The sequence below is a fragment of the Chenopodium quinoa genome, unplaced genomic scaffold (assembly GCF_001683475.1).
Source record: "Chenopodium quinoa cultivar QQ74 unplaced genomic scaffold, ASM168347v1, whole genome shotgun sequence".
NCBI lineage: Eukaryota > Viridiplantae > Streptophyta > Magnoliopsida > Caryophyllales > Amaranthaceae > Chenopodium > Chenopodium quinoa.
This window is the reverse complement of record NW_018743850.1, coordinates 314129-454871: the sequence shown is the minus strand read 5'-3', so window position 1 is coordinate 454871 and position 140743 is coordinate 314129. Positions and strand designations below refer to the sequence as shown.

The 140743-nt window shown below is 36.8% G+C and overlaps 18 protein-coding genes, 1 long non-coding RNA gene and 1 pseudogene across 23 annotated transcripts in view; 8 read left to right on the top strand and 12 right to left on the bottom strand.

Annotated features, from left to right (window-relative positions):
* Positions 1-4163: 4163 nt before the first annotated feature.
* LOC110685784 (transcription factor RAX3-like) lies at positions 4164-6085 on the top strand. Its single transcript, XM_021862305.1, has 3 exons — positions 4164-4630; positions 4744-4873; positions 5247-6085. The coding sequence occupies exons 1-3, from the start codon at positions 4495-4497 to the stop codon at positions 5947-5949; spliced, it is 969 nt and encodes a 322-aa protein (XP_021717997.1). The 5' UTR covers positions 4164-4494; the 3' UTR covers positions 5950-6085.
* Positions 6086-6170: 85 nt separating this feature from the next.
* On the bottom strand, positions 6171-17427 carry LOC110685785. Its single transcript, XR_002504105.1, has 3 exons — positions 16873-17427; positions 15494-15591; positions 6171-6496 (listed from the first exon to the last, which is right to left on the bottom strand). It is a non-coding gene; the product is annotated as an uncharacterized LOC110685785 (long non-coding RNA).
* A 12166-nt stretch (positions 17428-29593) lies between these two features.
* On the bottom strand, positions 29594-32271 carry LOC110685603 (1-aminocyclopropane-1-carboxylate synthase 9-like). The gene is made up of 3 exons (XM_021862151.1): positions 31485-32271; positions 31212-31372; positions 29594-31096 (listed from the first exon to the last, which is right to left on the bottom strand). The coding sequence occupies exons 1-3, from the start codon at positions 31761-31763 to the stop codon at positions 30130-30132; spliced, it is 1407 nt and encodes a 468-aa protein (XP_021717843.1). The 5' UTR covers positions 31764-32271; the 3' UTR covers positions 29594-30129.
* Positions 32272-44944: 12673 nt separating this feature from the next.
* On the bottom strand, positions 44945-48215 carry LOC110685782. Its single transcript, XM_021862304.1, has 6 exons — positions 47435-48215; positions 47266-47319; positions 47037-47094; positions 46779-46916; positions 45797-45964; positions 44945-45515 (listed from the first exon to the last, which is right to left on the bottom strand). The coding sequence occupies exons 1-6, from the start codon at positions 47521-47523 to the stop codon at positions 45444-45446; spliced, it is 579 nt and encodes a 192-aa protein (XP_021717996.1). The 5' UTR covers positions 47524-48215; the 3' UTR covers positions 44945-45443.
* A 12301-nt stretch (positions 48216-60516) lies between these two features.
* LOC110686243 lies at positions 60517-61147 on the top strand. The gene is made up of 2 exons (XM_021862862.1): positions 60517-60553; positions 60807-61147. The coding sequence occupies exons 1-2, from the start codon at positions 60517-60519 to the stop codon at positions 61145-61147; spliced, it is 378 nt and encodes a 125-aa protein (XP_021718554.1).
* Positions 61148-67100: 5953 nt separating this feature from the next.
* LOC110685781 lies at positions 67101-73536 on the top strand (annotated as a pseudogene).
* Positions 73537-77293: 3757 nt separating this feature from the next.
* On the bottom strand, positions 77294-78010 carry LOC110686242 (probable indole-3-pyruvate monooxygenase YUCCA7). Its single transcript, XM_021862861.1, has one exon. The coding sequence runs from the start codon at positions 78008-78010 to the stop codon at positions 77294-77296; it is 717 nt and encodes a 238-aa protein (XP_021718553.1).
* A 6193-nt stretch (positions 78011-84203) lies between these two features.
* Positions 84204-88374, bottom strand: LOC110685780 (uncharacterized protein At3g49720-like). Its single transcript, XM_021862303.1, has 7 exons — positions 88014-88374; positions 87243-87424; positions 87008-87047; positions 86519-86548; positions 85553-85927; positions 85243-85298; positions 84204-84559 (listed from the first exon to the last, which is right to left on the bottom strand). The coding sequence occupies exons 2-7, from the start codon at positions 87363-87365 to the stop codon at positions 84407-84409; spliced, it is 777 nt and encodes a 258-aa protein (XP_021717995.1). The 5' UTR covers positions 87366-87424; positions 88014-88374; the 3' UTR covers positions 84204-84406.
* Positions 88375-97611: 9237 nt separating this feature from the next.
* LOC110685779 (GTP-binding protein At3g49725, chloroplastic-like) lies at positions 97612-102796 on the bottom strand. The gene is made up of 13 exons (XM_021862302.1): positions 102116-102796; positions 101466-101530; positions 101295-101360; positions 101083-101172; positions 100836-100948; positions 100119-100187; positions 99522-99666; positions 99359-99414; positions 99226-99276; positions 99059-99113; positions 98918-98974; positions 98452-98571; positions 97612-98346 (listed from the first exon to the last, which is right to left on the bottom strand). The coding sequence occupies exons 1-13, from the start codon at positions 102555-102557 to the stop codon at positions 97855-97857; spliced, it is 1821 nt and encodes a 606-aa protein (XP_021717994.1). The 5' UTR covers positions 102558-102796; the 3' UTR covers positions 97612-97854.
* Positions 102797-103090: 294 nt separating this feature from the next.
* Positions 103091-105031, top strand: LOC110685776. The gene is made up of 2 exons (XM_021862297.1): positions 103091-103517; positions 103859-105031. The coding sequence occupies exon 2, from the start codon at positions 103867-103869 to the stop codon at positions 104548-104550; it is 684 nt and encodes a 227-aa protein (XP_021717989.1). The 5' UTR covers positions 103091-103517; positions 103859-103866; the 3' UTR covers positions 104551-105031.
* Positions 105032-105047: 16 nt separating this feature from the next.
* Positions 105048-106012, top strand: LOC110685775. The gene is made up of 2 exons (XM_021862296.1): positions 105048-105815; positions 105906-106012. The coding sequence occupies exons 1-2, from the start codon at positions 105117-105119 to the stop codon at positions 105987-105989; spliced, it is 783 nt and encodes a 260-aa protein (XP_021717988.1). The 5' UTR covers positions 105048-105116; the 3' UTR covers positions 105990-106012.
* A 550-nt stretch (positions 106013-106562) lies between these two features.
* On the top strand, positions 106563-107637 carry LOC110685777. Its single transcript, XM_021862299.1, has 2 exons — positions 106563-107101; positions 107193-107637. Exons 1-2 carry the CDS (start codon positions 106691-106693, stop codon positions 107418-107420), a joined length of 639 nt encoding a protein of 212 aa, XP_021717991.1. The 5' UTR covers positions 106563-106690; the 3' UTR covers positions 107421-107637.
* LOC110686241 lies at positions 107444-108274 on the bottom strand. Its single transcript, XM_021862860.1, has 2 exons — positions 107801-108274; positions 107444-107575 (listed from the first exon to the last, which is right to left on the bottom strand). The coding sequence occupies exons 1-2, from the start codon at positions 108272-108274 to the stop codon at positions 107444-107446; spliced, it is 606 nt and encodes a 201-aa protein (XP_021718552.1).
* Positions 108275-108920: 646 nt separating this feature from the next.
* LOC110685774 (DUF21 domain-containing protein At2g14520-like) lies at positions 108921-112496 on the top strand. The gene is made up of 11 exons (XM_021862295.1): positions 108921-109529; positions 109715-109791; positions 109881-109964; positions 110061-110174; positions 110288-110374; positions 110473-110612; positions 110719-110806; positions 111057-111130; positions 111257-111378; positions 111472-111740; positions 111827-112496. The coding sequence occupies exons 1-11, from the start codon at positions 109352-109354 to the stop codon at positions 111869-111871; spliced, it is 1278 nt and encodes a 425-aa protein (XP_021717987.1). The 5' UTR covers positions 108921-109351; the 3' UTR covers positions 111872-112496.
* LOC110685770 (putative pentatricopeptide repeat-containing protein At5g65820) lies at positions 109816-116026 on the bottom strand. Of its 4 annotated transcripts, none has more exons than XM_021862291.1 (3): positions 113325-116026; positions 111025-111183; positions 109816-110414 (listed from the first exon to the last, which is right to left on the bottom strand). In XM_021862291.1, exon 1 carries the CDS (start codon positions 115363-115365, stop codon positions 113401-113403), a length of 1965 nt encoding a protein of 654 aa, XP_021717983.1. In that variant the 5' UTR covers positions 115366-116026; the 3' UTR covers positions 109816-110414; positions 111025-111183; positions 113325-113400. The 4 variants fall into 4 exon arrangements, with proteins under 4 accessions (XP_021717983.1, XP_021717985.1, XP_021717984.1 ...); XM_021862292.1 differs by lacking the exon at positions 109816-110414 and adding an exon at positions 110834-110939; XM_021862293.1 differs by lacking the exon at positions 111025-111183.
* LOC110685778 (protein GFS12-like) lies at positions 116016-117767 on the bottom strand. Of its 2 annotated transcripts, XM_021862300.1 has the most exons (3): positions 117576-117767; positions 116966-117473; positions 116016-116061 (listed from the first exon to the last, which is right to left on the bottom strand). In XM_021862300.1, exons 1-2 carry the CDS (start codon positions 117675-117677, stop codon positions 116997-116999), a joined length of 579 nt encoding a protein of 192 aa, XP_021717992.1. In that variant the 5' UTR covers positions 117678-117767; the 3' UTR covers positions 116016-116061; positions 116966-116996. The 2 variants fall into 2 exon arrangements, with proteins under 2 accessions (XP_021717992.1, XP_021717993.1); XM_021862301.1 differs by lacking the exon at positions 116016-116061 and having other exon boundaries at positions 116713-117473.
* Positions 117768-119311: 1544 nt separating this feature from the next.
* On the top strand, positions 119312-122525 carry LOC110685769 (pentatricopeptide repeat-containing protein At3g49740-like). The gene is made up of 2 exons (XM_021862290.1): positions 119312-122029; positions 122119-122525. Exon 1 carries the CDS (start codon positions 119527-119529, stop codon positions 121729-121731), a length of 2205 nt encoding a protein of 734 aa, XP_021717982.1. The 5' UTR covers positions 119312-119526; the 3' UTR covers positions 121732-122029; positions 122119-122525.
* On the bottom strand, positions 122221-124135 carry LOC110686239 (protein ACCELERATED CELL DEATH 6-like). The gene is made up of 5 exons (XM_021862859.1): positions 124098-124135; positions 123985-124001; positions 123416-123921; positions 122793-123335; positions 122221-122277 (listed from the first exon to the last, which is right to left on the bottom strand). The coding sequence occupies exons 1-5, from the start codon at positions 124133-124135 to the stop codon at positions 122221-122223; spliced, it is 1161 nt and encodes a 386-aa protein (XP_021718551.1).
* A 1684-nt stretch (positions 124136-125819) lies between these two features.
* On the bottom strand, positions 125820-132226 carry LOC110685768 (squalene monooxygenase-like). Its single transcript, XM_021862289.1, has 8 exons — positions 131469-132226; positions 128547-128658; positions 128249-128423; positions 127964-128132; positions 127603-127824; positions 127222-127497; positions 126782-127060; positions 125820-126195 (listed from the first exon to the last, which is right to left on the bottom strand). The coding sequence occupies exons 1-8, from the start codon at positions 131712-131714 to the stop codon at positions 126091-126093; spliced, it is 1584 nt and encodes a 527-aa protein (XP_021717981.1). The 5' UTR covers positions 131715-132226; the 3' UTR covers positions 125820-126090.
* Positions 132227-139320: 7094 nt separating this feature from the next.
* LOC110685767 (DEAD-box ATP-dependent RNA helicase 16-like) overlaps positions 139321-140743 on the bottom strand; it is an 8226-nt gene continuing 6803 nt past the window's right edge. The window contains exons 12-15 of the mRNA XM_021862288.1: positions 140557-140639; positions 140357-140394; positions 140059-140273; positions 139321-139921 (exon numbers count right to left, since the gene is read on the bottom strand). Coding sequence (XP_021717980.1) covers positions 139877-139921; positions 140059-140273; positions 140357-140394; positions 140557-140639 — 381 coding nt within the window. The 3' untranslated portion in view covers positions 139321-139876. The remainder of the gene's footprint in view (positions 139922-140058; positions 140274-140356; positions 140395-140556; positions 140640-140743) is intronic.

Sequence of the window (140743 nt, the reverse complement as noted above, 5' to 3'; positions counted from 1 at the left end):
CCAATTTTAACAAGGTTCAACATCATGTGCATGGTCATGGAGAAGGATGCATGTTACTCTAAAAACAAGATTTACAATGATCATGGCATGTCAAGATGAAGTTAATTGCTCAGTATGTATTTATTAGACCAAATATAATTAGCGATTTGACAAAGACAAAGATAAAATGAAATGAATATGCCAATTTGAACAAGACAACAAGGTGACAAGTTGTAAAATACTGAGACAACCCAGAAATGTTGAAGAAAGAAGGAAACTTTAATTAGTTAATACTACTTTAATAATTTCCTTTAGTTTGTGAAGGGTGTCAATTTTAAGGGGAGCAGCTGATTCAGAAATGAGGAGAGTGAGTAGGTGAGTGAAGGTAACGAAATTGGAAGGAATAGGAGCGAGGAGCCCACCTTTGGAAACAAGAAAAACAGATCCTGAATAGGTCAAATTTTGTGATGTAACTGGAAAGTGATAGTGGGTTTCCTCAAGGGTAATCCCTTGTTTTTTTTTATTTTCCTTAGTGCTTTGTGTCATTATCATGAATAAGAAAAACGTCCAAGTCGATTTATTTCATGTTTATAGTATTATTTTTTTTTTGAAAAACATGTTTATAGTATTATTTTATACTCGTATCAAATAAGATCAACGGCTACTAGTTTAAGACAATATACAGTGAATCTATATATCAATATATTTTTTGGTGAAAATATACCAATTTTGGAAACTTTGATACATGAAATACAAGTAAACAATTTTGAATTTTGAGCAATAATAATAAGTACATAGTATGTTTTAGTTAATACAAAGTATTTAAGAAACAATTTTAATCAGGAATATTGAGTATTATGTTTTAGTCCTAATATATAAATATCAATTTTGGTATAATAAATTACAAGCAAAAATTTGAATAGCAAACATAGTCAAATTTGGTATCTTAAACATGTAAGCTTTGGAAAGTATAAAACTTGATTAGTTTAGAACTTTATCCCTAAAGGAGATTCAAAGTACAATTGTATAGAAGTTCAGAACAATCAAACATGTTGAATAACCGTTCAAAAAATCTTAATTTAGATATACCACTTGATTTTCAAGAAATTCAGAAGATAATTTTGCAGCTAAGTAACTTAATTTTTCTTTGGGGCGGTGATCACTGAGATTTGTAGGTTTGAATTGAAATATCTAAAAAAAAACCGTCAAAATTAAAAGGAAAATAGTCCGTTTAATAATACTACCCTTGGCCTCGTCAATAGATTACGTGTACTAGCTAACTAGCTACATTACATGAGTATTCCATTATTTATTCTGCTTAAATTAAAGTTACCTATGGATTGAAAAAAATATGGTATGTATGAACAATTAAGACGTCGTTTTGAGTCAAATGATAATGCAAGATTAATTCAGACTACTTTTTTTTTCTTCCACCGATGCCATGATCGGGTGACATAATTCGGTAGCGGCTCAATTTCCAGCATCTAGTCATTGTTTTACATATTACTTCGTATTTGAGCAGATTTTAATGCTGTCTAGCTAAGGTCTGATAGGAGCTCAAAGCTTTAATAATTATTCAACTTGTATTCCTCGTCTCCCCAACTATGATTATTAAAAGAATAATTAGACTAATTACCTTCTTTCTAATTAAGAAAACAAGAAATACGAGTGATTAACTTCGTTCGAGAAGGTTTTACTGGTTAATCCAGTTTTCACGTAGCAAAAAAAGACATATTCAACGTACCAAAGATAACTTTTCATTAAAATCTATCTATAACCTATAGCGTTTTCTCGCGGTTGATAGGCAAATATTTAATCAGAGAAGATTAGTTAAGGTAATTTATTCTTTTTGACTTGGATTAGCAAATAACAAGGGAGAGGGTTATGTGTTTACTTGTGTCCTTTTAGGTTAATAACCTGAGTGGTCCAATAATCATACCGAAACTTCTGCTAACAAGTTGTCAATATGTATATTTTAAAAAGAATTTTGCTCATAAACCTTTACAATCAGTCAATATGTTGCTCACAGAAGCAGTAACTTTCATATCGTTAGCCATTTGGTCACCCACCAGGAAGTGAAAGCTCTAAACAATATAATTTCTTCCTTACAATGATACAATTAGTTAGTATCCTATGAGTTTGTGCCTTTTATCCCGAGCCATTCTTGAGTGAGATTATTATATTGTACAATTATTACAAACAATTGCACAAGATATAAGGTGATTAGCAAGTAGTTAAGTATCTTTACTAAAAAAAAGACAAGGTGTGTGATATACTCCCGACTTTGACTAGAAGTTACCCTTTCCTAATTCTTTGCCACGAGAGTGCATTAAAATGAATAAAAGGAAAAATTAATAATCGTGAATCTCTAAACAATTACTCTATATCAATTTCCGCACATTAATACAATTGGTTAGCATCTTACTATCCAATGAGTTTGTGCCTTTTATATCAAGTCGTTACATAAAAAAACCATTACACATTTACACATATAAGCTAATTAACACGTAGACTGTTATTATCAACAAATGAAATGCCATTTTCAGTCTTGAACAAATAGACTAATAGTTGCTCCATTATATTTCTCGAAGGACATTTTGACTTAAATTTGCAGATCGAATATCATAGAAATTTACCACGAGAGTGCATTTAAATGAAATAAGAAAAAAAAAAAAAGAATTAACAATTGTGACTTGTGAATCTCTCTCTTTCTAATGTTAGGTTAGATGATATAGAAATAAAAGGGTTGACAATGAGGATAGCAATGGGACCTACCCTAATGAAAAGACAATTTGATTGCTCACAAAAAGAAAGTAATGATAGTTCCAATCATGAAAATGTATTAGCTTTACAGCATGATTCTACGAAATGATGTGCATTGCACTTGATCTTTACTGGAAATTGTAGCCTTGAATGGCATGCAACGTTTAGAAATCAAGGATAGGGTTCGTTCATTCACCTAAAAAAGATAACGATATTTGGGGGAAAAAAAAAAGTTGGGGACAAAAATGAAATTTATCAATTTATGTAAAGATCATTAGGTCAAAGCTTCAAGGAGTTTACTTAAAACACCAACCATTCAATATAACTTGGTGTCCTCAATTTCTGATTAAAGTCATGAAACCTATAATGAAAATATAAACATGAAACCTTGCCCAAAATTCCATTATCCAATGTGCGGGCGAAAAAAAAAGAAAAAAATCAAAGTCTGACCAGAAAATATTGCCGCCCAGCCTATGAAGATCAAGCAAGAGTTCAGAATTTACGGACCAAAGTCAATTTACTTTTAATCACAAAACTAAATCAACTTGAACTCAACCTCGCATAGTCGCATATAATTTGTTGTAAAGAGTTTGTAAATAATTCATTACTCGTGTTTTTTATGGTACGGTACAAATATCATTAATTCATTCCTCTGATCTACAAGTATGAACAATTCAATCACTTAATACTAAACTCAACTTGACGGAACATTATGATTTATCATCCAAATAAAATCGTTACCAACTTGATTGGAAAAAAACTCGTTTATCAGCTCTACTTTGACTCTACCTACGATCATTAAGATGGATACTTTAGATAAACTCCGCATGTTGCCTTGTCACTATTACAAAGACATCATTTAAGCATATTTTACACTCCTTTTATTTATTTATTTATTTTTGAAACCTTACACTCCTTTTATTTTATATCAAAAAACTTAAAAAATATTTTTTTTTTGTAGTGAATGTATTTTTAATAGTAGTATAGATGTAAAATTTTCAGAGTCTGAATTTCTAATAATCCACTTCGGATAAAAATTACTCCAACAACAATTTTTACCTAAAAATGTGTCGACAAATGATAGTTTGAAGTAGAGAGTGGACTCCTTATTTTACACACCTACATACCATGCATAATTTAAAAAACCACAAGAATTGTAGAAAGAAGAACTTCATTTGACTTTAGAGGAGATAAATTTCTCTTAAAAAACATTTTATTATTTTATGGGAACAAAGGTATAATAATTCATGAGCATATCTTAAGGTCTATTTGTCTTTTCTGATTTCACATTGTTTCTAGTAGATAGGCCCCCTCCTAATTGTATTATTATGTAACATTATTAATTAATTAGTACCCATAATGTGGAAGAAAGATAGTATAAAGAAAGGAAGAATTAAAAAAGCAAAAAAATATGATATATTAGATTCTAGACTAGGAAAGACAATGAGGAAAACTCTGTTCTACTTTCTAAACATTTCAAAATTATCCATTATTTTATTCATAAAGTTAGATCCTTTTTTCTACTCTTCCTTTTTGAAATCCAATGACTTGTTCCATATCTCTCTTTCTCCAGCTATTATTGTCTTTCCTCACTAACCATTATATATACTTTCATACACATTTTTATACGACACAATTATCATCATAATTCACAATCTACAGCCAATATAAGAGCTAAAACTTTGCACAAACTTCTACACCAAACAAAGATTAAAAGAGAGAGAAAAACAAACAAAAATTAAAAACAATAAGATGGGAAGAGCACCTTGCTGTGATAAAGCCAACGTAAAGAAAGGTCCTTGGTCACCTGAAGAAGATGCAACTCTCAAGGCTTATATTGAGCAAAAAGGCACAGGAGGTAACTGGATCGCGCTGCCGCAGAAAATTGGTAAGCAAAATATGTATACAGCTTCATGATCATATATAGAATTTTTATCTCACTAGTAAAGTTTATTTCAGTATTACTAACCTGAGTTCTCAACAAATTGTTGGTTGGTTTAGGCCTTAAGAGATGTGGAAAGAGCTGCCGCCTTCGATGGTTGAATTATCTCCGACCTAATATCAAGCATGGAGGGTTCACTGAAGAGGAAGAAAATATCATCTGCAGCTTGTACCTCAGTATTGGAAGCAGGTAACTGATCAAGCCCATTTCTATACCCAAAAAAAAAAAAAAAAAAAAAAAACCCTGGTAAATAATATTAAATGGGATAGGAATGATAAAAAAAAAATAAAAGTAAACAATCACTACTATTAATCTTGCTATAAGCAAGTCTAAGTCGATCAAGATTGATTCTCTCCAGTAACTAGACGATTTTAGAAGCGTATTTTTGAGGATGCAAAAATAAAAAATTCTCTTTCATATGGAGGTCTAGCTATGTTGCCATGTTACCACAAGACACTCTAAACCTTGTAGAGAAACTGCTTCTTATTGGACTTTAAAATAAATAAATAAATACAGTTTTTCTTAGATGGAAATATGATTCTAATATGTGTTGATATTTCAGATGGTCTATCATTGCTGCACAATTACCTGGAAGGACCGACAATGATATCAAGAATTACTGGAACACAAGGCTGAAGAAGAAGCTGATGGCTAAGCAAAGAAAGGAACAAACAGCTTGCCGTATCATTGAGCAGGAGATTAAGAGAGAGAGCGAGACTTTTATGGTAAATCAAACCTTGAACCAAGTACCATACTGGGCTGAGCAACAAACATCCATGCCCATGATGCACCCAAGTCTTGCAGCTCATCATCTCGGAAATCAAGATCAGCTCACAAGACTACTGACCAAGATCGGGGGACAGTTTTATGACGATTCCCAGCTCATTAACAACAGTGGCAGTTACCAATATCCCACTCAAGACCAGCTTTATGTTCTAGACTTGTCTAATGCTCAAGCATCTTCAGCAGTAGCCATAAATTCCACGACAAACGTGAATTTTACCCAGTGGCTAAACACGGAATATGATGTGAATGGTGTGAGCATGAATATGCATCAAGGACAGGAGAGCTTTCCTCCAGAATTTGAAGCATACTTTAGTAATCAGTCAAGATTTGATGGAAACGAGAGCTATTCTGGTGTTGAGGTAGGCAACAACAGTAGCACCACAAGCAATTCCGCAGGCAGCAACAGCTGGGAAGACATGAGCTCCCTAGTCAACACACCTGCATCCAGTTTCGACGCTTATCAGAATGGGATGCTGTAGGCTCTATTGAGTCCCAGGTTCTTAGGATAGCAATAATAAGAGTAGCATTATATGGTGTAAATTATTTGTACCTGCGGAATTCTGGATAAGGTTCACAGTAAATTTCATTGATATATCATGTGATTTTTGTATGAAATATGCATATGTTTGCGATTCATCTATTTTTCCAATCAACCGCATTTTAAATTTTGATCAGAGCTAGCTTAAGTTATGCCATGAAAGTAAGGATAATTGAGTACAGTACAACTAGTTTATCCACCTTGAAACCAAAAGCTTTTCTGAAAATGTCTCATGAATGAAAGTACAGTATAAGATATTATCTTGACAACTTCACTTAAAAATACATGGGTTGAACTTGCAACAGTATTTCCCAGTTCTGCAAGAAAAAGCAGTATATAGTCGGAAAGGTACTTTATTTTGGACACACCTTGCTCAAACTTTGCAATTTGGGCATCAAAAAATGGCTGCATTCTCTTATAGTTATCTTCCTGTCTATACTTCTGCTAGCAACCAAGGCTATTCCACGTAATACTTTGATTCAATCAGCCTGCAATCATTTTACACTAACTATTATTGAGCATATTATATTTTATAATCAATCACAGGTAATTAAGCAAGCATCATTGGATAATCAGAGATTATGTATAAACAAATCTACCAGTTCAGGAATAATGCCAGATTGTTAATATCATATGAAAGGTAAAGTCATGACTATATGCTTAAATTATAATTATCATCAATTAGATTCCTAAAAAAAACTTAATCTAGTAAAATATATCAGATAGAATTCTTAATCAAAATACTATCCTTTTGTTTTCTTATATTTCGCAGTACCTTAAGGGTTATAGAATGAAGCAGACAACAAGCATGCAATCGATCTTACTTTTGTGTCAGTATTATGGTGTAGGTAGTTTTTGCTATTTTGGCTCGCTTGTTACTCAAGCCAAGGATCTGGGAATAATATCAGCCCTTGTGAACTTCTAATTCAGGAACTACCCAGTCTAGACAAGGCCAAGATACCAAGTTCCACACATCCTCCTGCCTCTTGAGATCTCAGTCATCCCTAGCAAAATTATACTCCCTTTGTCCCATAGCAGAGTTAACATTGTCCCAAAGCTCGATCTACTACCGAGTGAAAACAAATTTATCATCATTCTCACTAATTTATCACCCCAATTAAACAGACCATAAAGGTGACTGCTGTAGTAGCAAAACTATACTCTCCCTTTGTCCACAACTGAGTTAACATTGTCCCAAAGCTCAATCTGCTATGGAGTGAGTACTCATTTTATTATCAGTCACTAATTTATTACCCCAATAAAGGTGACTATGCTATAGGAAAACATCTTACAGTAACAAAAGTCAGGCTCCAACACAAAAACTAGCCTCTAAAGAGATGCATCTTTTAGACCCCCTAACATAATAAGAAAGCAATGTATTTTCTGAACATATTTTTTAGGTTTAATTTCTTTTTTTGTTGTGTTATCAATCTGCACAAATTAAATATAACTGGTCTACGTGTTGCTGTAACTAATAAACAAATCCACCCCCCAGAAAATAACTGACTGTGATCCATGGCATGCTGTACCTTGATTCGTAATTGTAGGCTTGTAGCAGCATTTAAAGACCATAGAATTCAGCTCCTTACAAAATATTCTTTATTACTTATCAAGCTTCAATACCTATTTTCTGTAACACCTTTCTCTGAGGGAAGAGGCCTAATCATCACAAATTCCCAAGCACAAATGTTCTCTTATTTCACATTAGAGATTCAACTCCAAACCTATTATTTTTTCATCTGACAGGCATCAAATTAAGAAAACTACATCAGAGAAGGGCATGGCATATTACAGAAATCTAATGACAAAAAGCTGCATGCCAATCATACTGGACAAGTTACAACTATTAAAAAGTAAATCCCAGAACTACCCAATAGAGTAACATCAATCCCTTGTTTTTTTCACTAAAAACAATCTAAATGCGCTGGTTATCAAGTTCTTTCCTGTTTGGTCTGCAATTATTTATTGCCCTTTCTTTTATTGCTCTTTCCTGGTTAACAACTATTGTGTTCTTAACTTTTTTTTTTTGGTTTCGTTTTGCTTCTTTTTAACAAGCCTACTTTCTATACTAAAATAATACGGAGTAATACGAGAGATATATTAAAAACTTGTAGACATTCAATCCATGCATAGGCTAGACTATTACCAATTCAATTTCGGGTTTGGTCATATTTTTCCACGTCTGAAAAAAGGTGGATCCACTTTCTATAGGGATAACAAATGCAAGGAATGCAAATCCATCTCATGTGTTCTTATTAAAAAAAAAAAAAAAAAAAAAGCTTCCTAGATGAATTTTCATAACCGACCTTTTTTTAGGGTTGAATTTATCGCGTACTCCCCTTGTCTCACTATAATTAAGGAGGGAGACAAGGAATTGAGGAAAAAATTATTAGTGCATATACATCTGAATACACTTACAATACAGCCTAACAGGACTTAAAATGGAAAACAGTACATTTTTTTTCTTTGGTTAAGCAATTTTTTAATGCACCATAAATGGCATAAAATAGTATAAATCCAAGTGCATAAGGTGGAGGTGCTTACTAGATAGAGCTCTTCATAATCCTTACACAACAAAAAATTATCCACAATATACTATTCAAAAGGGTACAAATCAAGCAAAAGATCCAATTGTGATTAATAAAATATCAATGCCTGAAACTTGGATGTGTGCACGTTACACAGTCTGAAGAAATTAAAAAAATGTAAACTGTACAAAAATTGTACATGGCTTTTGGTTCCAAAGGGTGCGGCAAGGAGTAATATCAGCTTTGTAGCACAAGTCAAAAAAGATAAACGACAAATGAAAGCACAAAAGCTAAAAAAAGATTGACCAGGTCTCTCTCTTTTACTCGTAGTTGCCTTGATGAAATATTATCTAAAAGGTATGGTGTACTCAGTCAACTAAAGTAATTGCAATGGCTTTTGTTAAGTCCTCGGGATACTAGACGATAAATACTACAACTATGGCATCCATTATTTGATTATATATCACTATCAATTCGAACTTTTCACTCTTTCACCAAGATACGTCTAAGACCGAATAAGAGAACATATGCACACCTAACTGTTCAAACACTTACATATGTTCTCGTTGCTTTGTTTGCAAGAGCTTGTTGCTTGATCTAACGGTTCATAATCACTGATGGCACACCTAATGACTCTTTTAAGTCTATATTAAAGGCGGTGACTGAAACTAGCACAATTTGAAAAGTATGCATTACTTGAGTTTCTATTCGTTTATAGCAGAAGAAATAGGGGATTCATGACAGAGTCAGATGATACGGTGTATATGGCTAGAACTTCAAGGTCTTCAGTCTAAAAAACAAAAAGGAAATGTCATGAATAATACTTAGTGGCAGACTAGTAGTTTTATTCAAAGGTCTGCCTTATCATTGGTTAATGCTAAACCACAAATTAAATCTACTCCGTATAATTCCGGGTCAGTGAATGGACTAGAGTACCCCTTTTGTGGTCCAAGAAATGCAATAGTGTTCTTACACGTGCCAAAAACTAATTAATGATGAGAAGATTAACTCCCTATTTGTATAACTAAGTTAACTAATACGGAACAACTTTCATGTGCACAACGAATGTATGAGACTCTAAAGAGCATCACTTGTTCATTTTGCAAAGTTAAAACTTCACAATTCATAGACGTACATACAAAGGAACTAAGGTAGACTGTAACTTCTTACATCTGGCAGCCCCACACGGGCCACACCTATACCACATCACCCCCACATCAAAAACCTAAAAACCTTTTTAGGTCATCAGTATTTGATAGATATATTTCAGATAAGTGCCCAATTTCAGGGAGTAATATAAGGAAAAGCTCAAGGATTTTAAGCCAGCAAATCATATTAAGAGACATAGATCACGTTTGCAATATCAGTAAACCCACCTAACAATCTAAATAAATTCTTAAACAAATGATAACTTCATGTCATACACTTCAATCACAAAATAGAATCCTTTTTTCTTATTTAATATGCATGTGCATTGATAGAAATTTTTTCAAAAACGTGAATAAAAATAAAAGGAGTCTAAAGAGTTACAAAAGATAATAATGTACTCCGTACTAATTGACAATACTCAATCTCAAGTTCCCAAATTTTTAAAGCGAATCATCATTGTAAATTTTAACTAATTAACACCCCAAGAATATGGATATATTTCAAGCAAAGTAATAATTACATCTTTCAGACAATTTTGATGGACATACAGGTCCAACTAAGGTTTTATAATTCATATTTTAATTTTCAGAGTCCACAATTGTACGGATTTGATAGAGATACTCACACTACCAGGCAGCAGTAGTTGCAAATTAGATCAGTTTGATAATTATTTTTTGACTTTCACATCAATTTTTCTTCTTTTAATTATTTGTTTTTCTGTGAATAGCCAAATAAAATCAAGTATAGTAGTAATATACATGCACAGTTGACATATTTTGAAAACAAAGGTTGAAATTTTCAATTATGTTGAAAAGTACGGCTCGAACAAGGCCAATTGTTCAAGCAACCTGTCATATCTAAGTAGGCTCTACTAATTAAAAAAAATAATATATTTGGATCAAATTCACTCATTTTCACTCCATTGACATTCTAACATTTTGGATCCATCTACTAGGCAGTACAGCAGCACAAAATTATTTGCATCAGCTAGTTAGATTTTCTTCCAAAAGAAAAATGTTTAATCATCAAACTGCAGTCAAAAGGAAACAGAGAAAGAACGTATTGCCTTTTTCTTAGTTCCATGATTAATTAGGTGAATTAGTAGTTTTCCTATAAGCAGCCGATTTTCATGAACTAGTTGTAGTATTTATGCATACATGAACATGTTACCAGAAAAGTAAACAAGTGCAGAATTCACTGTTGGTGACAACCAAAAAAAAAAAAAAAAATCTTTGACAGTGGATGCTTAGCCCACTCTGGGTAGCGTTTTTACTAGGTAGTTTCGGGCATATATCTTGGTACGGATTTGATGTTCCCTAAAATAACATGATTATGGTGAAGAGAACAAAAGGTTGAAAGTGAAATTTTTTTATCCTCTCTTATCCTTTATAAAAGCCTTGAGAATAAGACCTTATTTCAAATATTAAAACGAGTCATGATAACCTCATCTCAATGTTGGACTATATCTAATCTCTTATAAAACCCCAAACTAGTCAAAATATTTTCATAATACCCTATATATTTCTGGAATTTAAAACAATGTCCCTGGAATTTATATTATCCAAAGTAAATTAATACGAAGTAGTAATGAAATTGCAGAAGTACTGGGAAAATACAAAGTAGTACTAACATAAATCAAGTATGAATATGCAAGTGCTAAAATATTACCCTTGATTAAAGCCTTGAATAGGAGTTGTCCCACTTGAGATCCATAGAATGAAAAACCCTTCCTTTTCTCTTATACTACCATTTGTGTTTGCTCCTAGATGAAGCCATTGCTTCCATTATAATGGTCACTTATAACAGATTCATCATCTTAAAAGCTCTATAGTGCACGGGGGACAAAAACAATGCAAAATATAGCACTAAAAAGGTTACCTAAAAATCCATGATAGTTTAGATTCATATAAAAACAAGAGAAAGAAAGTATATATATGAAGATGGGAATTAAATATGCATGAAAGATAAAAATAAAGGTACATCCTTCAAACACAAAGCTACAGCTGCACCCCACCATTTAGCACGTTCATGAAACTACAATATATGTTTAGTTAACAACTGATTCAATAGATAGTATATTAATCAGAACTGGGTGAGTGCCTTATTGATATCAATCTAGGAAAATTGAGAAAATTACACCCAAAAAAAAAAAAAAAAAAAAACTACAGTTGTGATGTGATTCCCTTAATCCCTTATAATTGAATTACAATTAATTTATGGCATTGTTTTGAGTGATGATTTTTCCACGACAATTATTAATATACTTAAAGGTTAATTACATGAATAACAATTTGCATCATAAAAGGTTACAAGGTGCTAAGGTGCTAAGCTGTTAACCTTAAAGATGGTTTTACTATCATAAACTTAGAGATGGTTTTGGTAAATCTCCCATTGTTATGACTAATTTCAAAACTACATCATCCAGGTTGATCAAGAGCATGATCACATTTCTCTTTGTTTCCGGAAGATGAGCTATGTACAAATTTAATTGTGAAAACCAAGATTCAAGGGAAGTTACCCGCTTTGGAAACCGTGAAGCATCAAAAGGTAACTCAAGAATAAATATATAAAAAAAAAAAAAAAAAAAAAAAAAAAAACATCTAAGCAATAAGAATGATCAAAAAGAAAAGTGGATGTGCAGAAACAACAAGGATTCCATTGTCCTTGCCAGGTAAGACTGACCAAATGAATTATTTAAAGGAAAGCAAAAATAATACTATAGGATTCCTTCCCTTAATTTGACCAATCATAGTCCAACATCCCAAAGTCCCAAAACACTATTGAGGTGTTTGTCATTGAGGGAATAGAGAGAATGGAATTAGAGTTTATATCCCAAAAGCACTATTGTCAAGTTTATTTGAGTTTGGGAAAAAATATTGGGGATTAATTGGATATAGATAGGTCTTAACGTTATCTTTCCTAAATCACTAAGTTGAGGAAAAGCATTGGTAAGGGCCGCAATTTCGTTAAACATTCTCAACTTATAATTACTATCACAGCTCAAACAAAGAATTGGTAATAAAGAAGCAAATTTCTAAGCACCAATTTTCATTTCCACTCCCACCTATGATCCATCCGATCCCCAAACTCCCTTTCTCACACTTTAGAGGAATCATACCCAATGTTTTCTCATTGTCTCTAATAGTTTTTGTATAACTATAACAGGAAATAAGAATTTTTAATTTTTCTTTAAAAAAAAAGAAGCTAATAGATACATACTCGAGGCCCATTTCAACTTCCCTAAGAGCTTTATTAGCTACGCTAATGTTTTCCAAATGGAAAACACGTCTTCAAGAATGGACTCAAAGGATTCACTCTAAGTAGTTTTTTTTTTTACTCTCCAAACGTTAGTTTAATCAAGAAAGCCACAAACAACTCCCAAGGCATTCTCAACACCTCAAAATATGCCCTTAGTTGTTTGTTTGTCCACTTTCAAGGGGGCACCCATTACCCTCTCATTTGTGGGTTTCAAGTAGTATTCCTTTGCTTTCATAAGAGTTATTTCAGAATTTGAAAGTATTGTAACTCTTTATCCAAGATAAAAAAAATACAAAAATTAGTCACTACAAACATGGATATCTTATAGAATATAATCTATCTTTATGTAATTAATGCAATGACATTATTGGAGCCCATGCCTAATTACTGTTGGGGATCTTGGATGCCAAACTTATGGGGTTGGCTCGTCAATGGTTTGTAAAAACATACCCCTCCATTTCATTCTAACGACCTTTATAAGATGATGTACAAGTTATAGGAAAATCTAATGAGTTACGAACAATATTGCTTGGTGGTATCGTGGAAAATGATAAAATTAAGCTTAGTGATCAAACAATATAGATAGAAGTAATTTTTATCCCCACTAGACATTTCCCATCTAAAATTTCTTAATAGTGAATTTCTACACAATATATGTCTTTAAAATCATTAAGTTTGAAAGCCATTTTTATTCCTTTTTGATAGGAAAAATGCAAAAAAAAAAAGTTAAGAAACCAAATCAGCAACTTATAGTGTTAAACTGTAAAAAGCCTGCCAATATAAGTGCACATCTCTTTTGTCCCAAGACTCTGTGCCCCTTTTTAAGTTCATCACATCTATGTCCACCCTTAATCATGTCTTAAAGGTGAAGGGCTGACAGCCTGCCACTAAGGGTGAGTTTGGCCTCTCTAAATGGTGTCACATTCCTTGGGTATAAACTGGAAGCTTAGGGTACCACATTTCAACATAATAAAAATAAAAATTCATACTTAAAAAAAAACGAAAAAACAAACTACGTGGACAAAGCTTTCACACATAGCAGGGTAATCATGATAATTAAAATATATGCATGCCAACAAATTGAATGAACTCATTTTAATGTAAGATCAATAATTTTAGAGTGAGAATATGCAGGACAGAAAAAACCCACATAAATCTGCCAAAATCTCAGAGGTCAGATATATTTCAGATAACGGCCCTAGGCCCGCCCTACTAACAAACTTTTCAATTTTATATCAATTTCCTAAATAATCAATGAATTTCACGCACCTTTTTATATTGGAAATGTCGACACTCACTAACATGAGAATATCTCTGAAATATACTACGTAAAAAGTTAAATCATTCTGGTTATAACACCAACTGCCAAATGTGTACACTGTTTATACTCCCAGGTATTATAAAACAAGTTTTATCTCGTGAAAATGATTTATTCTTTATTTGAAGAACTCGATAATTTCACACTTCCTGCTAGGAGGCTAACTCTAATAAAGGTATTGAATTGCGCCATCAGATAAATGACAAGTTACAATTTGGATATAGTGATTGTTTGTATTTGGCAGGCTTATTCTAATTAGGCTCTATCTTTTGCTTTCTACCCTCATTCTTACTAAGAGCCCTTGTTTTTCCACATTAAATAATACATGTATTGTAAACTGGTCTTGTTTATTACTACAAGAGAAGAAAATTATGAAACAATGAAAGAGGATTAATAATACATGAGAAAGTCACATGACATATAAATATTTCGATTATAAATATAAAACTGATAAAATTGTATATACGTAGTATATAATATGCAAATACATAGTATGTTGCAGTAGAGGAAATCATTGTTGGGACAACCTACATCCTAACAAATTTGGACCGGCGTCAAGCTAGAAAGGTTTGTCCAAGTCCCATAAATTGGGCAGGATAAAGTCAAAGACAAAGACATAGGCTATTGTAGTCGGGTCATCACCCCCCCCCCCCCCAAAAAAAACCCACACTCGGGCCCCGGAATGACCCCAGCGCTGTCCCAAAAAATGGAAGCCCAAATTGGGCTGAGCCACACTCCACTATAGAAGAAGTAGATATGTAAGTAGAAAGAATAACAATTGCGTCAAATAAAGAAAATACTTGACTATTGACTAGCCATAGGCCCACAATTGTTTATTCCTGATTGATTAAACATGAGAGTTGCTAATGCTTTCTAGTTTCTAGAATTCTTGGGGGCAAAATGACATTGGATTACGAATACATCGTTTGTAGATTCCCGGCCATCATAAGATAGGCTTGGATTTCCGCGCTACTGAAAAGGCCAATATAGCCCAATAAGACTATCCCCCTTCCTCTAAATTCTCAAGAGTCAGAATGTACAATACTCAAATACGGTTAAAAGACATGATACATTTCACCTATCATCACAATTCTGGTAAAAAAGCTTTAGTTGAATTGTTTATGCAAATTTCAGAAACGAATACTAAGACACAACAAGCACTAAAACGAGGGTTTACCACAAAGCGATGGGTAATACTGTTATAAAAGAACAGATATTGGATAAGACATTACCTGTAGGTCTATAAGCAGCCAAGTTTCTGTTCCATAAGAATTTCGATCCAATGATAACCATTAGTGGTCAGACAAGTTTTTTTTTTCTGTCCCAGCTCCTGTTTGGCACAAATTATCTCTTTCATTTTCAATTCCGGGACCAAAAATAAAAATCAACCTAGATCAAACTGACTTTCAATTAATCAAAAAGCAACAACAAGAGAAGCAAAATGCAGACTAAAGAGCTGAACTGCAACTATGACTATGAGTATGTTTCTAATTTTTTCCACTTGCATTCACCAAGTCCTACATTGAGGACAGCTACGCTCAGGCACTGAGTTTACACATAATTTTTGCCTTCAAAGGATTAGATCTCAGTGTCAAAAGACAGCTAGGACTATATTTTCATGAAAGCAACAGTGGTAAATTGTGAGTTGTTTCCTCAAAGCAGATATGTTTGATTCATGATATACATGTTCAATTTCAAAAAACCAAACAGCAGACAAGAGCAAACATATAGAGAATTAAATTTGAAATAGAAGGGTACAATCCATCAACTAATGTAACATAACATCAATATTCTGTACAGAATTACATAAGGGAAATTAAATAGACTGATGGAAAGGACTCTATTGGCTGTTATTTGTACATTCGTTGAAGTCCTCTTCCTCACAACCTTACAGTTTTGTGGAATGTGAAGGAAGTCGTTACAAAGAGATAAATTTGACTTGCTCTAAGCAACATCGTTATTGATAATTGATAAATACAAAGTAGAAAGCAAAGACTTTCTTCCAAGATATTATACACATTTAAAATATCAAAATCAATTTTACAAATCTGTTCACTTTAGGGCCTTAGGCAGATGCTGCTATGTAAAATTAATTACTTGCTCAACTCTAAAACAGTTGTCTTGCCTAGATAACTTGCTGTAAATCAACATATAACACCAATTCTGATGGAATATGAAACTCCAAAAGATTTGGTTTACTTAGAGATTAAGAGATGAATATGAACTGAAATTAGGCATGAAAGTGAATTAAATTAGTCCACATCCACCATGTCTTTAATGTCAGTTATAGCTTGAGACAAATATTAAAGACTCGGTGAATACCTACTTCCACTCCACAATTTCAAAGCTGAAGTTAAAAGAGCATTAGAAATGCAAAAGAAAGGATATTACGAATCCACCATCAATGATGATGAATTGGAAATCCAATGACAATCCTTAGTTGACTATAAATGTACAACCAGACCTTATGTACCAATCAGTACAGCTACAGAAGATTGAGAGCTGTAAGGCATAAAGTGTGTATACTATACTAATTACTGAAAACATTCTCAACAATTCAAGCAAATGCCTTGAGCCAAAGATTATGGAAAAAGGAGGGAACATGAAGTACCTTTAACCTGGAATTTGGATCCATATAGATTTTGCAAATAATTTGATGACAAAGCTGTATGATTTGGAATTGCACGGTTGAGTAAATCATAGAGCTTAAACATCCAGTGCGAACCTGAATCACAGACTTCAAATATTCTATGTCAGCTCGGATTTCAGCAACAAGAAAAAAAATGGCCTCCCAACACATCATATTAAGATGTCATTTTCTGCTTTCCTGTATGAGAAAGACATATGATCTTTCACAACATAAAAGAAAAAAAAAAAAAAAAAACAGAGTAATGTTAGAAAATTACAGCATGCACATTGAACAGAGCACATATAGAAAATCAAATATCAATAAACATGTCATTGTGAATGTTAAGCGTATGAAGGTAGCAAAAAAGTATGATGGAACTAAAGTATGTTGGTATGATGGATAAACTACGCAAACTAAACAGGGCCACAGTGTTACTACTGACTAATTTCAATTAAATACACTTAGCAAGTCAAATAAAGACAAAATCCAATCAAGATAAAACAACATCTATGCAGCTAATTGTCAACCACAAAGTAACTCTCCACTAAATGAGCCAAGAAATTGAATATATATGATTAAATGCAGAAGTAAGGAAATGAAAACCGAATCTTAAGAAGATAAAACTTTGTACTATAATCAAGAAGACAAGAAGTGATCACTACCTAAGGTTTCATTTAGTTGGAGATTTACTAAGGTCACATTGCAACATAATCTTTCATTGGCAATCTTTACCTAGGTTGCCCGCCGATCAAAATTTTCAAACAATATGACCATGGATGTGGATTTCAGATTACTTCTTCTACTAAGAAAACTTCTATTTTTGAAATATTTCTAACAAAAAAACTGCTTGCTCGAACTTTTCTAGCATACATGAACATTATTCCAAAACCTCTAAAAAGTTCCACTCAAGAATCTAGGCTGCCTTATCCCCAACTAATTCATAAATGTTCTTTGTGTTAAACCTCTCAATCCGAAACCCAACTACTATCAACTAATTCACCTTAAAGAATAAAAAAAACACTCCAATTCAATGAGCCATTAAATTTTAGTCCATTACAATAATCCAAGACCTAAGAATAGTGAATCATTTTAATTTAAACAACTACGTAGTAATACTTAAGTCATGCTCGGTTTTTACTAAATGAGACAAAACTTAGCATTAGTTTACCAAATTATACATTTTATGCAAAGAATTCATAAGTTAGGGTTTAAATTATACTCTTACGGCTTCATATAGACAGATATGTTAAAAATTTTCCCTAAGAATCCTAACCACAAATGAATAAGAAATAGAATCTGAAGAACATCAAAATTTGCACAATTAATAAGAAGACGTCATAATTTCATACCTGTACGCCATAATTTCTGATGTTTTGCATCATCATCATCAATCCAAGTTTGACATCTGACAATGTATTATCGCAATTAAATTAGGTTTACCTGTATCACTCAATTAAGTGATGTCGTCAACAATTCAACAAAGCATTCAACAAATTTACAAAAACAACACCAAAATCGAATGAATATATAGTTAATTAAAGAAGAAATTGATTTGTAGGATAAAATCGAACTAAAATTGCAGAAGAAGCTGATTATATTTCGCAGAAATCGACGAAAAATTTAAACACGGAGATTAAAGAGAGATGCAGAATACCTGGTTTTGGCTTCTGGCTGAGAAGCGCCATTTTTCAAAATACTCCGCTATAAAAAGGGAATATATATCTCTCACTTTGTAAGAGGATGCACAATTTTAGCTAACCTATTAGAGGAGAAAGATAGAAAGAATCATTAAATCACCTCCGTAAAATTTGTGTTTTAATAGTGTTATTTTCAAAAGATTTGTGAAAAGTACGTCGAAATGGATAGAATTATGTGGATATGTACGACGGAGTAATTGGGAGCATGAATAAGAATGTATACACATGTGGAGTATCCAATAAAGGAGACAAGTGTTACAAGTACTTAAGAAGTTTTTGATTAAATAGAACATAATTTTTTTTTTTTTTTTTTTTGATTCAACTGAGATTCAAAAGGAATCAAAGAGAAAATAGAACATGAATTGTACTAGTGTATAAACAATGGTCAAATTATATTTCCCTATTGCCGAATGTCATTAAACTCCTTCTGTTACAACACAATAGTTGCATCATAACTTTTCGTACTATTACCATAATTTTTTTGACCTTGTTTGCATATTGAAATATGACAATGAGGGCTGGGGTTTATGTATGAATGAGATGGTTTTGGACACTCAATAGACTTTTTGGAAACCGGCCTTTGGAGACCATGGAAAAAACCTTAAAGCATAACCTTGTTGGGTTTAAAAATTATCTGGAATCAAATTTGAAGGCTATAATGTACGAAATCAAACTATTTATTAAGATTTTGTAACCCAATGTCAAAAACTCAATTGATAAAAAGGAACACATCATGGAGTTATGAGGTCTTGTAATGCTTGGAACCATTATACGGATATATCCCTATATCGATTAAGGCCAAGTTATGGACTTATGTTAGGATGTTGGATAACTTGGATTAGTAATTTAGTACAAGAATGAGACTTTTAACATCCCTAGAACCTTTCACCGAGCACAATTTGCGTTCAAAGAGTTATCGCATTTTCATAGATACCTCTTTAAACTCGAGGTCTCCAATGCAGAGATCCCAAACCCATCATCAACCCACAATTAGTTACATGGGAGGCTCCTCCTCTCAACTCTTTTAAACTCAACTTCGATGGTTCGGTAAAAAACAACTCAGCAGCAGCAGAAGTCATCATCAGAGACAGTAAAGGTACACCTATTGCAGCACAAGCTTTCAACCTTGGAACCACCAACGTCTTTGTAGCTGAAACTTTTGGTCCCACAAGGGAATCATCCTCGCCCTCCAACAAGGAATACAAAACTTCACATTGAAGGGGACAACCTCTTAGTTGTTAATGCAGTGAACGGTATTTGGTCGACCCCGTGGCAAATTGATCACATTATAGAAGATATCAAGATCCTACTTCGCAGATTCCCTCATTGGGAACTTTGGCATGTCTACAAAGAAGAAAATAGAGTAGCAGATTGGATTGCAAATGTTGGGCATCTTGTCATCAACAAATTGGATATTTCATTTTGTACCTCTTCAACTTTATACCTCATTCTCACCTCAAATGCTTTAGGATCGCCCCACGTGAGGAGGGGTCCTAATTCTTTCCTTTTTTCTTACCTTAAAGAAGAAAGAAAGAAAAAAGAAAAAAAGAAGAAGAAGATTTGAGACCATTGCAAACAAGAAGTATTACTGTTTTTTCTCCAGCGTGAATTATTTTATTGGGCTTTGATTAAGCCATAACTCTGATCCCCATTCCACCACCAATCTTGATTTTATTTTTTTTGGTACTACTCATTTCCATGACTTTCATCCCATGCACTAATTTTGACATTTTTCGACGGTTAATTTTTGAGAAAAAATAGTTTGGGTGTAATATAGTCTTGTTAGATATGTGTCAAATGAACATCATATGGTTTTGTCAAAATTAATTTTTAGTCATTTACTATAGAATAAAAAAAACTAAGTGAACAAAAATGCATATTGAAAATTGTTTAGTGGCCCAAACTGGCTTCCTACTATGGGGCTCACTAAACATTGGAAACCCATTAAAGGCAAGGGCCTAAGGCTATGGTGTAACAAATTTGGCCCATTTAAAGTTTCTTAAACCCCAAATACGATCCAAGCCTTGCCACTAAGACAATTAAACTTAGGCATTTGATGAGATGCCTTGGAGACCCTTGAAGTCATCTTACATGTATTCATGGGAAGACGTTTTAACCAAAAAAAGATATCACCGTGTTGAAACCTCCTTATAATAATCCAAAAAGTAACCCTAACGAGAAAATTGTTTCACATTCATAGAATCATAGCAAAATCCACATACGGAGAAGATCTTCATAAGATGAAGGGAGTACGTGTCAACATACACATGATACTATTTGTCAAACTTGGGTAAAAGTATGGCAAGGACAGGGGATAGAAAGGTAGAAGATTAAGAAAATATTTAGCTCAACTTTATGGAAGCAAACATATAAAAAAAGGTTGCCCTAAGAAAGGGATAGCAAATATAATTAAAGTCATCATATTAACCCTCCGCTAGGGCACCCTTTTTTTTTTTTTTTAATTTTATTTATTTTATATAACTGTTTTTAGGTGTAGAATTGTATAAACTTACGGCTTAACCAAATTTCCGGCGAGAGCAAAGAGCAAGTCGCACGGCATGAGACCAATCGTGAAAATTGTCCAATTTTAGACGTTGTGAGGTGATGTAATCCCCGGGCCGATCTTGCGGTCCAAGGTAGAAAGGGGAGTTTGATTCAATTTTTGTAGGTGCCGGTGGAGGAGATGTGTCATCCCCGACGGCCATTATTGATGTTTACAGAGAGAAAAAAAAACCAAGGCTCCGATACCATGTAGAATTGTATAAACTTACGGCTTAACCTTTCATTAATTGGAGCAAAACATATATATACAATGCTAATTCCTAGAGATACCTTAATTAGGTTACTAGAAATTAGGAAACAATATGAAAGATAATACCAAATATTCCACAAAATATATCACACAAAATATATCCGCAATATTAGGTGACCAAAATTGCTTCCTTTTCTTTATGTTATGTGGAATTTTGCATTCTTGCGAGCAACGAATCAACGAGTACATCCTCTTCCTTTCTCCACTTATGCATTTTTCTCATGAAACTAGAGCTAGCTAGCAAGCTTGATTACAAAATTCATAGAAATATTTTTTAAAACTATACCAATAATAACCTATTATCAAAGATGTGAGAAATTCAATATCGAAAAATATATTAGAACGACATACCATAGTGAAGTAAGTAGAACGACATACTAATTTAAAGAGGAAGATAAAAAATTTAATTTATCACTATTTTACATATATATATGTAGTCGACAACATACATTTTATTTATACAACCAATTGACATAACGAAATCATTGTTATAACTCTAGCTAGTCTCATTGGCAACTTGCAAGTACAAAATCAAGAATAACTCGAATTGATCATGGACACCCATAATGCTCACAATAATGAAACATACAACATCAAAATAAAAAATAAAAAAACATTGCCAAAGAAAAAAAAAAAAAAAAAAGATATTTCCAATGTGGCAAATAAATAGGGCTGTAATTTTCATACGTCGACTAGGAATCGTATCTAGTTGGAGATAATTTTGGAATTATTATCTGTTGCAATATTATTTGTTGCTGATCTGATATTGTTGGCAAGTATTATACTTTTTATTTCATTATAAATGCAGTCCAGAACTCAACTCCAGATAGTTAAATTTTTTTTCCTTTATTTGTGGACGGGATATTGGTATATATTTAGTAGGTATGATATGCTTGCAATCATATAATGTATCAAACTTATTTGTTTTTATAGAAGATCCCTTCTGGATTCCTCTCATATATGCCACTTACATTCTTGCATTGTATTATAAATTATAATACAAGTGTTATATAATTTACAATTTACTCCGGCAATATATAGATGTGAACAGCCGGAGATGAAGTGTGGAAGAATATTATGCCACTATATAAATAATGACTTAATTCTATATAATATAATTAAAATGCAGTTGGTGATTTAATTTTTTTGTAGCTAGACATGAGAAGAATAAGTTACCATGATGATCATTTTATGTTGGAGATGGAGGGAAATTTTAATTCGACGAAATAATGTTGGTAATTTGTTTAATTTTTTGTTACAAATAGTAACTTCGTATTAGACAAATTTAATCTTCATTATTGACCCGAACTTTAATTTTTTGTGAATATATTTTACCTGAAATTATTGACCTTTATTTAAACTTATGTGATTATATTTATCGTGCAACATAAATAGAAATAAGGATCCTTAGCCTTAATGTTATTAACAAAAATAATACTACTATTATATATAAATATAATCATCAGCAACAATAAATAAATAAATAAATAAATATAAATATAATCACAATGCAAAGTATGTAATCCTGTTATGCTGCGATATTATATTAGAATAATGTATGTTAGCAATTTCTGTTTTTCAGATAGATTTATTATTGATTTTGTTAAAATAATCAAAATAATGCTAGGATTTTGTGCAGATAGTGTAATGTTTGTAATTATTTAAAACGGAGAGGGAGAAATATTAATTGCAAAGCTCACACTACATACCTATGGTATGACACGCCATGTCTACGTAGAAATTAGAAGGAAAAAAAAAAAAAACCCAAATATTCCATATAATATTGCCAATTGATAGAAGATGGGACACGGACACGAGATAGATGAATAGCAAATAATCCTTCTAGCAAAAGTTGTAAATGAGACAAATATTAGGGTGAGGTAAAATGCCTCATATCATATCATATGTATAAATAAATATGTACAGCTCAAACATTTCAATTTATATAAGAAGGTGCATATTATAGAGAAAAACAAAGATGGTCATAGAAAGAACATTAAGTAGCTAATAGCCAACAAGCCACTATATGACATGTTAAGGTTGGTCCCTCTACATTTTGTTTGGTGAAACAAACAACGATATTTCAAGGCCTACTAGACTACTAACTTAGGCTAATTTGAATAAAAGTTAAGACAAAAACATTCCAAAAAAATTAAAAATATACTGCCAATATATAAAGGCTATGATAATGCTTCATACACATGGTTAATCAAGTTAAAACGACTTCTTTATCAGCCGAGTAAAGCATTGATGAGCTTAAAAGATAGTTTATATTATATTTATAATCCTAAAAATATTTTTTTGTTTGTACTTGTAGCATATATTTGTAGGTTAGCCCTACTAATAAAGGGTATGTAGTTAATATACATATATGGCATTATGTAGGAGCCTAGAGACCATAATATAATGGGGATGGTCCCTTAATGTTGTTATATAAAGAAGCATGGGAAGATGGAGAGCATACCAGGTTGCCCCTTGAATTTGGGCACGAGGGATACGCCCTTGTATTATGCAGGTGTTGTATATAGTTACCTTAAGGCATGTGCTTTGCCTACACCCATCTTTCTTCATGTGATTCCCACATGACTCCCTTCCATACTTGGTCTTTGTGGAGCTCTTTCATCAACTTAATTCTTGGTAGGTTTAAATTTACTATTACTTTTTTCTTATTACTCCTCTTGAAAATCATGAATTTAAGATGGATGTCGTTTATTCAAAAAAATAAAAAATAAAAATGATTAAGTCTAAATACAAGTATGACAAGGAAACAAGAAAACGATAAATGATACAATGTGATTTTGTGAGTAGTCGTATATATCAAACACAAATACTTCGTATAACTCTTTGAGAAATACCTTTGTGTATGTTTACTAGCTACCTAATACATACTTCGTAGCATTAATCATTAAACTATTGAATTATATGACCTAATACCATGTCCCACCTAATCACTGTACTATTATGAGACGAAACAACGAGTCTTAATTAATAAGCTTAAGCGAGTAATTAAAATTCAATCCATCACGATGAGTTTTTCATTATTAAAGTTTTGTAGGTTATAACCTTGAATATTTTTTTCGATTGATTTTTTTATCTTTTCTAAATCATTTATTTAAAGTAAAAATTAGTTTGTATAAAAGACTTAAAATGTACTCAAGTTCAATTAGAGCTTAGGTTGAGCAATGCTTATAAAATTCGAGGTGATTATGAGAAGTTCATGATTACACAGTTTCAAGTCAAGTCAAGTTCAAGTACAAGTTGAATATATTTCAAATCGATTGATCAAGCTCTTCTCTTCTCGCGTGGTTGATTCGCTCGACCATCCTCTTCGATGGAAATTCATCAGTACAAGCAAATAACCATTTAGTAACACTTGACTACTCTCTAGAGTTTCCACGCAAAATACGTGTACTGTACTTAGACAGATAAAACAACAATAACCTAAATACACTTGTTAGTCAAATTCTTTTTGGTCCGTATAAGTCTTGTCCTTAAGGATGACAAATTAGTGTCAAAATTCTGTCTTTAGGTTTATTTGTCGAGGAACAGCTTCTAAAATCTAAGGCATTTTTGTCTGCAATTTGGCTAATTTTCTTTGACATACTGACAATTAGCCAAGTTTATTGACCTTCAATGTTGCTTTAATGAACTGTCATGCCCCCTCTTTTTGATCTAGGTTAAATACCAAACAGTAATACTTTATGTTGGTCACTTACAGAACCAACATTATTTAATTAATTAGAATCATATCCAACTATAGAATAATAATCTTGATTATCTTAATCAAGTTATTTCCTATAATTAGTCATCTTCGTCGCAACTACCGAGATCATGCTTGAATAATTAGTGGATGATCCCCCAATTTGATTGGGTTGCTGTATTAAAAATTATATCATTGATTTAAACTGCCATGCCGCCCAGTTATGAAATTGAATAGCTGATCCATAAATCATGATCTCATGTAAGAATTTTAATAATAAATTATCTTTGTTGAAATGATTTAAGTTAGACTACAACAACACCCAAATCAAATACACAAAGACTTAATAATATATAGAACGAATGAACTAATTCCTATATCAAACGGAATGGAATTGTATTGTGTATCTATATACGTACCTAACTATAAAGTTCTCGTGTTTTATTATACAAGGCATGAATTGATAATGCATCAACACGAGTATGAAAAATATTGCATGAGCATATGTATGCTCATCATACGTATAAAAGACTAACCGTATCGTTCACATCTATTGAATCTATGTATAATTTTAAATTTATGTGATAGTACGTTATTAGATCACCTAATATTAACTCAGATATGAAGAATCCAAGATTATATATTGTTTGGTATTAAGGGGGTATATGCATATGCTTAGTGATCAACATGTATAAGTATATCATATTATCATGGGGGCAGATTATTAGCTTATGACTGAATCTATTAATGTATACCATAGTTTGATCGATAAATAGTAGTTACATTAAATAAAGTATCACGAGTAAGAGTGAATTAAGCAAGAAAAAATATCTGAGGCACATGGTATATAGTCAAAGTATAACATGAAAATCGACCAAAATTCTCAATTCTATGTTTGTTCAAGTATTTCATTTAGAATTTTCCATAATTAGACCCTTTATTAAAAATAGTTTTTTCATGGTAACCCTTTATTAAAAATATAAATAATATTAATATTAATAAAATTGTTTTCCTAACTTATTATTTAGTGGTAATATATAGTGTATGGACGCAACCAAACTAACTACCACTTGTCACATACTCACATGCAAGTATCATGGGATCATAATCGTAAGCGAATAGCCGCGTTTCAAGGAATTGAACTCATTTTAATTTGTAAAATAAAATCAGATATCTTTTAACTATATAAATGAATATTTTAACCAAAAAAATCATTAGAAGGCCATAGGAGAATAATACAAGATAATATTTGGAGTTGAAGATTTTGTGTCATCATCTTTAATTTTTTTTTTTATCTGGAGCTGATGCTCATTAAAACTTGTTTTTTTGACAAAGGATATGATATTTATGCTAATTATCTAAAGATGGATTCAACTTGTCGCTAATACAGTGACATTTTCCTGAAGATTCCATCGCTAAGCTATCTAAAATAACATTCTAATGTCAATAAATAAATGTTAAGTAGAGATTTTTTTCGGCTCAGTCAAGGAAGGCTCTATTCATCCTTTATTGCCAATAATTATTACTTGGATGTTGTAATTAAGTTTGGTATCTCTATGGTAATAAAGAAGCATTATATATTTTTCAAAATAATGATAGTGAGTGTGGTTTGATTTGGATTGACTTCCTACTAAACCATGTCAAGTTTGATCATCGCTCAATTTTGACCTCTCTGTCAAGTGGATTGGTCAAACTACACCAATTCAATAAGATTTAGCTCTATCCTAGCTCAACTCAGCTCATATGAAGTAAAATGAAATTAAATACCTAGGCAATATAAATTTGCATGCCTTCCAAACTAATAATTTGGTAGCCAATTAGTCAAAGTATATCTCATCATCATCTTGGAGTTATCTAAGGCTAGTCCAACACACGTAATAATATAAGACCTAATAATTGCCACCACTCAGTCAAAGGTGGTGTCTCGTTTCAATCTAAAACCTCATTGGAGACTAGATGTGCGATAGTAAATTTCTTTTAAAAGAGGAAAAATTAGTATTTTATCTCATTCATAAATAATGTTAAGATATTACAGTGTACATTTGTTTTAGTTTTTCCTTTTATTTTAATTCGTTCTCTACTCAATTATTTGACAAAAAAATATATGTTTAACAACCCTAATACCATCTCATAATTAGAGTTAACTTTTACATTAAACAAGAAAAATCATTGTGTGGTCCATTACAAATTGTCAATTTTGGACTTTGTTGTCCTAACTACTTAAAATTTAAATAAAACAATTACATTATAGTTTTTCTTTTTAATTTAAACACTAAAATATAAATATAGGGATTGATGAAGAATAATACAAATGTTATTTGCTTATTTAAATTGAAGGGGAATGAAATTGATTAATAAGAGTATGAAGGAAGGTTAGATACTCTAGGTAAATCTAATACTCCGTAGTCCGTATCCATTAAATTTGCTAAAGTCATGCACTAGAAGAGTAGAAGAGAATACGTAGTTTATTTTGGCTTTAATTGACGTAATAAAACATAGAACTTGCGCAAATAGCAGTTTAGCTGATGCTCTAGTCCTTATTCCTTAAACGTACGTTCCGTCGTTAGATTAGTTTTGCAACATAGAAAAAGATCGAAAATCAAAATCAAGCTATTAAAAAAAACTGACTTCCATCATTCACCGCCAACGTCAGGTTGGTTGACTTGGGAGTTTCCTGCTAAATTTAAATTTCCTATTTGGTGTGTTGGTTGATATTACTTGTTATCGCAACTTCCTCTCAGGGTTTTATTTCTATATAATACTTCGATCCGACTTTATATTCCCGTATATTCTTGGGTGAGATCATCAACAAGTAACTTTTAAGGAGTGCGAAAAGTCAATGTAACATTAATGAACAATTACTCCGTATTGAATTTACAAGTCGATCAATTAGTTGTTACCAAAATGTCATGAAAAGGCCAAGTACATAAAAGGCTTAAGTTTCACATTTTTTTACTCCATATATTATGTCACTCGAACCCTAAATTACTTCCTTCTAAAATTTATTTTAAAGAGGTTGTCAAGTGTGGAATGACAGTTGACACGATAATTCATACTTTGTATTAAATACAAGTATATATGTATTGAAAACTTGTACTCCCTCATATTAATGCATAAAAGTTCTTATTTTGATAATTTTGTGAGACAATAACTGATGTACATCTAAACAAGAAGAACTTTATAAATCGGGGAAAGTATTATTAGCATTGAATGAAACTAGTACTAGTAGCAAGTGGTAGTAACTAATTAAGCAAGCCTTAAGTAGGAAACATGCATGACTTGGGTTTTCACTCAATTCATCACACCATTCCATAATTCCATGCATTCAAATACAATGCACTATATGGATAGTTTCAATTCATCATTAAGTTAGCTTTTACAAAGATTTTATCTTATTACTAGAAAGATTTGTCTCTCCTATTCTTAAAAAGATCCAACGAACACTACTAACTCTTCATTATTTCCTAACTATACTCATCATTATTTCCTTCCATTTATGCTTATCCCTAAGCATATATTATAGTAATCTTCATATGATTATATTAATTATAAAGTTTTCCCAAGAAATTAAATTCTTAATCCTACTATAACGGCTCAAATGACGTTCCACCAAATAATTAGAGAGAAATTAAAATTAAAATTAATTAGACATACTCCATGAAAAGAGTGGTGGTCGGTTAAGTGTAAGGGGTAGTAAAACCGGCCAAACTCGCCGTTAATCTCGCCGCTACTAGTAACAACTAACCATTTACTACACGTTTGTGCACTTATCAAGCAACATAAACTGATCTAGAAGATGTATATACGTCCACGTGTCATTATTTTTTGGTCGTTTATATTATTAGTGCATTTATTATCCATTATCCCCCTTCCCCCGAAAAATTAATAATTATATTATTGAAATTAATAATAGATGTATGTTGTAAATAACTACGAGCTGAGAACCACCAACCCAATCATAGGACTTCATAATGCATCACATTATTAATATCAATAACTTCATTACCGGACTTTTTTCAACGGGATCTTAACTAACCAACTAGACATCAACGGTAGAATCTCTGCCTCTTTATTTAATTACGATTTGAGAATTACCAAGTATATAAAGTATTCTTGTATATTTTGGTCTCATGTAAAGCGTCATGGGAATTGTGTAGCCCACCACCTAGCTCGGTTAGTGCCACATAGTCGTGAACAGTTTTGGGAAAATTTCATGCCGGATGAAATTTCCCCGTATGTATTGATTGACTCTCTTTCTATTCATTAATGTACTTACTGTTTTCTTCAAAAAAAAAAAAAAAAAAAAGTCTTCTTGTATAGTTCCTAGCCTCTAACCTTTGAATATAGGAAGGAAGTCATTATCAAAGTAAAAAGAGGTAACCAAAATATAATAATTGTTGATTACTCTAATTATGGTATGACCATTACATCGGTAACTTTTTTTCCCTTGTCAAAAAAATCGTTAATCTTATTTGATACATACGGTATCAGGTATAGGCACAAAATTGATTTTATTTTTACCACTAAGAAGTAAGAACTACGGAATAAAATTAACTAAATTAGTTGACTTTTCAAAGAGAACAACAACGAGTAATAATATTGTAAGAAGAAAAAAAAAATTCAATTATTATTTCCAAGAAAGAATAATGTAAACAATGGGTAATTAATTAATATCAAAGCCACTTCGTGTCCACATGGACCGAGTGCTAGCTGAAGACTCTACAATTTTACTCTTTTTTCTTTTTCTTTTATCTCTCCTCTAAAAAGAAATTGAATTGTTAATCAATCAATTTCCTTCAAAAACAAGGCCGACCCTTCCAAAAACAGAAATTTTGTACCCTGCCAATCAAGCAACTAAAAACAGCAGCGGCGGGAAAAAAAAAATGAAAAATTACATGGATACATGCTTAGTGTTCACACTAATTAATCCTTAATTAAGAAAAAAAATTATATAATAATTTACTTGTTTTGATGAAGAATGTGAGATTCACACTGGTTGTGGGTGGTGGTCATGGTGTTGATGACTCAAACTATCGTTCTTCCGGTACTTTATCGCCGTCGAACGACAGTCGAAAAACCCACTTACTTAGTGACCTCATTCTTCTAGCATTCCTCTTAGCATGATGACTGTTTTTGTTGAACTTAACATCAATATAATCCTTAATGCGTTGCATGGCAAGGTCTAACGTATCGTCGGACATATTCGCGAAACAAACACGGAACCAACCGGGTTCAGCCGAGTGACATGATGATCCTGGAGAAATATTCAATTTCACGTTGTAGACTATTTCTTTCCATAACTCGATTTCGGCCTCAAAAGTTGGGGCGTTAAGTAAATGCTTTAAATCCACCCAACAAAATAAGCCGCTGTTACTGTCTAGACAGTTGATACCGGCTTTCTTAAGTCCTGACACTAGCTTAGAGTGTCGGGACTTAAGACGGCTTTGATTTTGACCAATGTAGTAGTTCATGAACTTAACATCGGACAATAGTCCTGCAAGAAGGTACTGAGTTTGGGCCGAGATGAGACCGAAGCTTGACATCTTTGTGGCGGCTGAGACAACAAGCGGGTCATTGGAGTAGATAGCTCCAACCCTAAATCCAGGGAGGCCCAAGTCCTTGGATAAACTTGACACAATGTGGACACGCTCAATCAACTCCTTGTTGTTGGCCCATTTCTTGTCCATGAGTGCCTCCATGACGCTCATGAACCCGGACCCAGTAAACACGGTACCAGCGTAGATTTCGTCGCTGATTAGATGGATGGACTTTGTTGATACAAAAGTGAGGAGAAGCGTGATTTCTTCCTTTGTTAAGGTAGTGCCTAAAGGGTTTGATGGGTTTGTCACTAGGACACCCTTTACCTTTAGGCCTTGCCTTTGGGCGGAATTATAAGCTTCTTCGAGGTTAGACTTGGTGATTTTGTATCCATTGTAGCTTGAACATTTAATTGGGACTATTTCCGCCCCGGTTCTCCACTTGAGATCTCTATCAAACCTGAAATCATACAACGTACTACGTTCAATAAGTTGGTCCAATAATTCTCTCTATCTATCTTCTCGTACCATAAAAATTTATAAGTATATGAAATTATAAATTAACCAATACTCACCCTGGGTAGTATGGAGTAGGCAATAGAAGCGCCTCGCCGGGGTTGGCCAAGCAAAAAATAAGGGTCTCATTCGCCGAAGTAGCGCCAGCGGTAAGAACAAGCTTACTAGGGTCAAATGTGACTTTATTTCCTCTCAACATGGACATATAATTTACGAAAGCCTGTAACAAGCAAAGGTACGTATCATCAATAATTGAACCTTTTAAAAAACAAACAAATTCATAGAACGAAGAGAATTCATTAATGTACAATTGTACGAGTAATTTAACTTACTTTTTTGAACTCGGGTAAACCATGATAATCCTGAAATAGAGCAAGGTCTCTAAAACACGATTTACCATTCTTGGTAAACGAAGCGGGTTCGGGATTGTTAGCTAGCCATGATTCGAGAAGATCAAAGCAGAGTTGATTCTCGGCAAGACCCATTTGAATCATACCATCCGGGTTATCGATTTCGTGGTAAGGATTCTTTTCATATTCTTCCCAACCAAGGAAGTAAGAAGAATCTTGACCGTGATTATTGGTGCCAGCTAAGCTCGAGATCATCGTCATTGTAAATTAAATTAAAATTACAGTGAGATTTGATGAAATGCAAGCTGGAATTAAGGTAGTGATGAGCTTTTTTTTGTTGGTGTGGAAACGAAGTAAAGTGATGAAATTGTAGAGAGAAAAAGTGTTTTAGAGAGAGGATGAGTTGTTGTTGTTGTTGTTGTAGAAGTGGAGGAGTTTATGACTTTGATTGTGCTGAGTTTGGAACTATTTATAGGAAACTCATTTTGCCATGTCAGCTTTATTAGCTACTTCTGTGGGACCCTTTTGGCTTCTCCTTATTATGAAAATGAGAGACAAATCTTAGCTTATTTTGTTCCTTTTATTTTTTTTATTACTGCCTTTTCTTTCTCCCATTTTACAAAATAAAAAGTGCTTTACTCGTATTACCATCGGTGTCATCAGGTTGATGGTTCAAACATTAATCCCCTACAATTTTTGGTACAAGATTTTCCACTAGTATTATAACTTATACAGTAGTAATAACCATTGTACAACCTTAATTTTATGGTTATTAATTAACGGTTTATAAATTATTACATATGATTAAATTCCAGATGGATCAGTATTCGGTTAAATAATTTTTTGCTAGTTAAGAAAAAATTAGATCATGAACAATGTTTTTTTTTTTTTTTTTTTTGATCTCTTAAAATGTATGCATGCACGACATGTTATTACTCGTATTAGTTTAATTACTTATGAGCAAAGCTCATAAACAAATTTATTGAAAACTACATAATAAATAGCTATAATAACTAATAAGTACTTACTTGTGAGTTATAAATGAGTTCATTTGAGGTAGATCTAATACACAATTTCTTATATGGACTTGGTTCACACTAATTTATTGTGAACCACTAACATTAGAGACACCATAATTGTTTTATTAATTTAAAAAAGGTCACTATATTAAAATAAAGGTTATTATGTTGAAATAAAATTCATCGTGACATTATAAAAGTTATAAGAGGTTGATTTTTTTTAATAAAATTTTTAATAACATTAAAGGTCATACAAGTTTTAATAAAGGTTACTATGTTAAAAATAAGGTTACTATGTTAAAATTACGGTTACTATATTCAATATAACATCAGTTCCGTGTGTATATAAACCTCAGGTCCACAATAATATTATTGTAAACCAGGTTCACACAAGATTTTCCGGATCTAATAATGTATGTTATCACAATTAGAATAACTTCAAATCTTAGTCTTAGATCAACCATACCCTTAATATCCTAAACATTATCAATAAAATTATACTATATCCTTGCAAAAAGGATATATTAGACACAAAATAACTGTAAGGCAAATATATACACTTTTTTTTTTTAAATATGAGGATCTATTAATAGCAGACTTGCCATGAACACTGCTTAAGTGATAAATGCCGTAGTTCAAGCAAATTAATTTCCCCAATGTAGCATAAAAGTAAATGTGAACTAATTGTATTCTAGTAAGTACCAGCTAGAACGTGCTCCAATTTCGGGGCCGACCATATTCTTGTAGGAAAGCTACGCATCTCCATATTTATGAGAACTAGTTCGTATATTTTTTTTATTTCATTTTGTGGATTTGGTTGGTGATTAGTCAAAACTTAATTAATTAGATCTCAATTAATTCAAATAATCTAATATTATTGATTCTGAATTAATGACCGATCATACATTATGTCATAATTTTTTTATTATTTCTTCTCTCTTTTTGCCCTTTTTTTTTTTCTCTCTCTCTCTCTCTAATGCGTAATAATATGGTTCTACAATATGCATGTAGTGTACGCGCGGTAAAAAAGTGATAACTTAACATCCGGGATGTTGGTTAATTTTATTTATAAAGTCGGTGGAACTTACTAAAAGGTGGTTAGTAAAAAGCTGAAAACAAAGCACAAAAAGAAAAGGAAGATTTATACTTTTGAGAAATTGTTCTAGCTTTATGATTTTGCTGTCTCGAAGTTTATAAGACAATTGCACAAAAGTCGACATTAGACTAAGTGTATAATGTTTATAATAATACATAAAGGCTTTGTTTACGTACTAATTTTTCAACAAATGCATGAAACAATCAAAAGATTATGATAGGGTTGATAATATACTTTGCCACTTAGTTTTTGTATGGAGGAGCAATATATTTTAGTCAATAACAATTGTCTAGAAAACGGTAGACTAATGTGATATCTCCTCTAATTTGTTGAAATAATTGTTTCATTTAATTTTGGGGATATTAAGAGTTTGCTGATTTGATTCTTTCAATAAAAGTCAATATTACCGAATTTATCGATGTAGTAACATTTATAGGAAATTCCAACCACTTACATTGGTGAATTTAATATATAAGTGATTTTGTTCCTCCTTTATTCCTCTTTGAAAACGTGATTACAATTTATGTATGTATGAATTGGTAGTTGAGTGCGTATTAATACTTAATACAAAAAATCTAGATTATTTCAATTTGAAACTTTGATTTTAACATCTATCAATAAAGTATTTTGCCAGAATTCTATCATGGACCACAATGTTATTAATTAGCTAGATTTGTGTCTACAAGCTTAGTGAAACATCTTGAAAAAAATTCTATAATTTACACTATCATATACAATTTTTCTAATTAGTTAAATGTCATCTGTATATTTTTTAAATTGTAAACCAAAATAATAATGTAATTAATTCTTTCATTACAACAACAACAAATGTGTAATTTGATTTTTAAAAGTAGCAATTGAGATTCTACCAATAGTCTTCTTTTGCTAATAATACAGTTTAGTAGTTGCAAATATCTCAATCTTCTTTATCAAATGCTTGGGATATAATAATTAAGCTATTTCAAATCTCATCATAATGATAATATTAATGCTATACTTAGGCTAGACAAGAATCTTCTTCTTCTTCCTTTTCTTCTACCTCTCAAAAACAAATGCTATACTTAGGCTTTTTGAAATTAAAAAAAAAAATAAAATAAAATTGAATCGTAATCTATTATTAAGTATTTTCAATTTTTCATATCCAAAGTCATCACATTCTAACCAAATAGACCCATTTATCCATTACACTACTATTATATAGGATCAGATTTGTTTTTTTTTTTTTTTAAAAATAATAATAAAATTAAAAAAAAAAATTGCCTTGAAGGGACTATACCTAAAATGTAACTACTTGCATTTTACTTATGCACTTAAATCACAAATTACTTGCCACAAATTCCTTTTTGGTCCGATTTTTTTTAAATTAATTGAAACTGGTGTATATCGCATATAATTTATTTATTTTCTCTTTTTTTTTTTGGTGTTTAGAGTCATAAAGGCGAAGGATTACCTGAACTGAGAGGAGAACTCTAACCACTTGAGCTATCCCTCACTCTCATTTATTTATTTTCTCTTTAGTAGGGTAGCACCACTTTTTTTTTTTCTATTCTTTTTAATTCAGTTTTATTTTTATTAAAAAATGTAAGAGTTAAATTTGGAACGGATGAAGATGAACTTATGTATGTTACTTGATTTCAAAGTTAAAAATCGTCAAAATTAAAGGAAATCAAAGTAAAATTGTAGACAGGAAGAAGTATATTAATAGAAATGAGAAAGCCAAACCGACAGGATATCTGAGCGACAAGGTTTATACTTGACCCACAAGGCCCATGCAAAGTCGGACCCAAAACAGTAACCCTTTGTCTTTCTGCCGGGTTGCCCCACTTTACAAGTTTTGTCGGCCACTTTCTTAAAAAAAAAATTAAAAAATTTTCCATTAGCCTCTGTTTTTATTTTTTCCCTCTATATTTGTTTCTTGACCCATCTTCAGCAAGCAACCTTAAAAAATTAAAAATTATTCAAAGTCAACGTTGTTAGTAACAACATTTCTTTCCATGCATAATTGTTCTCTACTAGAGACTAGACTTTCCTTTTTGTTACTTACTTTTGCTTTGAATTAGGATTAGGTGTATACTAATTGCTTGGCTAATTAGCTATTTAAACACGTACATCACTTATTTTTAATTTGGTGATTGAGAATCTCAAATCATAATTGAGAAATTATTTCTTCAAAATGTCAAAGAATTTTAAGCATTTTCGTTCTTAGTTTACATAGATACTTGAATGTGTATGGACAATTCATTGCAAAAAAGTACATAGTATTTTGTATCAAATTATTTCCACAAATTTTGACTTAAATCATTCTTCTACTAGAGAGACCTTAAATTGTATAACTACTAATGTAATTTAACTTAATTTATTAAAGTAGGTGAGTGTTGAAACTTGAAATTTAACCCAATGAAAAAAAAGAGGGGGAAATGTACTTGAAATTAAATTCTTGTTAGTCATTCAGTAAAAAGATCATTTCCTTTTCACATGTAGTCGACAAAGTCGGAGGGCAAAACATCAAGTAAGTAACTTGAATTGGTGGCTTGTGTTAAAATGGCTAAGAAATGAGCATCAAGTGGGATAGAATTAAATGTTGTAGTTCATTTCAATTATTTTTTGCCTATTAGTCAACAAAGTTCCAGATATTGAAGCTCTCTTTAATTTGGTAAAATTTCTCATGTACTTCATAAAGATAAACATTCCAATGTACTTTTAATCTAATGAACTTTTAATCTAATGAAGTGTTGTAGAAATTACAAGGGCCAATTATTTAGTATGAAAAAGTAAGAAAGAACAAAAAAAATCACCATAATGCCTACTCTTTTACATGTGATGTAGTATTGCTCCAATTAGGCAAAGGTAACATGAAATGTCCAAAAATATACCAAATTTTGATAATCAATTAACTGTACTTTATAGGTATACTCCAAGTCTACAATAAGAAATACCGCATTTTTCAGAAGTCAGGTTTGGATAATAAACTTTATCTTTGAGGCTGCTGAACTCTTTCTTGTACCTATAATACCTATGCATAATTTAGATATTTTGGCGAATCTAAGTTGTCTTTATGTGTTTATTTTTTTTCTTTTCTTTTTCAATTAGGTCAAAAAATCAAGAATATATAAAGATAAATACTTCGTATTGTATACATACATGCAAATGATGCAATGGTCCAAACATACATATTATTTGAGATCAATAGAATTGCGCGTCATCATGTAGTTAACTTCTTTCAAAAAAAAAAAAATATGTAGTTAATTACAACTGCCGATTAAATTGAAGCCGCCTGTGTGAACTAATCTAACTTTTAATTGAGATTAATTATTAATCTTATACTTTCAAATATGATTAAACTCAACAACTGCAAACCAATCAAACGGCCCGTTGGTTTTGTAGCTACCTGAATAAGGGGCCCATTAAAAGTTCAAAGGGCTGATAATTGGTCAACCTCACTTGTATCATGAATGATGAAATAGTAATAATAAAATAAATAAATAAGGACATCATGAACTAACTAGATTTTGTAGTTGTTAGAGGTAATTATATATTTTCACCTTTCAAGGCAAAATATAGAATGATAAAATTTTGGTTTGAGAAGAGAGGAAATTGTAACAATATGCGCTCCTAGATTTGAGCTTGAACTTCTAGTAAGGAACTTCTTTTATCTGGCAAAAATATACTTGTACACGTATTTTTTTTTGTTGAGAAAAAAAAAAGGATAAATCTTTATTATGCTACATATATTCAGGAGAAAGTCTAACCACATACAATCTTAGCAGAAATGCATCTTAGAATTAACTAAATGATCCATATTACTATAGCTAAGTTGGTCATCCTTCCTTGCTCTCTTCTATGCGATACAATTAATCCCAATTCACATGTGAATATTTTTGTGAACATGAAACATTGCAAAATGTTAATATTCTAAAGTATTGGCAATTATAAGGTGTCCAAACTTACTAATTATTGAAAGAGAGTAACGGATAATAGTCATAGTTGGTTATTTGGATTGACTTGTATCTACCCTAAATTGTTTATATTGCCTCGTGAACAATTAAGTGTTTTTAATTGTTGGTTCGAAGTCGACATAAAGATAAATATGTAAATTATAGTCCCTCGATCGTTTAAATTTTAGTGTTTCACTCATTGTTCTTAGTTTGTACGGAGTATTTTTTACATTGTTTTCCGACAAAAGTAACTCGCTTGTACCTTATTTTCATCATTTCCTTAAACGTCTCTATAGTACCAAGTACTATTTTTACAATGTGTGACCCAAAATTTCAAAAGCAACGGCTAAATAATCAAATATGAAGTATGATTTGGGAACCTAATTTCAGATTTTCTGGTCACAATATTTGACGACTTCTAAGACAAATAATAAGCATGGGTATGTACTAGCTTAGCTGAGACACATAGACAGATAGAATCCGTACGTACTAATACAGCCTAACTATTTTAAAATAAATAAACATCTGAATTAATGTTGGTAATTAATTAATTAATTAACTAGTCAAGGCGATAGATCGAGGCAAAATTAAACACGGAGGAAGATCTTCATGTATGTAAATGCAGTGTGACAAAAATGATCATACTTTCCAGATTTTGTTAATGAAAATTGATTTAGGAAGAAGATAGAATAGAAATCTCTTACTACCAATTTATGTTTCCTACTTTTTAACATTTTCGCAGTTTCTTCCACGACCAAATAATAAAAATCAAAAGGTAGAAATCTCATGAAATATTCTTATTGTATGTGCTTCAGCAAATCTCCCATTTATCAGATTCAGTGAGAAACAACTACTTAAATTATCTGACGACTCATGTAATTTTGACTATTTATTCCATCTTTTGCTTGAGGAAATTGCATGGGAAGTATCCCTTTGTTACGTTCATGTTGGATGGGAGATTAGAGGTGTATATATTATTTAACTACTTTTAAACTCGGTCACTAACTTTTTAAGCTAATTGGGTTTATAATATTGTTTAGGAAAACTTTTTCAATTGAAATTATTGGTAGAAAGATATCTTGCTTTAGACTTCAACAATTTTTTAAGTGTATATGGTATTAGTCTCCCAATGGCCGGACCATCACCAAAATATTGTATAAGCGTGGGATGCTTTCCTATGTATGCTCCTTCTAGTCAAATTAAAATTTTAAAGCTGGGGTTTTCTATGCTCGTTTTTTTGTTCCAATGATCATTTTACAAGTAGGTTAAATAAGATAACTTTAAGAAAAATAAGTTATTAGAAAAGTTAATAAGAGTTATTCAAATTTAATTTACATGTGAAAATATTAATAATACAGAGTAAATAATTCAGTTAAGTAGTTTGCATACTTTAAGTGAGAATTAAGTGAATGGAATTTGCCTATAATTTGTTATTGTTAAAGGACTAGTTCAACCAGAAGTTAAATCAGTACTAAATATTCCTCTTTAAAAGAGGGGTATATGAAATTTGAATTCGTGGCCTTACCTTTTTTTTTTTTTTTTTTTGGACACAGACCTTACCCATTGGCTCTTGATATATATAGTGTTAAATCACTTCCACACCAAAAACACTTAATCTTATGATTGAAGACCACAATTGTTTTTTATGCTCTATTAATTATTGTTCATTATATGATACGAGTTGACAAGCCAAATGTTCTTTTATTGCTTCTTCCATTCTTTATGAAAAGGTTATAGGACTTATAGATGTACGTACTTTTCATTAGTTTCTTATTCTTAGTTTAGTATTAAATTGATGATACATTGATACAAATAGACGTTATATTGTAACTGAAATGCTAAATAATTATTCAAAGAAGGTCAAATTAAGAGAAATATGTCGTTTGATTAAAAAAAAATGCGGGTTGTTGGGTTGAACAATCTATTCATTGACTATAATTATGAATTTTAATTTGCTAACCCAAGGAGAAATGGCGTAGAATAAGGCGGAAAAAAAAGAGGCGGGAGAATTATTGAAAGGACCACATGGATAGTGTTTTAAGAATTTCGTTAGGACATGTGAATTGCTCAATGTGATGTCCCCATTCCATTCCCAACAATACCTTCCAAGAATAAATGTGTATTCAATATGTTATGAAAAATAATTAAGTTAGTAAAAAATGCTCAGCAAAATTAAATCAGTATAAATTATATTCAACTAGCAATAAAATATTACATGGTTGATAAATATTAGAAAATACAACTATTATACATATGGAGTAAAAGCATACTCCGTAAGTATTTTGTTTCATAATAAGTTAATATTGATTTGATGTAAATAGACTTGTCAAAAATCAGATTTATATATCCATATATATATCTAAACTATCCGAACAAATACGTGGTAAACTTTTTATAAATAGACTTGAATTGAATCAAAGTCGTTTGATCTTGAAACAAATTTGATGTGATTTGAAATTTTTTGCCTTGAATCTAATTAGATAATCCGACCTATTTGACATGTTAATTTAGATGTGACAAATTGACTCTATAGTTTGGTAGTATGACTATTCTTACTAATTAAATATTAGGAGACCATGAAACACCTCAACGTCCAAGGTGGTATCCTTTAATATTCCTAGAGGGGACATGACCATGCCTTATTTTTGTTATTCTCTACTTACAATTGAATGATATCAGTAGGTCCTTTAATTTTGTCTTCATATATCCTATACTAGCTTAGCTTAGGATTACCAGTATCATCACACTACATTTGATCTAAATTGAAGTGAAACATAAAAAGGAAATATTCACCTTGTTTTCGCTTTTCTCAGATTTAATTAGTTCAGATAATTTCAGTTCAGGTTTAAATAAGTTATCATAAGGGTTATCCAAGTTCAAATTATAACTAAAATAAGTTTAAATAAGTTCAGATAAGTGAAAATCTGGTAAATAGAACACGTTTTGAATTAAATTGAATGTAAGAATGAAATGAAAATGAGTTCAAGAAAACGGGGCCTAAAAATCTCTATCCGGTGAAATATGTGAATTCCTCATAGCAAAACATGTAGGGGCAGCATGCCAATTTAACAATAACTAGCGATTATGACCAAACATGTGGGGAATGATTAATAAGAATCAACCAACCTTATTCTAAATTAAGAGAGGCAGTTGATCATGATGAGTAGCTTATTTTGCAAACAGTATCGCAGTTTCATGCCATATCTTTTGGGAGAATTATTTCTTATGGATTCTACAAAAACTATACGTTTGTTGTTGATTTGACTAGAGTTTTTATCATAGATAGGTTATATCATCATTTTATAATATAATCATCATAACATAATTATTGGTTACTTATGTTATGCCATGTTGAGAAATTGATCTTGTGTAATACTTTATACATATTACTATATTTTATGCCTCTTCCAATTGAATTATTATGCATAATTAACAGATCTCATGTAATCTGATCTCAACTTCTCAAGAATTATTTGATAATTAATACATGTTGAACTAGCATTATTATTAGTAGTAATAATTTTATGAATCTTATCATTTGACCTTAAATTGTTTCATTTAAGTGCTTCAACTGCATATCAAGATGTACATTATTAAGACATGTAGCTATTGCCCTTGAAATCTTGCAGTTGGTCTCTTCGACCCTCAATAATAAGATTTGGCTGGTCCTATTCCATGTTGATTATTGCTGACCAAGTTTACACATGACCTGTAACTACTCCATCCCTTGTGATACGAAAACTTGAACATATCTATATTTTAATTAATCAATGTGGTTTATCCGTTAATACGTAATACTTTTGTAGAGAATACTAAGAATAATCTTTTCCTAGCTAGTTAAGTACCAATAGTCTAGTACATAGTATATGTTAAGTACGAAATACATTTTTGTAAACACAGGATAATAATTTTATGCGTACATTTTTCTTTTCTATTGAATTCATTATTAGTGAGGAGAATGATCTAGAAAATTATTGTCCTCACTATATATTGAATTCATTAGTGAGGACAATAATACGAGTGATGTACAAGCTAATAAAAAAATCTAAGATAAGTACAGAAATGTAAATTTATCACTCTAAAATATGTTTTTAAATAAGTTTTCATCACCACTTGATACCATTTAAAGAACAGAGTTATGTTATGCATGACAACAACTGCATTTTTAATTAGTCCTCTACGAATATAGTGAAGAGAAAGATCAAGCTAAGAAAAATAGAGCTCGATATATTGGGTGATCGACATTAAATGAAAGAGTCTCAATCAAACAACGCTGGAGAAGTATTGTCCCCGTTGAATGGCACCACCCAAAAACAAAGATATTAGGTGCAAAATGAGCTAATATAGCCAAGTGCCTAAGTAAGCAAATGCAAGTGATAGTACTTACAAGATTTACATGAAAATGGCTTCATCTTTTATGCCAACTTTTAAGAAATAATAACATTATAAGCATTTGAACATTTCAAGACAAAAACATGCAACTGTTCTGAAAGAAACATTTGGTTCTTGGATGGACTTAATTCTACTAAATCAGCTCCTAAATATAGCTGGTATTACAAGGACTTCTTGGCTGTTTTCGTGCATTAGTTCAGTCTTCACTCTTTCTGCAACTTTTGACGATTTTACTTTGACAATTATTATACTCGTATTAAGCATGTCAGTTCATTATTATATGATGGGCACTTTTAACTTTATTTAACTATAGGGCTAGTTATTAATATTATACACTAATTTGTATTTGGATAACATGTATTTTGTACGTTTTAATCTTTGATATCACTTGCTAATTAAGTTGTTCGTTAGAGTTAATATCACTCCATATAGTAGTGTTTGTTCCAATCATAAATTTAGTACCACATTTCTAAAATCATTGAATTTAACGATATGATAAATTGTAATAGCAACTGATTTCATAATTTTTTCATATATATATATATATATATTTTTTTTTTTCTTTTTCTCACGCGATCATCTTCATAAATAGATACTTCTATTATTCCAACGTGGAATGATAATGTATATATGATCAAATTGTTGTAACAAAGGTCAAGTAGTATTACCTAATATTTTGAAAATGAGAGATATAACTTTCATAAAGACAACGTGGGCTACTATGTGGAGGGGGGATGGGAGAAGGGAGAAACCCTAACTCAAGGACCAATTAAAATCCATCCTTGTGGTTGTGCCATAAATCTCCCACCTGATCTCCTTATGGCCTTGTGGTGTTGTGGGCTCTTAACAAGGAATATTACATTGCACAAAATTTATATGGAGTAAAAATCAGTATTCATTTTAATAAGGACAGATGATTACAAATTACTCCGTATCTGATAGCAAAAATATTTAGATTAATGTACAATGCACATGAGGTACTCGATTGTCTCGATAACGTCCTTACACACACGCATATACAAGTGAACTACCATGGCTAGTAGATAAATTATGAGTGAGTATATAAATAAACTCATTCTCATCATGCATGCAACGCTAAGCTATATTAGAAACTCCGGTATCTTACGTAGTATTAGTAGCTAAGGTATTTTAAATTAGTGTTAGGTTTTTTTTTTTTTTTTTTACTTAAAACAGTAATTAATAAAGGAAAATCTAAATGACCAAACGATTTCCTTATTTTTAAAATCTTAAGCATTGATTGAGAGAGAATGTATATCATCAAATGAAAGATACACTTATTTGAAGCCGCTTAATAATATTAGGATAGAGACAATTCAGAGAGGTAGATGATAAAGCATTAAAATCCCTCTTTGGTGGGGAAATAGTGTATCTTCTAGCAATTTTGCATTATTTTTGCACACAATCATTGCCTGATGTGAAGTGTGAATCAGTTTATTACATAAACTTCATAGATCAAAGTTTTACGTTATACTACAAGTCTACAAGTAATAACAATATAATGTTACATTTCTTTCATTCGTCCTACATTAAAAGGCCTACTTGAGTGTTACATGTCACATGACTCACAACTTATTTAAGTGAAGGTATCCAATGCAATTGTTTAAAGTTGTGTGTAAATGTACCGATATAGTTTCAAATTCTCAATGCTTATTATCAGTCTGTATGAAATGTAATGTAAGCGTTTAGAGTAGTTCGCTGGCCAGCACTTTGAGGTTTCTAATTTTTAAATGTGATGTCATGAGTCGAACCTCACCAATCTCGTCCTTACCCAATAAAAAAATATTATTGTCCATATTTTCTTAATCTAATACGAACTACTACACATGTAAAATATTGTTGTCCTAATTTTTCTTAATCTGATACGAACTACTACACATGTAGTGTATTAGTGTGTTATTCTAAATTTCTAATACATGGGTCTTAGTCCATCTGGACTTTGTAAGAGACATCCGAAACATATACAAAATGATGATGGGCCTGTCTGGCCCGAATTAAAACCCAGGCTAGTGGGTGGGGTAGTTTTTCTACAGTTTCGATTTTAAAGGAAAGGTTCCAAAAAAACACATTTTCTTAGAGAAAACAAAAAAAATATGGATTTGGACTACAAAACCTAGATAACAAGACCAACATTATGAAGATTAAATCTCATTTCTTGCTTGGGGTAAGGAACATTGCTTAATGAATGTTTTTACCATGGTAAAATCAACAGAATTGTTTTTTTCCTTTTGATGTATACCAAACTACAAAAGTTAGTAATGTAGACAGTATTTGATATCAAAGTTCAACTACTATCTGTAAGAATTCAAAAACTAACGATAGATGACTTTCATACGACAATAATGTGTTATGGTTAGATTATACAAGCATTTCATAATGATATTTATTAGCTAACAGAGACGCAATGACTTTCAAAGCTACCATAGTTGCATGGCAGTTGACAAATTTTAGACTATACAGAAAGAAAGGAACAAAGATACTTTGGAACTATAAAGCAAAAGTCTTGTAGTTTGAAATCCGCTGCAAAGTTAGGATTGAGCTCTTTGTCAATCTCTCTCGTTGATGGTTAATTCTCCTCACTATGTACTTGTGATCAGAGTTGGCAAATCTATGACCATGTAGAAAGAGAAGAACATGATTTTGTTGAACAAAAAAGGGGAAATGTTATAGTTTAGAATTCACCACACGTTCATCAGTGAGCTCTTTGTCAATCACCTTCATTTTTTTGAGCCGGATCATGAGTTCATGAAATTAGAGTTTTCAATTTTGGTTTTTGACCCGGATCATGAGTTCGTGAAATTAGAGTGGTCAAATCTGGTTTTTGAGCCGGTTCATGAATTCGAATTCGTATAGAGTTTGATTCAATTCACACTCAGTATCGACCGATTTTAAATCAGTCAAGTTATTTCCGAGTTTGGAAAATAATATTTCCATAGAACAATTATTTCCTAGAAATAATAATTAAAAAGAAAAAGAAAGTAGTTAGTAGAACCAAATCGCCATTAGACTTTTTAGTCCAACATTTGAGGGTTCCACCCCAATTTCTTCGTGTTTTGGTCCATAAGATAATATGCAATGAAGAAACTTAAAGGTGGGCCAACACCTATTTTGGATTAAAATGGCCAAAGCCCTATATGACCTACTAATCTATTATCCCTCCTTAAGAAGAGGGCAGCAAACCATCTCAGTACAGTGGATAATGTAAATACATGTCTTTCCTGAGAATGAGTAAAGGAATTAGACGACATAAAACATGCTCATCTTGTACAGCAGTTGTCCAATCCTTGAAAATTGGCCTCCTAGAGCCCCGCTCGAACATGTCCCTTACACTGAGGCAGCTGCAGTTTGAGCTCATGAATCATGATGCGTTTTTAGTTGGATGTATGTGTTAAAGGCCATGGTCTCCTACATGATTCAAGAGAGTTAAGTTGTCTCCACTCTGCATACAACTGACAAGACACATTGACCAGCTTTGTGGAGTCTATGCATTCAGTTCTTTTGACTTGTCATGAAGAACTTCTTCAAGAAGTTGGTTGATACTACTTCCTTTAACCTATCACAAGAATTATAGTAAGTTTGTAAATCATAAACAAAAGAATCATATGTGCTTACAACAAGCAATGCACTTCATATGCATATCATAGCTTTGATCGCCCCCATATATTCCTCCCAAATTATACACCCTTTTGTTATCACTTGGATTCCAAAATCACCATGATATGCATTTCAAGCATTCCATGCTAATAGATATTGCAAAGCTCAATAAATGACTTTGAAACAAGCAAAACATCAGGAAATGAGGAAAGGCAAGTTTTTTTCCTCTTAGACTTTCACCTTAACTCCAAGAGCAACAGCTGTTTTGACCTTGACAACCTCACCCAGTCTCAAAGAACCTTCTTTATTATCTTTAACATAGATAATTGATACATCTCTGGAAGTGGCCAAGCTTGGCAGATGCTTAGTGAGCCATCTCGAGTTGCAGTCTGATGCTACCAGCACAGCCTGATATCGTACTAGGAAAAATCACGTTTGTGTCTAGAGCAAGGTAATACAAATTAAGGAAGAGGTAAACATGAATGGAACACACACTTTCTTGAATATGATATTTATTTACCTAAATCCATGCAGTAGGCAAGATGATGATAATGAAGGTTACCATTAAACTGACTGCTAAACATTACCAGATCATGATAAGTATGTGGAATGGTTGGTTCCGTGCACCGAGCTGTAGTGTACACATTATACAATAAAATAGGTTCTCTTCTCTAGAACCAGTTTTCCCAAGAAAAATATGAAACAAGATTAAGAAAGTGGCATTAGTAATGGTAATATCACACAGTACTGAAAATAGGAGTGTCAAGTTCATCTGTTAAGCATTACAATAGATATCAGGCACAGGAAAATCTATTTAATGCCTGATCTTCTTTTCCCACATTACCATATAAAGAAGTCATTTACACAAACATAAGTCTCTTACAAAGCAAAACATAAGTCTCTTACAAAGCATTCAGCTAATCCAACTTTCCTGCCCTGGCATCCCAAATTGCATAGAATCTCACTATTGCACCGATACACAAACCTTAAAGCAAATAATTTTTACTTTTTTGCAGATTGTATAATGTAACATGTAAGGGCTTCTACTTTTAATTACATGGAGTTTACGAGGAACAATCATGTTCATGTCAAATTGTCAGGTCTGAGTATTTCAGTACATTTTTCTTTATGTCCAGATTAATTTACTCAAATATCAAATTCATTAAGTAACAACAGTTTCATGTTTTGACATAATATGATGCAGCTCAGGAAAAAAACAAACCTGAAGTTTAGCGACAGAAGAACATGGAGGACGGCCCCCGGATCCTTTTTGAGCAGCAGCAAAGGCAGCATCATCACTAGATGGAGCCATTCGTTCAAGCAGTCGCGTCACTTCATTGATCCCAACAGCAAAGTGTTGCTGCAATAGTCCACATCAAATACCACTATAATCAATAACTACACCATATTTATAAACTTAGGCAAATACAAAATTTCTTAAACAATAATCAGTTTTGTCTTGCATAAGTAAAAATCACACCTTGAACCACAACTTCTCAGGTAAGATTTTATTGGACTGTAATTCTGATTCAATTTCCCTGTTTCCATAATCACAACTAACATCATATCAATCAATTATAAACTTTTAATTCAATTTAGAGTGTGCTAATATCACCCATACAATTAAAAAAAAAAAAAATTTACCCAAATTACGATTTTCGTATATATGCAATAACGGTTCTTGAACATGAAAAAATTATTGAAATTACCTTTGGAGGGAATGGAGAAGACGGAAAAGACGGTCGCCCTCAATACAGCATTCACTGTAAAATTAATAAACACAGTTGTTGAAATGAAGATTAGAAAATTTTGATAGTATATATATAGTAATGAAAATTGACAATTTAAGATTAGGGAAAGAGAAAGAAATGAAATTACTTGTTGGGTTTTTGTTGATTTTGCACTTTGATGGCGTCTTTAATCTGGGGTTGAAGATTAGAGGTTTTTCTTTTGGTTTTTGACGGCATTTTCCTCAGTTTGTATTTTCCTCAGTTTCTCTCCCTTCTCGTCGGCCACCGGTTAAATTAGAAGCCTTGATTAAGCTCCCTAATGAGTACTGAATGAGTTTTACGGGTTGTAAAAGTATTGGAATGGGCGAATGGGAATATGGGTGGATTAATTACTTCCTATCTTCCCTAATGCAATTGCACGGTTTAAAAGTTGAACTTTTTATGTGGTAAAAATCTTTACCTTTGGAATATTTTAGTTAGGAAAATGGTCAAAGCGGAAAGAGATTAATATAATAAGGACTTAACAAAAAAAAAAAAAAAAGATATTACGGGGTAATAGATAAAGTTGCGTGTTGGAAAACGTACATAGCAATTCATGTGATAAACCAAAAAAACAAAACAGAAAACAAGAGAAAACAAAAGTAAAAGAAAGAAACTCAACTGCAAACTCTTATGGTGGGATGAGATGTGGAAGAGTCACGCCCTTAATATTCTCATCTAAACCTACGAACACCAATCGAAGCCCCTTCTAGTAAATCAATCCTTTTTTTAGTCACTCCTTGATTTGCAAGTCAATTAGTCAATCCGTCACTTTTTTATTTCCTTCGCGAAATACATGAACCACTTCTAGCTCTCATTCCTTTTTGCTAATCAGGTTACGACAATAATAATTCAAGTGAGCTTACTCACCAGTCACCACATTCTAGATGCATCTTCATGCAAGGCATGTACACTAGCAATGATATCAAGTAGGATCATAAGTTTACTGATTCGAAGATCACATGCTAGTTCCAAAACCCTCACCAATGCCATTTACCCAGCACAAAGGCTTTGCAACTTCCAAAAAAAGCAAAAAATGTGAAAATGAACATACGAGTAACTAATTGGTCATGTATAATTTGCTGCACCTCCTGCCCGTACTCCTTTCATTACCCCATCAAAATTGAGAGCATGCCATGTTAGACAGAATATTTTAGTATCAATATTTTATGCAATTTCCTTTATTGTATAATAGATGTTTGGGTCCAATTTAGTCCAATTGGGCCTGGTCACTGAATGATCCAATTAAAAGCCCAAGGTTAAGGTTCAACTCTCCAAATGTGCTAAAGTCAAAAATCAACATCCTCAAAGCCATGTCAAGGTCAGTCAACGGCCCAATCAGCTTGGCCCAGCCCAACTGACTTCCGGGCCCAATCCGCCTCCTTCATTAGCCAAGGTATAAAAGCCAACAATTTGGTCAATTCTTGGTAAGACAATAAAGCCTCAAGCAACTAAACTCTTGCACAGCTTTCTCTCTCTAATATACTGACTTAAGCATCGGAGGGGCCTTCCTCGGCGTCCCCCCCGAGGCTAGTTTACGTGTATTTGTTGTGCAGGAAACCCTCGGCTCCTGCGTTGTTCGGACCGAGACCAAGTTCCCTCAAGATAAAAGGATCTTCCGAGATTCGATTGTTTTCATCCGAAACAATTTGGCGCCGTCTGTGGGGAACGCTACTAAATTTCGCGTCAGTCATCAAACACTCCGGCAGTCGCCATGACTAAGAGTGGAAAGAGTTCCAAGAAGGCTAAGAAGGGAGGAGGCCGGATTACGGTGAGGGAACGCCAGCCGGTTTATCCCTCCCCGGAGCAAGCCTCTTCCGAATCGGAGGCCCCCATTTCTCCGGAAAGGGAAGCCTCAAGAGGTCCTAGCCTCCAGGAGGAGAACACCTCGCACCACACTCGGCAGCCGGGGCCATCCCCGAGACCGAGTGGCTCAGGTGCGAGGAACTCCCCGCCGCGCCATAGCGTGCAATCCAGGTCACATCCGCGGGAGACTCCTCCCTCCGGACCCTCCACCGAGGAAGTGGCCAGAGCAGTGGCCATCTGCATGGAGTTCCTTAAAGCTCAAGGGGCTCCAATCCAGATGCCTGATGATCACCAGCCGAGAAACCTGAAAAGGAGGATCGGTCAGGATGATGGTGGACAAGTTCCACCACATAGAGAGCTCGGCCAGAGGTGGCGAGGGGACACCCGAAACTCCAGTAAGGAGAGGAGGAGGAACCCTCAACCCTCTGACCACTCTGAAGCTCAGAATTCCATGGGGCCCTCCAAGGACCCGGAATTCGCCCGCCAAAGCGTTCACGAACGCTTGGGTTCGAGGGAGGTGAGTGTGCATAGCCGCCTCACCTTCCCAGAGGATACCGGACCCCACCCAACCTTGTCTCAGCCGGGGACGAAAACCACTTCCACCTCTGAGAGAGGAGGGAGCGAGGTCCCTGAGGCCGGGTACAAGGGGAAGGCGGTCATGGTTCCATCGAACTCGCCCTTCCAGAAGTGGATTCTGGAAGAGCATGTGCCAACGGTCAAAATCCCGGCACATATTACTTACGATGGTACCTCAGATCCTAAGGATCACATTGCCTCTTACGAGGGGCACATGTATCTGAACCCGAGGTCTGAGGCTACCTGGTGTAAATACTTTCCTACGACCCTCAAAGGTGTTGCCCAATCCTGGATCACCAAAGGGCTCAAGGAAGGCTCCATAACCGGTTGGAACGACCTCTCCAACAAGTTCAAGAGCAAATTCTCTACGGCCAACCGCCGAGAGAAGACCACTGCAGAGCTAATGAGTCTGCAGCAGGCGGAGGACGAGAGCCTCCGCGACTATCTGACTCGCTTCAGCAACGAGTCATCCGGAATCACAAGCCTGGATCAAGGCCTGGCCGTGTTCGCGCTACGGAACGGCCTCCAAGCTGGAAAGTTCCTGGACTTCATGGTCATGCATCCCCCGCAGACCCTGGAGGAAGCCTTGGAAGCATCGGATAGGTTCATCCGAGCCGAGGAGTGGAACAGATCCAGGTCTCAGTCTCGTCCGAGAATTGAGAAGCCGAAAGGGCAGCAGCCCGAAGTCTCGGCGCAGAGGAAAGGGAAGGCTAAGGCCTCAGAACCGTCCTCTGCTGCCGAGCCGAAGAAGGAAAGACACTTTCCCTACACGGGAAGGTACGATTCATACACTCCACTCTCCCTTCCCCGTGCTAAGATTTTCAGCACGACGAAGGACGAGGGGAGATTCAAAAAACCTCGTCCGTTGCCTCCCTGGCATCAGACGAGGGGAAAGGACCAGTGGTGCGAGTTCCATGACTCACCCGGACATCGCACCGAGGACTGCGTCCAGCTGAAGGACCAGATTGAGGATCTGGTCCGCAAGGGGTACCTGAGCCAATACCTCGCGGACAGGCGCGAGGAGAAAAAAGCTGAAAAAGATTCTCGGCAGGACCTCAACTTCGCTCGGAAGAAGGATAAGGGACCTCAGGGCAAGGAGTCCCTCGACATCCTGGTTATTTCCGGGGGAATCTCGCGAGGCACAGCCAAACGCCAACTGAGGGGTCTAACCCATCAGATTCATCAGGCTGAGCTTCGGCAGTCCCAGTCACCGGCGCCGAACATCCTGTTCACAGCCGAAGACTGTGAGGGGGTGGTATACCCCCACGATGACCCACTAGTAATCATTCTGGGCATCGCCAACCGCAACGTCTGGCGGACCCTCGTCGACGGCGGTAGCGGGGCGAACATCCTCTTCCGAGGAGCGTTCGACCAGCTGAGGATGGGAGCCGAGCACCTGGCCCCCGCACCCTACCCGGTGTCTGGATTCAACGGCTCTTCCTCGTATCCTGACGGGAAGATTACACTTCCTGTCACCATCGGCGAAGGCCGAGCAGCTAGGAATATCATGGCCGAATTTTTGGTCGTAGATGCTCCATCTGCATACAACGTGATCATGGGGAGACCCCTCATTCACGGCATTCAAGGAGTCGTCTCCACGTATCATCAAATCATGATATACGTTTCAGACGAGGGACGCTCCGAGAAAATAAAGGGCAGTCAAAAAGAAGCCCGCCGATGCAATCACCTCAAGCCATCCACGTCTCGCCGAGGCGACCGTGGCGATGGGGAGGAAAAGCACCGGGACCGAAACGCCAAAAAGCCGAGAGGCTCAGACGTTTCGGCTAATGAAGCCCCAGACAACGAGAAATCTGATGGGGGCCAAAAGGCTGACTCCGCCTCAGAGCCGAACGACTCTGATGGCCAGCCGCGGTCAGGAAAGTCTGCTAATATTGATAGCAGGCCGGAATTCGAGGAATCCAACTCTAAGAGCATGGAAACGGATGACCTGACCGAGTCAATAGAACTGACCGTAGGAGATCCGAACAGATGTGTTAGCATCGGGTCGTCACTGGAGCCAAACACCCGTGCGGCACTCGTCCAACTCCTACGGGCCAGTGGAGACGTGTTCGCCTTCTCAGCCGCAGAAATGCCCGGGATTGATCCGGACTTCGTCTCCCATAGGCTTAATGTCGACCCCTCCAGTCGACCCATTAAGCAGAAAAAGCGGAACTACTCCGCCGAAAAGAACCAGAACATCGCAGCTGAGGTCGATAAGCTCCTAGATGCTGGGTTCATTGAACCCTGTCAGTATCCGGAGTGGCTGGCCAATGTTGTAATGGTTCAGAAGGCAAATGGTAACTGGAGGATGTGCGTTGACTTCACGGACCTGAATAGGGCATGTCCCAAGGACTCCTATCCGCTGCCGAGGATCGACCAACTGGTCGACTCGACAAGCGGGCATGCTCTGCTCAGTTTCATGGACGCATTCTCGGGATACCATCAGATCTTCATGCACCCCGAGGACCGAGCTAAAACAGCGTTCATAACAAGTTCCGGGTTGTACAATTACAGAATGATGCCCTTCGGATTGAAAAATGCGGGGGCAACATATCAGAGGTTGGTTGATCAGGTTTTCGCCGAGCAAAAAGGCCGAAACATGGAGGTTTATGTTGACGACTCAATCGTCAAAAGCATAAAAGAAAAAGATCATGTCACGGACCTAGCCGAAACCTTCGCCACCCTCAGAAAATACAAAATGAAGCTGAATCCGAAGAAATGTGTCTTCGGCGTGAAGTCAGGCAAGTTCCTCGGCTTCATGGTCAGCAAGAGGGGGATTGATGCAAACCCCGCCAAAGTACAAGCTGCTTTAGACCTCCCCGAGCCGAAGACAAAAAGGGATATTCAGCGTCTAGCCGGGAGAATGGCTGCCTTGTCCAGGTTCATCTCACGAGCCTCAGACAAAGGGCTCCCTTTCTTCAAGGCGCTGAAGCTCCAAAATTCAAAAGGCATTGAATGGGGAGACGAACAAAAGTCAGCCTTTCAGCAGCTCCGTGAACACCTGGCTCAACTCCCAACACTGGCAAGGCCAGTCGTAGGAGACATCCTATACTTATACGTGGCGGTCAGTCCAGCCACGGTAAGCGCGGTGCTGCTAAGGGAAGAAGAAAAAGTTCAACAGCCGATCTATTTCGTCAGCCACACCCTGACGGATGCCGAGACGCGCTACCCATTGTTAGAAAAAGTGGCTTATGCAGTGGTGGTGGCTGCTCGGAAGTTGCGACCCTATTTTGATTCTCATCAAATAGCGGTTCTAACTGATCAGCCGTTAGAGAAAGTCCTCGGCAAGGTTGAAAAATCCGGTAGACTAGCAAAGTGGGCTTTCGAGCTCACCGAGTTCAGTATCGGTTATCAGCCGAGAACAGCCATCAAGGCGCAAGCCTTGGCAGACTTCTTGGCCGAGTGCTCCTATCAGGAGACTCTGGATGCAAGGAGGAAAATCTGGACCGTCTTCACGGATGGGTCCTCCACCGTGAACGGTTCGGGGGCAGGGGTCGTCATCACCTCTCCCGAAGGCAAAACCTTCGAGTATGCACTAAAATTTTCATTCAAAGCCTCTAACAACGAGGCCGAATATGAAGCAGCCATTGCTGGCTTAGACCTGTGCATATCGTTGGAAGCCGAGCATGTCTACCTCAAGACAGATTCTCAGCTGGTCGCCAATCAGATCCGGGGGGAGTATGAGGCTAAAGAGCCTTCAATGGCAGCTTACCTCACAAGGATCAAATCGACAATTGCGAAGCTGAGATCTTTCGAAGTAGAGCTGATCCCAAGGGGTCAAAATGCTCAAGCGGACGCACTCTCCAAACTTGCAAGCTCAACTCTGACTGAGTTAAGCCGTTCTGTCTATGTGGAGGTGCGCCGAGAAAAGAGTGTAGCCGAAGCAATATCAATCTGCTGCGCTGCACTCGAGCCGAGCTGGATGGATGACATCCTGGCTTATAAACTCAGGGACGAGCTCCCCGAGGATAGGAATTCGGCCTCCAAGATAAAGCGGATCAGTTCACGATTCCTCGTCTTCGGCGGCCAACTCCTCAGAAAATCCTTCTCCGCTCCATTATTGAAATGCGTGGGTCCAACGGATGTCGACTATATTCTCCGAGAGATTCACCTCGGCATCTGCGGAAACCACATAGGAGGGAGAACCTTAGCCCACAAAGCTCTCAGGGCAGGGTATTTTTGGCCTACAATGATCTCGGATGCAAAGAACATGGTCAGAAAATGCGAGAAATGCCAAAAATTTGCACCGGTAATCCATCGGCCATGCCTAGATCTCCAGCCAATTCTTAATCCTCTTCCATTTGCACAATGGGGGTTGGATATTCTGGGACCCTTTCCCGAGGCCCCATACAAAAGAAAGTGGCTGATAGTCGGAATCGACTATTTCAGCAAATGGATTGAAGCGGAAGCTGCTTCAAGCATATCTGAGCAAACTGTCAGACAGTTCATCTGGCAGAACATAATAACTCGGTTCGGCATCCCAAAAGTTTTTGTGTTCGACCACGGCAGACAGTTTGACAACCTGCCCTTGCGCCGATACACTGATCAATTCGGGATAAAATTGGCTTACTCCGCGGTTTGCCACCCTCAGAGTAATGGCCAAGCCGAAGCCGCAAATAAACAGATCCTTAACGCTCTCAGAAAAAGAGTAGAGGATCAAAAGTCCAAGTGGGTAGAGGAACTTCCGGGAACCCTCTGGTCACTCCGGACAACCGAGAAGGAGGCAACGGGGCATTCACCTTTTCAGCTGGTGTATGGATCCGAAGCAGTGCTTCCAGTGGAAGTGGGCTCAGAAAGCCTACGAGTGAATCTCTTCTCAGCCGAGGAAAATGAGCAGCTCATGAAAGAGTCCCTCGACTTCCTTGACGAGATTAGAGATCTAGCCCGAGAAAGGATGGCTGCACACAAGCTCAGAATGAGCAAGTCCTACAACCGAAGAGTCTATCAACGACCTCTCAGAGTTGGGGATTTAGTTTTGAGGAATGCTGCAGCTGTTCAAAAAAGTCGCATTCATGGCAAACTCTCAGCATCTTGGGAGGGACCTTATGAAATTTATCAAGAGCTTCAGCCCGGTACCTTCAGACTCAAACAAATGGATGGCACCGAGCTGAAAAAACCATTGGAATGCCGATGTGCTCAAAAAATACTATGTGTAAATCCTTCGGATAGTACAATCTATGTAAGTACACTGATTTTGTTTATAAAAAGGCCATCGAGCCAGTATTCATTCAGATTGCGTGTATTCTTTAAGTCTTTATGCTTTCTACGGTTTTTCAAAAATTCAAGGTTTCATTCGGCGCTGTCCGGGGTATTGCATAATGATGCCTTGTACCTCGGCAAGCCGTAAAACCTGCCAAAAAAAAGATACAAGCCCGAAGTATTGCATAGTGATGCCTTGTACTTCGGAGAATCTGTTCCTTTGGGCAAAAAGGCCATAGACTTATCCGAAACATAGCCTAAAAAATAGGAACTGATAAAGCCCCGAAGTATTGCATAGTGATGCCTTGTACTTCGGATGAATCAGTTCCGGGTGGTAGTTGCAACTCTGAAGTATTGCATGATGATGCCTCGTACTTCAGATAAACTGCTGCCCCGGCATGGTGTTTCGGATAGTTGTTCCCTTGGATGAATTGAAGAAAGTGTCACAAGAGTACCATCTCTAGAGTGAAAACTCTCAGGTGGGAAATCAGTACTTTAAAAACAGATGTAGAAAATAAAGCAAAGTGTTCAAAGATCCTCGGCTTAGCCGAGAAAAATTATCAGCCATTCCAGAATTCAGAAGACCTCATCTTCAGATTTCTGGGGGGGCAGAGGGAAATAGAGAAATGGCACAACTGATCTAATACCCTTCAGCTCAGCCGAAGTTTGATACTTATGTCAGTTTTTTCACAAGTTGAAAACATCCGAGTACAAACGGCAAAAAGAAGTCTCAGCAGAAATGATTCTCGCTAGCCGAAGTTCTGCACTTAGCAAATATTTGAAAGATCATTCAAAGAAAGCAGTAAAGTGCGAAGACTGGTAAAGCGAAGAAAAAAAAAAATACACAAGAAAGCTGAGAAAGTGAACTTCTTTGAAATAAAAATGTTGAATTACAAAAATAGTCGGCAGCCGCCCACAAGCGGAAAGTAACAGCTGCCGAAATACGTACAGGCAAAATAAAAATATAATAAGCTGTTGTACGATAAGGCAAGCTGAAGCAAAAAAAAAAAACAAAAGGCAAAAACTCAGAAAGCGGCAAGTCTAAAGTTAAGCACATGATGAACCGCAAGATTCTGAAGACGACTGCCCGAGTTCCTATGCTTCAGCCGGAGGATCAGACTGATCAGCGTTGAGTCCCATGGTGGCCTCAGCCCCAGCAGCAGAAGAGGCGGGCTTTGCACTTTGCCGAGCCTCCCTTTCCCTCTGCTCAGCTTCCAACTCCAGTCTTTCAGCTTCCTCTTCGGCTTCCTCAGCCTTAAGAATTTCAGCTTCAGCTGGAGTTGCATACTTCATGTGAGGGTCTTCGGGATTCTGGACCCACTCAGCACATTTAGACCAGTCCAGCTTCGGCTCAGCATGAAGGCAGAGTCTTCGGCATACTCGGAATCCGTTTCTGAAACCCATCTCATATTCCTCTTGGGTGTAAACACGGACTTTGAGTAAAGCCTCAGCATCAGCCAGCTTCTTCTGGGTCTCCTCCAAGTCCTCCTTGGATTTCTTCAGCTGTTCAGCGACTTTGGAGGAGGACCCCTTCAGCTCATTCAGCTCTTGCTGAATTTGGAAAGCCTTTGTCTGAGCTTGGGCCACTTCAACTTTCTGGATCAGCAGTTGATCCTCAGCCTCTTGGAATTTAGCTCTTTGAGCTTCAGCAGCAGCAGCAGCCTCTGAGAGTTGGACGTCTTTGGCCAAGAGCAACTCTTCAGCAGCCATTCGGCTGGCTTCAAGAGCCTCTAGACGCTGCTGCACTTCAGCTTGTGCAGCAGTTCCTTCTTGAATTCGGCTCTCAATAGCAGCCTTGAATTTGGAGACGTCCACTCCCATATGCTCCTGGAGGAATTTTTCCCCTTCCATCAGTGGGGGAAAAACCTCCATCTCCATAGCATCGCAGAAGGTTTTCAGAGCTTCGGCAGCTTTTTTACCGTACTCCTCAACCTCCTGCTGCTTCTCTTCAGCTGCTGCTTGCTTCAGCTTAGCAAGCTTAACTTCCTCTTCAGCCACCTTCCTTTCGTGCACAGCAGCGTCTACCCTATCTTGTAGGGTATCAATCAGCTCTACAGTGAGAGTCTGATTGTGCACGAACTGAAAACAGGAAGACCAAAAAAATAAGTAATAAGAAAAAAATAGAGCTGAATTTCGGAGGAAATGAAGGAAAATTACCTGCATCATCAGCAGTTGGTTAGACCTGGCTGGGTCAGGAACTGATCTACTGGATTCGCCCATCCCAGCAGTGGCCTTCAGCGACCAGATCCTTGCCCTGTCTACTTCGGACATGCCAGCAAAATTGCCGAAGTAGGCTGCAGCTCCTTCTCGGTTTTGACCCCATATGAGGTCCCAGATGTGATCTGGGATTGGAATTCGGGGGGCCGAGAAACCCATTTCTCCAGAATGCAGAGTCTGGAAAGAAGGGAAGGACGACGATGGAGCTTGATTAGCTTTGGTTGTCTCAGCATCGTCCTTCTCAGAGGAGTCAAGTACTATGACCTCTTCTTCAGGGGTGAGGACGAAAGCCTCAACCTCTCTTGCGATATCTGCCGTGAAGCCTTCAGCACTTGACATCACGGCATCTTTATTTCCGTGCTCAGCAGCACTCTCCTTGATTTCTTCTTGGACCCCTCCCTTAGGTTCGGGAGTCCTCTGATCCACCTCCATCTCAGGAGGTGGCGGAGGGGTCTTTTGAGGAGATTGGGGTGTTGGCTGGGGAACCCTCGGCGATCCATTGCCTTCCTCAGGTTCCCTTATTGCGACGCCGATGGTCATCGGCCTCTGCTGAAAGTCATGAGGGCCGATGATGGCCATCCTTCGGCGCCTTTTCAGAAGGGGCTGCTCGTCCATATCTGAGTCTGAAGACTCTTGTATTTGATCTTCGGGACGAACAGGAGCTTTGCCTTCTCTGTGTCTGTTACTCTCTTCAGACTGTAACAGACAGGGGGGAAGAAGAGTGTGAGTAAAAAAAAAAAAAAAGAAGAAAGACAAAGTTAAGTCTAAAGGCTCACCGAGGTCTTCAGCAAAGCCTCGTCTTCTTCAGCTGCCCTAGCCGCAGCTTCTTCAGCAACTCTGGAGGACCCTTCTCCACCTTCACAAGCTTCAATAACCCGTGCAACCTCTTCGGCTGTACGGGCAGCTTCAGCTTCTTCTTCCAGCAGCTGAAACAAGGGATCTCTCTTCTTCCACCAAGGCTTCTGCCTCTGATACAGAGCAACAGCCTCAATTTGGAAGTGGGAAGAGTCTAGGTGAACCTCTCGGCGCCTTGGTTCAGTGATAGGGGGAGCCCGATCAGTTACGACTCGTTCTCGGTTGACGCCAAGGCGAGCGTAATCAATGCCGACGTTGGTCTCGTCCCGTTCTGAAAAAGAAAAGGGGAGAAGTCAATTCAGTTAGTTCGGCACATCACAAGAAAGCAAAATGAAAGAAGAAAAGAGATAATTAAAAGGCCTCGGCCCCAGCCGAAGAAGATTACCATCCCTAAACTTTCGGCTGAGGCCGACAGCTGCCAGCATATTCTCTTGGAAAACGTAGTGCGTATCGGGGAGCCAAGTCTCCGGGATATGCTGCATTCGGCCGCTGCCTCCCCGGTTCGGCAGCTTGCCGAAGATGTTCTGCTGATTAAGGTTCGGGTCTGGCCCGCTATCTTCGGGAGGACCTAAACTTCCCATATCAGGATCCGGCTCGGCAAGATACCGGGGAGCGCTGAAAACGTAAGGGTGGCTCGGCTCCGTGGGTGCCCTAACCCAAATCCATTGACCTCTCCAGTCCTTGTCTGAAGAGTCGTTCGGCCACATGGTTAGGAACGGGGGCCGAGACTCAATCCGATACCACCCAGAGCCATGGCATCCGTGCCCACTTTGAATGTTTGGCACTAGCCGATGGAGCCTTTTGAAGCAATGCAGGTTCGGCACGTACCTGAAGAATTTGCAGACCCATAAGTACGTCATTACCCTTCGGATGCTGGTGGGGGTCAGCTGGCACAGGGAAATGTTGTAATGGATCAGCAAGTCTCGGACGAAAACGTCCAAAGGGAACCTCAGCCCATACTGAAGCTGTCTCGTGTACACCCCCACATACCCCGGGGGTGGACGATGGATTCTATCGGATGCTGAGGGCATTCGGCACCAATATCCATCAGCTTCAAAAATGCCGTAGTGCAACTCAATTTGCTCGGCAAACCGGTACTGATCAGCATTCTCCACCCACCATGAGTAGGGGCGGTTCTTTATCATGGCCGAAGCTACTTCGGCATCCTCCCACTCTGAAAACCCTGGGAGGATATCCCAAAGGACAGCGGGAACTTCATCATCCCGTCCTGAAGCGCTCACCCCCTCAGCCCTCTGAGGAGGAGCCGAAGAAATGGGAGTCGCCCTAACCCCTTCAGCAGGGTCAGACTCTGTCCTTCGTCCATTCCAGGTCCCAATCCTGTCCCTGGGATCGGGGATTAGCCTTGCTCTTCTTGGAGCACGGGCTCCACCTCTAACTCCCCTCACCATTGACGAATTTCGAAGGAAAAAGTCGAAAAAGGGGAAAGAGTGCAAAGTCGAAGAAAAATGAAATAAAATCAAAGGAATTTACCTTGATCTGAAGCAAAAGCCGCCGATTTACGAATTGGTAGTGACAAGTCTCAGCTTCTAAGCTTAATGCTCGGGGAATTTGCGAAGTTTTGATGCGGGCTCTTGAGCGTTCTTGAGAATTCTGGGTTTGTGTTGATGAATGAGTGGGGAGAGAAGACGCGCCTCTATTTATATCTCCAGAAATGGGAATTCAAGGAGTCTGCGTTTCAATTTCTCTCAAGCACCCCACTAAGTAACCGTTAAACACACGACCTTGCAGTTAAATCGCCCACTACCCGTCCAACTTCCGCAATTATCCACATTAACTGTTGTTATCTCATTAATCATGGGTTAATTACGGTTTAAATTCACATTTTTGGATTAACAAATCATTCACTTCCCTCCTTTTCTGATTAAATCAAACCCGACCCGTCATCCTTCCAAATCGGGTCTGGGGGGCAAGTTGTTTGGGTCCAATTTAGTCCAATTGGGCCTGGTCACTGAATGATCCAATTAAAAGCCCAAGGTTAAGGTTCAACTCTCCAAATGTGCTAAAGTCAAAAATCAACATCCTCAAAGCCATGTCAAGGTCAGTCAACGGCCCAATCAGCTTGGCCCAGCCCAACTGACTTCCGGGCCCAATCCGCCTCCTTCATTAGCCAAGGTATAAAAGCCAACAATTTGGTCAATTCTTGGTAAGACAATAAAGCCTCAAGCAACTAAACTCTTGCACAGCTTTCTCTCTCTAATATACTGACTTAAGCATCGGAGGGGCCTTCCTCGGCGTCCCCCCGAGGCTAGTTTACGTGTATTTGTTGTGCAGGAAACCCTCGGCTCCTGCGTTGTTCGGACCGAGACCAAGTTCCCTCAAGATAAAAGGATCTTCCGAGATTCGATTGTTTTCATCCGAAACAATAGATATTTCTAGAGTTTGTATTTTAGATTCCTAGATATTTCCAGAGTTTGTAATTTAGTTAATTCCACTAGTCTATAGCCTAGTACAGTGGCCTAATTACAGCTAGATTGGTGGCCAAATTACAGCTTTCATATATGTATATAAATTGACGAAATGCAAGGCAAAAGGCACGAGTTCAATCTCTTTCATGGTATCAGGCCTAATTCGGTTCCTCTTCCTCTGTTCCGCACTCCTTCTCCTTCTCCTTTCTTCCATGGATGACATCACAGAACTTCATCCAGCAACAACCGTGGTCAACATTAAGACTTGTGTCCCGATCGTTCTTGATTATGACGGAACACAATACACAAACTAGTCGACATTGTTTCAACTCCACTGCCGAGCTTATTTGGTCATTGACCACATTATACCTGATGCTGCTCCCACTATTTCTTCTTCACCAGAAAACATCGTTGACCCGGTCCTATGGCAGCGGCTGGACGACATCGTCCGCCAATGGATATATAGCACAATATCTAACGATCTCCTTAACACTATCATCAATCCTGACGATAAGGCGATCGATGCTTGGAACCGTTTGAAGGATTTCTTCCAGAATAACAAGTCTGCTAGAGCTCTTCAATTAGAAGCCCAGTTCACTAACACCAAATTAGAAGATTTCAATGGTGTAAAACCGTATTGCACTCGTCTTAAGGTTTTGGCTGACAGTCTACGGAACGTCGGTGATAAGGTGTCGGACAACCGTATGGCCTTTCAACTCCTCAAAGGTCTCTCTGAAGATTAAAAGCCATTTCGATCCTCCGTTCAACATATGCACCCTCTCCCTTCTTTTGACACCCATAGGTCCATGTTAGAGCTTGAGGAGCAGAACAATAATGATGTTACTTCTACCCTTAATTCCAGAATGGACTCATCTCTTATGGCTGACAATGGTGGTACTGCTGGTGGGGATACTTCTCGTAACAACCAAAATCGCACAAACCGCAACAATAACACCCGCAACAATAATTACCACCAAAATAACAACCGTAATAACACCAACAACACCACTAATCAACAACAGCCAGGAAGTTCCGGCAACCGAACACCTCAGTCAAATGGCCAGCAATACGGGTCTGCAGCAACACAAAATCCAGGGTAGTGGTTCTTCCCTCCGTGGGCCTACTGGGGGCCTCAACCATGGGCTACACCTCCTTGTCCATATCCGACATCCGGATGGAATTTTCGTCCCTCTACACCACGACAGCAGTCTTCTCAACAGGGCATTCTTGGTCCTCGTCCTTCTCATGCATACTTCACTGATTCCTCTCCCCATAATATTTCCACCCCAACTGACATTGATCAAGCCATGCATACTCTCACTTTGCAACCACCGGCATGGCAACTTCTACATGGACACTGGGGCTACATCATACATGACTCACTCCCAAGGTAATCTCTCTTCTTATTTTCAATTGAGCAAAAATAAGAATAACGCAATAGTTGTTGGTAATGGTAGTATGATTCCAATTTGTGGATATGGTCACACTTCCCTACCCCATACTTCCCCATCCTTATCCCTTAAAAATGTTCTACATGCTCCAAATATCATCAAAAATCTTATTTCCGTTAGAAAATTCACTTTCGATAATTCTGTTTCGGTAGAATTTGATCCTTTTGGTTTTTCTGTGAAGGACTTGCACACGGGGATGCAAATAATGAGATGTGAAAGCACGGGTAATATTTATCCACTTACAAATTTTCGAGCAAATTCGTCTTCTTTTCCCTCAGTTTTTGCAGCCATCTCTTCTACTATTTGGCATTCTCGTCTAGGTCACCCAGGAGATGTTGTTTTGTCTTCTTTGCAACATAATAATTTAATTCGGTGTAATAAAGCTCGAAAAACTGCTTGTCATTCTTGTCCTTTGGGAAAATTAATGAAATTACCGTTTTCTGCTTCTTATTCTACTACTACATTGCCTTTTGATATTGTTCATAGTGATTTATGGACTTCACCAGTTGTCAGTCATGCAAGCCACAGATATTATGTCCTTTTTCTTGACAATTACAACAACTTTTTATGGACTTTTCCAATAGCCCGTAAGTCTCAAGTCTACTCTCTGGTTTTATCATTCTGCTCTTACATTAAAACTCAGTTTGAACGTGATATTAAACATTTCAATGTGATAATGGTCGCGAATTTGATAATGGTCCATTCCATAAATTTTGTGAACAACATGGCATGTCTTTTCGTTTTTCTTGCCCTCACACCTCTCCTCAAAACGGAAAGGCAGAACAGAAAATAAAATCTATCAATAATATTGTCTGTACTCTTTTAGCTCATGCTTCCATGCCACCATCTTTTTGGCACCATGCATTACAGATGGCCACTTACCTCCTAAACATCTTGCCTTCTAAAATATTAGGCTACAAATCTCCCACTCAAATTTTGTACCAAAAGACTCCTACTTATTCCCATCTTAGAGTCTTTGGATGTCTATGCTTCCCTCTTTTTCCAAACATTCATAAACTACAAGCTCGGTCCACCCCTTGTGTTTTTCTCGGTTATCCATCTAATCACCGCGGTTACAAGTGTTATGATCCGTCCACCCGTAAAATTATTGTAGCTAGACACGTTTGGTTTGATGAGACTACTTTTCCATTTTCAAAAATTCATTCCCCATCTACCTCCACATATGATTTCTTAGACATTGATATTCCCCCGTTACATTTTCATTATCTACATCATTATGCTTCAGCCCCATCCACTACAAATTCCTCTCAACACACGACTCACTCACATGAACCTATCTCCTCTTCCACTTCCTCCTCCCATCCACATAAAGCCCAACCCAATTCTCTATCCTACAAATCTACACAAGCTGAGCCTACTACCTTACAACATCTTCCATCTTCTAGTGGACAATCCATACCCTCCCCTTTTTTGTCATCCTCATCCTCATCCACTCGTATTTCTCCATCACCTCCATCCCGCATGACTACTCGTAGTCAACATGGTATATTTAAGCCAAATCCCAAATACCATGATCATTCTCTAATTGCTTCCACTCCAACTATCTCTCCACTTCCAAAGAACCCGAAGTGTGCACTTAATGATGCAAATTGGAAACATGCTATGCAAGATGAATATAATGCTCTTATTGAAAATAAGACTTGGGATTTAGTCCTGCGTCCTCCTAATGTAAATGTCATTCGTTCCTTGTGGATTTTTCGACATAAAATGAAATCTGATGGCACTTTTGAGAGGCATAAAGCCCGACTTGTAGGTGATAGGAAATCTCAGCGGGAAGGAATTGATTGTGAGGACACGTTTAGTCCGGTTGTCAAACCGGTAACTATCAGGGTGGTTCTCAGTATTGCATTGTCAAAATCTTGGCCAATTCATCAATTAGATGTTAAAAATGTTTTCTTGCATGGAAACTTGAATGAGACTGTCTCCATGTACCAACCCTTCGGCTTTAAGGACCCTACTCTTCCTAATCATGTTTGCTTGCTCCGGAAATCTCTTTATGGTTTGAAGCAGGCACCCAGGGCTTGGTATCAACGTTTTGTTGATTTTGTCTCCTCTTTTGGTTTCGTTAATAGCAAATGTGACAATTCTCTTTTTATCTACTGTCGTGGTTCTGACATTGCATATATCTTACTGTACGTCGATGATATTACTCTCACTGCCTCTTCAGATAATCTTCGGAAATTGATTATGTCAAAGCTCAGCTCTGAATTTGCTATGAAAGACCTTGGTCCTTTGATCTATTTTTTAGGTATTGCAGTTTCCAGAGAAAACGATGGTCTTTTCTTGTCGCAAAGAAAACATGCCGAAGAGATTCTAAAACGGGCAGGCATGTCTAATTGCAAGCCTTGTGCTACTCCTGTTGATACGAAGGGCAAACTCGGGCTAAATGACGGGAAAGCCTATGATGACCCATCTAAATATCGCTAGCTGGCAGGTGCTCTTCAGTACTTAACGTTTACTCGACCTGATATTTCTTATGCTGTTCAACAAGTTTGTCTATTTATGCATGACCCAAAGGTCAAACACATGGAGGCCTTAAAACGTATTCTCCGGTATGTACAAGGAACGATTAATTTTGGTATTTATCTATTTAAATCCTCTACCAATTCCCTCTTGTCATACACGGATGCTGATTAGGGTGGTTGCCCGAACACGCGTCGCTCCACTTCTGGATATTGTGTATTTCTTGGAGATAATTTGGTTTCTTGGTCATCAAAACGACAACCCACATTATCTAAGTCAAGTGCTGAAGCTGAATACAGGGGTGTTGCAAATGTTGTTTCCGAATCATGCTGGATTCGGAACCTATTACTTGAATTGTTATGTCCTATTACAAAAGCCACTCTAGTTTATTATGATAATGTGAGTGCCATATATCTTTCCGGGAATCCCGTCCAACATCAACGAACTAAACACATTGAGATGGATATTCATTTTGCTCGTGAAAAAGTTAAACGTGGAGAAGTCCGGGTTCTTCATGTTCCGTCCCGTTATAAACTAGCTGACTTATTCACAAAGGGTCTCCCGAGAATTCTATTTGATGACTTCAAGAACAGTCTCAACGTTCGTGCTCCTCCCGTTTCGATTGTGGGGGAGTGTTAGACAGAATATTTTAGTATCAATATTTTATGCAATTTCCTTTATTGTATAATAGATATTTCTAGAGTTTGTATTTTAGATTCCTAGATATTTCCAGAGTTTGTAATTTAGCTAATTCCTAGATTTATGCCTAGTCTATAGCCTAGTACAGTGGCCTAATTACAGCTAGATTGGTGGCCAAATTACAGCTTTCATATATGTATATAAATTGACGAAATGCAAGGCAAAAGGCACGAGTTCAATCTCTTTCATGCCAATTGATATCAAATTCATATACTTCTTTCGTTTTTTTAGTGGGGTAGATAAAGTTATTATTTTATTGAAAATTAAAGTAGTGTGAGAAAGGGGGGGGACCATTAGAGGTGTAAGAAATGATAAAGTAAGAAATATGGGGACATTAGTGGGTAAAGATATATTATTAAATTGTAAGAGATTTTTAAAAATGGAACTCTAGCTTATGAAAAAAACGAACGAAAATAGTAACTCTAGCTTATAAATAAAAAACGGAGGGAGTATTTGTTAAGTAATCATAGTTTAATAATATTCAAATAAGTTATTTTGGGTATTATAAATCGTTATTTATAGAGCATAATTTACCAATTAGAATAAAATCACATTATTTTAGATGACATTTAACATTTAATTTTTAGATGATCTCATTTTCAAATACAACGTAATTTAAAATGCACGTAATTAGTTTTACCAAATATACGACACTTAACACTTTTTTTCTTTTTTGATTGTTCACTAGATGTCTGTGCAATGCACGGTTTGTTTGTATTTTTTTTTAAAAAAAATATTATTTGTATGTATGTGATAAAATTTGGTATTTTTTTTTATCATTTAATATGTTTAATTTAAAATAAATTGTGAATTTCATCTCATTCGTTATACATTTAGATAAAATTCCTAATTTTTTTTAATAGAGATAAAATTCATAATATCAAAAGATAATAATTTATATTTAATTAATTTAAATTTTAAAATCACATTCGCCAATTTTGTTTATGTGACATTTGAATTATTTAATTCTAAAAAAAAATTATAAATCCCTTATTTTATTGACTATAACTTAAGGGATTTATAATCACAAATTTTAATCGATCTTTAAAAACTCGAGAATAAACTATATGTATATATTACTTTATCCGTTTATTTTTTAGTTGACACGTTTCTTTAGTCACGTTTGCCAATACACAAATTCAACCATTAATATCTTTAATTACCGATAAGCAAAAATTATAAAAAATTGATATTGTGAAACTATATATCGTCACAAATCTAACAAGATCCCACCTGACTATATTTTCCGTTATGTATATAAATCACAAAACACGGTAAAGATAAGTGTGTGAACAGTGATAAAGCCAAAACGGGTCAACTGTATAATTTTAACCTGCACTACTCTGAGTTCTCCATTGAAGTACCTTATGAGCTTTATCTTCTCCAAGCTCATTCTGAGGTACATTTTTTTAAATATTATTATTTTCGAATCTCAGTATCACAATTTAGGGTTTAATTCACACCATCCTTGATTTAATTGCCTGTTTAGTCATTTGCCTCTTGCATCTCAAGTCAATTTAGGGTTTCTCTAAAGGTGGATTATTGAATTATTGGTTATGATTACTAAAATTGTGAAAGACTTAAACGAGCAATTATGTTGCTAGAATTTTGTTATGTGCACTTTACATTGGAAACTCTTAAGCGAGAAGTATGTAATTTTCGACTCTAATTTGATAATTGTGTTGAATTTTGTTGCTAATGTGTTGCATATTCCGAGCCTAATCGAGTGAACGAGCTGGGCCTTTTAAGGCTGTTGGTGTCCCGGCTGAGCTCGGGTTTTAGGTTTGCTGAGTTAAGCATGCCTAAACCTTAATGATCTCGAGCCAAGCCTACTCCTATTCAGGCTTGGCTTGACTTTTTAGCACCCTTAGTTAGCCCCTCTGAAAAAGTTTGATGATTAACAAGACCCCAACTGTTAAAACTAATATGATACTAAAGTTAATAAAACAATGAACTTATCTCTTGAAGCGTGAACCAACAAACAGTAGCCGTGTCGTGGTGATCCACTGACCTAAAAGACGATTCCGCGCTACCTCCCGGTGCAGTAGACAATAAGCGGTCGCCCTCCAGGATAAGCACGGCGCCGGAGTTTATGTGCACTCACAAATCCGACTGGAACTCAGAATATTTGCCCAGAAAAATAAAGAACAGTGTTTAGAGGTCTGAAGAGAGAAGAGGGAGAAATATTTTTTTGTGTATCTTGCTTGAGGAGAGACTGGGTTTATATAGGCAGCAAGGAGGAAGGTAGTCAGCAACGACCAGCAAGAAACAAGGAGAAACGGCAGCCAAAATCAAGGAAGTAACGGCTGGCCGTTACATTCCGCAATCAAAGAAGAACGTGGCTCATAAACTTAGCCAAAATAGTGTCCAGATTAACTGGGAATCCCAACAGAAAAAAAACGGACATATTAAGGGAATTCCAACAGAAAAAAAAAACGGACATATTAATGGGAATATCAACCTAAATAAAATTTCTCCAAAAAGTTAAGAAGGACTCACGCTCGCCCCTAGACCCAAGTCTCGACCCGGCTCTGCGAGCGCGCGTGTGTGTGGCACAACACCCACCTCCAAGTCACTCAACTAAAAAGTACTAACATAGTACTATATATAAATAAGAAGAAAACTTTTCCTTCTACCCATGTGGGATTTTTCCCTTTAAATTGTGACTCTTACTCTTTCTTCTTTTCTTTCTTTCACTCAACACTCTTTGTTTTTATATCAAGAACTTCCAACACCAACACCATTAAACCACTTCAACCTTTCAGCCTAATCGATCAGGCTTTTGTTTATAGCTCAATAATGTTAGGATGAAACTATGAAATAGGCTTTGTCTTCCTGCCCTCGCTCAGGTATGGCCTGGGTTTTCTTATTTAATTTCCGAGTACCTGGAGAGATGGGTGTGAAAACAAAAAATATATTATGTGGAGGACCATTAGCGGACAGGGGAGAAAGAAAGAGCCAGGAAACGAGATATGAAAAGCTAACTCATATCTTTGGTGTTTGTCTAACTAAGAATAGTTTTGATTTGATGCAGAGTGTCCATGATCTCTTGGTTAGCGGTATAAGGATGGTGAACTCTTAAACTTCTGGGAACATCTCATGAATTTGGGTTTTTACTCTTCCCGGTAAAGTACCCATAATCTTCTTCTTTATGACCTTCATTTTCTCACCTCTCGATTCTGACATTTTCAATGAAAATTGTTTAGCTAGTAGGTTTTGTATTGGAATGTCTTTGCACCGATGGCTGATATTGAAGCTATAATCACTGAATTTGTGATGGAATTTCTTTGCGTTGATGGCTAATATTGAAGCTATAATCACTGAATATATTTTATTTAGATGTTAAATTTAGCTAATTGGTTAATAGAATTGGTTCCGACATCATGTACATTGATTGCTGATTGGAGTTGCTCTCAAATGTCAATTTACTAGGAAAGTATATACTAAATATTTCTTTGTAATTTTTTTAATTTATGATCTTCAGGAATTGCTTGAGAAATTTGACAAGCAGACTTCAGTTTTCTCAAAGGTGAACATGTTTCGTTTTAGATTAAATGATAATTAAATCCAAGCTTCATGTTTTGATATCCTTTTTTATTAATTTATTAACTTGTGAACCCTATTCAATCTTTAATAGACAATTATCCATATTTATCTTTGAGTTCTTTTTTTTTAATTGCAATATTGGTATCATATAATTTTTATATAGTGCGTCTGTTTTCAGAAGCTCTTCCTTTTTTTTTTTTTTTTTATATATTTTTTACTATTGTACACAAAGACAATAGGATGGTTGATGTGTTTAGTGGGTGTAAGAAAAAGGTGGATTAAGTAAGAGAGAAAGTGTAAAAAGGTGGGTGGGTGTAAGAGATATATGGATAAAGAGAGTAAGTGAAAAGGTATAAATATTGTGGAGCAAGCGGAATAAGGTAGTAAAAAGGGTTTGCCAATGTATAGTGTAAGTGTTAAGAACTTTCAGATTCGAACAGAAAATAGAAAGCGTTCAGAACTTTTAAAAATTATATAAAAATTCGGAACAGAACAGAAATAGAAGAAACAGATTCTTCCCTTTTCAAGCCAAGTCTCACACTGTGTGGCATTTTCCCCTGTTTTGCTTCAAATTCTGTACCTTGCATGGTGGTTATAGTTGACTTTTAAAATTATGGAGTTTGACCATTGCTTTCATTTGGTTCCATCTCATTCATTGAATCCTTCAAGTCAAATGATTTCAATGCATAATTATGTCTAGACTTGTGCATTGCATGGCTTTTTGATTTCTCATGTGCATTCTTGCATTGAAAACCTGAAGAGATTTTTTGAGGTTTGCGCAACATGTCATCGAAAGTCCTGCATGGGACTAACATGACAATTTTGGTACACTTTCAATTAAGCAATCTCTGTTTGTTTGGATACAAACTTTGTATAAGATTTAATGACGTTTGATTGGTTTCTAGTTATACTACCTGCTGATGTAGATCAAGAGCTCTTAGAAAAAATTGTAAATCAAGTGTTGCTATACTTTATTGGGGGATAATCATTCTCCTGTAAGGCTGTAACAAAAGGTGTTTAACCTTCTTGGTTTGATTCTTCCAATCTTCCTTCTTTGCGTTAGTTAAGTGGCATGTTATCTAACTTAGGATACCTATATTTTTATTCTTCAATTTCAACGAGTTTTCAGAATTTTGCACGTTCCTAATTTTATTGGTGGCAGAGAACATTAAGTGTGAAGTCATCTATTCTACAGCTTGCTGTTGTATACTGGTGATCTGCTTCTCTATGCTGTGCATGTTGACTGTGGTGTTTTCTACTTTGTTATCTTTGATTCCCGTTGTTTGTAAATAAGCTTATTTGTTTCAATGTATTTCAAACTTTAATCATCTGCATACGTACAGAAATTCCTTGACTCACACTGTGAAATTCCTTCATGCATACAATCTTTCCTTTTACGATTTTAAAGTTTTTCCACTATACATTGAGGAAAAAAATAATGGTCCAATTATGGCCTAGGAAATAAAATGACAATTTTTGTAAGAGGGAGAATATTTAGTTTGTACAACTTGTAAATGCATCGTATACATAAAAGATTTTTTGCTGTCCAATACAATTTTACAAATACGTACTGTTACAAAAGGTTTGGCGAATTGGTCCGTCTAGACATTGTTGCTGCCTTACTAAACAATTTGTCAGCATGGACAGAATGACAGATACATGTAATAGCTTTGTTTATCACATTAATTCGAATGTCGAAGGATTTTTTATGTTAAATGGATGTAGCTCATATGAGATGGCAAGAATATTTCCTATATCCATTCATGTCTCTGCCGCTACCATTGAAGTTTTTTTTTTTTTAGTTTTTTCCTCCATACAGTTTCTGCAAGATTTCCTTAAACATGGTGGATGGTAGTAAAAGCTTGGTTAAGAGAGATCGTCTACTTGATATCGAGTCAAAGGTCCGTATGTGGTGGGACCAGAATCATGTATTTGATGCTGAGCCCGGAGAGATGCCTCCTGGTGACGGAGAAAAGTTCTTTGGGAACTTTCCATTTCCATATATGAATGGTTATTTGCATCTTGGGCATGCATTTTCAATTTCCAGGTAGAATTTGCTGCAGCTTACCACAGACTGAGAGGAGGCAATGTACTATTTCCTTTTGGTTTCCACTGCACTGGCATGCCCATCAAGGCTGCAGCAGATAAACTTGCAAGAGAGAGTCAACTGTTTGGAGATCCACCTGAGTTTCCATCTGCAGTGGAGGAGGAAGTTAGCCAGCCATCAGAAGAAGAGGATTTAAATGCAGGATCACAGCCAGCTCCTGATAAGTTCAGGGGTAAGAAGTCCAAGGCTGCAGCCAAAACTAGCACAACTCTGTATCAGTGGGAGATCATGCGAAGTTTTGGCCTTTCCGATGAAAAAATCTCAAAGTTTCAGGACCCATACGAATGGTTGACCTATTTTCCGCCTTGGCAGTTCAAGACCTTAAAGCTTTTGGCTTGGGAGTTGATTGGAGGCGTTCTTTTGTCACTACTGATGTTAATCCATACTTTGATTCTTTTGTGAGGTGGCAAATGCGGAAGCTCAAAGCAGCTGGTAAGATTGTGAAAGATAAAAGGTACGCAATCTTCTCTCCGCTAGATGGACAACCTTGTGCAGACCATGACAGGGCTTCTGGTGAAGGGATCCAAGCCTCAAGAATATACAATAATAAAGATGGAAGTTGTTCCTCCATTTCCTGCAAAATTGAGCACTTTAGAGGGTAGGAAAGTATACTTGGCTGCTGCAACTTTGAGGCCAGAGACCATGTATGGTCAAACAAATGCGTGGGTATTGCCTGAAGGAAAATATGGGGCCGTTGAAATTAATGAGACAGATGTTTATGTGGTCACTGAGAGGGCAGCTCTTAATCTTACATATCAGACCTACTCAAGGGTCCCTGAGAAGCCAACATGCTTGGTCGAGCTTACTGGTCATGAATTGATTGGTTTGCCATTGAAGTCTCCTCTTGCGCAAAATGAAGTCATTTACACCCTTCCCATGTTAACTATCTTGACAGATAAAGAGATAGTAACCAGTGTCCCTAGTGATGCCCCTGATGACTATATGGCCCTGCATGACTTGAAGGCAAAGCCAGCTCTGCAGGCGAAATTTGGTGTGAAAGATGAATGGATACTTCCCTATAATATCATACCCATCATTGATATCCCTGAATTCGGAGATAAGCCTGCTGAGAAGGTCTGCACTGATTTGAAGATCAAGAGCCAAAATGAAAAGGACAAGCTTGCAGAAGCTAAGCGATTAACTTATTTGAAGGGTTTCACCGAAGGGACAATGCTTGTTGGTGAATTTTCTGGGGAGAAGGTACAGGATGCCAAGCCAAAGGTTAGACGTAAGCTTTTAGAAACTGGTGAAGCTATTTTGTATAGTGAACCTGAGAAAAAAGTCATGTCTAGATCAGGTGATGAATGTGTTGTGGCTTTGACAGACCAGTGGTACATCACATATGGTGAACCTGAATGGAAGGAACTAGCCAAGGAGTGCTTGGATAACATGAATTGCTATTCTGATGAGACACGTCATGGTTTTGAACACACCTTGAGTTGGCTAAATCAATGGGCCTGCTCAAGGTCTTTTAGCCTTGGGACTCGTATCCCTTGGGATGAGTAGTACCTTGTGGAGTCTCTCTCTGATTCAACTATATACATGGCTTACTATACTGTTGTCCATTTTCTTCAAAATGGAGACATGTATGGATCTAATGCCAGTTTGATAAAGCCAGAACAAATGTCCGATGATGTCTGGGATTTCCTGTTTTGTGGTGGTCCGTATCCAGAGTCATCAGATATTGATCCAAATGTGCTTAGCTTGATGAAGCAGGAGTTTGAATATTGGTATCCTTTTGATCTTCGTGTGTCTGGCAAAGACCTTATCCAGAACCATCTGACATTTAGTACTTATAATCACACACCGATTGTGGACAAGCGCCACTGGCCTTGTGGTTTCAGATGTAATGGGCACATTTTGCTAAATGCTGAGAAGATGTCCAAGTCCACTGGTAACTTCAGGACTTTACGCCAGGCCATTGAAGAATTCTCTGCAGATGCCACTCGTTTTGCTCTTGCTGATGCTGGTGACGGTGTTGATGATGCAAATTTTGTATTTGGAACTGCAAATGAAGCAATATTGCGCCTCACAAAAGAGATCTCCTGGATGGAAGAAATTCTTGCTGCTGATACAGCTCTTAGATCGGGTGAGCCTTCTTCTTATGCTGATCGGGTGTTTAAAAATGAGATTAATTTGGCAATAAAGCTGACTGAGCAAAACTGCCAGAACTATATGTTCTGAGATGCTTTTAAGACTGGAATTTATGACTTGCAAGCTGCTAGGGATGAATATAGGCTTTCTTGTGGGGTTGGAGGCATGAACAGGTTTTTGGTGCATCGTTTTATGGACATTCAGACACGACTTATTACCCCTATCTGCCCACATTATGGAGAGTATGTTTGGAGAGAGCTTTTGAAGAAGGAAGGCTTTGCAGTGAAAGCTGGCTGGCCTGTTGCTGAGGCACTTGATTTAGCCCTTAAGAGTGCCAACAAATATTTACAAGGCTTGATAGTGCTAATGAAAAAGCTCCTCCCCAAGCAAATCACAGGTTCAAAGAATGCTAGCAAGAAAGGAACCCCCGCTCAACAACTTGCAGAGGACAAGCAATTAACTGGTTTGTTTTATGTAAACGAGACATATAATGACTGGAAGGAAGAGTGCTTGAAAATACATCGCTTAAATTTTTTATAAAGACCAAGTGACCAACTCTAGTAGATAGTGATTTATGTTGCGTGGTCAGCTAGCCAGATCAAGACGAGAGGAGAGGAAAAATAAATACCATTTTGAGTAGGATAATTTACGTGGTGTCCCTGCTTGTTTTGGATAAAATCCAAGCTGTAGAATTGTAGATCATACGTAACAATGTATCATATTCAGTAGTATTGTTTTTCTCTCTTTTTTACTCCAGTTATCTTTAATTCCGTAAACAAGTGCTGGTCGTCTAAATTTATCGACTGCCTATAACTATCAAAGCAGGGTCCTGGCTTAGAAAGCTTCATTAATCAGTACGCAACACCTTTGCGCTAGTTACCACTCTTACCAGAAGGTTGACAAACGCAATGTCAATTGGAAATTATTTTGGCAAGCTCAAATGTAATACGGACAACGGAGTAAGAGTTTAAGCTTTTGTGGGATAATAAGTAAATTGCAAAGTTGATAACGAATGCCTTAATTGATACTCTTTACAAAGTACTTCGTAAATTTGTATTTATCCTTTAAATGTGTTCAGTTTGTGTTTAAATAACTAATATGTTAACCACCTGAGTGACCTAGTTACGTGAGAGTGAGGGGTCGCTCAAATGGTTAAAATTTTCCTTCAGGATCGATTCTCATCACCTGCCCTTGTAATTCTCTAAACACCAAAAAAAAAAAAAAAAAGTGACCTAGTTACGTAACACCTCAATAAGATAATCGAAGGTAAGTTTTCTTACACTATCATATACTCTGAATCTAGAGGTGATCATCAATGGCCCAACTCATTAGCCCGATCCGGTCTAGCTCGAAAAAAATGTGGATTTGAACTTTGGACAAACCAAAAAACATATTTTTAGTTTAAAACCTTAGCCAAGAAAAACCGATTTTGACCGGACAAGCCCAACATTGTTTTGCGGGTTTAGACATAAGATGTTATACTAAGGCCCAACCCAACCTGATCTTTTTTTATAACCTCTTCAGGCAAAATCCAATTGAAATTATCACACTGACAAATTTCCAAAGACAGTTAATTGAAGAAACAATAGCATAACAGCATAAGACATCCTGGTTTTGGCCAGCAAAAGTAGCACATAATATATCTTCCAAGATACAGAACAACTATTCAAGAGTTGACTTAGTTGGAGCAAGAAAACAGGTTTAATAATAATATAGTATACACCTAGTATACTACTTGTATGATACAAATAATAACTGGAATACCCAATTAGTCCTGTAGTTCAAATATAGAGCCAAACTGATGTAATTAAAGAGGGTTCAGATCATCAGATGTATAGTTTGTCAAGCAGAGAAGAAAAGGGTGATTAATTCCCAACTTTAGATTTCAGAGATGGTCTGCAAGGCAGGCTTCCAATGCCCCCCGCCACAATGATGCCTACCTACTCGTCTGCTGCTACCGCTCCTGCTGCTGCTACTCCAAGCCTCGTTACCATCTTTCTCTATCTGCAAAGCATATAGACGGGTGATCACCACTAGAATATGTACCGTGTTACATTACATTCCAAGGGAAATTGCATGACATGGTGAAAATCTTTATGCTTTTCAATCAGCTTAACATGTTCTATATGATAACCAAGTTAAAGTTTAAAACAAAACATTCATAGATATTACAATTAAATTTCAGTGTAAATTTCATGTATCATTAGCTAAATGTGATATTTTTGCATAGCTTCATCACGAATAATCAACTACCATAATGGCATGAGGGGGGGGGGGGGGGGATATATATATATCAAGAATAGTTAAGCACTTAATAACTAGATTGTAGGAAGCATTCTGTAGCTCATGGAGCAGAAATATCGCTTAGAGATTGCCAAATGAAATATCTAATTGCTTAACAAGTTGCGTCTATACTACATCTACCTTTGGCTAAGTAGAGAGAGTGAGCAAGTCAACACATAACAGACTTTTGCCTCTATTAATTAGTTGCTTAACTGTTAAGCGAACACGGATCCGAAAGTGGATTTCGGATCGGATATCCGTATCCGAAAATTAGGATATCTGATATCCGATATCAGATCTGAAAGCTTTGGATATCCGATATCCGGATATCCGAAATTTTCAGATCGGATATTTCGGATATCCGATATCCGATTCTTTTTATTAATAAATTAATATTAATTATTTTATACTAAATTAAGCTTTTAAAGGCAAAATTATTTTTTTTAAAAGGCAAATTTATATGTATATTTTAGTTATTTTGCTGTTTTAATCTTTAGAGGCAAATTACAACAAATTGAATAATTAGAGATTAGAGAAAATTGGACACATACATACGAGTATCAAATACAGTTCTAATTGAAATTAAAAACTACGAGTATTACGTTGATGCATCAATTATTTAAGTGATGTTACAAACAAGAAATTTTTTATTGAATGGACCCATCGATCGAGACCAACCCAAACCCACAGTACTCACACCAAAACCCACCTAAAACCACCATATCCACCAAGACATCACCATACCTACCCTGAAACCCAACCATACCAGTAAAATCTAATTAAAAAAAAAAAAAAAAACCACTTATCGGAAGCGGAAAATCGTCGGTGGGGTGGAAGCACGCAAATCCGGCAGCGACACTCTGGACGTACGTCGTCCACGGCTGCAAGGTTGACAGATCACGTCATTTGGTTAGGGATATTCATTAAAGGGAATGGAAATCAACGGGAATTATTCCTTTTGTTGTTGTTTGTTAGGCCATTTTACATTCTCTTTACCCTCCCCATTCCCCCAAATCCCTCCAAGTTGATTCCCCACCCCCCCTAAGTATTTCCATTTCATTCCCTAGCTACCACCATACCACCACCCTCCCCACCACCGGAACAACTAGCCACCCCACCGAAATCCCTCCCCTCACCCTCGCCGTCCCTCCCCCCGGAACAACCAGGCACCCCAGCGAAAACCTCCCCACCACCAGAACAACTAGCCACCACCGCACCACCGAAAACCACACCGTGTTTCTAGGGTTTTGCGAGGTTAGGGGAGGTTTTTTCAGGGGGGGGGGGGAGAGCTATGCGGGCACGGGGAGCGGTGGCCAGGGGCGGGGGAGGTGCGGCGAAGGGTGGCGAGTGGTGGAGGAGGTGCGTCGGGTGGTTGGCTGGGTGGTGGCTGGAAATGCTGGAAATGGTGTGCGATGTTAGAAAAACGACGGGGTTGGTGTTTTTGTGGTGGATTTCGATTTACTGCGGCCGGCGGGGAAGGTGAGTACGTGAGGTGGGTTAGGTTCTTGCCGCGGAGTGGCTTTCGATTTGCTGAGAGGAGGGGGACTACAGGGTGGGGTTTCGGGATTTCGTTGGTGATGGGGTTTTGGGATTTTGTTGATGGTGGGGTTTCAGGTGGTGGCGGTGTTAGTGGTGGTGCAAGTTGGGTGAGGTTGGTTATGGAGGGGTTTCAAATCTTGGTTGTGGTGAGAGTGATTATAGGATGCGGTGTTAGTGGTGGTGCGAGTTGGCTGGTGCGGTGTTAGTGGTGGTGCGGTGGTGCGAGTTGGCTGGTGCAGTGGTGCGAGTTGGTAGTGGTGGCCTTGATTAATTAATTATCCCCTCTTTTGTCCTACCAATCAGCCCGTAATTTTCGTACACATAGACATGCAAGTGCATTTTTCAACACTATGTGCTACCTTCACCCATGCATAATAGGACCTTGCAAATTGCAATTGCTCAAAACAATACGAATATATTACACTAATGCTTCATTTCCCTACACATAAGAGTCAATTAAAGTTGATTTTTCTGTAATTATAACCCTGTCACACTGCTCACACGGCCTTCCCTTCATGAAAGCCTAAAATTTAATGGTTTAGAGCTACGATATGAATCATGTACATTAAGTATTTGTCAATTATTCATTTTGGAATATGATGAGTTAAAGTTAAATATGACCTATGGACCAGCATGTAATTAAAAATGTAAAATCAACATGAATTATTCAAAAAGGTTTGTTCAGTTTATGTTCTTACCGAGCTACGAACACAAAGTAAGGGTTGAACATCATGGTCACAAAGGTAAAGAGAGACTTCCATGCCCGAATTTCCACACCCTACAACCATAACTTTTTTGTCGCGGTATTGCTCACCAGATTTGTACTCACATGCATGGATAATATCACCACCAAATTCATGGAACCCAAAAAACTTGGGCATCACCACCTCCACATTTTCGCCGGTGGCAACCACAATCCACCGGCATATATACTCAACATCACGCTTGTTGGTGCAGTTATTAACACCCAAAGCAGTCTTAATTCTCCAAAGACCACATGTTTCATCATACTTAGCAGACTGCACTGACTCATTGAACTGAGGTTGTATGTTGAATTTCGTAGCGTAAGACTCAAGGTAGTTTATGAACTGGTCTTTTGAAGGGTATTCAGGGTAGTCATCAGGGAAAGGGAAGTTAGGAAGCTGACAGAATTGCTTAGGAAGGTGAAGCTTAAGGCCGTTATAATAGGCACGTGTTTGCCATAGCGAGGCAATGCAGTTGGCTCGCTCAAGCACGATAAAGGGGACGCCTTGTTCCTTAAGCCCTGCAACCACTGCTAACCCTGAAGGGCCAGCACCAACTACCACCCGCCCATTCACCGACACACATCGCTTAGTGAAGAATTCTTCGTGGTTGGCCGAGGTGGTTTTGGCTATGAAAGCGGCATTGCTTACCGGATTCATAATGGTAATATAATTAGTAGAGTTGAAGTATTAGTTAGGTTGTTTGTCTATCAAAGGTGTTCAAAGGACTAAAGGAGATGTCAACAATAAGAGGAGAGAGAAATCGCGAACGAGTTTTAAGAGAGAGATAGTGAGAATGGGGGAGGTGGTAAGAGGGTTTAAATAAGGGGAAGAATTAAGAGTATACCCGCGACATTGGATGGCATTGCATTTGGTGGAAAAGGATTGGTCATGAGGAGAAAGAAGGGCATAAAAGTATAAAGCATTAATATATTTTTGCACCATTCGTTAAAAAAAATAAATATATTTTTGAACCACGAATTTTGGCAGCCAAGGCTAGAGCATGACCAAAAGTATAAAATGTGGCATTGAATTGAAGGCTGCCAAGTGTACTAACGCGAACAATTTCCTTTTTTGTTTTTGAAAGCATTTAGGAGAAAAAAAAAAAAAAAAAAAAAAACATGACCAAACTTAATAGGACAACCATTAGGGTATTAAAATGACTTTGGTCATAAAATTTCATTGATGAGGTGGAATATAGAATATTAATAAATAATTTCATGACCAAGATTTTTTGGTCATCTAATGGCTATACTCTAAAAAATGCATGAGACTAACATGTGAATTAACTTCTCATAGAAGAGCTCAAAGAATTTTATTAAACATTTAATAATTCAAAAAATATTCTTGTACTCATAATATTATACAATGTATATATAGAAATTCTTCTATTCAAGTTGTTTAGATGTATGATTGTCATATACAAAAAAGTATTGTATCTGAATTTTATTTCATATACTTATATGTAATTAACATTATATACTTCTTGTTGACTTGTTGCATTATGATTTTATAGCCTCTGCCATTAGAAGTTGCTTTTAATCATTTCATTATCATTGCCACTTGCTCCACCAAATCCTGCATTTTCTCTTTTAAAGAAATTTTACTAAAGTTTTCAACTTTAAAAATGTCTTCTCAAAGGTTTCGTTGTTACTTTTGTGAAGATTTTTGAAAGATGATTAGTAGAAGCAAATAGCAACTCGACTAATTTGGGAAAATTTTATGCGTTTTACTTGACAAGATTGTGTATTTACCTGGTTTATTGAGTTAAAGTGAACTTTTAAGTTTGAAGCCTGAGCTTGATTGCAAGCCAAGCAACCACTAGCGTATATGTTCAACTCGACTTATGCAAATGAACTTTAAATTTGAGCTCGATAACAAGTGTTGCAAGCCGAAAAAATAACCATTAGCCTGTGTTGAACTCATCAATTAATTAACATCCTTAATTGTGATCTCCATGAAGCTGATATCTTACCTAGATTTTTTGAGTTTTTTTCATAAAAAACTTTTGAAATTAAGGTTGCATTATAAATCAAAGTGTCTTATGTTAAAGAACAAAATGTCTAATGTAAATTCTTCACACTAGTATGAGATGTTAGATTTTAATTGAAACAAATTAGGTAAGATGAATGAACCTTCTAAACCCGACTCCTAACTAGACTATCTATACGACTATAATGATTGTGTTACTATAAGCAAAGAGATTTAGGTCGCATATCTCCTCACCCCTTAGATCCCTATGGTCTACATATCAAATCTTATGAGAATCGTTTGATAGATTTCTCTTATCCCCTCAATTGGGTCCCCATATAAAAAAAAATACATAAATAACACCGCTTTTGAAATTCTTATTAACATGAAGTAAGCTTATGTGGCACTCCTAATTAAAAGAAGATTACACAACAATTTCTCTTTATGCCAAGAATTAAATCATCCTTGATGAACTAAAACATAGTATATTATATTAGTAGACTTGTGCACCCAAGTTTAGAAACTACTAGATAATTTAATGTTGCTTTGCTAGGATATTACGTGAATAAGACTTTACATTATCTCCTGTAAAATGTTAATTTAGAGATTCTAATTATGCTAATTAAGGTTTAATTTGTTGTTACATCCTAGTAGTGATAATGGTCGCATATAGAGGAATTAGTTTGCTAAGTCGAAGGCAAAGACTGAAATTTTAGTGGTTTTTAATTGAGATCTAAGATGGACAACCGTATTATAGATGAACACGTTAAGCTACAATTAATGTTCATGACTCTTTTACGTCCCTCTTTTTATCTTTATTTTATATATCTTTCTTTTGGAAGATCTATAATTTAATATATAGTACTAGTATATGTATGGCTAGCTTTGTTTCTTCATCATCTTTGTTTGGGAAATCTACTCCGAGGTCGAATAACGTAGTTGATAAATTCTTTAATTCAACTTTTAAGCGAAATAAATATAATATTTTAAAATACGACCATATATAATAATAGCAGAAAATACAAGTTTAATTCTGAGATAAACATTTTTGTTTATTATATAATATTTTTGTAAATAATTAACTTTTTCATTAAATATGGTCTCATATTTATTGATTACTTGATAAAGTAGTTAATTTATTTAAATAAACTTGGGCTTCCTCCATATATATTATTGTTAGATTATTTGCGTGTAATAAATTTTTTTTGGTTATGATCTCAGTCTCTGTTCTTTTTTCCAAGAAAAAAGATATAAAAAGAGAGAATTTGTAGAGAATAGGTTTATTTTAATAAAAAGAGAAAATTTGTTGAGAATAGGTTTATTTTTTGACTTTTTTTGATAGAAAAGAAAATTTTATTTTGACAAGCGAATATTATTCCATATATAGTTTACTCATATGATAAGGTTATGGAAGTTAAAAGAAAAAAATTTCAATTTATTTCAATAAAGAGAAGTAAAAATAGACAATCAACAGATATTATATATTGATTTTTACCAAGTCAATTTTTTGTATATAGAGTAAATTTATATATGTACTAGTTTGGTGCCTCATGCGATGCCTAGGTTGTTTATTGAATTCTAAGATAAACTTTTTATTTATGTACCAAGTTTTAAAATATACCATTGATATAATACAAAGACAAACATTTAAAAAAAAAATTGGATGTACAATAAATATTGTAAATCTACTATAAAGTTACCTTAAATGATCAAAAATTACCCTATAATTAATGAAAGTTACTTAGTATATATAAGATACCCTGATATAAATAAAAGTTAATGCTTTAATGATAAATGTTATCCAAAAAAGTCTAAAAGTTACCCTAAATTAATAAAAGTTACCTCGATGTACAGTAATTCAATAAAATTACTGTGCATCAGATGCATCAAAAAAATTTGTGATACTAATGTAATACTCCCTCCGTTTTTTAAATACTTGCTCCACTTTTCATTTCCGACCATTTTTAAATACTTGCTCCATTTCCTCACTCCCTCCATTTGTAAATACTTGATCCATTTCTCCATGCGTGGAGTTTCAGGAGAAATAGGAGAAAGTAATAAAATATAGAGGTAGTGGGGTAGGGGGAAGAATAAAAAATTGTAAAAAGCAAAAATAGTTGAGAGAATCGGAGGAGGGAGAATAAAAAATTAATAAAATATGATTTATTTTGGGTCCACTAGGTAAGAGAAATGAATTAAATATTGTGAAAGATTTCCAAATTAGGAATGAAAATTGTATAATACGCCAGGGTGCACCATGCTCATGGTGCACCTGGTGATGTGGCATAACTAATTAACATTAATTTAGTGGAAAATAAAAAAAATTAATGGAAAATAATAAAAAAAAAATCTGGGCGAAATTATAGGGAATTATACCCTTTAATCTGCTTTCAGTTTTAAATTATTATCCTTAATGGACATTTTTCATTTTAAAAACATTTTTAAAACATTTTTGAGTTTCAATAATACAAAGTATGTTCTTTGAATTTGACTCGTATTTAATTTGAGGTAATGAGTGACACACAAATTCTTTTTTGAGTTATCATATATCATTATTTTTTATTATCGTATGTTCTTTGAGTTTGATCAGTGTGTTCTTCGGGTATGAATTATATGTTCTTTACATTATATTTTATGCTCTTTTAATATATGGTATTTTGAATTTTGAAATTTAATTTGAAAATGAAATCTTGGTTTTTTCTTAGTTGAAAATATTTTAGAGAGAAAAAACTAAAATTATTATGGAAAGTTAAATTTTGGAGAGTGAAAAAACAATTTTTGGGGAAATGATATCTTTGGTAAAGTTTTTTTCCGTTAATGTGTAATTTTTCATAAAATTTTAATAAAGTTTTTATCATGTTCTTTTTGTAATGTCTTTATGTTCTTTAATAATGCATGTTCTTTGTTAAACACAAACATGTTCCTTTTCAAACAGCTAAATATTATTTCCGCCCTTTTTCTTTATTTAACCAGGTGCACCATCTGCATGGTGCACCCGAGTGCACAGATCATGCATTGAATTAGGAAATGGAGCAAGTATTTAAAAACGGTCAAAAAAGGAAAGTGGAGCAAGTATTTAAAAACGGAGGGAGTATTTGGAAAGCTTTTACAATATTTAATTCATTTCTCTCAACTAGCAGATCCAACATAAATCATATTTTATTGATTTCATATTCTCTCTTCTCCAATTCTTTCAGCTATTGTTTTTATACAATTTTTTATTCTTTAACCTACTCCACTACCTCCATATTTTATTACTTTCTCCAATTTTTTCTAAAACTCGGTGCATGGAAAAAGGGAGCAAGTATTTAAAAATGGAGGGAGTATTGTTGTACATCGAATGTATACAAAAAATTTTATGATACAAATTATTTAGGAATTAAAGGTTGTTACTCAAAAAAATATGTATTTACATAGTATACTCCATAAAATGTACTTCCCCCCCATAACCTTTATAGGTAAAACCAGTATAGATATTTTTTTCAACAATATCTATACTTTTGGTCTTAGACATGCCAAATTTAACATCTTATGTAAATCAATACAATAGCTACAATAGTTCAGTTGGAAAATCTATATTCATATAATTTTTTCTAGGATATCCATAAAATACTTGTTAGTACTTGAAATTTCATGCACTTAACATGTGTGATGGAAATTTCTCTATTAATCTCTTTCTCTCTCACTCGTGATCTCTTCGAAATTTATGTTATGTAATTCGTCTTACTAAATACTAACTACAATTAATTCATTCGTTATTCTTATTATTCACTCTCTACTATAAAATCTACGTCAACTAATTATATCCCTTAATATACGTGTTCAAACATAATTAAAAGAGAACAGAAGACAATTATGTCACAAAGTTAAAAAAAAAAAAAAAAAATCCTAGCCTCCTCTCTCTCTTCTCTCTCCTAAACTCTAGCCTCCATTGTCAATTTTAAAGGGGCTTCCATCGGATTTCACCGGTGGAAAGCCCCAATCTTTATTTTCTTTTAAGCCTTTTGTTTCTTAGGTTACAAAAATGTCTCCCTTGAAAGAAAGGGTTTATCTCTTTTGAAAACAAGGTTTTTTCGATCACCTTCGAAAGACAAGGGTTTTTTTGACTCCTTTGAAAGACAAGGTTTTATTTGTGTTTAACTTGATCTCCGGTTGTGCGAGGCTACGATTGATTATGGCTTCGATTCGGGTTACGGAATCAGCACAAGAATTTAATTTCTCACAAATTTGCGAAGCGACGACGGATCCACTCAAAAAGTTGTATGAGACAATGAATCGAGAATGTGCCGAATTGTTATATTTATGTATTTGGATTCTTAGCCCTTCCCCGATTAATTCTTGTTTGATTTTGTTAAATTCGTTTTCATTATCGTTAATTGTCAATTGTACATGTCGTATAGCTTTAATTAATGAAATTTAGTGTCCTTTAGGACTCCTATAAAAGAAGAAGAAGAAGAAGAAGGAAAGAAAAAAAGAGAGAGAGAGAGAACAAAAGATGTATATATAATGACTTAACGAGCTGAGAGCAAGACTAGTGTTAAATTGTTGCTAATCAAGCGGAGTAACTCCGTAGAAATTACTTAAACTATAAGAAAAGTAAAAAAGCTAAAGGGAATATTACTAATATATGCTTATTACCGATGAATGCATGGTTTTTGTGCTAATAACAAATCATTTTGGTTTCGTTCCATGCTAGGCGGCTGCTCATCCCAATGGTTGCAAATTTTCATATAGCCGTTAATTTATTGATCGAGTTCTCACCTTCCCACTACAAGGTAGAGTAGATAGTATTTATTCATCAAGAGAAGAGGAGGATGGTAAGACAGTTTTTTCAGTTTATTTAGAAAAATTACTTCTGAATTGCTAATCAGTACATAGACCATTAAATAAATAATTTCCGTATTTTGATTAATAAATATTGAATGTATGGATTTGTAAAACAGTTGATAACACAACAAAAAGTGATTTTGAATCAACGTATCCTACACCAAACTAGCACTACACAACATAAGGTGTATACTCTGTTGAAGCACCCTTTCTATTAATATGCATCAAGCACCTAAAAAGGCTGAAGCCCTTGCAATGTTAATGAAACGATTTCAGGTGGAAAACTTGGCAGCTTGGCTTGTATGACTCTTTGATGCTAGCTTGATCAAACTTTTTGGCAGCAGCTTCGTTTACCTCCAAACCAATCTGAACAAAAAACCTCACCCACCAGGACTGACTGCGCATTTTAGCCTACAGGAAGAATCATCAGAAACAAAGTGTCATTTACACTTAAGGCTTCCCAGATATTAAGCAGCTTGAAAGTTTGCATTTCACTTCGTATATGCCAGTCAACATTATTAGCATATTAGACCAAACACCTGAGTCAGGATGATCTTATCACATAAATAGACGAATTCACCCAACATCAAAGGATTTTCTTTATAAAAAAAAAAAAAACCCATTAGTCAGGAAAACCTCAAAATGCCACTATCGGCCCTATATTTGTCAAGGATATATTTTACGCTGAGATGGATCTACCATCTCTATCTTTTATCCACCTTTCATTTCAGTCCAAGCTTTGTAATCTCTTTTGTTTCCCTCCTTTTTTCGTTTGGGATCCAATGATGAGAAATAGCCAATTCAAGGGATGGAAACATTTGAAATTATATTTACTAAGCCAAACTTTCAGAAGAGGGTAACAAGTAATGAGATCCATTTCAAATTATATTGTATCTTAAAAATTAACCATAGAGCGAATGAAGGAGAGTCTTTGTGGATGACTACATAAGATAGACTACCGGTTCATGTAGCTAACCCAATCTCTCTTTAGGGATAAGGCTATGGCTTTGTTGTTGCTAAAAATTATAACTAGTCAGATCAAATTCTGAAATAAAACATGATTGGGCATTGGATAAAAGTCACTGAGAACTCACCGGGCGTCCGAATTTGGACAGCTCAGTAACTCTGGCTCTCTGCTGACCAGGAAAACCTACAAATAAATGTATGTAACCGATTAGATAGGTAACTAAACAAAAGTTTGATAGCTAAGCAAAGTGGCCTTTCAAGCAGCAGCATCAAGGGATCTACAGAAGTTTATTAGAATTCATCTCAAAGCTTGCATTAAAGGCCCACATGTATGAAATCATGAAAATATTTAAAGAAGGCACAACCTTTCCAATGAGTTGCTGCAATGGTTTTAGAAATAATGTTGAACAAGGAGGAAAAAGAAAGATATTGACATACCAGTGAATATCACTATGCTATCAGAAGCCACTCTTGCTAATTCTGGAAGAGTTTTGTTCAAATATTTTGGTGAGAGGTAATCTAATGCATCTGAGACGATAACCAATGAAAATGATTGTGATCTGTATGGCAATGGGAATTTGATATCAGCCACACGTACAATGCCCTTTCGCACTAGACTTTTGCAGTTTGAATCAGCATCCTCTAGGTCATATGGTTCCACGCCCCATGCCTCAGTATCCTCTTCTTTCAATAACTTAGAGACCACGGAACAGGTATCAGGCCCAACATGCAAAACCTTGTGCATGCCATCACTGTAAGCTTTCTTCAGAAGAGGTATTGCCTTCTGAAGTTCTAGTGTTCCAGAAAACTCGCCTGCATAAGAGGTGAACAATAAAGTTACATCTCAGATCAGTTACATCATTTAGAACAAAGGCTAAAATTGGAGAGTAGGAAGAGTAACCAGACTACTAGAGGTGGATAATTATGCAAAAACAAACAGAAAAATGTCTAGTTGCCAACTACTGGGCTTGCAGTGCAGACTAAGTGTTACTGAACCATGCTTTTCCAAGCAAAACCTCTAGAAAGGTATATTTGAACCACTGATCAGAAGCTTCCATACAAAGAGGCTAAGTTTTCTGCTATACAGTAAGTAGATTTTGATTTAAAAGAGCTACAAAACCTAGAAATTCAATTTGCTTGCTATCCAAAAGAAAAAAAGAAGCGGAAACCTATTTGCATCAAAGAACTTAGCATAATTTGGTTCTGACAGACAACTGATAACTGCTGATACAATTTATGTCAATCAAGAGAAAGATTACATCGTTTCTTTTCCTTTATATACACAGAAGAAAAGCAAACAAAGCACACAGAATATTAAACTGAATGAGACATGAAACAAAGAAACCGATAGAAGATATGTGCTAGGAAATCAATCATAAATTTGAAATGAGCAAGTGTATCTACCTTCAATTCTGCTAACAATGTCTTTTTTACCTGCAAGATACAAACAACCAATTCAATACGTGATCACAAAATAATCCTTAGGGGGAGGGGGGAGGGGGGGGAACCAGGGAAGGGTTGAAGATTGACAACAAATGCTTAAGGAGCCACTGTATAAGCAAGTAGAATAAGGAGGAAAGGAGACATGAAATTTTCATAATAACAAGCAAAAACGTAATTTGTTTAAGAAATCAGCTAGGCAATTGCATGTCCTTGTTCAATTAGTCTAGCAGAGTTTCAATATTCAATCTACAGCTCAAGGATTAGTAAACATGTTTATGGAACATATCTACTAAACCAAAATACTAAAAATTAGGAAGAATTGCAGCTTTTCTGCAAACAGATATGGAATCTAGAAAGGATTGATGTCAATCGGATACAGTTCAATATGATCATATTATAGGCATATAAGGTAACTGTTACGAAAAAAATAGAGAAGAATGCAAGATGCACCTGAGCCACTGTATAGATACCCAACAATAAGAAATACACCCTGCAAACAAAAAGAAAATGATAGGGTTAGAAGCAAAATCTTTAAGTACACATATCATGTATCAATATACCTAGACAAATGGACAAGATACATGGTATCAGATGATTACGATACAATTATAAACGACGTAAAAACATTGATCTGGTGAAGATACAGTCATTTAATGAAGTAACTGCTAGAATGCCAAAGACGTACCAGTGCCACAAGGGTAACCGAAACCAAGGGAGACGAGCGTGTCTTTGATGGGAACGCTCCTGCTAGCGGAAACCCTCCATTGCCCACCAAACGGCGAGTAGGATTTACAGGTCTCCTTGACATGACTTCTTCCCCTTTACAGTAAATTTATACTCCAATGTATATAGACGATACAAGTTTACCTGAGATTAAAAATAATGAAAAACACAACATGAGTTGAGCTACATATCAAGTTAACCACATCTAGGAGTGAACCATCTCAAGAAGAATCCACATTTTCTAAATACATTCATAACAAAAACGAGATCTTTGATTAGAAGGCGGCGTATTGTATATAACTCAAACTATTATAAAATCAGAAATAAACACATCAATACATAGATGAATCAAGATATTATTCTACCAAGCACAAAAATTTAATCTAACATTATCAATACTAATCATCATATAAACGTGCTTAACATTTCTCAGTATAATATATGCAATTCCAGAGCAATCATCAATCAAGCATAGCCCCATCACAGATCTTACCAACTAAGAAAATCATAGAATCAAATTATTATCCATATAGATTCGCCCTTGACTAAAAACCATATAAAAATGTAACAATAGATAAATAAATGAACATATGTTGAAGCAAATAAAGCAATACAGATCCAATAAAAAAAAAATCAAAAAATCAATTCCGCAAGTAATGAAGAACCCAGCTTCCCAAATTACTAATCACAACTAAAAGATACAGAAATTACAAGAAATGGGGTTTGAGATTACCACATTAACCAATTGAACAATTGAATAATTTGATGCACTTATGAATCCAGATCCACTTAAAAATTTCCTATCTTGCAAGTATAAATTTTGTGGGTATTTGATATAGAATCTAGAATATGAGTTGGGTATTTCAGAAACTGCGAAAAAAGTATGAGAGAGTGAAGATAGTGTTGTTTAAAGAGGAGAGAGAAAGAGAGGAAAAGAGGGAAAAACAGAGTGATAGAGCGCGTTTATTGTATGAAAGGTGGAAAGAGAAGAGAAGAGTAGAAGAGAGTGAAGATCTTATAATACGCGGTGGGGCGCAGAATAAGCCATTGTTAAAGGGTTGTCATTTTATTTAATTTTTAAAGATTGCAACTTTATTTCTCACTCCTCACACTCACTGCTGCCCACTTGCTGCTTTCAAGTGCTGTGTGTTAAGAAGTGTCGGCGTTGGTGCAATTACTTGTATTTTAAGGGGTACTTTTGTCCTTGTCTCTTCGATCTTATTCAGACATTTTACATTTGTTAAAGCAATGTACAAGGTGTCCTAGGAGGTTTAATACTTTAGTACTTTTACATACAGTTTTTCACTTTTTTGTGTAGATCTTGAAAGGGATTAAACTATGTCACAGCCAAACAGCCCATATGTGCGTAATAACTGCCTATTATGGATGCTTGCAGCTTTTAACTACTATAACAAATTTTCAAATTAGATGCATTACTAAATCAAAGTCATTATCAAGACTTTATAAACATATTGGTAGGCTTATAATGGTTTCAAACCAACTTATAATCTTATATGACCTCGTAAAAACCCCTTACACCCATTTTAAATTTGGAATAAAAATTCCGAAATTAGTTTGAAAGCATGGATTATAGCATCCACGCCTAAAACGTATTTTAATGCCCGAAATTTGGATAGGATAGCCTTACGTAAGGATTATATTGTCCCAATTTTTTATGAAATACAAGATGCCGGAATTTTGAATGAAGGGCGTAAAGACGAGTTCCAAGAGTCATCGGAACTCATTGGATTACAAACCCTGGTCAGGCATCCTCGCCGGTCTAATGAGAAAGATTCCGTCTTTAATCCCGGGGAAAACATTTCTATTGAGGCAACTGCACTTGGTCAATAGAACATAGTCTCGGCTGGACCTACATACCCAATGTTATGATTGAGCAAGTCTCGCTTACATTGCGGTCCGTCCATTAGTTCGATGATTCTTATCAAAGCTGTCGGGAGGTTCATAAACATATATAGGATTAAGAACTGAAAGACTTCGTCTTCTGAAAGAGCACTTTAACCTTTTTTTTTTGTACTGTAGAACAACCTTAACCGCACAAGCCTGGGCTGGGCCTACTTCCATCCCTAGAGGAGCCGTCCCCTCTATGTTGTAGTGTAAACAATGCCAACGGGATCTTTTGCCTTCATTCCGTTGAAACAAGAAAAGACCGTCTTTGTTGGTACCGTACTTTAAATTTACCTTGAAGATACTCTTAGCACTAGGTAATTCGCTAACTTCGCCCAGGTTCTTCCAGAAATATCTTGGCCCTTGCTTAACTCCTTCTTTTTGTAAACCGGTCGCTAGTTGATCTGATCAAACTCCGGGCACACGAGAGCCCAACCCGGGAGAAATGCATGGTTCCTTGGCGACCCTTTACTTTCTTTCTCAAATAGCGGGGTGTTTACTGGCTAGGTTATCTTTTTCGTTCCTGCCCTACATGCGCGTGCAGCATGATTGTCGAGGAGAAAGAAGGAAAAAAAAAAAAAAAAGGCAGCCAGGCTATTCGATTTCATTTCCTCCTTCGGAAGTACTTGTTCCCTTCACCAACGAAGCTTTGGATTTGAAAATCGGGCTCGAACTACAGTGATCTGAGACCTTCTTCCCTTAGTCTGGGAGGGACGCAGAGATCGATTGATCAATATGAATCTCGAGAGTGGACGGTTGACTGTCGCCCAGCGAGCCCTTATTGCAGCCCGTGCTATGCTTTCTTTTTTGTCTCGACAATGAGAAGTGAAGAAGGAGAACCTAAGGGAGGTCTCTCTCTACCTCACAAGCTCAAAAGGAGACCTAAGGAAGGTAATATCCATAACTCTTTTTGCTTTCGAGCAAATAGGGAATTCGAACCCATGATACAATCTTCTTGTATGTCGATTTAGCAAACCAATGCCTTAAGCCACTCAGCCATACCTCCAAGTTGTTGATCGGAATTTTATGTGCGGGAGATTGACCAGCGCAAAAGCCATTTCTATCAATCTACGCTCATTAATGAGACATCTATATAGAAAAGAAAGTAAACTTACTGATGTTCTTTCAAGGGGGGGTGGGGAAGAAGAATATGGATTACTTGAACCTTTTGATGCATAAGATGGAGAGCTGTGAGTAGGGCCTAAAATGAAGAACATTTCCCACCAAAATATCAGAGAGTTTCACTTCGGTTGGGTTTGTGTTCAGCCGACTGCTACGCTTTGCTTGCGCCTATCGGCGGACTCTATTGCCTGCCGGTTAGCTAAACTTTTCCAGTAGTACGAATCGCTACGCTTTACTTGTTTCTATATGATAATATGCACCTTGGTTGCTGCGCTCCCGCGGGTAAAAAAAAGTCGATAACGGCGCTGAAGTAGTTAATTTAGCGGCACCATAGCAATGAGTCTCTTTGTTTGTGGCTAGTGGGAGTTATGTTCTAATCGAGACAGCGGGTGCATCTTGAGGAAGTATGGGTCTCGACCTCGCTCGGTGGTGCCCTTCTCGATGATTGTTGAGTCATCGTCGAGGGTATGACCAATGAACTACTACTGAGAGAGATAGATTGTCTAACTGAGAGAACAAAATCGCATTGGATAAGTTTGCGTCCATAGGGCTGCTCCTGATGAAAAGAATTATATTCTGGAGATAGACCTTACTTCTTAGTCTAGGTCTTAGAAGCACAAGCGGGAGCCCGCGCAGGTGTGTCCGCGGGATACCTTGCAAAAGGCTAGGAAGAAGGCTCCCAATGGAGATAGAATTGCTATCCCTCCATAACGAGCGAAGACAGGAGACCAGTGTGGTCTATTAATCTTCTTGACTAGACCACTGCGGTCTATGGATAGAGTAAGTCAGTAAAAGATCATCCGGGATAAAGGGCAGCCCCTTGGTAGTTTAGGGCTAAATTTTTTGTTTTGCCTCAAAAAAGATATTACCTCAAAAGGCCTTCCCATTAGGTTAGGAATCATCGGATAGCTCGTGCCCGCCCATTCTGTCTCGTCCTAAATGGGTGTTAAGCCACTCATTCTCTTAAGTCGTCTCAAAGCGCTTAGTCGAAAGACTTTGGGTCTCCGAGCTTAGCCGCCAGGCGAAGGGTAGACGGAAGAAGGTCTCCGAAAGCCCTATTTCCGGCTTCGAGAAGAACGAGCACTCAAACCAATCTTTCAAACTAAGGCATGGGACTCACCCTTTACTTGGGAATGAAAAAGGGAAACATAACATGTCACAAGAGCGAGGCGAGCAAGAAGCACCTACTGTAATACCCCGTATTTTTATACGTATTTTAATTTAAATCATTATTTTATGAAGTATTTAAATAATTTGAAATGAATTATTTATGACATTTTATTAATTTAAAAAGAATTATTTTAATTAAAGGTCTATTTTTATTTATTTAATTATTTTGGAAATATTATATTTAATTATTTAGAAACTTTGGGGCATGTTATTTTATAAAAGGAAATTTAAAGTCAATGGTATTTAAGGAAAGTCAAAAGAATAGTTTGAATAGGAGACGGGATCTTTAAGGGTAGAAAAGGAATTTAAGCTTAGGATGGTTTTAGAGAGAGGGCATAAATACCCATCTTATGAGCAAGTTAGATCTTGCCCAAGGTGGTGAATACCCAAAGGTAAATTCTCTCTCTCCTTTAATTTTCCCCCTCCCCTTTTTAATTTTTCACCACCACACACACCACGGTGGCTGGCTGCCACCACCACCACAGCCGGCCGTCGCCGCAAGCATAGGGCCGGCATCAGCAGCAGTCGTGGGAGGTGGCGCCAGCCACCTTCCCTTCTCCCCTTGTGTGCGTGTGTTTTGTATTTAAAAAAAAAAAAAAAAAAAAAAAACCTTCTCTTTCTTGTTTTAAACTAATCTAGCCTTGATTGAATTATTATTTTTGGGTTGTGTGATGATTTTTATGATGATAGATTATAATTATTATGTATATAATTTTCAGATTTGGTTTTTGAATTAAAAAGCCCCAAATTGAAAACCCTAGGTTTCTAAATTAATGTATATTGATGGGAATTGATTGTGGGTGATTGAAACTAATAAATTAGATGTTTTAAACATAATTACAGCAATTTTACATGTTTTTATAAATCTGGGATTTTTATATAAAGGCTATAATTATGTTTCTTGAAGGATTTTAATTACCCACTATTTGGGAATAAAAGTAAGGGTTTTAAGTTAATTTTCAGCTTGTTTTAGAGGCTTTATGGATGATTTAAAGAGTGTATATATTGCTAGAAATTTATATTGAATAGGTATTAATGTCTCTTTGTAATTTTGGGTTGTAGGAGATTTACAAGTGAGTGATTTTGTGTAGTTGTGGCGATTTTGAGATCTTATTCAAGGTACGTTCGCATACTCGGTAATTATTTAAGTGTATAGAAGCATGCTAGACTTTGTTTAATTAATTCCAAGGTAGTATCATGATAGTTGTTGGTTGAAATTGTTGATTGGATTGATGTTGGTGATTTAATTGTGAAATATGAATTATTTGTGGTGAATTGATGATTGGAATTATGTTGGCATGTTGAGTATGAACTAAAATTTTATTATTGGCATGATTGAGAGCTTATTTAATTAAACTAAATCTTTAATTTGGTTTGGAATGTTAAAAGAGAATTTTATTGTAGTTCATATAATTTTTATAGATGCTTTAAGCATGGGAATTGAGCTAATAAGTGTCTTAGTACACAGGGATAAATTACATTGCGGTGCCTATGTGCACTTAAGGTGTTCTAAATACCGAGGGATAGGATTTGCGGTGCCTTATGCACTTAAGGTGTTATTTAACACCGAGGTAGTTAAAAAAGGATTCAACATTAAATTATGTGGTCATTAATTATTCAAGAATTAAATTGGTATGTTTGATTGCTTGAATGATTTATTATGATTGATTGTGTTATGGTTTAAGAGTCTTCACCAAGTCTAAAATATGTAAACAACATAAAGTGAAAGAGATTACGCACCAAAACTCTTGGAACGTATATATCTTGAGTGTGAACATATGGGGGGAGTTATGGGGTTTTATATTTAACCATGACTTCTACTGATAGTACAGGACGCTGTATTTTCCTTTTTATTTATTTTATTCGCAGGACGTCCAGTCACTTCATGTGGCATTTGCCTACCCGGTTAGCTCTCGGCGTAGTTTACCTCAATTTATTTGGGGCAGGGATTTGGTGGAAAACACGTTCGATGCGTAATCAAATTAAATAAGCAATTTAGTGGTATATGTACTTGTTGGTTGTGTTGTATGCTTGAAAACAGGTGCAACAAGGTAAGTTGTGTGTTGATAGTATTGAAGCATGTTAGTGTGTACTGTTTACGCTTATGTACTTAGCATTGTCGATTGTGTGTTGTATGCTTGTTTGGCCTTGTCTTTATCTTGGCCCTACGACGATCCATTTTTAATGGCGAGTAGTGGGGACAAAGTAAAGAGGAGCTTTTTAGGTGATGAAGCATGTTCATGATGGACATAAGTGAAAAACGAATCATATTTAGTTTTCATAAAAATATGATGTGGTTTGTTACTTTTATTATTATATATTTTGCTTGTGAGACTAACACAATGGTTTTTAAATATTTATTTTGGTTTGATAAGGGCCTACGATGGTTCCAAGTTGTAGGTTGATTTCGTTTGACTTTGATTTGACTTTACTTTCATTTGATTTGACTTTTTAAGGTGACTTGTTTGAATGGTTTTTAAAGAGAGTCTTCTGCTGTGTGTCTTTGATAATTACCTTAGCCGTTTTCACGGTGGTGGTAATGTCTTAGAATTTCCTATTTCGTATTTAAAAAGGGCAAAACAGGTATTTTAGAGAAAATAAATTTCTAGGGTGTTACACCTATTGCAAGAGGGGCGCCTTGCGAGCCAAGCTTATAAAGATGAGGCCTTTGGCGAAGCCAAGTCAATTTCAGGCCACCAAACCCATACAATAAGATAAAATTTGTTTGGACTCGTTAGGATTGGCCCATTATTTTGATTCCACTCCTAATATACCTTTGATAGAATAGGCTGCTGAGAATCAATAGCTGGTGGAAGGTTTGATGAAAAGAAGACGATTTGGCATGTAGAATAGGTATAGCATGACTTCTTTCAACTATTAGTCTTAATCAGAGTTGGGAATGTACCATCTATCTGGCTATGAAAGCATTTACTCATCGACGGTGGTATCAACTCCCCATCGCCCCATATAAATAAATAACTAATACAAGAAAAACGTTTGGGTGGAAGCCGAACTCCTCTTGAAGGCTCACTCTAACTGTTCCTTCAGTCTGCCACTCTCTTTTTCTTATATATGCTATTTATTGCGGAAGGGCCCCAAGCGGACCGTACCGGTCCTCTCGAATGAACCTTCCGGTAGGGTCTTAAAGAGAGCAATCATAGACCAGGGGAGAAACCAGTTACAGGATCAGGAAGGTCAGAGCTGCAAAAAATGGAACCCCGTCGGGGTGGTTTGGCGATTGAGCAATTGCATGTACTGCTCCAAGCGCTGCCTCACACGTAAAATGTCTTCACAAGAAGCTTGCGGCGGGAAGAATCGAGACAACGTTAGTTGTTCATTAACCCTCATCCTCGTTACGAACAAAAAAGTAGAGTTCTTCACGAACCCCAGTTGTACACTCTCTTCGTTCTACGAACTCTTGCGGGATGTAATGAATCCACTGTATAATATAGTATGCATGGATTCTGTTTTTCAGTGAAAGATTTGAATATAAAAATCTCATCGATCGAATCACTTTTTAGAGAAAGACGAGATAGACGTGGCCTTCTATTTTAAATAATTTTCAACTTTTCAACATCTAAAAAGGAAAAAGGATGAGAGGATTTTCATGGACCCCACAAGACCTAAAGAGGTCATTTGGGATTTAGGGTGGCTTTAGGGGAGAGAAGGTTGGGCAACTCTCCTCTAAGATTGAAATAGCCTCATAATGGAGCCAAACTTATTTTTAGGACTTTATAGATCTATTGGCATTTTTATTTTGGTCTAAAGCCAACTTTTGTGACCCACGGGATACCTCCCACATCCATTTATTAACTTTGCAAAAATTTTCCGAAATTTGTTCGAAAGTGTAGATTATAGCCTTTGGCTTTAGATAATCTTTTACTTTTTCAAATTTGAAAAGGAAAAGCGACGAGGTGCTTCCTATGAGACCTAGGGGGAGAGTAATGGTTGAGTAGCTCACCTTCGAGATTTTCACAATGATCTTGTAATAGAACCAAACTCTATTTTAGGACTTTATAAAATATTGGTATGCTTAAACCAACTTTTGTGACCCCATGGGTCATCCCTTACATTAACTTCAGTCTTCTAATATTTTTCAAAATTGGCTTAAAAGCGTGAATTGAAGCCTTCAATTTTAAAAATATTTAACTTAGTATAATATTGAAAATCAACATTATAATGAATTTGAGAATAACCAACAATACAAAAGAAGATGAATGAGTCCATATTGGTTATTATTGGAACCATCTCTTTTACTACCAATAATAATGTAACATAATTTAAAATAGCAACATAATTGAATAAAACAAAACTCATATTTGGAACTTTATAGACATCTTTATAGGTGTCTTATGATTTCAAACCAACTTATATGACCCCAGGGATCACCCCGCGCATTTAGTTAATTTTTGGAAAAAAATTCCAAAATTGACCAGAAATCGTGTATTATATAACCTTCAATTTTGGACAATTTCGGGCTTTTTTGGAGTTAGAAAAAAAATTTATCGAGATGATTCCCATGGACCCCAATACACTCCGGGAGTCCATTTGGGTGGGTGGAACCATCCAATTTTCCCTTAAACTATCAATTTAGTCGTTTACAACTTACGCCGATTTCATTAACTCAAGGCCACCATGGACATTTATCACAACATATAATGATCATATATGGTTCCAAACAACATTATATGACCCTGGGATGTATCCCCTATTATCTCGATAATTTACGACACTAGGCCTTGAAACATCTGAAATTGCTCCAAAAGCGTGAATTGTTGAGATGCTTCCCATAGACCCCAATACACTCCGAGAGTCCATTTGAGTGGGTGGAGCCATCCACTTTGCCTTTAAACTGTCAATTTAGCCGTTTTCGTATACGCCTTTTGTATTGGCTATAAGCTTTCACGGGGCCTTTATGCAGCTGACTAATGGTTGTATATGAGTCCAAACAACATTTTATGACCTCAGGATGCATCCCATATTATTTTGTGAATTTTTGACTCAGGTCCCTAAACCTCCTAAATTGCTCCGATTTCGTGTATTATAACCTTCAAATTTGGCTTCCGTAAATCATTTTTTCACCCAGCAAGATTATGTATCCAGGTACTTACAAGGGTTCCCAAAGGACCTTGAGAGCCATACTTAGTGCACGCAACCATTTCATTCATGCTTTTTCCATCCTTAATCATCATGTCTTAAGGCAAAGATGACATACCCTCAAATGCCAAAAATATCTATTTGTATGCCTTGTCCTTGGTGCACATGTCTTGTGCCCATGTCCACACGCCCCCTTGCACCATCCAACACCCCAACACTTAGGCGCCGTGCCTTGTCCCAATCCCATACTTGGCATTTTTTATCATATAAGGGTTTCCAAAGGAAAGCGAACAAGGTGCTCCTCATGGAGTCATGGACCCCATGAGACCCAAAAGGCCATTTGGGTTTAAAGACGGGCTCTAGGGGAGAAATGGTCAAAGCCGCTCGCCTACGAGATTGGAACGAACACAAATTGCGAAAAGGCTATGTTAGCTGATAGCGGTAGTTTGAGATGATATTATACTAGCCTAATGAAATAACCTCTTTTATTTTTTAATTTTATGGTTATTATAGTCTCCCAAATTATTAGACTTATAGCATGTTTGGTATAGTATTTTTGAATAATGGTATATTATTTAACATTGACATTAGCTATTTTCTGGAATGAGAGGTGGGTAACACACCTCATCTCTTTAGGTAACTATTGGCCCCCATTTGTTACCTCTCCCAACTCTATGGTAACAAAAAAATTTCCCTCCACAATTCCCAATTTAACACAAGGAGTTTCTTTTCCTTCAGCATACCAAACAAAAACTAATGGTAACCCTTTATGTTACCCTTTCTTCTTATTTATTTTCTTTCCAATATTTCATACCAATACCAAACATAAAATAAATTATTTCTTGTCAAAAAAAAAAATTATTGAACCATGGGTTTTTTTTTTCCTTTAGTCAGAATTTTTTAGGTGAAATGCCACCAATTCCATGCCCTAACTCTCCAGACAGTGCTCAAAGACCAACTCAATGATAGGAATTTATACTTTCTAATTATAAATACGTAGTATACTACACTGACTCTTCCTAATCAAGTATTCCAAATCAACAAAAGCAGTTCAAAATCCAACTATATTATTTATGTGATTGAAAATCTTAACAAGAACTAACAATAGTTGGGCTACTTTTAAGATACAAAATTCTACATGAAAATAAAAGACCGACATTTTTGGTAACCTCTTTGACAGTTAATTACTATTAACTAGGTATGGAGTATAACCAACTTGCACATTATTTTTATGGTTGTACGAGTTGTGCCTATTATGAAGGGAAAAAAAAAGCACGTAATTATTCCACGGCAATGCCCACCTTCTCAGCTTGAATAGGCCGCCACTTACGGTCAAATTCACTCTTCTCCAGTACTCTCTGTGATGAACGTTGCTCCTTGTCAATCTGCACCAGCTTATCATCAATGAGCTCAAGCAGCTCCTGCAATCCTACCCCTGTTACTGCTGAAGTTTTGACATGTGGAATGTGTTTACTTTCGGAATGAGTGTCTGGGCCATCTTCCTTTATGCTTGATTCATTTAAGGGTTCTGTTTTCTGATCAACTACTCCCGTCAAAATCTTAGAAGAGCAAAGTTGATCTTCCTCATCTTCATTGACATTCCTTGATCCAAGCCAGTCACTTGAGTCGTCATTTTGTTGGTTCTCCTTATCTTCCTGCAGTTGTTTATCAGCTATTTCATCTTCATCCTCTACGAACCTGTAGTCATTGTCATTGTTGAAATTTCCGATCCCAGTGTCTGTGTCTGTGTCTGTATCTCTTTCCAGATCAATCTGAGAATTAATTTTTAAAAATTTTATTCATCATAGTAATCTTAATTGTCCAGAATGACAAAAAAGGAAAAAGAAAGAATTGGAAAGATTAAAATATAGATATACCTTGTTCCAAACCTCAATCATGGATTCAATCTTTTTCCCTGAAACACCTATTTGTCTCAAGACATCTAATACAGCTTCTCGTTGCTCCTCAAGATTCAATGCACTGGAATCCAGAACATGCTGTACATCATGTGCATAATCAATCACCAACCAGTTTCATGATCATTGAGAGAAGCACATTCAATTCTAAATCATTTTTGCAATTTTGGGTAAGATGTAGAAAATCCTACTACGCCATATCCCTCATGGAACTCAGCCCAGATTTGCCGGCCATGCTGAAGGGAGGGGAGGGAAAAGGTGGGGGGGGGGGTAAGGGAAAACCCCATCCCCAAACACCGTAACTAGTAGGATTTCTAGTTTACTACCTCGTTGTCTAAAACTACAAGATAGAGCTACCTTCTTGGTTCCCAGATCAGTAATGAAGATAGCATTGACAATGCAAAATCTAGATATAAAAGATAATTACCACAAGTAGATCTGCTTCAGCAACTTCTTCCAAGGTAGCATGAAATGCTTCAATTAGCTGCAAATTATGCATATTAGAATTTTAATATACTACAAATTCTGAAAAAAAGACAAGTATAATTTACATCTCCTGTCAACTCACTTGAACAGGTAAATCTGATATAAATCCCACTGTATCACTAAGCAAGACCTTCCTCCTGAAAATAAATAACTCATAAGGTTAGGTCTAACTTGATGCCATATTACTTCACCATACTCCAAAACCAGCCAGAGGAATGAATGTTGGGGGCTCCCTATGCAGTTAATTACCCAGACGGAAGAGCAACACCTCTGACTCTTGGGTCAACTGTCGCAAATAATCTGCACACATTAAACCAACATGGTGATTTAATTTTACACCGTATATGGAAGGATCAATTTTGAATTATGATAATGCATTTACCTATCATCGCTATACAGATCACTATCTGAGAGCGCACTAACTAAAGTTGACTTCCCCTGTAGTTGAAGAATTATCCAGTCAAAAACATAAGATAAAAAATTCATCTCCGAGAAGTGAAGAAAGGCAAGGGAAAAATTTAGTGTTGGAGGCGTTGATCACTGACAGCATTAGTGTAACCAACTACAGCAACAGTGGCAAGCCCTGGAGCATCTAAAACACCTTGCTTTCTCCGACCAGCACGCTGCACAGCACGTGTTTTACGAACTTCTTCAATTTCAGCCAGCAGGCGCTTTCTTCTTTCTGAGATTCTGCCATTGTAAGTCCAAAATTAAGTTCACTGCAATTTCAGTAGAAGCATATCTGCGTATACTAAAATAAGCATGTCATCCAAGCATGAGCTAATGTAACAGAGTTTTGCTTATAGAGGAGCATATAGTATGCTGAGAAAGTCCAAGGTACACTTCCATGCAAAAAAGCTAGAGCTCCAAAGTGTGTGATTTCAGCTTGTACACTGCTTTCAGGACTAGCAATGATCACACAATTATAAGAGCCAGATTCAACCCTGATCCACACAAATCAGGGATTATATGTAGAAAGACTTAGAAACAACTGGACAAGTATGATGCTCTGCATGATTTATTATTATTAAGCACAGCAATATGCACTGCATCCTTCATTGACATATACAACTCTTCAAAAGACAAGAAAAGTATTTACCAAGTTTATAAAGGTTTAGTAAAATCAGGTTTAAGAAGTAAACCTTCGACGTTGAAGCTCAAGCTCGGTTTCTCCAGCACCACTTATAAAACCACGACCACCACTTCCTCTCCTGTAGTGTGCAATAGTGCAAATTAGAAATGCTTTCAATTACAGACCAACGATTTAAGCTAAGATGAGAAACAGCCGAGACATAGACCTCAATAACATATGAAGGGTAAGCACAAGCAGAACAGTTTTCATGTTTTAATCAGATTGCCAGGTAATATCGGTTACTGGTTCATGTCAGAAGATAACAAGGACACAATGAACAGCCAAATGAAACAACAGTGTTTAGAAGAGTCCAAAATCACCATGTACTACTCCATGATCATTTTTAATCTCATTTTTCAAGGATCCCAACCCTATAGGCCCATAGAGACTAGAAATCAGAAATCCATATGCAGCTCACTCGACTTTGGGAATTAGGATGCAATAATCAAGAACAGCCTAAATCCCAATCAAGTAAACAACTAAGTAACTTAATAAAACAGATCAAAATTGTCATTGTGTCCTTCACAAGTTCGTCATTCTCCTGCTGTCTAGTATTAATATCTGGCATTAGACATCAAATTATGAGAAAACTAGAAAGCAACTTAGCTTAATTTTAACAATGGCAGAATTGCAGAAATCAACTTTCTTAGCCACCAGCCCAACAAATTATAAGCTTCAATAAACCATCCAAATACACCAATACAATTCTGTAGAGTAGGGGACTAACCCTCGAGCACTCACAACTTCAGCTTCTCCTTTTGTTCCAAAAGTGTAACGTCCATCAGAAGCCCGTACACGAACAAGCCGACTCTTCTTATACATTATAGCTGCTAACTCAGCCTGAAAGTCTAAAAAGATCAGAAGAAAATTGGATAGTTCCAAAACAAAGCCATATCTTGATGAATGTAAGGTAATAACTTCTGATTTTATCAGGAACACAACAGAAAATGAATGAATGAAAACAATAACTGTACCTGAAGTTTTGCTTCCTTAGTGTATGCATGAGCATTAAAAATCTCTATGATAAGCCCCACACGATCTAAAACAGGTTTCTCCCAAGCCCTCTACAGCAGGATAAATGCTCACTCATAAGTACTCAATATACTACAACAATTAAGGTTTTCCCTTGCAATATTTTACTTGGTTCATTGAAAGAAAAATACAAAGTACAACTTAAGCAACTTACTTCCAGATTTCTCTGCTGTATTGCAGACAGAATTGCATTTACAAATACAGCATCCACTTCACCTTGCTACACAAACACAATGATAATGCATCAGAACACAGCCAAAGCATATAATGTAAACAATAAAGTATCACTTGTACAGGATATTATATAAAATTATAAGTTCCTTGCCTCTGATTCAATGGCATGTATATGGCACTTAACGTTTTCCACCGTCCCCGGTCCAAAGAACGTATCTGCACATGTATTAAATGAAGTGCATTCACAAAATGATCTAAACACTCTTATCTTCAGCACATAAACCAAATCAACACCATCACAATATTATTCACCCCAACCCTCAAGTCCTCAACTCACCAATTTATGTCAAACTCAAATATATCAGGCATTATTTCACAATCACTGTCTATGTTCATCTTCAAACTAAACCTTTCTCAAATCCATATTTCTCATACTATTCCAACAGCTTAAGAAAAACCACAAGCCATTACGATTTTAGTAAAGGTGACAACTTTTTTAGATTATCCCAAAACAGCATTGTGTGACTTTATTTCAGGATTAAGAGAGTACATCAAAAACACTTTTTAAAAAATGCCACAATTGTACATGAGAACATGCCATTCTTACAATTTACTACAATGTACATTGCATTACCCTACCCCCATTTAAAACCCAACTTCCTACACCAAAATGAAGAAATATGATACGACAGACACATGATTTTGTCATAAATTCCTTCGTAACCCCTTATGGTTACATATAACAAAACAGTAAAATAAATGGAAACTTTGCGAAATTAGATCAAAAGACTAAGAAGCAACCTGAGCGGCCCTTGCCGGAACTAGAAAGTGGGTTCTGAACAACAACATGCGGGGGCAATTGTTTCAGACTCAAATCAGTAGAAAAGTAACCATCCCTTTGTTCATCCAACGAATTAGCCAGGTTAAGAGCTTCGTTAAGCTTGGCCTGTAAATTGGCATTTGGTCGGACACGTGGCTGAACCACCACAAGCTTCGGCGTACCTTCAGAACTTCGATTTGGGTCTTCCTCATTTGAGTTTCTACACAAAGAGGGTGTATGAGAGAAGGGGCAAAATGGGGTTTTGAGTGATGGGTTTGAAGAAGGGATTGCAGGGGAAGAAGAAGCTGGTGAAGAGAGAGAAAATTGAGAGAAGAAATGGCGTGATTGAAGGTGAGAAAGCCGCCTGAGTTGAGATTGTAGAAGGGAAATACCTTTGATTGCTAATTGATTCTTGTTTATCATGCTTGTTTTCTTGATGAATATTGCTGTGAAAATTAGATCACTGAGGCTTGTAGTCGTAGATGTTGAGGTTTAACATTGGCGAATTTGGCACCAGATGGTTCCAGTGGGCTGTAATGCTGTATCACACTTGAGGCATGGTCCGACTAAAGCCCGCTGGTGGTTCAAGGCTCCTTGGTCATTGTTGGACCATGTTTGGTAATTGGTACAGATCAGAATGGCAAGACGGGCGAGTCATAACTCATAAGCTGACATGAACTAACTTCTTTGTATTACTCTACTGAGTCTACTCGTCATTAAGAATGGAGGTGACGTACTTTAGGCCATGCCACCCATTAGTGGCACGACCTAGTGCCATATCTATAGTGTAAAAATTGGGGCAAAATAAGTGAAGTTCGCAACTTTACCCTCAAATGATGTTTCGGGTTTTTATTTGTGTAGAGATAAGCAGATCAAGAATTCCTGAACACTTGGACAAAAATTGTTTAATAAAAACATGTCAAAATGATAAGGCTAAATTAGAAAATAACACCTGTTAAAAGACCTAATTTTGTTTTTAACACCTTAAGATTTCGAAGTTTAATTATAACACCTGTTAAAAATAAAAATTTTGCTTTCACCACCAGATAACAGAAACTGTGACGGAATTTTTTGGTGGGGCCCACATAGTCGTTTACCCTCCAAATTCCATCCCCTTCAATTCGAATTTATCTTCTCTGTCATTTATTACCACCCAACTAATTTTGCTTCATTGAATTTCGTCTGCAAATCTTGAACAACCAAAATTACTGCGAACATTCAAACCCTATACTGATTATTGTGATTGAGAAATTGAGTTGGAAGAGGAGGTGTCAATATTGGAGCGAAACAAGTCAGCGAGATTCCGTCAGCCATTTCCAACATCCAAAAAGCTTGGACTTTTTCGTGGATTCTGACAGCAACAGGAGTAAGATTCCAATACAGGTACCTTTCGAACCCTTTAAGGTAGTTTTCAACAAGTACTGTGTGCTGCATTATGCCATTTGTGTGGGTGTAGTAGGGTAATTTGGGAAAAAAAATTAGGAACCCTAAGAACAGTAAAATGGGTTAATTTGTAATTAAAGTTGAATTTGATTAAATTAAGTATGATTTAGTGTAATGTGTGAATTATTTAGTTTAAATCATTGATTTTATTGACTGTTGACTGGTTTGCCATTGTGTTGGTTTAAATATGTTTGATTTTGTTGATTAAAGTATTGCGGTTGACTGTGTAATGGGGTTAGCTATGTTGGGTTTTATTGATTTGCTTTGCATTTGTTTATTAGGTAGAAAAATGGCCGACAACGAAGATGGATTAATTGATATAGTATTTAGAGTAGGGGGTGCTTTTGTTACTAAACAAGTGTCAAAATCAAAGCATTTGCTTTGTTGGTGTGGTGGGTTATGTTATTGGAGGAGGGATGTGGTAGTGGATAAGATAGATTTGCATTATTTGAGGGTAGCTGATGTGCATGGGTTTGTGAACTTTAATGTCCATGTCCCACCTAACTACAGACTTTGGTATAAAGAAAGAGGTAGGACCTTTAACACAGGGAGAAGGGAGTTAGTAAATGAAGAGGAAGTGAAGGGGCTGCTGGAGACAGTGAATGGGGAAGGGTATGTTGAAGTATTTGTGACTGCTAATGAAACATTAAGGCCCATACATGAGATCCAGGCCCAGTCCACTCCAGTAAAGGCTGAGAGAAAGGGGAAGAAAAGTTCAGGTAAGCCTGCTGTAGTTAGGAAGAGCCCAAGAATTAACAAAAATGAGCCTAAGGTGAGGGAGGGTGAAGAATCTCCTAAACCTAGATCTAGACAGGGGATAGAAAGGGTTGAAGGGGTTTCTGTTGAGATTAAGGGGGTTCCTGGTAAAGGGAAGTTGTTGAGTAAGGGGAAACAAAAGGGTAAAGCTAAGCTTGAAAGGGGTTCTGGCAGTGTGAAGGTGTTGGATAAGGGAAAGGGAAAAAAAAATTTGTAGGCAAAGGATTGATTTTTGAGGATAGTAGTGAAGGCAGTGAGAGTGAGACTGGGAGGGAAGATGATTTTTCTTCAAGTGATGGGAGTGAGATTGACATAACTTGGGAGCCTGGAGAGGAGGAGTATGACAGTGGGGATGAGAGGTGGTTTGTGCAGAATTCTGAAGAAATTTTAGCTAAGGTAACAAGAAGTCTTGGGAAGCAGTTTGATGTACATGATGAGGGGGTTTCCAAGGATCCAAAGGCAAGGTTGACAGATAACTTGGATGTGAATGAGGTACAACTACAAGAAGAAATTGAGGGAGAATCAGATGACCTAAGGAGCTTGGATGGTTCATCTGATGAAGAGGACAAAAGTCCATGGTTTAATGACAAATCTGACTTCTCAAAGCCTGTTGTACTTGTTCATAGGCTTAGGTTTAGCAATGCTACAGTGTTGAGGAAAGCTTTAAGAGTGCATGCCATACAGAATAGGTATGAGTACTATTTTTAACACAATGATAGTACTAGGATTACTATTCAGTGTAGGAATAGGTGTGGGTGCAAGTTTGACACAAAGACAAGTAGGATGCCTTTGTGTATATGCAGGGGTGGAGTGAAGTGTAGTTTCAAGATCCATGCTACTAAGTTAAAAAGACAACAGACTTGGCAAATAAAAACCATGAAGTTGGAGCATAAATGTGTGAGAAGCAGGGAGAACAAGAAGGTCACAGCAGAGTTCATTGCTGAGAGGTATCTTGAGGATTTCAGAACTAACCCATCATGGAAGGTTAAGCAAATCAAGGATAGGGTGCTTCATGACTTGGGGGTAGAAGTGACCTACTACAGGGCTTGGATGGCAAGATGTAGAGCTAAGTTGATCATTTTTGGTTCAGCAAGAGAGCAATATGCTAGGGTATGGGATTATGGGAAGGCTGTACTGAAATACAACCCTGGGTCTGGTTGTAATGTTGTGATTGATGGCATTGAAAAGCCTGAGCCTCCCTTGTTTATGAGGATGTTTATTTGTTTAAGGCCTTTGAAGGATGGGTTCTTGAAGGGTTGTAGGCCAATTATAGGGGTGGATGGATGCCACTTGAAAGGAGGTTATCCAGGCCAGATTTTAGTTGCAGTCTCCAAGGATGGGAACAACAGCATTTACCCCATTGCTTGGGCAACTTGTGAGGTTGAAAACAGGGAGACTTGGGTCTGGTTTCTGGAATCCTTGATGCAATGCATTGGAAGTGCAGATGGGGCAGGCTTCACCTTCATGTCAGACAGGCAGAAGGTAATATTGTTTTGATTATTGTAGTCTTATTTTCTGTCCTGTTCTTTATTGTTTGAAGTGTGACAAGTAATTGTTGATGATGTTAAACAGGGACTGGTTGAAGCTCTGTCTGAAGTTGTGCCAATGCAGAGACTAGGTTCTGTGTTAGGCACATTTGGGCAAATTTCAAGTTGAAGTTCACTGGATCAGATTTCAAAGAGCTCTTTTGGAGTGCTGCAAGAGCAACAACATTTGTAAGTCTCTAGGTGACCTTAAATTATTTTGAATAAGTAAATGCATGATATTGTTCCTGTTCATGTACCTACTTCATGTAATAATGTTCCTGTTGTGTATAAAAGCAAAATAAGAGCAACAACAGTTGTGTATGTTATTCTTTCATGATAATGTTCCTGTTGTGGTTGTAGGTTGAGTTTCAGATAGCCATGCAACATATTAGGGAGCTTGATGAGGATGCTTACAATTATTTGGAGAACATCCCCACTCATCACTGGTGCAGACATGCATTCAGTGACAGTTGCAGGTCCAACATGTTACTAAACAACATGTGTGAGACTTTCAACTCTGTTATCAGAGATGCAAGAGACAAACCTATCCTCACCCAAATGGAATGGATGAGGAGGTACATGATGAGGAGAAATAATGAGAAGTGGGAGGACTCCAAGGAAATCACAACCAACATCACTCCATATGTGCATAAGCTATTTCAGAGGATGAGCTATGTGGCTAGGAATTGCATAATTTAAGCTGCCAGGGATGACACTTATGAAGTGCAGCTGAATGATGACCAGGTTCTAGTTGACTTGCCAAATTGGTCTTGTTCCTGCAATCACTGGCAATTAACAGGCATCCCATGTATTCATGCATTTGCATGCATAATGGATCAGAGGGTTGATGCTGAGCAGTTTGTCCACCCCTATTACACTATGGACACTTACAGAGCAACATATGAGCCTGCAATTCAACCTATGCCAGGCCCAAAGCATTGGGAGAGAGTGAACATGAGAGAGCCTCATCCACCAGCATTCAAACAGCAGCCTGGAAGACCTAAACAGAAGAAGAGGAAGCTGGAACCTGGGGAGGGAACATCTGCAACAGGAGGGGAGCAGGGAAGAAAGAGGAGGAAAAGTCAGTGTAGGATTTGTGGTGGATTTGGCCACTATCCCAAGACTTGCAAGGGCCCACATGAACCTGAACCAACTGAGCAGAGAACTGCAGGAAGGCCTCCTTTAAATTCACCTTGGGTAGTTGAGCAAAGGAAGAAGAGGGAGATCAAAGCTGCTAAGAAGGTATGTTGTTGGATTTGTAACTTTTCTTTTAAAATTTGTGATGAAATTGGATGTTGATACTTGTTTATTGGTATTTGTGTTTAATAAACAGAGTGCAATAGGGGCTGGTCCAAACAGCATTGGGAATATGACTTTTCCCCAAGAGCAACCTGGCTGTGAACCATTGAGTAAGAGGAAAGGTTCACACAGTCAACAAGGGCAGCCACAAGCCAAGCATCACACCACTCCCTCTTCCAGCCAACCTGAACCCAATGCTACTGGAGTGCAGACAAGGAGGGCTAAGCTGCTGACTTCCAGACAAGGAGGGCTGACACAATGATGTTTGAATTGTTTTTCTGAACTTTAGTTGTTGGTTGTATTTTCTGAACAATCAGTTGCAATATTTGTAGCTTTACTTTTGGGTATAGGACAAGGATCCTGTTTTGTTAAATTAATACTTTGCTTTAAGGCTTTACCAGCCAATTTTGTTAGGCACTGCAACAACAAATTTGATCAACAACTTAAATGCAATATCAACTACTTAGGTACTTACTTAATTCTTTGCTTTCATAATTGTGTACATTAGTTTGCTTGCAATAGTGGTTCACTGCCACTTATAAATCATTACATTACCATATTACTGTTTCATGCAATTACTAGCATTACAAGTTATACTTAATGCATTACAAACCCCCTAATAAGAAGGATCACTAATATGACCAAACTAATCCCAACAGCAAGACTAAGAACAGAGTGATCTGATCTAGCATTCCTTCCATGCATCTCTCTGTTCATCTTGTTCCTGTCAGAGTTTAAAGCCTTGCATTTCATTTTCAGCCTGTCCACTTCATTCAGCAAGCACCTCAACTGTCCACCAAGATCATCAACTTCCCTCTTGTAATCACTAATTTCCCCCTTCAACAGTTTCTTATCTAGCAACAAATTGTTGATCACCTCTGTTTGCCAGGCTGTCCCATCTTGTTCATCCACCCATTCAAATGCTTTACAACCTCTGCTCTCAGTTACAGGATCGTAGAACTTGCATGTTCTGAACTTACGACCAGGGTTCTCCCTTGTCCAACTGGTAAGCTTTGCAAAGGGAACACCACATTTGCACTTCTTCTCCTTTGAAGGTGAGAAACTTGTAGAAGACATTTCCTGCACCAATTTGCCATCCATAATAAGCAAAACCATTCGTACTATGAAAAAAATACAATTGAACCAAGGGAATTAAACAGTCACTCCTACAAATCAAAACCCCCAAATTATTTCTACAATGAACCCTAATTTCATTTTCTCGCAAATTACAGCACAATTAACACACAATGAACCCTAACTATTTACGAATTACATGACTATTGCCAGATACGACCTGAATTATGCATTTAAGTCAACAACATATAGATTAATTTACGCCTTATTTTTGAAAGATAAATTAGGGTTTCTAAAGTGCTATTGACGCAATTACCTGATTTGATATCTACGTCCCCCAAACAATGATGGTAAAATCAAACAATTTCGCCAATTTGTTAGTCAGAATTCGCAAAATGTGAAGCAATTTTGTGTAATCAGCTCAACAATTCTACATTAGTGAAGGATGTCGTAACTATATAAAGCAGTTTGGAAAAAATAGCCGTTATTGTGGGCCCAGCTAACATATCCTCTAACGTTGTTCCAATTTAGGTGGTGAAAGCAAAATTTTTATTTTTTAACAGGTGTTATAATTAAACTTCGAAATCTTAAGGTGTTAAAAACAAAATTAGGTCTTTTAACAGGTGTTTTTTTCTAATTTAGCCAAATGATAAATATGGCAATAAAAAAATACTATCAGACATGCTAGAATTTACAGGTGACATGCTGACATAACCCAAAATAGAAGATGGTGAGTTGTGGATATATTGCTTGTAGACAACACAGCAGGGAATCAGGAACAGCACCAAATCTTCCTCATTTCAAAAGATTTCTGCTTATTCTGTTCATCAAATCAAACCTACTTTAAATTTTATTCCAGTAACTCTTGATTTACACTTTCGGTGGGCCTTGAAAAATTTCCCTTTCTTTCAATATAAGCAACCAAGAGAATACAGGCAAAAAGTTGTCAGCTTCCAGTTCCAGACGATTCCAGTATTTGATAAAATCTTGAAACATTCACATCTCAATCAAGACTGTTAAAATCATTGAACTCTCTTTCTTTCCCTTTCATTTGATCAGAGAAAACCTGAGAGATCATAACCGATAAGAGAAAGGAATAAAGAGAGGCAGTGAAGTTGAATGGCAGTGCAGTATTCGTGTTGCGGTTCACAATTCTTCATACGAATCGCAATATGCTTCATACTGGTAGTGTTTGCTGGGTTGATGTCAGGACTCACCCTGGGACTCATGTCGCTCAGTCTCGTAGACCTTGAAGTAATAGCTAAAGCTGGATCTCCTGCTGATCGTAAAAATGCTTGTAATTTCCCCCATGTGTTTCTTTGCTTCGTCTTTAAAGTAGTTAATTAAAAGAATAGTAAAACCCTGTTCTCTTCAGCCAGATAGCAGATGTGATAGTTTAATGAGCAGTTGAATATAAACCATTCTTTTAAAAGTAGTAAGGTTTTGTTTTGTTTTTTTTTTTTTTTTTTTTTTTTTGGGCAGCAAAGATATTACCTGTTGTCCAGAGACAGCACTTGTTGCTCTGTACCCTCTTAATATGCAATGCAGCTGCCATGGAGGTAATTAACCATAAAGAAAGAGTGTTGAATAAAATAAGTATTTTGGTATATATGCAAAAAAGTAAAACTGTAAAATGACATTGTTGCAGGCCCTTCCAATATTTCTTGACAGTTTGGTTGCAGCCTGGGGTGCTATTCTTCTTTCAGTGACACTGATACTATTGTTTGGTGAGGTGAGATCCCTATAGGCCTATAACTAGTACAGTAGTACTCTTAACCAAGATTGGAAACCCGAATCGGATTTAAACTAATATTATGTTGCATTACAGATCATCCCACAAGCTGTTTGCTCGCGGTATGGTTTGGCAATTGGTGCTGCTGTTGCCCCTCTTGTTCGAGTTCTTGTCTGGATTTGTTTCCCTGTTGCATATCCAATAAGCAAGGTGATAGAACTAACTCAATATGCTCTCCATTTCTCTCCTTTTTTTCCCTTCCAAATAACAGGTATATTTCAGAATCTACATACTTCCTTCCCTCATTTTCTCTCCTTTACCAGCTATTGGACCTTTTGTTGGGGAAGAGACACAAAGCATTGTTTCGGCGAGCTGAATTGAAAACTCTAGTCGACTTGCATGGAAATGAGGTGGCTGCACCTCACTATTTCTTCCTTAATGAACAGAAACCTGATAAACAAGACAACGAGACATAAGCTGATAATCTATATTCTATACATGTGAACAGGCAGGAAAAGGAGGAGAACTTACCCATGATGAGACTACTATCATAGGTGGAGCACTTGGACTCACAGAAAAAACAGCAAGAGATGCTATGACTCCTATAGAAAACACTTTTTCCATCGATATTAATTCTAATCTCGAAAGGTGAACTTTATTATCACAAGATCTCTTTGAAAGTTTGAATCTGATGGAAATGAATATGCCGGGGTCCAAGCAGTTAAATCTCATATTTTCTTTTGTAATATGACAGGAATTTGATGAATATGATAAAGGATAAAGGACATAGCAGGGTTCCAGTTTATTATGGGAATCCAACAAATATCATAGGCCTTGTCCTGGTACTTCTTTTATCTTTGAAGTTGTAAAATTGACAAATCCAGTTTTCACTTCTATGCAGAATTGATTGTGATGATCTTTAGTAAACTTGAACATGTTGAGAATTTGAGATACCATGAAGTTGCAGTAATGAAGCTGTCAGTGACAGCTTCTTGTCAATGCATATTGCTTTCATAAGGATAAATACAAAAAATTCAGGCAGGTGCAGTTTATTTTTTACCTTCTTACTCCAATGGCATCTTGCCAATGCAGGTGAAGAATTTGCTGAGTATTAACCCAGAAGACAAGGTGCCGGTAAAGAATGTCACATTTCGCAAAATCCCAAGGTACAGTAGCTTTTTACACAGAAGTAATAAAAGGCTAGAATGTCGCATGCAGCCTGCATGCCATAATACAAATTCTTAGAAAAGAGGTGCTAAGTTTTTATCTCATGATTTAGCTTTCTATCCCAGGGTTTCAGAAAACATGCCTTTGTATGACATACTCAACGAATTCCAAAAAGGCCATAGTCATATGGCTGTTGTTGTTAGAAATAGTGACTCAGAGCTTTCAGCCAGCAAACATCCACAGGAAGGTATGCAATTTACATTTATGCTCTAAAAGTTAGTCTTAAGTTCTTAACTTCCATCCAATTTATTTTCCTTCCTCGATTATGATAAATTTATAGAACCTTTGAGAGAGGTGAGAGTGGAGAAGGATGGCAAACAACTGCCCCAGGAAAAGCAATTGAGAAGCAAGAGATCACTGAAGAAGTTGAAGAGCTTGCCTAAGACTACTCATGAATTTCAAAGAGAAACTTCTAAAGGAAAAAAGTGGTCAAAAAATGTGGAATCTGAAATTTTGGACATCAAAGAGAAACAACTTTCTGAGCTCTCAGGAGATGGAGAAGCTATTGGCATAATCACGATGGAAGATGTCATAGAAGAACTGCTACAGGTGAGTCACATTATAAAAGCATATAACTATTCAATATATGCCAAGATTCTAAATCTTCTATATTCCTGGTTCTGTTGTATGTGCAGGAGGAAATATATGATGAGACTGATTACAGACGAGAGAATTTATAGCACAGGAATCAGGATCAAGTGCTAACATAGCCGCTTTAGTTGCGAGGTTTACTCTTTAACCAGACAGCTTTTTTTTTTTTTTTTTGTGGTGACAATTAAAAAGAAAATCATGCTGTAATATAATATTCTGGAAGTATTGATACTGATATTTCAAACTAGTATGACTTCTGTATTTCATTTACAATAACTGTACTTTGCTCTTGCAAACAACATCATTCATTCATTCCTTTTATTCTGGCGTAAAAAGGTGGGTTAATTGTTGATAATTTCTGTATTACACAAATGCTAAGTTCAACAGGAATGACCCATAACAGCATAACCACAATGAGAAGCTGTGTGAGATTAACAACATTCTGGTTGATGCATCATAGGCATGACTGAATGAGTAGGGATATGATGCCTATTGAAGGCACTTCACAGAATTCACACACACAAAAGCTTAAGTTACCAGAACACTAGGAACGGGAATAAGAAACAAAACAAGCATTACATTTACAAGGGATCAAAATAAAATAAGGTTGAGCTGCTGTTGCCATGGAAGAAATAGAAACATGGTTCAACTTTGAGAGCTTTGCTTACCTATGTTATCTAGATCGGCACAATCTCCCCCCCCCCCCCCCCCCCCCCCCCCCAAACACAAAAAAAAAATCAGCTCTGATCAGATTATGACAATTAACAAGAAGTGCAGCTTATTGCCTCAACAGGACAGTAGACATTTAGAACTCCAAACATGCATACAAGCAATACAGCCATACAGATCTGCAATATAGAGCACCTTCTATACAGGTAAAGAACTCTGAGAAATCCCTCCCTTGCTCAAGCCAAGCAATGTCAAACCTCCAATATTGCCCAGCGAATAAAAACCTAGAAAACCAGAAATTATTTCTAATACAGTGAGTACCATGTCTGTTGGAAAAAACCTATTTTTATTCAAAATAGAAATTCCTTGACATCCTGTCCTCCCTCTTTCCTTATTCAAGTTGCTTTACTCTAAAATAGTCCTATAGAGCATCCTGCTCCCCCAAAAAACTGCTCTAGCCTCAAGGCACAACTAGTACAGAATGCAGTTCCCTTGAGTATTGTGTCCAATTATCCATGGAAATGTAGAACATATGCACAATCAAGATCATATGGGTCTAATACTCAAATTGTCTTGGGATAAGTAGTTGGTAGAACTAAGCTTCACACAGAACCAAAGTATGCAATCCAGAGAATGTCTAACAAACTAAGGAGTAAAAGATATCAGCTTTCCTATCTGAGAAATTTTCTGAAAGATATCAATGACTTGCAGTATGACAACAAAAATTGAAAAACGTTGGGTTACAAAATAACAGAATAGAAGGCATTTTCTTTAAAGTTTCTGAAAATTACGTAAAGGTGAATCTAACCATGATTGAAAAAGTAAACAAGGCATAACAGAAGTTGATGAGTTGTGGTTGGCAAGAAAATGTACCTGATATGGGCTCATGTTTCCAATTTACAAACAAAACTCCATCTAAGTTTAGCTTTTGAAGCTCACACACCATTCATCAAATAACAATGTCAGCTTTACTACGACCTTGGCCCCACTGACGTCGACGAGCCCTCCTCTTTCTTCCATCAGTTTTCGCTTTATCTTTCTCCTTCAAATCCCTCTCTCCCCTTCTTTTGTACATTTTGAAGGTAATCTGTCTATCGGCTGCCATCTTCCTCACTTCTTCTGTTATTTCTGCAGCGATTTGTCTGTTATACAGTTTTTTCAGGCCCTTCATTAATTTTGCAAAAGTGCTGGGCTCTGGCATCACATCTGCATTCATCATTTCCAGGCAATAAGAACATGCCTCTTTCACATGCCCCTTTGAGAAGAGTGCATGGATCCAGATTGTCCATGCATAAACATTCAACTCACATCCTTTTACGATGATACAATCCCACACATCTTTAGCTAATTCAAGCTTTTTAGCTCGTAAAAGGGAGTTCAGTAGGTCCTTAAAAGTACCATACTGGGGAGCAGATAAAAGCCCTCTGTTAATCATTTCCTTGAAATAGTCACAAGCTTCGACTAGACAATCCTGCTCAACAAGACCGTGAATCATTATAGTGAAGCTTTCTATCCCAGGACTTAGTCTACTTGCCTCCATCTCATTCCAAAGTTCAATACCTTCTTTTACCTCCCCCAACTTGTATGCCAAACGGATCAAGGTATTGTATATTTTAGTATCTGGAAAGCAACCGATCTTTTGCATCTCATCAACAAGCTCCTTACACTCTTCAAATTGCTGCTTCTTCTCATGAGCCAAAAGTATATGCAGATAAGTAGTTTGATCAGGGGTGTGGCCTCGCTGAAGCATAGTATCTAGAAGCTCATAGGCTTTATCAATTTTTCTGCACTTGCATAGTCCACTAATCAAGGCATTATAGGTTATGATATCCGCATCACAATCACTTTTCTCCATGTCATAAAAGACTCGCATTGCTTCCTCGGTTTTCTCCATGGAACAAAGCGCCTGGATCAATACTGTGTAAGATGCTGCATTTGGCTCACAACCCTTCCTCCTCATTTCTTTTAAAAGATCATACGCATCAGCCATCTTCCCAGCCACTGCATACCCGTTAAGCAAATTATTGTAGACTACTATATCTGGTTCAAACCCAGCCTCCCTCATTTGGACCAAGACATGCTTTGCTTCCAACAGTTTCCCTTCTTTACACCATCCATACAGCAAGGAAGTAAAATGCTTGAGGCTTGGTGTAAACCTCATCCTCATATCCTCAAAAAGTGAGGCTGCCTCCTTGACACTACCATTCTTAGCCAACGCATCCAACAAACACCCAAAGACATACTCGTCAGGTTCACACCCGTATTTAGGCATTTCATCTAACACTTCAACTGCCTTCTTAACCATCCTTGCAGAAGCAAACCTTCTCATCAACACAACAAACACATCCGGGGTAATTAACCGCGGACTCTCTCTCCTCATTTCTTCTATTATTGCCCAAACCGTTCCGAATTGCCTCATTTTGGCTAAAGTCCTAACCATGGCCTTATAGACATCATAGCTATGCCTGTAACCAGGCTGCTTCGATGCCCATATGAAAAACTGATAAGCTAAATTCCCCGCATCCCCACATCGGTTTAATACCCGTTCCGTTAACCCAAGACGCATAATTATACCAGATTCTTGTAAAGCAAGCTCCAATTTTGGAACCCTAGAGTGGAACTTCCTCAAAATTCGATAAATTTTTTCAACATCAGCCTCAAATTCATCAAATTTACGATCATGGGCAACACTGTTTTGTGAATCACTATCCAAATGAACCAATCCAAACCCATTTTTCGGGTTCACAAAACCAGGATTGAATTGGGGTAGTTGATTTTGAGGAACTGGGAATTTTTTAGAAGGGGAAGAAATGTTGGAGAAATTGGCAACAAATGTTAATCCAGCATAGGATTCAGAGGGTAACAACAGAGCAGGATGACTGTTCTTGCAGAAATACAATGATAATCTACGCATTTTCTCTCTCTTTCAATTTACCAATGTAGGTTGATATCAATAAATTCAAAAAAGAAATCTTAATTGAAATCCTAGAGTAGAATTAATGGAGTTTGAGATGCAATTAACACAAAAAAGATGACATTTTTACCTGTTCAGGAGATTTATGGCTTCAGCAAAGCTATTACAAATTGTTATGATCTTCCCTTTCAAATCTCTCTATAGGTTAGGATCACGAAAGCTGAGATAATTAGTTGAAATTTCTGATTTTTCTGTCGTTGACAGTTTTTCTGTTGATAAGGGTTTTAAGGATACTGCTTTTCTTCACGACTTCACAAGAACACGGAGCACCATGAAACCAAACAGAATGAGGTGATTGAAGTTGGAGGGTGAAGACTGAGGAGTGAGGAGGGGGCGATTAAACGATGTTTTTTTTTTTTTTTTTTTTTTTTTTTCTTTTTTAAAATAAATTGAAAAGAATAATCATCAAAAAAGAAAAAAAAAAGAATACCCTCTAACCTACTCAAAACGAGTCAACCTAATAATCTGAAACGAGCCAATCTCATCCTCCTATAATTTTCAAAGTAATACGAATAGTATACTTATTCTGGAAATTATTGTTATTGCTTTTCCAGTTTGGCTATTCCAAACATGTATGGTCCCATCACAAGACGTCACCCTCCCACTGTAAGGAAGGATACATATGTCATTCACCACCTGGAAGTAGAAAATATCAATCAGACATCCAAGTTCATCAGGCTTCAGTGAAAAGTCACATACAGTGTATACATTAAAGATAGAGCAGGAAAGTCTATATGATTAAAGAAAAAAAATACAGTAAAAACATATTAAACAACAATAAGTCAATAACTGTCTTGGATGACATCCTAAGAAAAAGTGCTGATATTATTCCAGTTTTCACTGCTTCCTCATAAGGCAAACCGAAAGATTCCTAGCTTGAAATAGATCTTACGGATGTTTTATAAGAACATTTTAAAATTGCAATTTATGATTAAGCTCTTGCAGTTATTGATGCTTATAAATTTACCTTGATAAATCCACGAGTCCAGCTGTGCAATATAGCAAAAATACTGTGCTTAATTCTATTTTACAAGTATAGACGACCATGCTCATTCTTATTTACAGGTACTTCGTCAGCCAAATAGCTTGAGATTTGATCAAATCCTTGCTTGTTTCTTATTCAGTCAAACAGCTTAAACTACTCCGTACAACTGATAAGTCTGTCCAGGATGTTCATGTCTAATGTAAATCATTTGAAAGTAAGCTCTCATTGTGAGCAAGGGAACGTATATACCATAAAAAATCAAGCCGCATTTTCCCGGTTATCAGTTCTTTCATTTTGATTAATCAAATAAATCTAGGACAATGGACAAAATTTGATACTCAAGTTGTCCACTGACCAGAGAACACCAAATATGAACTTCACAGAATGTGTTATTCTAGACCTATGAATTCTACATCAACATCATTGTTTGAATCTGTCATATATCCTTCTCAAGTTATCAAGATGGGCATCTCTTTTTACCAATGAGCTGTTGAAAAGAACAGTGAAAAAAACGGGAAAACCACCAATGATGCAAAAGTTTAATAGGAAGCAAACCTCTTCATGCCCATAGTAACCAGACACGCAATCAACAGTTGACAAGTCCCACCTTAAAACCAGGACCAACTCCTGCAGTAAATACAATACACTCATCTTGATCCACAGCCAAAGACCCCAGTGCTCCATGATGAGCACGGACAGAGTGTATTACTGATGCCTTAATCTTCCATGGACTTTCATCTTTTGAAGTGCCAGCGCGGGCATGAAAATCTGGCCCTTCCCAAGTAGTAGCAGGAGTAGGGAACCAGAACCATGGTTCACATTTGCCAACTTTAAATGTTTCTGAGTTAATTTTGGCTGAGTTTTGATGAGTTTCGTAAAAGCGTTTATGAAGTACCATATCATTGCTTCCTTTACTTCCCTGAGATTGCGGTACTGCCCATCCAACTCCGTTCATTAGCAGTTTGGTTGGATTGTACTTAGACTTAACGCTTTCTTTGATCAAGGCCTTTCTAGAATCACAGTTTCCTGAACTGCTCCTAGATGAATCTCCTGTAAATTCCCACTAGATCATAATGAATTTAGAAAAACGAAATGTAAGTATACCATGAAATCAGTATCAACTTGACAAAGGAAATACAAACATACAAGGAAAAAATAACCCCACCTTCCAGTTATAGTGCTTAAGGAGATATTTTTCAAGCAGAAGCCACGTAGCACAACACTGCCGCAATCTCTCTATGCCAAGAAGAGTAAAAGCAACCTGCATACTGTTGGAAGTTCTTGATATAAAAACAAAGAGTGTTGAGTGAAAGAAAGAAAAGAAGAAAGAGTAAGAGTCACAATTTAAAGGGAAAAATCCCACATGGGTAGAAGGAAAAGTTTTCTCCTTATTTATATATAGTGCTATATTAGTACTTCTTAGTTGAGTGACTTGGAGGTGGGTGTTGTGCCACACGCACGTGCACTGAGGCGGGTCAATCTCGGGCCTCGGGGAATGCGATGCGCGGGCGTGGGTCCTTCTTAAATTTTTGGAGAAATTTTATTTAGGTTGATAGAGTTCCAGTCGGGTTTGTGAGTGCACATAAACTCCGGCGCCGTGCTTATCTTGGAGGACAACCGCTTATTGTCTACTGTACCGGGAGGTAGCGCGGAATCGTTTTTTAGGTCAGTGGGTCAATCCTGGAGGGCGACCGCTTATTGTCTATTGTACCGGGAGGTAGCGCGGAATCGTCTTTTAGGTCAGTGGGTCACCACGACACGGCTACTGTTTGTTGGTTCACGCTCCAAGAGATAAGTTCATTGTTATATTAACTTTAGTATCATATCAGTATTAACACATACATCCAAGTAAATCTTAAAACAACAATAAGCAGACCACAATTTCAATATCTAAAAATAGCACTAGTGTTTAATGGAGAAGTGCTTGACACCCACGCTATATCCATGTGGCTTTCAATTTGTGCCTCCTTGCCTGAGCTGTGTTTGGAGATCTTATAGCTTTTTCCCAGAGAGGGGGGTGAACTAGATGATTCACGAGAAAAAGCAAGCTCATCAAACAGCTCTTTCAGCTGAGGTATGATATGCAAAGCAGTTAAATCTGGACCAATCTGCTGACAGATAGTGATGAGAGTAGCAGCAGCAGCCTGGAAACAGACTAGAACAATTTATCACATAAACAAGAAGTTTGACACTCAAAATGCATACAGGACTTCAGAAAAAAAGAACACAATAGTGGAAAAGGCAAGAAAGGATTATTTCTCATACATAGAAAATGAAATGCAGGCCACACGAAGCCTAATACAACCAAGTATGAGAATTGAGATGGAGAAGCTGAAGAATATAGGAGGAGCATGCGTATTTAAATGCATACGTTCACAAAAAGAGACGTAAAGGTTTAGGTATTGAAAATTTTCAGGATTAACTGCTCTGTTTGTATTAATTCCATAAGCTACCAAATAAAGAGCATCTCAAAGAGGGCTTAGAAGTAAGCTCCTGAACCCATTTAATATGATCGGCAAGCCACTGGAGCTCCTCAATGCCTCAACAACGCACGAGTTTGATTTGGTACTGAGTGTGAGACTATGAAACAACGTCAAAAAAGGCATATCATTCGACTTGCTTCAATTTAAGTTTGATTTGTGCTCGTATCATGTTAAGTCCGAGTTTCTCTTTGAGTGATCAACTGATCATATTATGTTAATTTTTATTTTAAAGACTAGTCATTTCATGTTAAGATTGCTGATTTTATTTAAAATAGAGTTGATCATGGGTTGGTTCACGTTTTGGCTAAAAATAAAGTAATCCCATTTCGAGTAATGGTGAGCTATGCCTGAAATCCGCTTAAAATTGAGCTGAAGAAGCGGACTTTAAACTATATATGCCTAAAATTGATGTCCAATGCCTGAAATTTTTATCTGATCTTAAGTTGAACTGAATAGAATTCTCAGCCCAAAATTACTACCCAAACCCGCCAATTTTGCAGGGTAGGTCGAGATGTGTTAGATAACTTTGATTAGCAATTTAGCATTGATGTTGAGTATATTTGGGGATTGGGGCAGTGGCCTATCGTTACTACTAGTAATTGGCAATTAGCTCGACTCTGATGCAACAAGCTGATGAATTTGGTATGCCACACCCAAAGAGCCAAACTTGTAGCACAGGACGCCGCAAAACAACTCATAAAACTCAACTCCCAATTGTCAAAACTTACACGCTCAAATCGTCACCATGATTGTCTCTCTCTTTTCCTGCAAATCCATTCATCTGATGGCTTGAACCCAGATCATTATTCTTTCTCTTCTGCTCTTACTGCCTCTGCCAAGATACCCAACTCCAGATTTGGAAACCAGCTTCACGCTCATGCCATTTTCACTGGACTTAAAGGTTTCCCCCATGTCTCAAACACACTCCTTTCACTCTATGCCAAAACTGAGGACTTGGGTTCTGTTAAAACTGTCTTTTCTGAATTGGGTACCCCTGATAATTATTCTTGGACTACTTTGTTATCAGCATGTACTAAGCTGGGTCAGGTTGATTATGCCTGCCAACTGCTTGATAAAATGCCTGTGAGAAGTGTTGCCCCTTGGAATGCTGTAATTACTGGTTGTTCTGAAATTGGGTATGATGATATTGCATTTGAATTGTTTGGGAGAATGCATATGTTGGGTGTGAGGCTTGACAATTACACTTTTGCCTGCGTTCTTAGCTTGTGTTCTGTTGTTGAATTACATGGCTTTGGGAAGCAAGTGCATTCGTTGGTGTTTAAGAGTGGGTTTTTGGGTTGGAGCTCGGTGGTTAATTCTTTGCTTACAATGTATTTTAACTCTGGAAATTCCATTGATGCTCGTAAAGTTTTTGAAGATGCAGATGGAATGGTGCGCGATGTGATTACCTATAATGCAATGATCAATGGCTTAGCAAGTCTTGAGAGGAAAGAAGAGGCTTTGGTAATATTTCAAGATATGTTAAAGTCTCGGTTAAGCCCTACTGAGTTAACTTTTGTGAGCCTTATGAACTCGGGTTTGGTTCTCGACATGTGCCTCCAGTTACACGCTCAGGCTGTAAAGGCAGGTTATGAACCTTGCACAGCTGTGAGCAATGCTGCCATGGCCATGTATGCTGAGCATGGGCTATTAGATTCTGTCAGAAAATTATTTGAGAAATTGGAAGTGAAGGATGTTGTTTCATGGAACACTATGATAGCCGGATATGCTCATAAAAATGATATTCAATTAGCAATCTTAGCTTACATGGAGATGCAGAGGATTGGGTTTGTTCCAGACGAGTATACAATTGGAGCCCTCTTAGCTAGCTCATGTAGCTTAGAAATTGTCCAGATGATCTATGCCCTAGTGCTGAAAAATGGGCTCAGTCTAATGAGTGAAGTTATTAATGCTTTGGTGTCTGCATGCTCTAAGCAAGGTGACATTGATCTGGCCTGTCAAATATTCTGCAGCATGCACTCTAAGAATCTGATTACCTGGAATGCAATTATTTCGGGGTCCTTGTTAAATGGTTACCCTGTGCAGGCTCTTGAATTGTTTCTTCAGCTGCAGAAGTCAAAAATGAGACCAGATGTATACACTCTAACTATTGTGTTAAGCATCTGTTCCAGTGTTTCAGCCTTAAGTCATGGAATGCAGGTCCATTGCTACATCCTAAGACGTTTATTTCTAAATGAAATTGCCTTGGGAAATGGCCTCATCACCATGTATGCAAAATGTGGGCTTCTGGATTGGTCTGTTAAGGTATTTAAATCCATGAGCACAAAGAACGTTGTGAGTTGGAATGCCATCATCTCTGCATTAGCACAATATGGAGAAGGGAAACAAGCTGTCAGGTACTTCACATTGATGCATAATGAGATTGGGCTTAAACCTGGCCAAGCCACTTTTACTGCTATTTTATCAGCTTGCTGCCGTACTGGTCTAATTTGCGATGGCATTCGCATATTTAATGCAATGATCAATGATTATGGGTTGGAACCTGGAGTAGATCACTTTTCTTGCCTTGTAGACCTTTTAGGGCGAGCTGGATACATTGATGAGATGGAGAGACTAATTGAGAGTGAGGATTACAAGGCTAATCCCAATATTTGGTGGACTCTGTTTAGTGCATGTGCAGTCTATGGAAATGTAAGGCTGGGAAGGATTATTGCTGGGTTGCTTCTTCAAACTGAGAAAAACGACCCAGCAGTTTATGTATTGCTGTCAAATATTCATGCAAATGCTGGACAATGGGAAGATGCAGCTCAAGTTAGGGAATTGATGAAAACAGTTCGAGTTATAAAGCAACCTGGGTGCAGTTGGATCAAGCCATAGTAATGTCGAAAATCAATTTGACAAAAAGATACTGTTGTTGAGCTTTGCTTTAGAAAAGCCCTAAGTCACCCTTCATATGAAGTGAAGTACATGTAATTACACCATCTTCTTTAACACAACTTCATTAGCGCCAGCTCCAGCTGCAGAATATTGACTCGAATGTTCTGATATTTGGTTTGTGGTGGTTTCAGTAGATAGTGAACAAAAAAATCAGAGCTCTTAATACAGAAAATTCGAGAGGAAAGAGGAAGGCCTTGGACAATCAAACTTGATGAGGGCTTGAAACATTCATCTCTAAGTGAGTGTAGCACCATAGCAATAATATGTTATCAATTGAATAATTCAACTGCTAATGCATAATTATAAACATTTATGTATAAAACACAGAATCAAAGAAGAGGCTTCAAGTTGCTTGGCTGGATTCTGCATCACACTGCTACATGATCCGAAACCCCAAAGCAGATTTCTCCCTTATAAATTCTTAATCTGCTACTTGGTTTTTTGTGAGACATCGTTTCCAGCAAGGGCAGCAACAGATGCTTTCCCCTGGGACAGAATTCAATGCAAACCTATCAGGTTGATTCGAAGAGCACCAACAAGTAATATTGTGATTATTCTATGTTTGTTTATCATACAGAGTTGTTAATGATATGTGAGCTGTAGAAATCGAAAGTATTAAATTGGTTGTTTATGTCCCCTCCATTCTTAGAATATGTAGAAAAATTAAGAGGTCTTGTAAACGGGCATTGAATATGACCAAGAACCTAATTCTGAAAAAATTAGCTACAGTTACATTTTGAAGCCATGATTTAGCCCAGATCAGCCATTTTTACCCTAAAATGTCTGCAAAGTATATTTCTTCATGATATTACCATACACTACCATTTTAGAGTTAGACGGTATTGAGTGTGTTACTATTATGAAATAAACATATGTTTGGGAGTAAAATTTCATTACTATAGACATTAGCTAGAAAATAACTCATAAATAACCCTACTGAAATTCATTGCCACTGGACAAACGACCAATAAAATATGAATATGACTCTAGTACATACTTACCTCTTCAAGCAACCGGATCCGATATTTCCAATCATGATTTGCCGCAGGAATTAGCTTGGCAAGTACATTATGCAAAACAGTTCTATTCGCTGATATTCCAATGAAAGAACACATGACGAAGATAATTATGGCTGCCCACAAAGAGCTACGAGCTATGGCAGAATAGATACCAGTCATAAATGCCACCATCGTGCCATATAGGGCTTGCATGAGTATAACCACACTGCGATCAACCAATAAATATGACATATCACGTTCAGAAACCATAGACCATATCAAGCAGAACAAGACCAGCATGGATGCACACATGGCATATGCATCTGCTAGTAAAAATACTAAAAATGAAGCTTTCTTTGCTAAAATGGCATCTCCATTTGCATTATTAAGGCCACCAGGGAGTGTAAATCCAGCTGCAAATGTGATTGTTGCCAACAGAGCTGCAACTACAGACAGAGTGTTTCGCATTTGATCCAGATTCGTCCCAGGTTGAATATATGTTGTTTTCAAGTATGGATTTACTTTGATCTGTTTGCACATCCTAGCCTGCAAGTAATCATGTTTCATACTGTTTTAGCTCCATCAATAGGAAAGTTAAATTTAGTTTGTAGATACAAGATACATACCCAATCTTCATTTTCTTTGCAAAGCTTGGCAAGCAAATCCATGGCAGTTGTATCATGATAATCCTCTATGTTACGCTCTACCCCATTATCATTGAGCAGTGTCTTAGCCAGAAGTATGTCTTTCCTTTCTAGTGCTCGATGCAAAGGCGTTGCACCCCCATGATCTGTTGTATTCTTAATTTCTGCAATTGATGGATTCTTCAAGAAGTTCATGTAATCTTTGTAAGTTGGCAATTTTATGTGGTGCAAAGGAGTGTCATTTTGTTCACGGAAAACCTTTTGAAGATCATGACAATTGTCAATGAAGGCAATTACAGCTGATGTCTCGTCTCTCTCGCATGCTGTAATCCAATCAAATGGTTCCTTTTGGATCGAAGAAGGGTTCAACAACAAATCTACAAGCCACGGGACATGAGCTTCTTTGGCTTCGGCAAGGGCAGTTCTTCCCTTATCATCAGGCGAGTTGATCCACCAAAATTTTCCAAGCAACCATCTTCCAGTTTTCTCTGTGTTCACAATTCAATCAAGTAAGCTATTAGAGAATTGTCAAAGCTAGAATTCGCAAATACCTATGTACACTGAACATCTACTTCGGCAGTTTATTCAAAGTAGAACAACTAACAATTTCTTCAACAAATGCATGTACAAGAATACTTATATCAGTAGTTCAATTATATATTACCTGAACAGAATCGTAGCAAGTGAAGCACGTAACTCCATCATTGCGACGCAGCATGCTGAAACGTGGATCCTGAGCACTCAAAATCTCTTCTATAACTTGTTCATATATCCTGAAGCAACAGCAAGGAGGAGGGGGCTTTCACCCTTGTTAAGAATCTCACATAATGTTGAATCCAGTGATAAAAAATGCAACGCAATTTGTTCAGTATGTTTTGAAGATAAAGCAATGTGCAAAGGCGTATCCCCATTTTTATTCTTTGTTTTCCAAGGAGGGCAATCAGGCAACTCAGATGGCTCGCTTGCTCCTACTTCCTGCAGGTAACCACGTACAAGCACTTGTCCAATATCGGCATTTTTAGACTTTGCTGCAATATGCAGTGGACTGTCACCGTCTTTATTATCTGTTATGCTGTACATTAAATCCGTGAAGACTTTGGTTCTTACAGCAGGAAAATCACCCTCTAAGATCAAGTTAAAAGGCCAAACTTCTGCTGTTTCTGCCCATTGGTGAAGCACATTGAATCCTTTGTTATCAACTGCGTCAAAATGATCCAGATTCTTCTCCAGCAGCAATCTCAAAACATTTTCTGTCATTCACAAAGTCTCCCATCAGATAGAAGTAATAATTTTCTATACATATAAATTTAATAGAGCTAGCTAAGTCAAACAGATCAAGTACTAGATTAAGGTATTAATCCATTAATCTCTAATGTACTAATCTAGAAGTAGGATGCATATGGATGACAAACCTGAACACTTAGGTGCAAAATGAAGAGGAGTGGAACCATCTTGGCCGCTAACACTATAAGAGGAGGATATCAAGATCTTCTCAGCAACTGAGTTCAGCCCTCTTTGGACAGCTAGGAAAAGTGGGCTGTTCCCCTCATCATCTACCATGGCACAAAGCAATTCTGTATCCATTGACAATATCTCCATTGCACTTTCCTCGTTAGGCTTGATTCCAATGGCAACATGCAAAGGGGTCTTTTTCGACTTGGAAAGTCCTAACCACGGTTTGCTAAGATGCTGATCATTATTATCACTATTGCTAGGTGGCTTGGTCTCTAGACCAGAATTTGATTTGTAGAAGCCAAGGATGAGTCGGACAATTTCAAGATCATCCACCCAGGTTGCAACAAGAAGAGGATTCCAACCGTTAAAGTTGGATTGGGTGAAGAGTACTTGTTGAACCTCCGTTGGTAATCTTTCCATTGCTTCCCTGAAAAACTCCGCCTTTTTTGTAAACGCAGCAAGGTGAAAGATATTGCCTCCAACATAATTATTATCTGATGGGGTGTATTCAGAAAGAAAGTAACCTGTTGATTTCGAGTCAACAGCTCGTTTCAAAAATCCTACATCTCCTGAGAATGCCGCCTCCTTTAGCTCCGTATCCATTGATATCACTTGCTACTGCCTTACACCCTTACTGCATAGATACACTTACCAAGCTCTATTCCCTTATTATATTCAGCATCTTTGTCCGACTTTAATCCTTGTTTGTTGTTTTTATGGGAATGCAGTATTTTAAGGAAAAACAACAATTTAAAAAACACATTACTTTGTTAATTAATGATATCATCTTTTCACAACTTGCAACAATTTTTAATATTGTTGGTTGACAAAATATAGACTAAGAACCCAGTCAGTAGAATTACTAGTATACTACTATACTAGTACGACTGTACGAATTATATGATATACTTTGAAAGTTTAAATCATACTATTGGATCCAAAAATAAATAAATAAAATAAAAACGTAGAAAGTATAACATTCACAATATAAAAAATTTACATATAAAACAGTTCATGACAGTCTTGATAATCATGAATGAAGTTCAATAAATAGGAGTGGTATCTCAATACAATTATCTCCTGTTTGGTTTCAATAGCAGCTTATAAAGAACAAGCCTGATTAACTTTCATAGAGACAATATTCAGCACCATAGCAAGCAATTCTGGATGCGTGAACTATCTTCTTTACTGTTTTGGAAACATCACTTTACATGCATACGCCTATGATATGCTGGAACAGTTGCAGGGAAAAACATTTGCCTCAGTCCCTCTGCCTTCATTATAGGAAAGATGATCCCGGCTGCACCCTGCAACAGAGATTAACGGTTTTGTCAATCAGCTTGGCAATGGAAATTCGTAGTATTCTTCATTGACCATAGCTAGCAGAAGGGAGGGAAACAAAAAGGTAGCCACAACTATGAAGGTTCTCACAAGGGACTGGAATTGAAGTCTTTGGCAGTCATTCCAGCTAAGCTAAGGTAAAACAAACAGCTACGGATCAGAGTATTTAAATTTGGCTACTAGTATTTAAAGGAAATTGTTTAGGTGCTACTGGTCTGGAATGGAAGCGCTCCTCTTACTGGTCAACATATTTTTTAATTTCTAATCATGTCTTTGTCCATAAGCACCTACTTGAATCTGATGCCGACATAAAGATAATGACCTTTAATTTTGGTTTGCAATTTTCATCTAGTTCAACAGCTAGTTTTACCAAAACAATTGCTAATTTAACAGATTTTAACTTCAACTAGTAATAACCCCCTTTTTACTTTAAACTTTGAAGATACTTATTGACTAGGTTCGCCAAATAGAGCATAAACCCAGCTGCAATTTGATACAAAAACACGTGTAACATGAGACTAAAATCAGACTACATTTGGAGAAGAGATGTACCGATAGCAATCTTATGCCAAGCCAAAGTCCCTTTATTGAAGGAAAAGGAATCAACAGGCGACCAACACCATATATAGCCACAGCAAAGAAGTGAGCTACTAAGCTCAATGGCCGAGGATTTAGACCAGAGAGTAAAGCAATTGGGCCATTTGAGAACACTCCTCCAAGGCTTAAATAGTCAAAGCAAGCCTCACGCATTTCCTTGTGAGCTTCGTCAGGTGAAGCACAAAACACCTTATAAAGGGCACCTGCCAAAGTGTTGATTGTCGATGCCACAGGCTGCAAGAAAGGTTGATATATATTACTTATTAATATATCAAGTTTAATTATATTAATCCAGTTTAAACACACGCATACACACATTTTCAATTTGAGTATATCATGTAATTGCGTGTGCGTGCATGTAACTGTTGTCATGTTTACATGATGCATGCATATACCTTACGCAAGGTGTAAAAAGACTCCAGATAATGGCACAACGAATCTGCATCATTTAGGTCCTTCAAAGGCCTCAGAAGGTCTCGGAGTACAACAATATCAGACAATGCCACTGTCATCCCACCTCCAGTTAAAGGATGTCGCATGTTGAAAGCATCGCCTATTAGTAAGGCTCCAGGAGTAGGCTGAGGAGTAGCAGGCATGCTTCTATTAGGCATTGTTCTTATATTGCCCTTGTCAACTGCTGCTACAAATGAATCTCTAATTTCAGCAGGAACCTGAAGCAGTAACATGACTTGTTGGAATCATAAAGCCAAAAGGATAAAATTACCAAATGAAAAGAACCAGGAAGTAACAAGATAGCATATATATATCCACCACACCTGAGGCGCCACCACTGTCTTCAGATACTTAGCCATTTCACCATTAGCAATAGAAGGCAACTTGTCCCCTGCTGGTACATCAACCAAGCAACGGACTTCTGTACTACTAATAGGGTAAAACAAAACAGGTGAGGGATCCGCTAAAATAACATGTCCATGATTCGCGTAAGGCAATTGGCAGTTCTCCAGCACCAACCCCACAAAGTGTGAGGGCACTTCAACCTATGAAATGAGACAACACAGTAAGCAAGAGAAGCATGTAACAGGGAAAAGCAAACACTAAATATAATTTGTTCGGTAAATTTGAATTAAATCCTCAAGTTTAAAGACCATAGTTAACACTTTAAGAAGAAACTATCACCTTTGGTGAACAAAGAGAACGTCTCAGATTCGAGAAGCAACCATCACAGACGACTGTGAGAGGTGCATAGACCTTGAACTCCTCACCATTCTTGGTCTTGTAGTGAACCCCCTTGACTATTCCCTTTTCCTCAAGCAATGATGTAACTGTTCCCTGTTCCAACCGCACACTGGAACAAAATATAAGGAAATGTGGAGATTCAGTAATTAGTACAAAAGATAATGCAATCGCTAACCTTTTGTTCAACGAAACAAAGTAAACACAGAGAAGAGAAAACAAAAGTACTTGGGAAGAGAAGCAGCCTTGTCTCTCATCCTCTGTATGAAACGTCCATTGTGAAAGCTCCTTCCAGACACATCTGAATGGAACTGTTCCAAGGGATAAGACAGTCTTATGTTCTTCCCTTCTTTAAAAAGACCATATCCAACCACTCTCTGTGCATCAATATTCCCGACGCAGTCTGAAACTCAGATTGAGATGAATAAATACACAAAACACTTGCTGAAAACAATTGAAGGTAAATACTCTGGAAAACTTTAATGCAGGACTCTATTATTAAAACACAATGAGATTCAGTGCATACCCTCAATGCCCAATTCAATCAATTTCAAGTATCCTCCTGGCTGTAGAAGCTCCCCAACTATTCTGTCAGGTTCACTTAAGTCTCTCTCAATCACATGAACACGCCGACCATCCTGCAATCAATGCAAAAGTCTAGATCTGAGGAGGAGAAAAGATAACAAGTAATCCTTTCGTTTTACACAGATAGTCTCATTTGACTATAAAAATTTATAATTTTGAGTTTTTTTGACAATAAGGTTTTCTAAGTTATTTCATGTTATCAGTCGATATATACTTTTTTCCAATTTAAACATCAAATTTAGCAAATTTTCCAATTTAAACACCAAATTTAGCAAATTTTGATTACAAAATTTGATAGGGAAACCACTAAAAGAAAGGAGAAAATAACTGACGATTTCTTACTTCTACAATTTTAAGATGCACTAAGGCAAGAACCAAGAATTTTTGCAGTTTTAAGTCCTAACCCTAAAAAAGTCATCTATCTTCAAAATAAATTATCTATAAGTCAATAAGCACAATACAAACACAAAAGTAAAGTGCATAAACCAAGATACTTTAGCCCATATATAAACTGCAATAATACATGACTTAAAATTTCCAAACCTTATAGGTGCAATAACTTTAACATGACTTAAAATTTCCAAACCTTATAGGTGCAATAAATTTAATTTCCAGAGAAGGTAAACAATCTGTTTATGCGTTTACAACTTTACACTACCTTAATGTAGTCTTTAGGCCAACCTACGACAATTCTAGATCTCACACAATGAAGTATCTTCCCTTGCGTGTATAAAACCAGACATTGAAGAAATGAAAATCATAGCAAGTCTACAAAGCTCTCCTTGTCTTGAATTTCAGTCAGCTTAAGGGCATCAAACTTGCTCAAAGGCAAAAACACTTTCAACAACACACTAAAACTTAGAAACTCCTAAATTACTATTTTTTCTAGTGATCTACAACTTCTAAAGTCTTTAATAACCAATAACTATTGAACTTAAGCCAGTCAAGTAGCCTCCAACACCTAATTAAATAAGTAACTAAGGTTACAATGGTAGCAAACCTTAATTTTTTATAGGAAAAAGGTCGATTATAAGAATTCCCAAATAATGGTACATAATCTGTCCATAGATTATATCCACCATAATTCACCAGTAAAATGAAGCAAAAAGCATACTACGTACAGCTTTTCACAATGTTTCCAACTCTGGTGATGGTAATAGAACCAAAAAATACAGCAAGAACATGCTTCAAAGTCTACTATTCTATACAATATACAATTTTTTGCTTTTGCAAACAAAATAAGTTCCAATAAGTTCAGATAATAAGTTAAGGACAGCGCACTCTAGTCCCTATTAATAATAACTACAGTTGTAACAAAGGCAACAAATGTCATCTAACGTTTGTTCTAGACTAAAATTTGCAAAAGAAGTCCAGAACATTGACATCACCTAAACAAACGAGCTATTTTAATCCCAAATATGCAAAACATTTAAAAAATTGAAAAGTGTTACTTCCTCAGTCTATCTCATATTGTTCAGATTCTATCAATGTAACAAGGACCACATACCATTCTTAGGAGCTAGAGATGAAGGCACGAACAATGTGAAATCTTATGTAATCTCACTCAAGCTTACGGCTTACCTAAATGCTAAATCTTGAACACAAATTTTAAACCCGAAACTTGAAAATTCCTACTTATAAACATTTGAAAATTGTTGAAACAAAGTATGTTTTAGTGTGAATTTTGTGAAAATAACAAAGTCCCACATTGGTATGTGGTATACTTGGGTGTGGTCCAAGGGCTACCCACATTTTGTGGAGAGGGAGGACTTACCTACCAAGTCAACCCAACACACACGCGCGCCAAACCGAACCGAGCCGAGCCGGGCTGGCTGGGTCGGGTCGGGTTTATTAAACAAAATTAAATTTTTATACAGTTTTTGAACAAGGCTCCATTACGTAATTAGTGCCTTGATTTTTGCTAACCGTTTTGACTGATCCTTTATTGTTTTAAATCCCGTTATTCAGTGTTGATTACAGTTTTGTTCCAGATTTTATGCTAATTAAAATTTGACTGTTTTAAAGCCGTTTTGCTCTTGAATTCTGCCGTTCAATTAGTACCGTTTACTGAGTTAATGGTGCGTTAATTTTGCTTGACCGTTTTCTGATTTAATGATGCGTTATTTTTGCTTGAAACGTCCAAATCAGTTGGCCTATAAATACGGCATTCTTAAGTGTTTCAAAACACAGAAAACTCATTTTTCCTAATCTTCTCTTCTTCCCCCTTATATACAGAATTTCAGCAGTTTTCAGTTTTTGGTGTTTAGTTAGCCCGGTGGTTCAGTGCAAATCCATCGGTACTTTATAGTTTTGAGAGACTGTTTTATCCTGGGAGACATCCGCCGGTTACCTACGAGCTGCTTGCACACATTTTTTGCAGTACCGTGAATGTTCTACATAGAGCGACATAATCCGCGATTCAGTTTTACTCCCGATAATATTGTTCTTATTATTTTTGACCTGTGAGTTTCGTTTATAACAAAAATGGGTTTGACTCGAACGTTGATTCCCGATGACTTGTTTCAAACAATTATAACCCGAATCAAAACCGACTAACTCAACCCATTTGACTAGTATAATATTATATTGGGAATTATATATGCTAGACCAGTCCAATGGATTAACACAATTGAACATAAGGAAGCTAAATCCAGAAATTGCACAATCACCAATAACAATAATATTAAATTGAAACTAAGAGTTAAGAAAAAAAATCAAATCCCATGTGAGTTCAGAACTTCTCTGATTGATTACAAGTGGAAATTTTTATCCATTAATACTCAACCACGCTGCTCAAACAACATAATTCCAAATTTTATAAAAAACAAAATAAAAAGGAAATTCATTGTAGTATAAGCATCACCTTAGCAAGGGTATAAGCAAGAGCAGCACCAGCAACGCCAGCGCCAACGATGATGACATCAGGTCCATCGGAAACAGAGCTAATTTCATCAGAATTCCGAACAGATTCCAAGTGAATTCCGGCGGAATTCAGTCTATCTTTTCTCTTGCTCTTATATTTAACGTCTCGGAAAAGCGAGAAGAAGAGAACAAACCCTAGGAGAGAGACTATGGAAATCCCAACAATGTACTGATCAATTACCACCATTTTTGTTACAAAATCAAATTTTCCGAATTCAATTGCTCTCCTCTTACCCTTGTTCTTGATATTATAAATACAATTATTTATATTTTCTCCAGAAAATGGGAATGTAGTTATAGCAGATGATTTAAAGGAGAGAGGAATTGAGAAAGATGAAGGATTGAAAAGTAGGGATTTGGATTTGTGGTGGAGATGAATAATAGAGATAATTGAAGAAGAAGACGTTGAAGGGTTGTACAGGTTAGATTTTCCTCTATAATTATGGTTAGGTTGTAGTTGTAATGTTGACTGCGTGTTGCGTTCTACACCATAGGGAGCTCATGGCTCATGGCTCATGGCTCATGGGTTTGTTTTTCCTTTCGCGGGTTATTTAGGTGATGCTTCTCACTTTTGAATTACACTCTTTCGTCCTTGCTTCCTCAACAACGAGAGATTGTTATATACACTCGGATGCACGATACACCTATGAGAATTTTGTTTTCATTTTGATAATTGTTTTTCATTTAATCCTCAAATGAAGAGCAAAAACACACGGTACACACGAATGTGTATAAAATATTTCATCCCTAAACCACACACGTAAAAGCAGTGGCGGAGCCAGGATTTGTAATCCGGGGGGACAATTTTTAGATGTTTAATAATCGACAATAATTATAAGAAAAAAGAAATTGATCACATAAATTGTTTAATATATATTTGAAATCGCTTATGAGATATGACAATTATTCTTATATGGTGAAAGAGGAGTTGTTAAAAAATTAATTGCATATTAAGAAATTTATTAACCAAATTTTTTTTTTATGCTGGTAAACCCCAATTTTAAGGTATGTAATCCTTAATAATCGATAAATATGATTTATCAAATGATAAGCATTTACACAAATTGATAGTAGATGTAAAGGGATTTGGGTTACATTTTAAAAAAAAAAATAATAATAAATAAATAAACTTTCTTTGACTAAAAATAAAATTGGAAACTTAGTTCCAAACAAGCTATAAAAAAAATAAAATTTAGGCACACATAATTAGAGAGATAAAAAAATACGGAGACATGTGTAAATAGGAGCACTTTGTATATAAAAATAATGAAATTTAAAAACCTGTAAAAAAAAAAATGGCGAAATCCAAAAACAAGAAAAAGAAGTTAAATAGGAGCACTTTGTATAAACTATAAAATGAAATAAAAATAAAGTCCAAAAATAGCAAAAAGAAACAAAAAAAATGATCGGGTAAGGAATCGAACCTAGGATCAAAGAGAAATACAAGCTTTACTCAAGCCCATCAACCACCAGACCAAATGTTGTCTTTGTTATATAAGGTATACATGTAAGGTATTTATTCTTATTTACAGCATTTATTTAAGCTAACATAAATTAAATTTTTTTTTGGAAAAATGGGGGGACAACCGTCCCCCCTTGTTCCTACATGGCTCCGCCCCTGCGTAAAAGGTATTTATCGTTCGTTCTATTCGCATGATTTCCACATATCTTTCCTCCTTTTTGCAGTGGACCTTTTTTTTTTTGGAAACCAAAGGAGTATTAATTAATGGTCTATTCTATTTGATAATCAATTTTCAAGTCGGATCACTCCTAAAATTTATAACAGTTGACAGAAAATTTACATTATCATTAATCCAATTACATTTTACATCAAAATAAAAGTTTTGAACATTCATAATTATATATAGTCAAGGTTAATATAAATAAGGAAAAATTGCATTAAATAATACAACCTTTAGCCCGTCCGCTGAAAACAAGTCCACATTTTAATTATCTCAGAATAATACCACCTTTGTGGGGTGTCCGCTGTAAACAGGTTATTACTTGTTGGTAAGGAATGGTAACCTGATTAATAGGTTATATGGACACGTGTCATCATTTTATTGGTCAGAAAATATAATTTTTTTACAAAATATTATTTAATGTTTTATATTTTTTTAAAAGATTATTTTGTTTTATTTTATATTTAAAAAAAAAAAAAAATCCCCCACCATCTTCCCCACCCGCCACCAGCCACCGGCTGCCACCCCTTTCCCCTTCCCCGGTGTCTGCTAGCACCCCCTCCCTGCCCTCCGACGCCGGCCACGCCCAGATCTCCTTCCTCCGGCGCCGGCGTCGACCCCGCTCCCCGCAAACCCTCCTCTCTTTCTCCTCCTTCCACCGCAACCTTCCTCTCCTTCGCCCAAATCGAACCCAAACCACAGACTTTAGAATTTCGACTGAGGCAGCTCGGGGCTTCGAGATTGGCCATGGTTATATACATTAGCAGCTAGGGTTTCAAAGGTGGGGTAAAGGCCGAATAGGGTTTTTGACGGTGGGGTATTGGGCGGTTGGGGGATTTCGGGGGTGAAACGCTAAACATCGCCCGCAATTACCATATAAAGCCCACAAATATGATATGGTTTGACCATTATGCCCTTTTCTAAAATTGAAATAATCTCGGTGTAAAAAATGTGGAGCCGTACTGGCTCGCCGGGGGAGACCGGAGGGCAGGCCAGAGATGCGGGGGACGCCGGAGGTACGTCGTCGACGACGGAAAACGAGGTAAGTCACCGTTAAAATTCACGGTTTACCGTCGGAGTGGCTCCGGCGCCTAGGGTGGACGCCCAAACCGTAGCCTGGACGTCCAAGCCAGACGCCAGAACCACCAGAGTGGCGTCCAGCCCAGACGCCCAGACCACCAGACTGGCGTCCTGGGCAGGCGCCACTCCACTGGGTGAGGCGGCCCTGCCAGGCGCCAGTCCAGTGGCTGTGGCAGCCCTGGCAGACGCCACCCTTATAAATTAATTTTTTTTTTTTCTTTTTTGATTTTGTTGTTGTTTTTTATTTAATTTTTTAAAAAAAAAAAATCGAAAATGATTTTTTAAAAAAATTCGAAATGGGTTTTTTTTAAATTAAATTTGAAAATTCGAAATAGGTTTTTTTAAAATTAAATTTGATAATTCGAAATGGTATATTTTTAAATTTAGTTTGAAAATTCGAATTGGGTTTTTATAAAAATTAAGTTTGATTATATATAATTATGCTTTTTTTTGTGTTAATTCTGTGTAAATATAGAAATTAAATGTATTATCCGTTAAATGTATTTATTGTAATATATAATTGATGCAGAAATATGGTGGAGACGGAAATGATTACAGTGGGATATTTGGACATGATTTTCGTACAGCCACTCAGTTTGATACAAAGCGGAAAGGTTGTGGGTGTGAGTTCAGAGTAAAGGTTCGACAACTACGGAGTCGTGACGGTTGGGAAGTGATTGGTTACTCTAAATGGGGGTATCACAACCATGAGATGATAGTGTATGAAGAGGGTCATCGACAACTGAGCGGCTTAAGTCCTGCTGCGAAACTAGTTGTGAAAGAAATGAGTGATGCTCAAGTGAAGCCTGCTAAAATATTAGCATCTGTGTTAGAGAAATTTCCAGAAGACCATCCAAACCGAAGACACATCTACAACGTCAGACGGCAACTCAGGTTTGAACGGTCAGAGGGAAGGAACCCTATACAGCAGCTGCTACACCAGGCACAATCACGTGGTTACCTGTTCTGGTTTGATTCTGATGAAGATACAGCGGAGGTGACTCATCTTTTCCTTGTGCATCCTGATTGTGCTGATATGATCAAGTCTTGGCCATTTGTGATTTTGATCGACTCAACGTACAAGACAAACAAGTACAAGTTCCCACTGGTTGAGATGGCTGGGATGGCTCCAACGAACCAGATTTTTCTGATTGGTCATGCAATCATCAAGGATGAGACGGTTCCAAGTTATTATTGGGTGTTGGAGAAGCTGAGAAACTACATCGGGCCTAATGTTCATCCAGCAGCCATCGTCAGCGACTGTGAGGGAGGTCTCTTTGCCCCCATAGCAGAGCTGTTTCCCGAATCGAACCACTTATTGTGCACATGGCACATCAACAACTGCGTGAAAGTGAAAGCCTACAACCTTTTCAAGAAGAATTTGGAAATGGCAGAGAGATTGGTGAATGGTAAGTGGCGGAAGATCCTACAGGCTACCACAGAGGAAGCGTATGAGCGAGCATTGGCTAACTTCAGGGATTCGTACCAGTGGTGTTCGGCACTGGTGGACTATGTGATGCATCAATGGGTCCCTCACAGGGAAAAGTTTGTCAAATATTGGACAAACCAGGTACTTCATTTTGGGAACACTACAACATGTAGAGTTGAGAGCGCTCATAGAGCTACCAAGGACTGGATTGATTCATCGACCGCTGCTTTGGATACACTGTTCGCTAGACTGAACAAGTCAATTGAAACTCGGAAGAACGACATCAGGAACTCTCTAGAGGACTCCAGACGACGACATGGTACGATGTATAGCCATTTTATATTTAAGATTCTCCATGGTCGTGTGTCGCACTACTGCTTGGGGTTGATTCTCACTGAACTGAACAGGGTGAGGGACTTGGCTGACGAAGTGTATGCTCGGTGTGGGTGTACTATTTGGCGATACAAATACGCCAACGTAGCCGATCCCCAGGAAAACTGGCCTACACTGTCGGGGTCACACGCCTCTACGATTTGTCGCGTGGCCTGAGCTTGTTTCCGCCGCTCTTATCCGGAAACAAGGTACATCCGAGGAGTAGAAAAACATAAGCACTCAGCTGTGCGTCGGGCGTCCTACGTGCACTGGGGTACAAACACCGCTGCAACACGGATGCGATCTTCACACCTCCATGTTCCCAAACACCTAGCGCCTCGGTGTACAGTGCAGCCCTGTCCACCGCCAACAACTCCGCCAGCGAATCTGCCTGATCCGCATCAGCCACAGCACAAAGTCGTTTACCCTCAACACGAATCCCAAGAATGGCCTCGACAACATGTAACATGATCGTCATCTCACCGAACGGAAGGTGGAAAGAGTTTGTATCCGGCTGCCATCGCTCAATGAAAGCCGTGATCAGCGTACTGTCAATCTTATCGTGCATGGTGGCAGGAACGTGATTCACCCCAGTGCCCTCCAGTCGCTCGAACATCTCGCTCTCCGCCGGCCAGGCCTCAGCCCATGTACGCAAAAAGCTACAAGTCTTTTCCCGGGTATGACATTTCAACAACCCCGTAACTGAAGGCCTCTCCTGGTCCTCCCAAATACGGGCAGCTATGTGTCCTAGAAAGCTAGGAATCACACTCCCGTCAACAGGCCCACCGGGCACCTCACTCCTAACAACCCAAGAATCATTACCGGCCCTCGACCGTTTCCTGCTTGCCCCAGATACAGTAGACGCAGATGATGTGCCAGATCTACTAACAAACCTACCACCCCTACCCTTACGCACCTCCACCATATGCGTCTCGTACATGTCATCAACCCTCTGACTGAATGGACCGTAATCATCATACGGTCCACTGCCATCGTCCACATCCTCATCCTCATCTGCGCCCTCCTCCTGCTCCTCCTCCTGGTCACCCTCCTCAGCATCATCATCGTCATCGTCATCCTCATCCCGACGGTGGATCCGTTCTCTACGAGCTGAGGCCAAAATACCACGGGATCTGACATGTCTATGCCCCGACCTCTCCACTGAATAACTTCTACTAAGAAGCTCTATATTCTTCCCCGCACCATGACGACCCAGTGAATTCTACACAAAATTTTAAAATATATAAACATACAAAAATTTATACGATAAATAATCATCATCGCAAATCAAATAAACTAAAAACATACAAATAATTGTAAACAAAATATAAACGTAGAAAAAATACAACGAAATTGAAAAAATTTATAAAAATAAACAACAAAATATAAAAACAATTCAAAAATATATTACACAAAAAAAAAATTAAAAACAGTTTTTTAAAAAAATATAAAAAAAAAGGGGGGGGGGCGCCCTGGCTGGACGCCCAGCCAGCGGTGGTGGCGCCAGCTGCAGACGCCGCCACCAGTTGGCTGGCGCCTGGGCTGGACGCCACAGCCACGGTTGCGGCGCCTTGAAAAAACGCCACAACCGTGGCTATGGCGTCCAGCCCAGGCGCCAGCCAACTGGTGGCGGCGTCTGCAGCTGGCGCCACCACCGCTGGCTGGGCGTCCAGCCAGGGCGCCCCACCGCCATCACGGCGGTTTTTCCCCTTTTTTTTTTAACAAAATGTACCTTTCCTCCTTGGGACATCCTTCCCTCCGCCGCCGCCGCCAATTCCTTGCCTTGCCGCCTCGACATTGCCGTTATTTGAAAATTTTTTTTTAGAGAGGTTGAAAGAAGATGAGCAATGAGAGTGTGAGTGAGTGATGAGAGTGTGAGTGTTTTTTTTTAAGGTCAAGGGCAATTTTGGCAAACCAAGTGAATTTTGTGGGCTTTATGTAGTAATTTGTGGGCGATTAACAAATCCCTTTCGGGGGTGGGAAAGGGGTTTCGAGGGTTTTCGGGGAGAAGGGAGGTGAGTTTTAATTGGGGAAGGGAGGTGGTGGTTCAGATGATGGGGGAGCGGCGCAGCAGGGGCGGGGAAAGCCGACGAGGGTGATGGCTGGGCGTCGGCATGAGTTGGGGCAGGGGAGTGAGAGTCGGCGTCGGCGTGTGTTGGGGCAAAGGAGTGGGCGCCGACGATGGTCGGAGGATGCTAGTGGGGGAAGGGGCTGAGTTTTTGTTTTTTTTAAAAAAAAAATATTATTTTAAAATCATTTAAATGTAAAAAAAAAATAATAAATAAATCAAACTATAGTTAAATATTTAGTTTTTTTAAAAAAAATTATTTTTATTGTTAATCATAATTAAATGTTTATTTAAGAGATAATTAAAGTATTAAACGAATTTATAAAAAATAAAATAAAATTGTTAACCGGTTATTCAGGTTGTAGGTAAAATAACTTGTTTAAAGCGGACACCCCCCAAAGGTCATATTATTCTGAAATAAACAAAAGTTCAACTTATTTTTAGCGGACGGAGCAAAGGTCGTATTATTTAATGCAATTTTTCTTATAAATAATACAAAAGTCAAGATAATGCATTTATGAAAAAACTGATAAAGTAGCATCTAGGATCGAACACGTAAACTGTTGCTAGCCTATAAGCTACTTAATACTACGTAATAGATTTACAACTACAAAAATATTTAGGCTAGCGGCCGTTAGAACTTACTCCGTAGAACACTTAGAAGGAGGGTATTCCACGCTTCCCACGAGGCGCAAGATAGAAACAGGATATGGTGCTTCATTGCTTCCATTTTGATAATAATTGCTGCTGTTTGGTCGACGACCCCACACGGCGATGATAGTCAAATGCTCCGACTATGATTGTTGCAAAGATCATATGAATACTATCCTAACTTTCGTGTACGCTTTATTTCCACAGTTTTTCCCAGGGAAATTATTGTTGCGTAGATGATATGTAATTCAAGGTACATAATTAAGGAATCTCTAATTATGCAACCAGCATCATTTACGAATAACTAGATAATCAATTTTACTGGTGGAAAGGAAATTAGTGACACAATTACATATTGCTTAAGAAATAATGCCAATGTGCAAAGATGTATAGTTTTTAAAGAGAAGAGCGAAAACAAGAACAATGATGAGAAGAAAGACTACACCATATTTGATTACCCTCAATAATCGATACACAAGCTACTGCATGAAATTACCTTCAATACTCAAGCTGCTGCGATTAAGTGATTAAGTCTATATTAGATTTGGATTTTGGAGTATACGCAATGATTACATGGGGCAAATATGTTACATATTTCAAGGAAATCAAATGCATACAGGCCTAAAGAAACGTAGAGGGGCTAGCAGATACCGTGAAGTCATAATTTCTTGTATAATTTGGTGAATAAATCTATTACCCGTTTGGGTTCAAAAAACCTAGAGAAACACCAGCATTAGGTTGGGAATAAATATTACCTCCATCCAAATTAGTTTGTCACTATACAACTTCGAATTGCATATCATAGTGATATATATTTTTCGGATGGAGGGAGTACATTTTTTCTCTACAACTAACAAAACGAATCTGAAATTCAGAGTATATGAGCAGACTTTTGGTTCCTCTGCCTAGAGATTTGGAGAAGCATCAGCAGGTTCAAACTGGAGTATAGATTTCTCAGCAGTATTTCCCGCCAAGTTGAGAACCCTGATTTCCCTACCATATCAATATTCGTATAACCCGTCTAGTATGATGCCAAAATTGGAACCATTTCTCAACTAAATTCATGGTCATTTCTGATTGTTCCTCTTCACCCTTTTCCGTTGCTTTGGTCCCTATAATAAATAAGCAAACATCAAAATTACATTGCTTCAATAAAATTGTCATCTTAAGCGGAAACAGTGAACAGCTGATTCGAAAAAGTCTTCATTTTCCTCCATGAAGGATTTTGCCAAAGATGAAAAGAAAATACCTCGGCTGATAATGTCTTGAGGGGATCTCGCTTCCTCCTTGATTTTTTCTTTAAACCCTGTTGTCCAGGTTTTCTACTATTACCCATTGCTGCTCGAGCAAGTTTGACAATCTTGCTTGCTTCTTGTGTGGTTGGGTCCAATAAATATTCAGGAACATCACGCAGATGCGCCGGAGGCTCCTTCTTGCTGAGGACTTTGTCGTGCTTTAAAAGATCTGCGTAAACAAGACATTCTCTTTTAAATCCAAATATATCAGACATTAAGAAGAAATTGCAAATTATCTAGACAAGTAGTTACCTAAATCTCTAGGATTAGCCTCAAAATGGGATTTCAACCTGAACAAAAAAATTGCACGACAACAATAAGATCAGTTTCAAGTCTGTCAATACAACATAAGCTTTTCCATTGAAATAGAATTGTTTCATAAATCACAAAGTACAAACAGTTCTTTTTAGATAAAAGTAAGCGTAACAAATACTGCAGAAGACAAAACTTACTTTTCAGAGTTGAGCATCTCGTTCCTTAGATCTTGAGCCCGAGATTCTCGTACAGCAAAACTAGTCACACTCCTGAACACATCCTATAAATTGAAACCAATGCTTCAACAATACATCTTTGACTTTTGGAGATGAAAAAAGTAAGCTCAGTTTATTCCTCTTCCAAAAACAATAATATTGTAAACAT

What these genes read in the sequence shown, in the direction of transcription:
- LOC110685784 (XM_021862305.1), top strand. Translation starts at nt 4,495, where the DNA reads ATGGGAAGAGCACCTTGCTGTGATAAAGCCAACGTAAAGAAAGGTCCT. An exon ending in CGCGCTGCCGCAGAAAATTG is followed by an intron (nt 4,631 to 4,743) that starts GTAAGCAAAATA and finishes TGGTTGGTTTAG; the next exon opens with GCCTTAAGAGATGTGGAAAG. An exon ending in TACCTCAGTATTGGAAGCAG is followed by an intron (nt 4,874 to 5,246) that starts GTAACTGATCAA and finishes TTGATATTTCAG; the next exon opens with ATGGTCTATCATTGCTGCAC.
- LOC110685603 (XM_021862151.1), bottom strand. Translation starts at nt 31,763, where the DNA reads ATGACGATGATCTCGAGCTTAGCTGGCACCAATAATCACGGTCAAGAT. An exon ending in GTTTACCCGAGTTCAAAAAA is followed by an intron (nt 31,373 to 31,484) that starts GTAAGTTAAATT and finishes TGCTTGTTACAG; the next exon opens with GCTTTCGTAAATTATATGTC. An exon ending in CCTACTCCATACTACCCAGG is followed by an intron (nt 31,097 to 31,211) that starts GTGAGTATTGGT and finishes GTATGATTTCAG; the next exon opens with GTTTGATAGAGATCTCAAGT.
- LOC110685782 (XM_021862304.1), bottom strand. Translation starts at nt 47,523, where the DNA reads ATGCCGTCAAAAACCAAAAGAAAAACCTCTAATCTTCAACCCCAGATT. An exon ending in AATCAACAAAAACCCAACAA is followed by an intron (nt 47,320 to 47,434) that starts GTAATTTCATTT and finishes TTAATTTTACAG; the next exon opens with TGAATGCTGTATTGAGGGCG. An exon ending in CTGTTGCTCTTGGAGTTAAG is followed by an intron (nt 45,516 to 45,796) that starts GTGAAAGTCTAA and finishes TTCTTGTGATAG; the next exon opens with GTTAAAGGAAGTAGTATCAA.
- LOC110686243 (XM_021862862.1), top strand. Translation starts at nt 60,517, where the DNA reads ATGCAAGGCAAAAGGCACGAGTTCAATCTCTTTCATG. An exon ending in CGAGTTCAATCTCTTTCATG is followed by an intron (nt 60,554 to 60,806) that starts GTATCAGGCCTA and finishes CTTCTTCACCAG; the next exon opens with AAAACATCGTTGACCCGGTC.
- LOC110686242 (XM_021862861.1), bottom strand. Translation starts at nt 78,010, where the DNA reads ATGAATCCGGTAAGCAATGCCGCTTTCATAGCCAAAACCACCTCGGCC.
- LOC110685780 (XM_021862303.1), bottom strand. Translation starts at nt 87,365, where the DNA reads ATGTCAAGGAGACCTGTAAATCCTACTCGCCGTTTGGTGGGCAATGGA. An exon ending in CGGTTACCCTTGTGGCACTG is followed by an intron (nt 87,048 to 87,242) that starts GTACGTCTTTGG and finishes TTTTGTTTGCAG; the next exon opens with GGTGTATTTCTTATTGTTGG. An exon ending in GTATCTATACAGTGGCTCAG is followed by an intron (nt 86,549 to 87,007) that starts GTGCATCTTGCA and finishes TGTATCTTGCAG; the next exon opens with GTAAAAAAGACATTGTTAGC.
- LOC110685779 (XM_021862302.1), bottom strand. Translation starts at nt 102,557, where the DNA reads ATGATAAACAAGAATCAATTAGCAATCAAAGGTATTTCCCTTCTACAA. An exon ending in GATCTGTATAGCGATGATAG is followed by an intron (nt 99,277 to 99,358) that starts GTAAATGCATTA and finishes TAATGTGTGCAG; the next exon opens with ATTATTTGCGACAGTTGACC. An exon ending in CTGAAGCAGATCTACTTGTG is followed by an intron (nt 98,572 to 98,917) that starts GTAATTATCTTT and finishes CATGATGTACAG; the next exon opens with CATGTTCTGGATTCCAGTGC.
- LOC110685776 (XM_021862297.1), top strand. Translation starts at nt 103,867, where the DNA reads ATGGCCGACAACGAAGATGGATTAATTGATATAGTATTTAGAGTAGGG.
- LOC110685775 (XM_021862296.1), top strand. Translation starts at nt 105,117, where the DNA reads ATGCCTTTGTGTATATGCAGGGGTGGAGTGAAGTGTAGTTTCAAGATC. An exon ending in TCATGTCAGACAGGCAGAAG is followed by an intron (nt 105,816 to 105,905) that starts GTAATATTGTTT and finishes GATGTTAAACAG; the next exon opens with GGACTGGTTGAAGCTCTGTC.
- LOC110685777 (XM_021862299.1), top strand. Translation starts at nt 106,691, where the DNA reads ATGGATCAGAGGGTTGATGCTGAGCAGTTTGTCCACCCCTATTACACT. An exon ending in AGATCAAAGCTGCTAAGAAG is followed by an intron (nt 107,102 to 107,192) that starts GTATGTTGTTGG and finishes TTTAATAAACAG; the next exon opens with AGTGCAATAGGGGCTGGTCC.
- LOC110686241 (XM_021862860.1), bottom strand. Translation starts at nt 108,274, where the DNA reads ATGGTTTTGCTTATTATGGATGGCAAATTGGTGCAGGAAATGTCTTCT. An exon ending in TTGCTGTTGGGATTAGTTTG is followed by an intron (nt 107,576 to 107,800) that starts GTCATATTAGTG and finishes TTGTTGTTGCAG; the next exon opens with TGCCTAACAAAATTGGCTGG.
- LOC110685774 (XM_021862295.1), top strand. Translation starts at nt 109,352, where the DNA reads ATGGCAGTGCAGTATTCGTGTTGCGGTTCACAATTCTTCATACGAATC. An exon ending in GCAATGCAGCTGCCATGGAG is followed by an intron (nt 109,792 to 109,880) that starts GTAATTAACCAT and finishes ACATTGTTGCAG; the next exon opens with GCCCTTCCAATATTTCTTGA. An exon ending in ATATCATAGGCCTTGTCCTG is followed by an intron (nt 110,807 to 111,056) that starts GTACTTCTTTTA and finishes TTGCCAATGCAG; the next exon opens with GTGAAGAATTTGCTGAGTAT.
- LOC110685770 (XM_021862291.1), bottom strand. Translation starts at nt 115,365, where the DNA reads ATGCGTAGATTATCATTGTATTTCTGCAAGAACAGTCATCCTGCTCTG.
- LOC110685778 (XM_021862300.1), bottom strand. Translation starts at nt 117,677, where the DNA reads ATGCAGGTTGCTTTTACTCTTCTTGGCATAGAGAGATTGCGGCAGTGT. An exon ending in TTAAGCACTATAACTGGAAG is followed by an intron (nt 117,474 to 117,575) that starts GTGGGGTTATTT and finishes ATTATGATCTAG; the next exon opens with TGGGAATTTACAGGAGATTC.
- LOC110685769 (XM_021862290.1), top strand. Translation starts at nt 119,527, where the DNA reads ATGAATTTGGTATGCCACACCCAAAGAGCCAAACTTGTAGCACAGGAC.
- LOC110686239 (XM_021862859.1), bottom strand. Translation starts at nt 124,135, where the DNA reads ATGGAGTTACGTGCTTCACTTGCTACGATTCTGTTCAG. An exon ending in GCAAAGAAAATGAAGATTGG is followed by an intron (nt 123,336 to 123,415) that starts GTATGTATCTTG and finishes GATTACTTGCAG; the next exon opens with GCTAGGATGTGCAAACAGAT. An exon ending in GGATCCGGTTGCTTGAAGAG is followed by an intron (nt 122,278 to 122,792) that starts GTAAGTATGTAC and finishes ATTCTGTCCCAG; the next exon opens with GGGAAAGCATCTGTTGCTGC.
- LOC110685768 (XM_021862289.1), bottom strand. Translation starts at nt 131,714, where the DNA reads ATGGTGGTAATTGATCAGTACATTGTTGGGATTTCCATAGTCTCTCTC. An exon ending in AAGGCTGCTTCTCTTCCCAA is followed by an intron (nt 128,133 to 128,248) that starts GTACTTTTGTTT and finishes ATTTTGTTCCAG; the next exon opens with TGTGCGGTTGGAACAGGGAA. An exon ending in GTTCTCTTTGTTCACCAAAG is followed by an intron (nt 127,825 to 127,963) that starts GTGATAGTTTCT and finishes CTCATTTCATAG; the next exon opens with GTTGAAGTGCCCTCACACTT.